Source organism: Gorilla gorilla, chromosome 10, assembly GCF_029281585.2.
Source record: "Gorilla gorilla gorilla isolate KB3781 chromosome 10, NHGRI_mGorGor1-v2.1_pri, whole genome shotgun sequence".
In the NCBI taxonomy this organism is placed as follows: domain Eukaryota; kingdom Metazoa; phylum Chordata; class Mammalia; order Primates; family Hominidae; genus Gorilla; species Gorilla gorilla.
In genome coordinates this window covers 85150774-85294952 of record NC_073234.2, presented here as the reverse complement: position 1 = coordinate 85294952, position 144179 = coordinate 85150774, and the positions used below count along the sequence as shown (strand labels likewise).

At 39.8% G+C, this 144179-nt stretch overlaps 1 protein-coding gene across 4 annotated transcripts; it reads right to left on the bottom strand.

Annotated features, from left to right (window-relative positions):
- Nucleotides 1-39878: 39878 nt before the first annotated feature.
- On the bottom strand, nucleotides 39879-143841 carry MYRFL (myelin regulatory factor like). Of its 4 annotated transcripts, none has more exons than XM_055357035.2 (24): nucleotides 122352-122430; nucleotides 120432-120499; nucleotides 120074-120332; nucleotides 119234-119325; nucleotides 112552-112702; nucleotides 108345-108540; nucleotides 105437-105513; nucleotides 103797-103907; nucleotides 102032-102122; nucleotides 95431-95631; nucleotides 89208-89316; nucleotides 88355-88464; nucleotides 72535-72698; nucleotides 71522-71585; nucleotides 66689-66774; nucleotides 63074-63148; nucleotides 62926-62978; nucleotides 62629-62808; nucleotides 47364-47426; nucleotides 46652-46739; nucleotides 44104-44178; nucleotides 41584-41704; nucleotides 41203-41277; nucleotides 39879-41080 (listed from the first exon to the last, which is right to left on the bottom strand). In XM_055357035.2, exons 3-24 carry the CDS (start codon nucleotides 120253-120255, stop codon nucleotides 40994-40996), a joined length of 2451 nt encoding a protein of 816 aa, XP_055213010.1. In that variant the 5' UTR covers nucleotides 120256-120332; nucleotides 120432-120499; nucleotides 122352-122430; the 3' UTR covers nucleotides 39879-40993. The 4 variants fall into 4 exon arrangements, with proteins under 4 accessions (XP_055213010.1, XP_055213009.1, XP_030856707.2 ...); XM_031000847.3 differs by lacking the exon at nucleotides 122352-122430 and adding an exon at nucleotides 143069-143841 and having other exon boundaries at nucleotides 39881-41080; XM_055357034.2 differs by lacking the exon at nucleotides 122352-122430 and having other exon boundaries at nucleotides 39880-41080; nucleotides 120432-121286.
- Between the last annotated feature and the right edge of the window lie 338 nt (nucleotides 143842-144179).

Sequence of the window (144179 nt, the reverse complement as noted above, 5' to 3'; positions counted from 1 at the left end):
CGCAATTTCAGATAAGATACACTGACAAAAAGAGAAAAGCATCCAGAGAAGGAGAGAGGAGTGGGCCATAATAAAACAAAATAAGAACAGAAATAGATAGAAATGGATTTTCAGTTCCTTGAGGACAGAATGTCCATTTTTGTTTGCTGCTGTTTTCCCCAGAGCAAGCACGGTGCCTGACATAGACAGTCAAGAAATAGCTGTTGGGTGAATAAATGAAAAAAAGAAAAAGAAACACATGAAAGACAACAGATAGGAAAGAAATCTGTGTAGCCATTAAGTATATAGACTATGGAATCAGGCAGACCTGGGTTCAGATCTTGGCTTTGTATCTTCAGATCCATGTGATATTGGGTAATGTACTCACTACTTTCACTGGTTTTGTATATTAGTTTCTTCATATGTAAAAATAAGGATATGTTCTAGCTATTGAGTTAGTTTTCTCTTGTCTCCAAAACACCTTTTTATACTCTGCTTTATGATGCCAGGGCTGAAACTATATAGACCACACTTTGGCTTTGCCAGTGTCTACCTAGCCCTGCTAAGAGAGGGCACTAGAGGGAGACTGGAAGGGCTAAGAAGGACGAAGGGACTTGTTTCTCCTCATCTGCTTCCTGTTCCTGAGAGCATCATTTCTGAAAAGCTTCTTCACCACAGCAGCAGCAGTAGCAGTTCTTTTCTACAGCAGCAACAGAGTCCAATTTGCAGTTTTTCCAACACCTGCAGCGCCAGCTTCACTGTGCCCCCTCAGAGACACCAGCGGTGCACCGCGAAGCTGTGCTCTGCAGGTGCCAGCTCTGGAGCTACACCTGCAGCTGCACCTTTGGAGGTGAGGTTCAGCTTTGGAGCTCCCCTCCTCCACATCTCTAAGTGTTAACAATTCCAGCTTCTTCTTTTTGTTCCCCTAGGCCTACAGATGGAAGCTGCTTCCTGCAGTTGCTACCTCTTTGATAACTTAGCGTCCTCTTTTTACCCCTTTATGACCTAGTCATCAACTTTATACCTAGATAATAATTCTTCTATTCAATTTTCTCTGTTTAAATAACTAATATGGCTTCTGTCTCCTGACTGGACCCAGATTGAAAGTGGGTAATAACACCGACTTCACAGGGTTGTGAAGATAGATGTGTAAAGTGCTTAGAATATTGTCTGGCTGTAGTAGGAATACAATAAATCTTAGCTGTATAATATGTGGACACACTGAAGACCATTTAGACAGTAATACTAGAGGTGGCATAGATGGGTTTTCAAAGAGCAATACCTTGACATTTTGACCTGTGAAGACTTTAGCAGGTGTGCTCTGCCTTCCCAGCTGTAGGCGCATATCAAGTATCCAAGTCAGATACTGCATGTCATTGAATTTAGGACACCATTGATTGTCATATACACCATTAATTTTGTGTATCACCAAGAAAACAAAAAAATCACTGCCGTTAAAGTATGGCATGTTGTAGAGTGTGAGGCTCATCCTGATACTGCAGATGTTAAATGTGAAAAAAAAATGTATCTTACAGGTGATGTAATACAATATTTACATTGAACCATGGTGAATATAAGATAACCCCCCTGATGAACCTATAGGCCTATAGGCATTCTTTATCCCTCGCTGTATAGTATCAACATCACTAATGTGCACACACACACACACATAGAGACACACACACACATACATACACTAGGAAAGGTAAAGAAGAAAAGGATTTATTGGCCCTGTGTGGACTGTTATTCAAGGGTCATCAAGGAAGCCAATAATTGGAAATTTGTCTCAACAAAATAAGTCTTTCATTTAGTTCAGTTTGCCTGTTTTAACCAAGTGCTTACCCTCCTCACCCAGCAAATTCTTCCAGCTTTCTGAGCAAAATAACCATCATACAAACCAGAGGCAAACCAGAAGTTTGCTCCTACTCCAATTGAGAAAGAATGGGAACTCATAGTGGAATGTTTCCTTGCTTGTTAGGGTGACCGGTGGTCTAACTTAAAATTGTACTGTGTTCAGAACAATGTGGGCTTTTATGCGTCATGCTTAAGCTTCAATCCAAATATGTTTCTGGAGTATAGTTACACCAGAAAAACAAGGAATGTAAAAATAACGCCTTATGAGTCAATGTGTTTTCTGCCTAAAATAGGTTTTGTTTTTTTTTTTGAGATGGAGTTGCGTTCTGTCACCCAGGCTGGAGTGCAGGGGCGCGATCTCGGCTCACTGCACTCCACCTCCTGGGTTCAAGCGATTCTCCCACCTCAGCCTCCTGACCAAAACAGATTTTTAATATGGCTGGCCCTGCACAGCCCAGATCACCTTGGGAAAATAGCCTGAAATTGACTTTACATCATGCAGATTCAAGACTCTCTGGCTCTGTATTAAGTCATGGACAAAAAAAAAAAAAAAAAAAAAAAAAATGGCCAATTGATGGGGCAGAGGGAAAGGGGGAAGGAGGAAGAGACAGGAATGAGTGTAAGACTGGCAATTTATTTGAAGAAGGAAGAAAAGAAGATAAAATGAACACTCTTCAGAAGGTTTTCAATGACCAGAGTTAATTTTCTTTAATTTTCACACACTGATCAAATCAGGGAACTGTAATCAGTCTCTTTTTCCCCATTCCCTCCTCTGGCTTGATCTGAACATGGAAAATCAGTCAGCCCTCTTCTTTATTATTTTTTATTTTATTTTATTTTATTTTTTGAGACGGAGTCTCCCTCTGTTGCCCAGGCTGGAGTGCAGTGATGTGATCTCAGCTAACTGCAACCTTAGCCTCCCAGATCCAAGCAATTCTCTTGCCTCAGCCTCCTGAGTAGCTGACACTACAGGTATGAGCCACCGTGCCCGGCCCGTCCATTCTTTTCTAAGCTCTGTGCACCAGGCTAGCAACACTTGTTTAAAAACCCATTCTATACTTCTCTGATTTAACTTTTAACCCTCTCCCTGGGATATGTGAAGAGAAAAAGTGAGACCCAACACATAAGAATGAAGAGGAGGAGAATGTGGGCTGCATTTCCCGTGGGACACTGGAAATGCTGGCTTCATGGAGACAAGATTCTTTTTCAGAATCCCTACACAAATTGCTGGAAAGAACATCCAAGGAGGCATGGTAAGGGAGTTACACTAATCATGAAGGGGTTTTATCCTGTTTATTACACACTTATAAGTAGCATTGTGCTAGGCATTGGAGACACAAAGTCAGATAAGAGAATTCTAGCCTCTAGGAGCTCACAGTCTAGTCACTGTATGATCAACCCAATACTTCCCCAAAGCAAAGCCCCCAGAGTTGAAAGGTCAGGGCCCATGGGAAGCACAGAGGAGAGAGTGAGGTAAGAAGCAATTGCCCCAGGACTTTTGCACTTGCTCCCTGGCTGGATGCTCTCCCTTGAGATTGCCTCACAGCTCACTCTCTTGGCCATGTTCAGAAAAAGACCAGCATCAGGGAGACAAGAGTAAGATGAGTAAATTTGTAGGGTCTGTAGCATTCTCCAATAAAAAACTGCGTGTACCAGATCTTTTATCATACCACTCAGACTTCTTTGTTCATAGCACTGCCTCTCCCCACATGTGTGTCAGCTTTCCTCTGTGTTAAATCTCTCATAAGTTTCTGTTGAGAATATGTTGTTTCTGAATAATGTGTATTCTGAGATATGCACCTCACAGAACTTTAAGTCACACCCCCCTCCTTGGTGACTCAATAACCAATTATAGTGCCCCCACATAGTACAGACATTTCTAAGAGAACTCCAGGGAGAAATGCAATGGTGACGTGATCAGCAGAGGTCAGGAGATGTGCTGGAGCTGGCTGGCAGGGCTCACAAGAATCAATGGTCAAAGTCACAAGAATTTTTCAAGCCAGTTGATGTCATGTTCTTGGTAAGCTTAAAATTTAGCCATGGTGGAACTATTCAAACCATGGAAATCAGCCAACACTACACATCAGAGCTTCTTTGCCTTCCATAAAGCCAGTTATTAACCATTAATTTGCACCCCCTTGTCCAGGCTAATCCTTCTGGGTTTCAGGGAACAGCTTCACCAGATTGTTTCTTTAGCAAAAACCAGACAAAGTATGTGGAAGGAGACAGAGGACAGAACTGTCTCTGATCCATAGCAAGGAAAAGTTGCCTCCTGCTTGCCCACGCTGAACAACTTCCTAGAGCAGGGGTCAGCACATTCCCTGTAAAGAGTCAGATAGTCAATATTTTTGGCTTTGCAGACCATCTGATCACTGCCACTACTATTCAACTCTGCCTCTGTAGCACGAAAACAACCATAGTCAATACATAAATGATAGGTGTGGCTGCATTCCAATACAATATTATTTATGAACATCGAAATTTGAATTTATGTCATTTGCATATGTCCCAAGATATTATTCCTCTTTTGATCTTCTTTCAACCATTTATCAATGTAAAAACCAGTCTTAGCTCATAGTCTGTACAAAATCAGGCATCGGGGTGGATTTGACCCACGGGTTGTAGTTTGCCTAACATTGCCTTGAAGTATAGTATATTAAGTAATGTCAAAGAAGTGAAATTGATCTTCGTGTCTCAACTAATTATAATAACAACTCTCAGCCGGGCGCAGTGGCTCACGCCTGTAATCCCAGCACTTTGGGAGGCCGAGGCAGGTGGATCACGAGGTCAGGAGATCGAGACCGTCCTGGCTAACACGGTGAAACCCCATCTCTACTAAAAATACAAAAAATTAGCCGGGTGTAGTGGCGGGCGCCTGTAGTCCCAGCTACTCGGGAGGCTGAGGCAGGAGAATGGCGTGAACCCGGGAGGCGGAGCTTGCAGTGAGCCGAGATAGCACCACTGCACTCCAGCCTGGGCGACAGAGCGAGACGCCTCTCAAAAAAAAAAAAAAAACAAAACAAAAACAGCTCTCATTACTGAGTAGTTTATACAAGTACTCTACTAAGAGCTTTATATATATATATTAGCTCATTGAATCCTTAAAATGGTCTTAAGATAAATTCTAATATTGGGGCTTAGAGAAGAAAAATAACATGGCCAAGTTCACTTCGTTAGAACATGGCAGAGCTGGCTGGGCTTTGGGCTCATTTTTGTCTAATTTGAAAGTTTGTACTCTTAGCTAATGCCACCCTAGTCTGAAATCCTGGACCTTGTTTGCAGAAAATCATCTCGTGCATTCACCGCAATCTCCTTGTTTATCCTCCTTCACAGTGCTTACAGCCAGCCTCTCTTCCCCCCCTACTTTCTCTACGGGGTGAGGCAGCCAGGATCTCCTGATTTACAGGCCCTGGAAGCCATCCAGCAGACTTACCATAGAAGAAAGATAAGCTGGGCAAAGTCACATTTGTAACTTTATCTTTTATTAAAAAAATAATTTCATAAAATACGGAAATGGGTTGAGTAGCACTTGCAATTTATTTCCAAAAATCAGGCTAAAAAGAGACACCTGTGTCACATGAGGATAGCTGCCATCTCTAGACTGGACTTTGTCCTTGACTGACACAAGGGCAAGCCCGAGCTCATAAACGGCTTCTCCATCTCCATGAGCTGTCAGCACAAAGGTAGGAACTCTGCTTCTCAACTTTTTTTTTTTAAAGGACAGAAGTGTAATTCTTGAGAGGACAAGTGACTCTTAGCAGGAAAAAGTTTTATTTGGATTTGTATGTATGTGTGTGTGTTTCTGTATTTATGGAACTAACACACAGAATATTCTGAAATGAAAGGAAACATAAATTATAGGAGCGAATTATTCTTAGGAGATCAAGTGCCATAATTTCCCAAATTATCTTATGACTACCTTAGTGAAAAAAATTGATGAAGCAGCCTGGGCATGGTGGTTCACACCTGTAATTCCAGCACTTTGGGAGGCTGAGGTGGACAGATCACTTAAAGTGACAGATCACTTGAGTTCAAGACCAGCCTGGCCAATATGGTGAAACCCTGTCTCTGCTAAAAATACAAAAATTAGCCGGGCGTGGTGCCGCACGCCTGTAATTCCAGCTTCTCAGAAGGCTGAGGCAGGAGAATAACTTGAACTCAGGAGGCAGAGGTTGCAGTGAGCTGAGATATTGCGCCACTGCACTCCAGCCTGGGCGACAGACTGAGACTCCTTCTCCAAGAAACAAAAAATGATGAAGCAAATACAAAATGTTAATATTATTAGATATGTGAGATGATTTGTTACTAACAAAATTTTTAAATGTCTAAAACAAATAGCATGATTGAACAAAAGATAGATTTTTTTTTAAAGGACATAAATAATTTGTTTAACTAGAATTCCAAGATAAATCAGAGGGATGGTAACCTGGATGCAATTCAGTGGTGTCTTGACAATGATTTTCCAATTTAGATAAGTCCTGACCACAGATGATCCTTCACTTGGGCATTAATTTTACTGAGCTTTAAAATAGGCTCAGTTTATCCTTACCAGTTAAACTCACAAATCCAGGCACATATTTAAAGGAAAGTTTAGTTCAACCTTAAAGACCAGGAAAACATTTCATTGTTTTATGGAGAAAGCTGATTTGTTCCCTCCAAGTGGGAAGCCAGCTCTTTAAATAATAAAGTGCCATGCCTGCTTAACCTTGAAAAAGGTCAAGCTACTGGTGATGAAGCCCAGGCTTCAGAGGAAGAACCAGATGTCAGAATGGGAATGAAAGACTAATGTTATCTAGTGCTGGTGAAGGGTTGGGGAAACTGGCACATGTGTGCCCCTTTTGTGGGAGTGTAAATTGGTACGACCTTCCTGGAGGAAAATTTAGCAACATGTAGAAGAGCCTTTTTTTAAAAAGTCTTTGACTTAGAAATCCCACTCCTAGGAATTTACCTGAAGCAAACAGTTGGATAAATGTGCTAAGATGAACAAACAAGATGTTAATTGTCACACAGTTTAGAACACTGATAAATCTGAAATGACTTGAACATTTAGCAATAGGAATTTGGTTAAATAATTATGCATATCTACACAGTGAAAACCATGAAGCCGTTAACTAGGATAATAGGGATCTATACTTATAGATATGAAAAGAGAAATGCTTCTATTTTGCTAAGTGGGAAAAAAAACTGTGTATCCTTTGATTCTATTTATTAAGGGTTGGGGAGGAGTGTGGGGGAAAGAGAGAAAGAGACAGTGTGTTGTGTGTGTCCTTTACCAAAGACTTCTCAGAGGTTGAAATATGCTGGCCATTTCCATTTTTTGAGGCTTTTAGCATATATATATATATATATATATATATGAGAAATGACAAAAGAGGGCTATAAAATGTTTAGTCTGTTAGTTTATTATAGCTATTTACATTTAAGAAATTAATGCTTTTTATCATCAATAAACATTCTATATAACTAATAGGATTTATGGGTACATTTTTATTTGCAGTGTACTACGACTGTGTGGTGCTCTAATAGACCACAAGTTTAAAGTGGTTTGATGACATTCTTCCCCTACCAACCTAATCCGAGTACTTTTTTTTTTTTTTTTTTGAGACGGAGTCTCTCTTTGTCTCCCGGACTGGAGTGCAATGGTGCAATCTCAGCTCACTGCAACCTCTGCCCCCCGGGTTTAAGTGATTCTCCTGTCTCAGGCTCCTAAGTAGCTGGGATTACAGGTGCACACCACTATGCCAGCTAATTTTTGTAGCTTTAGTAGACATGGGGTTTCACCATGTTGGCCAGACTGGTCTCAAACTCCTGACCTTGTGATCAGCCCACCTTGGCCGCCCAAAGTGCTGGGATTACAGGCGTGAGCCACGGCACCTGACCTCATTCGGAGCATTTCTGTGCCTGGTTGTATACTCCTTTAGATATAATATCAAAAATCAAAATTTTAGCCCCTTTGGGAATGTGTGCCTGGCCTCATGTGGTCCTCCTGACACTCTTGTAATGGGCTCAACCTTTGTCCCAAGCTGGAGTCATTGAGCACAATGGCATACTCCATTCCATCCAGCCCTCACGCTTCCCTCATTCCTGCTTTCTCAGACTATACCCTTATTCTCTGGTGTCACAGCTCCCAAAACATATCTGGATGCTCTTCAGGGCATTGCAACCCAGAAGCTTTTACACTGGAGAGTCCAGCCTTTATCAGCCCCATGTGAGAAGTTGCCTGTTGCAGTACAGTAAGGGCCCAACGCCATGCCATGGTGGTATTGCTTCTCTGTGGCAGCTTATTGTATGGACAGCCAAAGTTCTGGAAACAGTGACTTGAGAGCCACGGCATGACAACAGTGTCAATAATGAGGAACCACAGCGCTAGGGGTAGTCAATAAACAGAACATGACTGCTGCCTGTGTCCAGGAAACTCCAGGCACAGACAGGCCACAGCTGCACTAATGTGGCATCAAGCTCCAAACTAACAGCAGAAGTCATGTCAACATTTGTATGTGACTGGGAGACCAGAGCCTTTCCCAGATGCCACATTTGGATTCTTGGATTCTTAAGCAGGCTATGCTTCAGCAATCACAGCAAGGCAGGGACAGATCACTCACAGAGATTCCAGGAGTAGTACCAGCTGAGCCAGCCTAATGACACCGCTTGTTTTGCCAAATTTCCCTGTAAGCTGCACAGGAGCAGGCACTGGGAACTCAGAGTTTTCAAGCAACTGCTATGGGGAAAGAAAAACAAGGGTCACCATCACAGAAGAAGAAACAAATTTATGATATTCTAAAGTACCTCTATAAACTATGTGATCTAAAGGCAGCATCAGGGAGTGGCCACAACAGGCAGACAAGTCTAGCAAGTGGGACCACAAACAGGGCAGATGCTCCGGAGAATATGTTTACTTTTGAACATTCTGTTCAGTGACATCATTGGTCCATGCAAGGCCCCTCCCTTATTTACTTATAAATTAATCTATTACACAAATTAATTTCCATTTATTTCCATCACCACCTCCATTCTCCTTTCACCACAGGGAATCATTTAAATGTGTTTAGTGTGGCTCTTTTTTATTTGTATATGTTTTTGCAAAACATAAGATGTAATGATTTATGTGCATGGATTTTTAACTTACATAAATGGTTATGTTAAACATCTTGTTCTGTTTTCTACTTATTCCACTAAGCATTAGTGTGGCTCTATGTTGCTATGTTCCATATTGTTGGATGTATAACTAACCCATTGTTCCTAATCGCTGCTTAATACCCAATTGTGTGCCCCACAATATTTACCCATCTGCTTTTCCAGTGATGGAAGACAGCCACAAATATTGAAATTAACATTTTTATATATGTCCTTTTATGCACTTGGGTGAGAATATCCATGGGATACATACCCAGGAGGCATATAGTTGGAACACTGGATGTATGCTTACTTAATTTGACTAAATTCTACAATATTGCTTACCAAAATGGCTGCAACAGTCTGTACCTCCATGAGCACTAATGCAAAGATTCCTGTTTCCACATCCCCAGGGCAGAAACCGTTTACACAAGGTAGGTCACAATAGGGAACCCTCTCCTTTTAGACTATGGACCTTTTGTGTCTAGCTCCAAGGCTCACTGCCCGAGCTCACAGCACCTGAGGAAACCCTAGGAGTTGGTGCTGAGAATGCCCTATGCCAGTGCTCTCTAGAAGAAGGATGAATCGATGTGCTTCATGGCTAGTCAGTTATTCAACAAATATTTATGGGTGCCGATTAAGTGCAAAGCTCTGTGTTAACAGAGAAAAATCTCATATATGATCTGTGCCTTCTTTGTATTTAGAAATTAGTGGGGAATAACGACATTAATTCAAAATCTTACAAATAAATAACCAAAAGCATGCAATGGTGTATGAGCAAGAATTTCAGGATGACGTGGGGAAACTTACTTAAGAATGAGAGTACCATGAGGCCAGGGCATTTTGTCTGCTTTGTTTAATACTGTACTCTAGCTTCTAGAAGAGTACCTGACACATAGTAGGACCTCTTAAAATATCTTCTAATTGAATGACTAAAAGAATAGAAGGTCAGTGTTCAAGGAAGGGCTCCCCAAGGCATGATGTTTGAACCAGGACCTGGAAAATGAGCAAGGACTGGTCAGGACAAGATGGTGGTAGTGGTCTCAGAAGCACTCTTGGGTAAGGAGTTGGGGATGGGTGTATAATGACAGCAACAGCTAAACCCATCTGTGGAAATACTCTCAAATGCCACCCAAGCACATGTGCCCCAGAATGCCGACCCCTTTTCTCGACAAAGCTGTTGGGACCAAGTTCAGTCCTGAGAAGCAGGATCATAGACAAGAAACTCTGTAGCCACAGTGCAGAAGACAATGTTTCTATATAATCAATGGGCAATTTTTTTTCAAAACTGGGGAAAAAAGAACAAGTTTGAATTTACGAGGACCTGAATTTGAGTCCTCCTATTTTATCTCTTAGCCGCTAAGCAAATCTGTGCAAGTTATTTAACTTCCTTTAGTTTCCTCATAGTAAAAAAAAAAAAAGGGGGGATGATAATACCAACTGTATAGGGGTTTTGAGAAAAATAAGATAGATTATATTATAGATAAGGTATATTACACAATAATATAAAATATATTCTAATGATAATTGGTAACTATTACTGAACATTTATTTGCTAAGCACTTTCCTTGAATTCTCTATTTTATCTCTAATACCTCATAGGGTTGCCGTGGGCACATGAGCACTTAGAACAGTGCCTAGCACATAAAGTGCTCAAAAAGTGTTAGATATGATCCCACAAGTGTCTGCATTTTACAGATGAGGAAACTGGGGCTTAGAGAAGTTAGGTAACTTGCCCAAATTCACATGCCTAATAAGTGGCAGAAACAGGAGCAAACACAAACTCAGCCTCCACCTTCTATGGCCAGAGTAGTGCAGGCACACAGCAGCCCTCAAAGTATGTCAGCCTCTCCTCCCATCCATGACTCTTCCCACCAACATCCCATCCCTTCCACCTTCCTCCCTTGAGGAGTAGTTAGCAATGAGAAACTCCGTAAAGGCCTTCAAGTGTGGATAGAATTGTTAGTGAGAGAAGAAGGCATCTAAGTATTCCTCTGTACACACACGTACACACACACACACATGAGGAGACAGCGAGAAGGAGAAAGAGCCCATAGACTTTTCTGTCAGATGTGGAGGGCGGGTCGTAATTATTGTAACTGATCCTAAACAGACACAACAGAATACATCCAGGTTACTACTGAGCCCTCTGAACCTTGTGACAAATAGAGGATTTCATAAGCTTTGTCCAAGTTTGAGGTAATTTAAAGGAAAAGATACTTGAGTCACTCCTCACTTTCCCTTGAAGAAACAGGAAAACTCCACTATGGTGTCTGACAGTTGCTACCTATTTAATCTGAAATTGGACAGAATCTAGGTTGCTGAATTATGGGTAGTCACTGGAATGTTATTTTAAACAAAATAAACCCTGGGAATAAAGAAGCTCAAGAATTCTGGGGAGAGGATAAATCACTAGAAATACACATACGGGAGCTTGAAACTTTTTTTTCTTCTTCTTCTTTGTGCAATTTATTTCCCAAGGAAGATTTCATTCAGATAGAGTAATCTGCTTCCTGAGAGAGTCCAGGAAGTCTCTTGGGGATCTGGTCGAAGGTAGAGTGATTAAGTAACTCAGCCCAGATGAAGAGCCAAAAGTTTTCTATCTGCTTTTCCCAGGCTCCCCTCCCTGTCTCTCCCCTCCCCGCAGCTCTCTGAATTTTTAACCCTAGGATTCTCTTGTAGCACATGGATTTTCAGGGAGTATACTAACCAGAAATGGAAAGGAAAGGATTTATTTTACCAGAGAGTCTAAATATCTCGGGCTTTCAGCCAGGCACAGAAAGTCTGACTGTGGAAACATGCAGGCCCAGGAACAAAAAAGAAATCCTCAGACACAATATGGAGTGATTCCTGACCAGATTTACGGAGATGTCATCCGTGCTGTCAGAAAAGGACTATAGGTTTGAACCTCTAAAGAAGACTCATGCTAAAGAGAAGTTGCCAAGGACATACACACGGAATGAAAGAAAAGAAAATGGAGGAAAATAATGGAGATGATTTAGATTGAGCATAGTTTATATTAATGAGACACTAGAAAGCGCTGAGAGAATTGCATGGGGAGTTATGAAAATAAATCTAAAATAAGATTAAATATGAAAGAAAGTACAGAATCTAAGGAATTTGCATTTTATTATGAATAAAGGTATATTTCCAGCTAGCGACCATTTTATAGAACAACTTATAAAATGAATCATTTCCATCTCTGGTTGGGACACTCCCTTTTCTCCTGAATTGCAGCTCCACCAACAATGAAAGGTGTGTGTGAATGTGTGTGTGTGGGCTGACTTACTATCTAGATAAGTGTGTGCTACGTGTCATACTGATTTTCTGGTAATTCAACGCTAATTCCTGGCAAAGCATCCTGGGAAATTCCAGACCTATGAATGCCTCTCTGGAAGGTCACAATCAAGATCTGTTGAAATCCAACTGTATTTCAAACACTTCCTGGATTCTTTATAAAATCAAGAAACAGCTTCTGCATTGCTTTTCCTAATCTTTGAGCAAGTACGTTTCATTAAAGTGCTAGTACTTTAAGAATTTGACCTAATCCTCAAAATACTTCAGTGGGAAATGTGGCAAGTGCCACTGCTACAATTCTCCGGAGGTTAAAAAGAATGCACTCAATCAATTAGTAGTGAAAGTGAACATAAATCCTGAATTTCATGACCCATAGTTTAGTGAGGAGTCCATCACATGTCGTCATTTACTTGCCTCTAGAAATCAGAAATAAACTGATTTTGCTTCAGTTAACTTTGCAAAACGTTTACTTTGCTTAACTTTCAAAACTGTTTTCTTTAACAAAAATGACATGGCACTATACTTGCATTTTTTTTTTCACACAGCACCAAATTATTCAGGCAATTCAGCAAAGGAAAAAGAGATAATCTAATTCAGCTGGCATTAAATAAGTAAAAACAAGCTAAATTTCAGTTAGCTTCAATAAGTGCTTCTTTCACCTGAGTACTCTCCTTTGCCCCGTGCCTCCAACTGTGTGTGTTTTCTTTTTGTTCATTTAGGCTACAGTTAATGAATATTAATAATAGTACTAATACTATTGCTAAAGGGTAATAATAGTATGAGCATGCGCCCATTCAGACTCTTTGCTTATAGAAATTGGTGTTATTCACGAACACAGGGAGGGGAACATCGCACACCAGGGCCTGTCAGGGGGTCGGGGGCTTGGGGAGGGATAGCATTAGGAGAAATACCTAATGTAGATGACGGGTTGATGGATGCAGCAAACTACCATGGTACCTGTATACCTATGTAACAAACCTGCACATTCTGCACATGTATCCCAGAACGTAAAGTATAATTTAAAATTTTTTAAAAAAAGAAATTGGTGTTATTATCATTCCCACTTTACAGATGAAGAAATAGGCTTAGGGTATGTTAAGTAAATTGTGCAATGTCACAACACTGCTAATAAAAGTGGAAGAGCAGAGTCCAAATTTCAAATCTTTGTGGTAAGCTCAAAAGCTGACCGTCTGCAAACTCTTCCCTCTAATTAAACTGTTCATTGAACTATGACCCCTCTCAGGCTTATCTACATTTCAGTAAGGACTTTGTAAGAGTATCAACTCCATGAGGGTAGAGACTTGGTCTATGTTGTTCAGAATGGCATCCCTGTGCCTAGCAGGTAGTAGGTGTCCCATAATCAGGGCCGAATTCGTGGGTCTGTGAGCAGCACAGTGACACAGGGCCACCAGTCAGAAGGGCTCCCCACTTGGATTCAATGCTTCGCATTGCGGTCTTCAGATTCTTAAAATTTTATCTTTGAGTTGTGTGTAGATGAAGTCTGATGGGACAATGGAGCACAAGTGGGCACCTGGAGCCTCTGCTTATGTGGGGCCCCACCTCCCGCCGCTTCAGTGCCCATCACCACCTGGGTTATTGGCTGCTTACCCTCCACCCGTGGTGCCCTGGGTGGCAACCAGGTCTTGTGGGGAGGGGGCAGGACTCTGACTCTGGCCAGAGTCTGGGCAAGGGAGAGGGAAGGGCTGAGGTTGGGTGTGTGTTCCCTGTGGCATCTTAGGGAGTGGTGGCCACAGTCCCACCCTGGATTGACAGCTCCACAGTGCACCCAGTGGGCTGTTCAGGAAGTGGGAGCCTGTCACCCATGCTTGAGCCAGGTGCTAAGTGTATTCTGGTTCGGAAGGTGCATGCCTTGGAGGACTTACCTGTCCCCAGCCAGGGCAGGACATATCAGGCATGGTAAAATTTTAATATGTTGTAGTTAGAAAGAATGAGTAAGACCTAATATTTGATAACGCAACAGAGTGATTACAGTTAATAATAATTTAATTGTACATTTAAAAATAACTAAAAGAGTATATAATTGGATTCTTTCTAACACAAAGGATAAATGCTTGAGGAGATGGAGACCCCATTTTCCATGACTTGACTGTTACACATTACATGCCTGTAGCAAATTATCTCATGTACCCCATAAAAATATGCATCTACTATGTACCTACAATTTTTATTATTTTTAAAAGTTTAACATTTTGGTACCAAAACAGCATTTTTTCATGCTTTTTGGATGGGGGGGCACGTATTTTCATTTTGCAAAGGACTCCACAAATTATGTAGCTGATCTTGTCACTAATTATGTATTAGATTAATAATTTGGACTCTTAGAGATCAAAACTTGTAGGCCTCAAAGGAACAAGGCACTAAGATCCAGAATCTTGGACTGGAAAGTGTGCCTTTAGATGATATTCAAGGAAAAATGTATAAGAACGTATTATACACCCAAGAACTTCTTGACAATCAGCACTAGAATGGGGTCACCTAGGGACATCTAGGTGAAATCTCCCACATGAGAACTGTGACTTCAAGCAGGCCATTTTTTTGTTTAGCCAATAAAGTTTTTAAAAGAATCAATCTGGTTGCTTTGATATGTGTGTGCCAGTTTCAGCCGGGCCCACTTCCTAGAGCTCCCCATTGGCTCACACTTTGGCTGCTCTCCCATTGGCTCACACTTACACGTGTGAAACCTGGCCCCTGAACTATTTGTGTTTTACTCCTGTTCTGAGCATCACATGTAGGACAATCGGTCATCTCCCTTTCAGGGTTCTATGAATATGGTAACAAAGAGCATTCATAAATACCATAGCACCATGATGTCTCTGAGAGGAATAATTATTATGAGGTGTGATATTTTTTACATTCCTCTCTCCCTTACTGGACTGTAGACTTTTTTTTTAATGGCACATATATTAGTCATGGCAATCTAACTGCTAAAACAAATAAGCCTAAAATCTCAGTGGCTTAGTCCAATAAAGATGTGTGTGTGTGTGCGCACGCGTGTGCGTGTGTGTGCATGTGTGTTTTCACACATGTCATAGTCCAATGGGAGTCAGTTAGGAGTCATTTACTCCATACAGTCATTCAGCATTCCAGGGTTCTAGGATCTTCCATTGGGTGATTTCCTCATCCCTGAGGACCTTGGAATCTTCTAGTTCATCAGCATTTGGCTGGCAGATGAGGAAAAAAAGAGCCCACAGAGGACTATGAGAGAGATGTTGATAAGTCAAGACTGGAAACGACAGACATCATTTCTACCTCCGCTCTACTGACTCTGCCATATTACCCAACATAATTGCAGGGGAGGTTGCCAGTCCTCATAAACTTTACCTTCCAGTGAAGTCCTTACTGAAATTCGGGTTGGCACAGAACTTACACAGGGAATGTCAGCTAATGGTATGCTTTTGATCCTACTACTTAATTTGAATTTTGCTCTACCATAAGTGTGAATTCTGCTCTGCAACTTTACTAGCTATGTAACCTTGGCCAACTTAACCTTCTCTTAGCCTGTTTCCATCTAGCTGTGTGCCTGGAAAGAACAGGAAACACGGTTTGGTGCTACATTAATATTGTCTCTGTTGCATCAGCGATCGTATGTTATTTTCTTTGTATACGTAATGGCTGGCACCTAGGAAGTATTCAATAAATATTTGCCACATGAATAAAATAATTGAGGTAGGTAATTAGGATGGGCTCAATTCTTGTAGCAAAAAGAAAGTTGTAATCTGGGTAGATTTGAAATGAGAGAAGGAATCTTATTTGGGGAAAATGAGAATTCAAGGAGTTGACTAGAATTATTGATCTGTGTTTGTCCTCTTATTCAATGACTAAGTGGATAATGTGTGGGCAAAGTCAATCTTCTCTACTTCATTTACTTTTTATCTTTCAGTGAATTTCTTCTTTCCCTATTGGATTCCTTTCTGCTTGTATTTGTCCATCTTCCAAAGAATGTGCCGAAGGTTTTCCACATTCTGATTTTGCTTTTGCTGTGGTGTCATCAATTGCCTTTAAAAACACTTCCAACCCTGTAAGTCACTAGGGGCTTAGCAGAGTATAATGAACTTCAGTTTGGCTTTAGAACAAAACAAATGCCACACAGACACACACTTCAATAACATATCTTCCATAAAACGAGTGGTCCCCTAAACAGGGAGAATACAAATGCCATATGCATTATTACAGTAGTAGATATTCATCTCCATTCACAAACTTCAGTGTGCCAGAATTATTCCCTTGGCATTTCCTTATTTCCTTTAAGTCAACTTTATTTTATTTAAGCTCCCATTTTGCCTGGCTGGTGGAAAGAGCCTGAATCTGCTTGCAAGATAAGACCAGAAAGAAAGAGAATTCTTGGAACCCAGAGCCAGGAGAAAAATCTCTAATCTCTAGTTTGTCCCAGTTCCTCCTGAGTTTTTTGTTGCCCAAAAATAAGTCCAGAGGCTCTGGGCTTCCCCACCATGCCTGTGGATAAGGTGTCTTTGCCTGCACTCAGTACTTCAGTGGTCTAGCCTCCCGAAGACACTACCTGGCCATCCCATCTGAGGTCTTTCCCTACACAGAGGGGTTCAGGGAGCCAAGGTTGGGTGTGTGTCATTGGTAGTAAAGAGTATAATCAATGACTACTAGTAAGGTTTGGTGCTGCTGCCTTGATCTGTGCTAAGATGCCATCAGTTTTATGCAGGTTGTTTTTGCAACATCATTGTGAATGTCAACCCAGTGACTATCTATAGGAAGACCTCAGCTAAATTAATCTTGTTGAGGGATACTTTAGGAAGACAAATTCAATAGCACCAAATTTAAGCTCACACCATGATGAGAAGGAGTCTGGGTAAAAGCTATATAATGTTAAAGCAGGGAAATCCAATGCTGATTAGAATGAGGTAGGTACAAGCCCAGAATACAACAATAAGCCTAAAGAACATTGAACCCACCACCCTGATAGATCCCTCCAGTTCAATACTCCCACTTGCTTTTCTACTTGCTTTTGTGCTCTATTTCTTTAACCTGTCATAATTATATTTACATAGTTATGTTACATTATTGTTATCTAATCTAATTATAGTTGTCACCTCTAAATGTGGAAATAACAGGAACAGATTTCAGAAATTCAGACCTTACTTCAGCCACAAAATACATGTGGCCAATTCATAAAGAGTTAAACTTGCATTTCTCAATGATGTTGGAGTTTAATCTTTACCACATGTTGTGTAACAGTCCCACTAAGAAATTAGACTTCACACCCTAGAGCACTTGGTAATAGTAATAACAGCAGCACCTTATCTATGTACAAAGCAACTATACACCCGCCAGTTTGATCATCATTACGGCTCGGTGTAATAGAGATAAAATGGATTATTATTAGTCACATTTTGCAGAAGGGAATAATTTCCCATTTTGAGAAATTATGTGATTTGCTGAAAGTCACATATTTAAGTGGCAGAAATGAAATCATAACCCAGGCCATTGTCTAAAAGCCTTTAATCCTCCTCCTTCTCTGTTTATGCATCTTGACTCTATTAAATTATATTGTTTTATTTTCCCATTTGCTCAAGGACAACATCTTAGATGAACATCTGGATATAATATCCTTTCCATAAACTTCAGAATTTATTCATTTAAATGAAGGATTTTTGTCAATAGTTAACCCCTTGGACTGCCTCTTAGGAAAGAAAAGGCAGGACAGTAAAGGTTTCGAAGGGATGATTTTTAGTGGCCAGGGAATAGGAGTTACTTTATGTCATTCTGCAAAATGAATCATTTGCAGTCAAGATAAACCACTGGAGCAAACTTAACCTGTCCAGAAAGGAGGATTCTGTTACTTAGGTTGTATATTTATGTCATAATCCTGACTAGGCTTCAACAGAATGGAGAAGACTCAGGAAATCAAGGATCCCAATATATTTGCAAGGCTAGGCAAAGACCTAGAGTGTGAATATAGGATGGAGGCCAAAGCAATATCAGTCCTCTGATGGAGGAGGAGGGCAGAAGGGCAATGCATGAACTCAAAGGGAGGTCTAAAAGCAGGCTGTGTTCGTAGGGATGGGACAACGGCCTAACAAGATTAAGTGGCACAACAGAAAAATAGCTCAAGCCAAGATCTTTGTCTTGAGCTCCTTATACCCTATTATGGAAGACTTGACATAGCTAGTAGGTGTTGTAGCCAGGATGGCAGCCTCAGCAATCTGGCTCCAGAGTCCCCAGGCACTTAACAGTTCAAGGCATAATTGGTAAGGATCTTAGTTAAGGAGCCAACTGAGTAGTTGATGCGAGTAGAGGAAGGGAGGGGGACAGGCAGAAATCATCTTGCAGGGAGGGAATAAGGAAAGCTTGTGGGAATGACAAAGCCTTCACAGAAAGGTGCATTTAAACTAGGCTTGGAGATTGAAAACATTTTTGATATATGGAGACTAGAATGTGAATGATGGGGCAAAACCCCACCCAAAATGGTTAAGGCAAAATGGAAATATTTTGGCTTATGTGCCTGAACAATCTAGTGGGAGTAGCTCTGGCTTTGAGCTGAGCTTGATCAGGGCTGTCCAACTGCATCTTCAGGACCTGGTTTCTCACTCTCTCAGATCTGCTTTTGGCCATGTTGGTACCTCATTCAGGCCCATCCTCTCCTCTTAACAGCAAGATGGATGCTGCAGTCCAATGGCTGGGTGGACATCTCCAGGACTGCATTCTTAACCATTGCAACAGACTTCCTGCTTAGACAGTATCCTGAGATGAGATTTGTGTGGAAATAATAAAGCAATTGCCTGTAAGTTTCTGTACCTCAATATGATAATATTTATATTCAGTAGTCTAAATTCACCTTCATATTTGCCCCAGCCTCCAGCTACTATGGCCTCTATGGGTATATGGGTTGGTAGGAACTGAACCTTTTTGACCAGGCATCAATCTACAAATGGCTCATCAACCACAAATGTTTCCAACAACCCCTCTCCCAAGAGAAAACACATTTAGAGCTGTTAAATGGGAAACCAAGGATCTGTCAATGAACTCTAGGAGTGCTCTATTTACAAGGAAAATGAACTAATCTGAACCTGTAATAAATAACAGGCAAAACAACAGAGCCAGTTTCTTGAGAATTTAGATTTGATGAATTACAAAAAAACTGTGCAAGGAAGAATTCCGTAACTAGTTTCAGAATTCTTCAAATTATTTTATATATACTGCTCACTTAGTAAAGCCAAATTATTCAACCTTGAGGTTTTTTGAGGCCCTAATTGTTTTTCTCCAGTTATGTAGTAGATTTTGTTTCATCTACAGACAGGAGCACCAATCTACCAACATTTACTTATTGTACAAATAGGGAGCCACATAAATGTGCAAGGACACTGCCAAGTGCTGAAAACAGTCCCTGCCCTCTGGTGAGAATAAACAAAGGAGGAAAGAATAACTGTTCACTATGGAACCACAGTAAAGAGTAGCTTCAGACGCTTAATTCCGAATTTCAGAACATGCCTTTCTTCTTATTGTAATAAGAGCCCATCATCTGGCACAGTATGAGGAGTTCCTTTAAATGATGACCAAACAGAATCTGGGACCCAATTCCTGAACCAACTGGTATTCTCCATAATCTAAAAATTAGAATCAGAATTCATCTGTAATCCTGGCTGTTTCAGGATTTCTGCCACCGTCTTGTCCATGAGGAGTTTCAGGGACAGTAATGGCTGAGAATGCTGGCTCTGGGCTCTGGAGGCCTAGATTTGATTCCCAGCTCCACCACTTACCAGTTGTATAAACATAACAAGTATCTTACCTCTCTGAGCCTCAGTTTATCCAAATATAAAATGGAGGTTGTGATAGTGCCCAATTTATAGGGTATTATGTGAGGGTTATTAATTAATATGGAAGGAATCAGAATATGCCATCTCAGAATCTGCCACTTTGGCATAAAGATTATTTTGAGCTGAAGGCAATTAAGAAACAGTAGATGAAGGAAAAAGTTCTCTATATTCCCCCATTTGCCTTAAAGTGGGAAATAAATTTCCCTTCATGAAGTCGTCCTCCTCTCCCTCTCTCATACCAGGAAGGGCAGAACAACTTTTAATCACCAGACAACTCTAGACTTCTACCTGTTCTGAGACGTGGGAGAGGAATCTGCATAACCAACCTTATAAGACAACCTGTCTTTCATTAGCTTCCCCCACACATTTACCTTCCCCTACACATTCACCTTCCCCCACACATTTACCTTCCCCTACACATTCACCTTCCCCCACACATTTACCTTCCCCCACACATTTACCTTCCCCATATTTACTACCTAGAGAAGCACAAACCCCTTTTCTTTCTTTCTTGTCACGTCTCCACAATTTATCCCTCTTTTACAAAATGATATTAATATTTAAGCTTCCAGGTTTGACTGCCTCTTTGGAGTTTTTACCTCATTTCTGTGAGGCCCCCTAAATGCATATGAAATTAACCTTTTTCTCCTGTTAATTTGTATTTTGTCAGTTTATTTTCAAGTGTCCCAGCCACTGAACCTAAAAGTAGAGGAAAAAGCTTTTTTATCCTCCCTGACAAGTATCACATATTCAAAAATCTTTACTTATATCTTTGCATAGTACCTGGTCAATAAATGTTGGTGGTTCCTTCATGCTCAAGAAATACAAAATGTCGGAAGGTACAAACATTATCCTAGATTCACTTCTGGTGGATGTTATTTTTCCCAAAGGTGACTTCTAAATTATCTCTGTCTATAAAACAAATTATTATAATCCTTTTCATAGTATTATTCATATTTAACATTTATTGGGAGCTTAGTGTTTGCCAAGCCACTAATGTAAAGTAGGCACTATTACTATTCCTATTTTACACATGAAGAAATCAAGATTCAGAAATGTAAAATAACTTCCCCAAGTTTACAGAGCTTGAGTGGTTAACTGTTATGTTATACTGCCTCCCTAGTTATCACTAGTTGAAGACAGATATAGAAGAAAAGATAAGAAAGGAGGTAAAGGAAAAGAATTCGTAGAAATGGTCTCTTGTTGAATGATACCTTACATATAACAGATATGTAAATACTGGTTGAGTAAATGATTGACATAAAATAAAATGGAATGAACAGCCAAGGAGGCCAGTCTTTTCTTCCCCTGGCCACACTTCTTCAGCCATTTCAATATTATCAGAAAGGGCCAACCTTTCATCTCACCCAGAACTCTGCAAATACTGATTTCCCATCCATTTAACTTTAAGGCATCTCCTATCAAGGATTGCATGAAATTCCTCTGTGTCATTATGTTTTACGTTTTTCTCTTCCTCCCCTCCAAACCCCCTTTATAATAGATATGATAGACCAGCTGGCTGTATAGATGAAATTCCTTTTCTGCTCCACAGTTAATGCAGCTCTGTGGCTTTGTTCTGTGAGCTAGGCCAGATGGAGTGTGTGTGCAGAGAAATCTCTTGAAACAAAATGTGGTCGCTTTTGCAACCGTTTTGCCCCAAAGCACATTTATAAGCAAGTAAATTCCACTTTGTTCCTTTCAAATTCTTGTTTCCGTGAGCCAAGCACAAAACTCTGGAAGACTCGATTATTTGAAAGTTATTTGAATATCATTCGCTGACACTGTGCAAGAATTTTCCTGGGCTAAATAGTTCAGGTTCATTCGGATTAAGGACTTTCATTAGCAGTTAAGTAAAGCCTTTTCTGTCTTTGACCCTGTAATTAAGAGGCTGTGACTCCGGACTGGCATCTGAGAAACTTATACAAATGCTAATAGAGAGCCCCAAAATTACTCTCAGTTCTCTGGAGAGTGATTTCAAACAAGATACTTCTTTGTTTATGGTCCCTAGGCTTGAGTCAGATCCCCCTTAGACCACAATGTGACAAAATAAATTCTGTTAGAAACGGTTGCAGTTTTTGAAAGTAGAGACAGAGAGGTCATCCTAAGAGGTAACATGGTCACTCGGGCATGTCTTTGCAGTGGGGAAAGGGGGATCAAGTGGACAGTATCACTGTTAGAGCTGAGCAACCAGGTCCCTTGCCTTGAGCCCCAACCTGGCTTTGCTCTGGCTAAACTCCTCTCCACGGGGTGAAAAGTCCATAAAGCCAAAAAGATTTGTCCACTTTAAGGTCAACCCCTCACCCCCAGACCATCCTCGCCAAATGGCCTGTAGTGAGTGCCAGATCCTGCTTGGTCCTTCTAGGGTCTTTCCTCCCAAAGGCAGCCATTGCCATATATAGACCCCTAGAGCCAAGAGGTACTCAATGGGTGGCTTTTGGGCAGGCAGGAACTAGGACAGAGCTTGGACTTGGTGGCTGGAGGTCTTCATGCATGCTCACAAACCTCCGATGTGAGGGTTAGAGCCATCGGTGGAAAGAGAAAAAGGATAAAACACAGGCCTGAGCCTTTCATTTGTATTTTTATCCAGGGCCCTGCAAATGCAGAAACAGACCTGCAGGGAGAAAGGGGAGTAAGTTAGTTGGATTACCTCAAATTTGAAAGCTAATTTGATTTTGTTAGTACACCGGAACATGCCAGTTCTCTGATGGCTGGGCTCATGCAGGTCCACATCTCTAGAAGGTGATACCCAAACCAAAATCTAGTTCATTCACAGTGAGAACCAAAGCTACCAAGCTGATTCGGATGTTCATGTCAGTTGATCAAATACCTGCTCCCTATAGAAACTGTATATGGAAAACCAGATTACAACATGAAGTTTTCTTGACAAATACAGATTAGGGGCAAGTAGAGTTAAAAGCAAGATCCATGCATCAGATTGATATGCTGAGATATCAATCTCCAGGTTTATCGATACACCTGCTAAGTGGACCTGATGCTTATAATGCCAGCTTATTAACATCTTCTTGTAAGAACAGTGCTAAACACTCACAAACGTTTGATTTTTGGATCTTCTGTATACCATTTCTATTTGGTTTATGGATCACAAATTCTATCTTGAAATATATTAATTCCAATAATTAGTCAAACATTTCTTTTTCCATTTATTCAAGATTTGAATACACATCTAGGATTTGTTTTTTCTACTTGTAAATCATGCCTTTAAAGTAAAAGTTTTAAGAAGAAAATCCTAATCCATGCTCTAATAGACTAAATACCAGTAACGAGTCTGGAAGAAAGTCTAGGAGTCTCCCTTCATTGACCATGAGAAGCCTGATAATTTTGTAAATATTTTGGGTATTATTCCCATCCCTAGGGGCATAAAACAGGAAAACTGGAACAGGGACTTCGGTTTTTATTAAAATTACTTACCAGCATTTTTCTATTCATATTCTTGGCTTATGAACTAGTGAACTTGCTTTGATGATTATAAATGATGTTTTTTTCCATATCCAGAGTTTGAAAGTAAAAACGCAACAGGGATGGTCTTCTCCAAGCTTCCCATCACCCCATCCCTGCTAATACTTTCATCTTTTATTACCTCTTCTATTTCTCTAGCCACAAAGAATCAGAAAAAGGAGGATTCTGGAGTGGTTCTCATTCTCATAGACAGGAATTAAAAATAAAGTCTGGCAAATAACATTTATCAAGCAATGTCTTCTCATACATCCCCATCTCAAAGTTTAGTATGCTCTGATGTGTGTACTCAAGGTCTTAATAGAATCAGAGATGGTTAAATAAAAATCCAGAGAAGACCAATATGTGTGTGTGTTTGCACTTGCATTGATTCCTTTTGCGGTTGGTTCTTCCGTGTGTGTGTGTGTGTGTGTGTGTGTGTTTGTGTGTGTGTGTGTGTGCTTTGATTCCCTTTGAGCTTGAGTCTTCTGAGGATCTGCAATACAGGCTAGAGTGAAACTGCTGGCAGGCATTTGATTTTTCTCAACTAGTGACAAGAAAAAGACAAGAGGAGGACACAGCCAAGGGGGGCCTGATGGCTAAATGTGTGGTGAGTGGTTCCAAGTTTTGTGAGTCAAATACTATATTTCTGAATGAAATCAATTTCTAGGTTGCACAAATGTTCATGGCCTATTTACGAAGAAAATAGAAACCTCAACTGTGATTCTAAAGCTATCACTTAACTTGGGGCCCACATCCACCCTATGGTAAGATTCTATAGCACACAACATCTAAAGATCTCAGAAAACTCTTTCTAGACAATCCCACGCTCAAGCTTGGCTCTTGCCTTTAATTATGTTGCTCTTCCTTCTTGCCATCTCTAAACCCTACGTATGAATCTTGGGCTCTGGTGGAGCCTCACATTCTGCTGCTCAATGGGCTTGGGTAGAAGCCAGAGGGAATCAATCTAGAAGAACGTGCTGCCAGAAGAGGTACAGGTAGTGGAGACATCCACTAACCACAGGGCCTGGCAAATTCTGGTCATCAGCCTAGTGTAGTAATTGTGCCTGATGAAAAATGTTTCAACAGCAGCAGGAAACAGAGCCCAGAAAATAATAACAACAATAACAAGTATTTACAGAAAAATATAATCGTACTGCTAAGCTCAGCTATGAATAATATTTATAAAGTCAGAATAATGAAAACACAAAATATGAATTGTTAGAAAATTTTCATATAACTATATTGGAGGATGGGGTAGGAGGTAGAAGAGCTAAAATCTTTATTTACTTCAATATCTAAAATTGATAAACAATAGCAGCATATGCATATTATTTAGAACTATGGAGCTGGTGCAAGAATAAAGAGCTGAAACAGTAGAAAATAGCTATCAATGGAGAGTGGAAGGGTATGCATGAGAATACTATAGTTTCATCAGTAAGATTACTAGTCCTATTCAACTTCTGAAACCATGTGCATGCATTACTCCGATAAAACAACTTTTTTAAGTTGAACATTGTCCAACTCCACAAATCAATACATTGGGAAGTTAATATTACAAATGTATTTCTTGTCTAAAAGCAAAGAACCATAATGTCTCCTCTCTTGCATACCTTGCAATTTGGAGTCCTTTATCCCATGCAATCCCAAAACACTGTATCTGGGGCAGCAAATTACTATGGACTACAGTAAATATAAAAGTTTATTCTTAACATTTTTGGGTTTTCTGCACACACAGGCTTCACACACAGGAGGTATTATAATAGTATTCTAGATAGTATTGTTGAAGGAGGAAGATGTGTAATAATATCAAAATAATTTGCAGTAAGATTCAAACATTTGTAATAAAAAGCTTAGTTATTAAAGAAGATACTCCTTAAATTGCCAGCAGTCACCGTAAATTTATGTTCTAAATGAAGATGAAAATACAAAGTAGCAAAATGTTAAGCAACTCTTGGTTTTTAAAGATGGGTAATAGCCCCTTAAGGGCTTGCACAATTCCTCTCTCAAATTCATTTGCACTTTTTATTATTTGCACCTACTTCACTTCATATAAGTAATAAAATACTTTTATTTCTCTCTGTGTTTATCCTTTAATTACACATCAGATGCCTTACCTGAAACTACAAGTACAAGAACAGGCTGCTCCAAACAAAAGCACAAAAGCTTAGAGCCGGAGAGTTCTCTGAAGACAAAGGTTTTCAAGTCTTGTTGAAATAGAGCCGCATAATGAGCAGGAGGGGCAGCTGTTAACCAGTGCCCCAGCCATGGCCCAGGGTAACCAAATTCCTTACTGTTCTTGGGGACAGAAATGCCAATAACGCTAAGTTCAGCCAGGTAAACTATGCTGATTCTCAAACCAACAATCTCTGGGTGGGGTTGGAAACTCAGACCTGGGAAGAGCATCAGCAAGCCCTGGGGTTTAAGAGCACTCCTGACCTCCAGACCCACCTCTTTAGCCAGTCTAGGGCACTTACGGCTCAGCTTAAGGTTCTTTATCTTTCATTCCACACTCCCAGGATCCTCCTGGGACAAATGGGAAAAGAAGATAAAGTTTGATGGCTACTAGAGTCAATGGAGTTAAAGGCAATGCTGCCCTTGGAACTGCTGGAAATACCAAAGAACAATTGCAGATCAAGAGCAGCAGTGAGTGTGGAGACATACACTCACACTTACCATAATAGAATAGAAACTAGAGGGTTTGTGTTCACTTATCAGCTCCACTACTTCCCAACTTATAACATTTGCCTACTCACCAACTAGTAAATATCTGCTACATAGTGAAAGCTCCAAAACTGTTGGTTAATGAATGTTGAAATCACTTAAGCTTTTTGGGCTTCTGTGGCTCCATATTAAAAATAAGGAGATTGGCCAGGTGCAGTGGCTCATGCCTGCAATCCCAGCACTTTGGAAGGCCGAGGTGGGTGGATCACTGGAGCTCAGGAGTTTGAGACCAGTCTGGGCAACTCAGCAAAGCCCCGTCTCTACCAAAATTACAAAAATGAGCCAGCACACACCTGTGGTCCCAGCTACTAAGGAGGCTGAGATGGGAGAATCGCTGGAGCCTGGGAAGTCAAGGCTGCAGTGAGCCAAGATCCCACCACTGCACTCTAGCCTGGGTGACAGAGTGAGATCCTCTCTCAAAAAATAAAAATAAGGAGATTGGACTATCCAATTGGTAATAAGGATAGGCACCGATACTTATTGAACACTTAATATATGTGGGGGACTGTTGTGAATTAATGAAATGTATTGTCACAAAAAACATGTTATCTCTTTTTAACATACAAGGAAATCAAAGCACAGAGAGGTTGGGTAACTAGCCCCACATCACACATTTGGTCAGGCAGAACCAGGATTCAAAACTCCAGAATCCATGTGTTTTCCCAGTATGTTTTTGTCAACTTCCAGCTTATGCTATTATAATGATTCCCACTTTGTTACCTGCTCATTATCAATAAGATGTTTAATCTCTTACTCTGACTCTATATATACTGCCTGTATTACTTCCCAGAGATTAGTCCTCTGTGTATCCATCAATACTTGAGCCTTCAAACATCGATGAAAAGCTTGTATTTATAATTCAAATAAGAGAAACTAGACATTTTATATCTACTTGTGGATAGTATAAAGTGGAGAGGGATAGCAAGAATGTTGGATGACAATCACCACCTAAACATACTGACAAGCAACATAAAAGAACCCATCTAACAAGATATGAGGAATGGGAAAAAATGCAGTGGTGTGCTGATGAACAAGCTCTCTGAAAACAAAAACCCTGATTTGGAGCATCTTCCTGAGAAGCGTTATGGGCCAAGATGTACGCAGAGGAGGCACAGTTGTGTGGGAGAAAAATCACAGGACGCGGATTCAGATGTCTGAGAGTAAGTCGTACCTGCTGTGCAACCCAAAGCAAGTCTGTTTACCTCATGGAACCTGCCTCTACTGCTGGAAGTGGGGATGTGTCAGGTACCTCACAGGCTTGTCATGAGGACTGAGCGAGATGACATAGGAAAACACTTGCCAAACTTGAAAGTCTTGCTCCTCAGGGTGTGTCTCATGCCAGCAGCATCAACAGCATCCAGGACTTTGTTGGAAAGGCACGTTCTCAGGCCCCACCCCAGACCCACTGAAATAGAGTCTGCATTTCCACAAGATCACCAGGTGATTGTGTGCACATTAACGTTTGAGAAGCCCTATTCTAAAGAACCAAACAAATGTAGTGTGTTGAAATTTTGGACTTTTTTCATATTCTGCCAAGGAAATACATCATGGCCAAATTTAAAGAAATGGGCCCCCAGCACTTTGGGAGGCCGAGGCAGGTGGATCACGAGGTCAGGAGATCGAGACCATCCTGGCTAACACGGTGAAACCCCGTCTCTACTAAAAATACAAAAAATTAGCTGGGCAAGGTGGTGGGCACCTGTAGTCCCAGCTACGTGGGAGGCTGAGGTAAGAGAATGGTGTGAACCCGGGAGGTGGAGCTTGCAGTGAGCCGAGATCGCACCACTGCACTCCAGCCTGGGCAACAGAGTGGGACTCCGTCTCAAAAAAAAAAGAGAAAGAAATGGGCCCCTCTCAGAGTTTTCCATAATCCTCCTTCCCTGGGTCCTGATGAGCTCCCTAGGTTTTGGGGAGCAGATACCCATCATGTGGCCAAATGGGTTATTCCTGGAGAGCAGTTCCCTTTGCTCAGGAATGGACCACTTGAGAAAGTCATTGCTTAATAAAATCCCTTATTGTTTTCAAGGGAGGACAACCAATAAAATGCAAGCCTACTGATATGGTATGGCTGTGTCTCATGAATTGCAGTTTCCATAATCCCCACGTGTGGTGAGAGGGAGCTGGTGGGGGCTAATTGAATCATGGGGGTGGTTACCCTCATGCTGTTCTCGTGATAGTGCGTGAGTTCTTATGAGATCTGATAGTTTTTATAAAGGGCTTTTCCCCCTTTGCTCCGCACTTCTCTCTCTTGCCACCTTGTGAAAAAGGACATCTTGGCTTCCCCTTCTGCCATGATTGTAAGTTTCCTGAGGCCTCCTCAGCCATGCGCAACTGTGAGTCAATTGAACCTCTTTCCTTTATAAATTACCCAGTCTTGGGTATGTCCTTATAGCAGCGTGATAATGAACGATTAACACATCTACATATACAAAACTGTCTCAACCCCAGGAAAGATTGTTAAATTTGAGACTGAATGTAATTAACAGCTATATTAGTCCATTCTTGCATTGCTATAAAGAAATACTTAACACTGGGAAATTTATAAAGAAAAGAGGTTTAATGGGCTCACAATTTTGCAGGCTGTACAAGAAGCATAGTGGCCTCTGCTTCTGGGAAGGCCTCAGGGAGCATCCAATCATGGCAGCAGGCAAATGGGGACAGGCATCTTACATGGCCAGAGCAGGAGGAAGGGAGGGGGTGGTGCCACACACTTTTAAATAACCAGATCTCATGAGAACTCTGTCACTAGTACGGTACCGAGGGGATGGTGCTGAACCATTCATGAAGCACCACTCCTATGATTCAATCACCTCCCACCAGGCCCCACCTCCAACACTGGGAATTATAATTCGACATGAGATTTGGGCAGGGACACCCAAACCACATCAGCAGCCAAAGTGGAGTTGAGGTGAATTTTAATCTTTCCGGCTAAGAGTGCCTGGGATCAACAGTTAAATGTAGCAACTCAGAGTAAGAGGATGCCTTATTATAAATTTATCTTTGATTACATCCCTGTTTCCTATGACAGACACATCACAGGTGCTTCACAAATACCCTTTACACAGACTTGAACACTCTCAGCTTCCTAACTGCCAAAACGTCCTTTTAATACAATTATGAACCTGTTAAGACACTAGGGATTGGATAGATAGAATGTAAGAACTCCTCGACTTTTGGCTAGCTCAACTTCATTTTACATGCATAGACAATACACACACAAACACACACAGACACACACACACACACACACACACACACAATTATTGTTCCTTCTTTTCACCAGTTATTTTCTTCACTTTCCATTCCCCTGATCAAAAATTACCCATCTAACATCTAAACATATAGATTTTAATAACCTGTCAGTGTCATAATAGAAACAAAATGATTTCACTTGGAAATCACTATTTACAAAAAAAAACTTTGCATTTCAAAAGTGCTTTAAGTAGATGTCCTAAATTTGGTTTAAGAAACAGTCTGTTCCAGAAAGTCTGTGACTAAGATGTGAATGAAAAACTAAAACCCATTAATGAATTATTAGCGCACAGATTGGTCTAAAACTTCAAAGGTCAGAGATCTGTTCTGAGCAGAAATGTGTCGGGGAGAGAAAAATCTTTCAGTTGGAGAGTGTCTCACCTGCGGAGTATTCCAGTTGGGTTTGTGTGCTCCTCAAGAATAGTGTTATTTAAAGTTTTTTATCTGGTTGGTTGGTTTGGCTCTTGTCACAAAAGAAAAAAAAGTGAGTCTATAAAAGGACAGTAGCACTCTCTCCTTGAAAGTCTAGCTGCTGAGCACAAACTCTCCGGGTGTAAGACATAGCATTACCTGGGATGACCCTGATCACCAGGATTCCAAGCCCAGAAACACAGGAGCTAAAGTAGAGCATATGTGTCCTGGGATCCATTGCTTTTCCAATACGAATTAGTTTTACCCTACCTCAGAGGTGGGATTATATAAAACACTATTTGATAACTTTGGAAAACCTGTCAGAAAGTGTCCCATATAGTCACATGTATTTGTTTATATTTTGTTCTAAAATCTATATTCAACTATGATTCAAGCATGTCTGAAAATGAGGTGAGTTCCCAGGATCTTTGTACATGAAAAACCAAAACGCTTATCCCAGGAGAAGCAAGTAGAGGCCAGTAGCTTGGCTCTAGGACAAAAGCAGCTTCTGGGTGGGAGATATTTATAAAACAGTAGGGCCCAACTTCCACGTCAAGCGGCATTAAGTCAATTTAGGCTGAATCCTAGGAAGAGGAGGCTGCCAACAAAGAACTGGCTTAGCACAGCCCACCTTGAGGTGGAGGCCTGACACAGTTAGACCCAGCCCTCCAGTGGCAGTGAGAGCCCTCAACACTGGTTTGGCTAAAGCTGCCAAGGCACAGACACTGATGGCAGTAACAGCAGCACCTGTTTTGTGACATCTTCGGTAAGTGTTGATGTGTGAGCCACTAAGTTTGGTAATGGTAGTGACCAAAGATAATTCCCCAAGGAGCCACAAAAGAGAAAAGGAGAATGGCAACTGTCACATCACAACTAAGAACGGACCCTCAGGGACATCAGAACTATTTAAGGTGGGATTTGAGAGTGGTGGGATGGGGGAAAGGGATGAGTCCTCCAGAGTAGATCACATTAGAGACGAGTTCCGCAATTCATATGAATTAAAATTATAAAAATTATGTAACTTTGTAATGGTGTTAACAAACATTTGCTTTCCTCTGTCTACTCTAAGTCTAGTGAAAGATGGGAAGTAAGGAACAGAGTAGGAAAGTCTGAGTTTGTGGCAGCATGAACTATAAATCTGAGATTCAGCTATCCGTATTTACAGAAGACCCAGACAGAATACTTTATGATGAGATCCATCATTCAATTGGCAGCATTTACTGCTCAAACCTTTCAATTAGGAATTGAATCTCCAGCTGTCTTAACTACCGCTGAAACCCCTGCAGCAGCAGTGAGCCACACACATGCCCCAAGCACAGGCCCTCCATTAACCAACTACTTTTTCCTTTGAAATTTTCCCAACAGGATTTTCACTCTTGCTTACTTCTTCATTAATGGATAACAGGGCTTCATCCAAGACCTATGGTTCAGATTTTCTTCTTCATCCTTTTCTTTCTGGATCACTGCTATGTTTGATTTAAAACCATAAGTTAGTGCTGTTAAAACAAATCCTTAAAAATCAAGACTGGATATGTTTGTGATGCCCAAGAAAGTGAGACCATGTAATTTCGCATTGACAGAATAGTGCTGAGGAAACCACTTGCGATCTGAAGTGAAAAGTCTCGAGTTTAAAATCCTACAGTTGTCACCTCCTAGTTGTATAGCCTCAAACAAGCCGCTTATCCTAAATCTTATGTAAAATAGGAATAATAATAATTTCTGCCTCTCAGAAATATGAGGACCAAATGAGATACACTGTCTTTACTGAAAATGCTTATAATTTTCTTCCCTACTTACAAAATCTATCCACCACCACCAACCCTAGCCTGAAAGAGGTAGCCTTACCGACTACATTTCCCTGGCCACAGCTGCTTAAACCCCACATGGATAGCTGAGCAAGGTTAAACCAGTCAGATTCTCTTTCATAGGAATTTAAAACTTGAGATACTGAGTCATTTAGCCCTGGAGAACCAAGCTGGAAGTTAATGGAGACTTGGGTTCCAAGACTACATTTTAGGGTGGCCATGATGGTTGCAAGCAAATGAGCGAGCAGAACAGGTGGTCTGAAGAAAGAAGAATGAGGCAGCCTTGTAGAGAGAAGCGGGCAGATGTCATGTGGACTTCTAAAGAGAGAGATGGAGAGATTAGCCTCTAGTGACTGTCTAGTTCTCATGAAGCTCAGCTACACGTCCTACATTTGGTGTGCAATTCTTCTACATTCTTATATAATAAACCCACTGTTTGTTAGTTACTTTGAGTTTTTGTTCCTTGCCAAAAATAAAAATAAAATAGGAGAGAGAAATAATTGTAGAACTGTAAAATGAAAGCACTATACAAATACAAGATGTCTTTGATATCCACTTAGGACTTAGCGGCCATTAGGGAATGGAGGAGAGGCAAATGGAGGGAAGCCATTAGGGAATGGAGGAGAGCCACCTTCCAAACCCTGAATGATAACCAACAACCTCATAAATAAGGTATCAGCATTTGGAATCAGCCAGTTGGGCATCCTGCTTGCAAAGGGTTGGAAGAGTCTTCATAAGAGCCAGTATTCATCAGAACTCTTTTGGCAATGTGGCAAAATCCAAATTCAGCCTAACTAAAGAGAAATGGAAATGTGCACTCCACCTAACTGCTAAGTCCATGGGGGACTTTCATGGGAATTTAAATGTAAATTTCTTATCTGGTTAAAGACCTGCCCTTCTCATATCATATCTTCTATTTTCGTTTGTGTTGGCTTCATTCTCTGGCAGGCTGCCCACCATGATGGCAAGGTGGTTCTCAGAAGCTCCAGGCTTATTCTTGCCAGCTTAATAACATCCACAGAGAGTACCTCTTTGCTTATGGTTTCAGTCAGACACCCAAGGATGAGTGTGACTGGCCTAACCTGGGTCATATGCTTACCCCTAAAGCAATCACTGTAGCCAAGGGAATGAAATGTTGTCTTTGCCAAAGCCTGAGTCATGTGTTCTTCTCTGGAGCGATGGGATGGTATCAGCCTCACCTGATTCATAGAGACTGAGCGCTACGGCATGAGAGTTCACTAAAGGAAAAATCAGGGTGCTGCTACCAAAAGAAGGGGAAAGGCATGCAGGGAGAACTTAGATTCTCCCAGCTCTTCCCACCATGAGCACCTGAGACTTAAAAATAGAAGTAAACTTTCTTTAGGAAGGAAAACTTTTTATTTATAAATGGGCGGAGTGACCAAAAGACTTGTGGCCCTTGCTCACTACACAAATTTTATCTCTATGGTAGCACAGAGAGACAGCAGTACCTGGGGATGAATCAGTCATTGTCCTCAGGCTCAGCCTCCCCACCCACAGTCTCATCGCCAGCTCACTGAGTCATCCCATGCTCCATCCAACATGTTTTGCTTTTCCCACAGTTTCCTTGAATCTCCTGGGACAGATGGCTGGCTTTTGGAGCTGAGGAAAGGAAGTGGTGTCTTTCAGAAATAAGAGTGCCTCTCCTGTTAGTAAAGCTAACAGAGCTGGCTTAAGATGGGAGGGGGTAGGAATTACTTTGCAGTTCCTGGTGCACTTAAAATCAGACTCTTTCTTATAAAAAAACTGATTCATATGTAACATCTACCTTTCTCTATTTCTGTTTAACAAAAACCCCAAAACCCTTCTCATCCTTTTAGACCTAGATAGCTCAGATGCCTCTTCCTGCTTGTCTTCCCTTTCCTGCTTCCTCTTTCTCACTTACCTGAAAGGCACAATTTATGACCCCTTTCCTGTTCTCTCCCAGCACAACGTCAATGCCACAACTCCAGTTTGGTATTGTGTGATGGCTGACTGTGTGGCTGCCTGGCTAGTCCATGATGCCTCAAAAAGGTCAGCAATGATGCCACGCTTCTGTTGTATCCTAGCACCTTGTATAAAGTCTGCACACCAAAAGTCCTCCATAAATGTTTGTTAAGTGAGCTAATGAGTGAGTGAGTGAGTGAAAATGAATAAACCATATTACAGAGCTCAGAGGCAGAAGGAATATGTGCAGGTTCATCTAGGCTGAAGTTTTTTTTGTGTGTCTGTGTGGTGGCGGGTGGGGGAGGTTGTTTGGTTTTTGTTTTTTACCTCCAAGAAGTGACTAAGAGCCTTTTTCTTTTTACATAACTTTGAGTCGCTTCTCTACTGTAGATAATTCCTGATACTTCTTCTCCTGAAAACCAAGCGTGTCCACACTTAAAAGGAAAGGTTTCTCGGTAACTGAATACGATGACAGGCCCACGATCTTACAGCTCACATCAGGGCAAATACTACAGCAGCCTAATTGCTGACATATTGCATTCAATGTTTAGATATAATATGAAACATTCATTAAATGCTCTACAATTAACCTGAAACTAATTTAGATACTTATGCAGTTGCGCTGAACAGAATTAAATGCAGCAATATAAATAAATATAAATAATGAATAATAAGCTGTAGTTGACTATCATGGTTCTGGAATCCTCTAACAGACAAATGATAAGCCATTTGATTTTTCTAGTTTCTATGGGAAGTCATTTAGAAGTGTTTTAAATAAGCTTGGGCAAGAGAACAATAACCTATTATTCCAAATAATAATAATACATAATAATAATCGTGTTGTTTTAAATAGTAGCAATAAAAAAAGTCACAGTAACAGGGAGAGGAATTCAAATCTGTTTTAGTGTATCATCTTGCCATAGTCCCTGGTAAATAAGAGGAAAATATTTTATTACCCACTTTTTGCTTAATATATGTTAATTGATCATCTACTATATGCTAAGTAACATGTTTTCCAGGTGAAGAAGACAGTAGCTAGAAATGTAAATAACTTACCCTAAGCATCATGGACTGAAACTCATTAAAATAAGAATTTCTAACATCTGATTTATTCATTCAAAATAATGTCTTCCCAGGGACCATTCTTAATGACTTCTGTATTCATATAGCATCTTCCACTTTGCAAAGAAGTTTCATGTAAATATCTCATTTAGTGTTCACAAAAACCCTTAGTAGTAGTCAAAACTATTACAAATCCAATTTTGCAACTGGGAAAGTGAAACTCATAGAAGTTAAGTGAATTATCCACAACAACACCAATAGCGAGTTATTGAGCCATTATTAGGCCCAATTCTCCTGGCTCTGAGTTTAGTTCTCTTCCCAGTTATTTTTGAATTTAAACAGTGGGTCAGTCTGGTACAGCTAAAAATGTCTTGAGAACTCAGCTCTGGCAAAGACATGTTATCAGGAATCTTCCTAAAATAATGATCTCATTTTATATTTGTATGGCGCCATAAAGAAGTTGAAGGATTGGGACTGTGATCTTTGGCACTCATTTCTGCTCCAGTTATATATCTTAAGGGCTGAGAAAGACTTTCCCATTCACAGAATCCAGCCCCAAAAATGATGGGGTAGTATACTCAACACTGTTGGTAAATTGGAAGTCTCTGAAGCTGCACTTCTTCTTCAAGCTTTAAACAACCACTCAACAAAAGTTCACTAGATTCTTTTTTTTCTTTTTTTTTTTTTGAGACAGAGTCTCGCTCTGTCACCCAGGTTGGAGTGCAGTGGCGCAGTCTCTGCTCACTGCAAGCTCCGCCTCCCGGGTTCACCCCATTCTCCTGCCTCAGCCTCCCACGTAGCTGGGACTACAGGCGCCCGCCACCACGCCCGGCTAATTTTTTGTATTTTTAGTAGAGACGGGGTTTCACCGTGTTAGCCAGGATGGTCTCGATCTCCTAACCTCGTGATCCGCCCGCCTCGGTCTCCCAAAGTGCTGGGATTACAGGCGTGAGCCACCCCGCCCGGCCTTCACTAGATTCTTAATCCTTGAATGCTTCCTAAGAGTTCAACTGGCTGTTTAGAATCACTCACAAAAATCAGTGACACATGTCCTTAAAGAAATGAAAGCCAAAACCCTTTTAGTTTTGCCAAGTGAAGATTCTACTGAAGTGTTTCTCAAATGGAGGTTGATATTTAGCATTCTCAAGTGAGCTGCTAAGCTCTGGCACAATAGAAGATGTAACATAGTGGCTGGTGATAGGAGACTCCACCCATCTAGGTCCCTCTGTTCTCTACCTAGTCTGTATTTTGACAAAATGGCCTCTAATTAATCTATCTGCTTAAGAAGTCTGAAGAAATAGCACTTTCCGGAGCCATCGGTGTGTTAGTGACTTTTCAGTGGGTCAATATCTGAGTTGGTGGTCTCTCACAACTCCAAAGAGTCACGAAGAGAGGAAACAAATCTCAAAGGGGAAATTAAGTAATGGAGTTGAAAGGGATGAAATTTAGCACCAGAAAACCCGGCTCACCTCTTATCCTTGCTTAACCTCTCTGTGCCTGAGTTTCCTTAATTATATAATGGAGAAACATGAAAACTTCCCCTCACTCCCAACATCACAGTGTTGTGACAATCAAATGAGACATCAGTGAAAATACTTGTAAACTGTTAACAGATTGCTTTTATTTTATTTTTTGCTTTTCTTTTGAAGATTTTAGTTTCATCATTCAAATAATATATTGTTAAGAATCTGTCACTAATATTGAAATCCAAAAATTATATAGGAAAAATATATTAAAATAAAAACAGAGATCAGCCTGGCCAGCATGGTGAAACCCCATCTCTACTAAACATTCAAAAAATTAGCTGGGCATGGTGGTGCATGCCTGTAGTCCCAGCTACTCAGGAGGCTGAGGCAGGAGAATTTCTTGAACCCAGCAGGTGGAGGCTGCAGTGAGCTGAGATCACGCCACTGAACTCCAGCCTGGGCGACAGAGTGAGACTCCACCTCAAAAAATTAATTAATTAATAAAATAAAAACAGAAAAAGAGATGGGTTATGAGCACTGTAAAGTGTTTTCAATTTTTAGATGCTGGAGGGTTGAACACATACATTCCAGTTATTTGTTGTAAGTGAATTTTTATGGTTCAATTGTTTAAAAAAATTTTGACAGAGCTTTCAAAATCTTGTTTGAGAAGCTTTATTAGAGCTCATGAAAAAGTATTGTTAATTCTTTATGTTATATGATTATCTTAGAATACTCTCTAATATTTGGGGCTAACTAGATTGATATACAGAATCTGACCTTAAATAATTGTCAAAGCAGGGAACTAAGATACTTTGATGACCTGAAGTTAAATATAGTACCTATTTTTCATGCTTGAACTTATCCCTACGTTATTACAAATGGCACCTGGTAGCAGGATGTGATTTTTCAGCCCAGCTCTTATGAACCTTTTTCTGAGTTTTTAAAAAATAACCTTTTTATTTTAGAGCAGTTTTAGATTTACAGAAAAATTGCAAAGATAATTGTACACAGAGTTCCCATCAACCTCACACCCAGTTTCCCCTATTGTTAACATCTTACATGAGTGTGGTACATTTGTCACAATTAATGAGACAATATTGATAAATTATTATTAAGTCAAGTCCATGCTTTACTTAATACTTCTTTCAGATTTCCCTAGTTTTTACCTAATGTCCTTTTCCAGTTCCAAGATCCCATCCAGGACACCACATTACATTTAATCATCATGTCACCTTAAGCTCCTCTCGGCTGTGACAGTTTCTCACTTTCCTTGTTTTTTTTGTTGTTGTTGTTTTTGGTTTTGGTTTTGGTTTTTTTGTTTTTTTGTTTTTTCGTTTTGAGACTGAGTTTCACTCTTGTTGCCCAGGCTGAAGTGCAATGGCATGACCTCGGCTCATTGCAACCTCCACCTCCCAGGTTCAAGCGTTTCTCCTGCTTCAGCCTCCCAAGTAGCTGGGATTACAGGCACGCGCCACCACGCCTGGCTTATTTTGTATTTTTAGTAGAGACAGGGTTTCTCCGTGTGGGTCAGGCTGGTCTGGAACTCCTGACCTCAGGTGATCCGCCCACCTCGGCCTCCTAACGTTCTGGGATTACAAGCGTGAGCCACCGTTCCCAGCCCAACTTTCCTTGTTTTTGATGACCTTGATTGACACTTGAAGAATGCTCATCAGATATTTTGTAGAATGCCCCTCAGTTGGGATTTGTCTGGTGTTTTTCTCATGATTAGCATTGGGTTATAAGTTTCTGAGAGGAGACTGTTATAGACACTTTAATTTACTTGATTTTGAGGATATTCCAGTAGAGAGTAGAAAATTCTCTGGCATAAAAGGAAAGTCTTGTGGCCTGAGGCAGTGTGGTCCACAGTGAATATCTCACAGCTTGAAAAGTGCTGCAAACACAAAGAGAATCTTCCAGCAAAGTCTGTTCTCCCAATAGGCCTAACTAATCCCAGCATGTCACAGGTTGCCATAGATCTATTCACTATCTTAAATCCTTCCTTTCTGAAGGCTTTCAACACAATTTCCTATAGAAGTTTTTCTGTAGGAAAATACTTCCAGTCTTTTAATGGAATTTAATGAGAAAATGGCACTCATTTTATAGAAATCCCTTTATAGGCAATATTTCTGAACTACATTAGATATCTGAAACCCACCATATTATCCCAAGCTTAAGTGCATAAATAAGAACGTGGGATTTATGTGCCAAAAAGATCACTTGCAATTCTGCAGCTGACAAACATTCCTTTACTAGGAGAAGAGTCAAAATAACGGAATCTCTCCCACATCAACCACTTAGGATCCCATTTTTAAATGGTGCTACAACTACAGTATCTAGACCTAAGTCATGCTAGGACAGGCTGACACTACAGCTTAGGAGAACCAAGTTTGAATCTGAATCTAAGAAACTAGAGGGATCCTGAAATGCTCCTCCCGAGAATTTAACTACTTTATTCCATTTTCTACAAAAGTTATGCTATTAGTATTAATAAAAGGGAAAATAATTTTCCAAATATAGGGGGCCAAGTGCAGTGGTTCAGGCCTGTAATCCCAACACTTTGGGAGGCCAAGGAAGGAGGGGATCACTTGAGACCAGGAGTTTGAGATGAGACTGTACAACATAGTGAGACCCTGTCTCTATTAAAAAAAAAAAAAAAAGTTAGCTGGGCATTGGTGGCATGTACCTGTCATCTTAGCTACTTGGGAGGCTGAGGTAAAAGGACTTCTTGAGCCTAGGAGTTCAAGGCTGCAGTGAGATATGATCACTCCACTATACTCCAACCAGGAAAACAGAGTGAGACCATGTTTCTAAAAAAAAAAAATACAAATAAATTTAAAAGAAAAAATATAAACATTATATGATATACATATATATGGTTCTGTCTACAATGTAGGTTTTTTTACTTTGTTTTGTTTTTTTTAAGATGGAGTTTCACTCTTGTTGCCCAGGCTGGAGTGCAATGGCGTGATCTCGGCTCACTGCCTCCTGGGTTCAAGCAATTCTCCTGCCTCAGCCTCCCAAGTAGCTGGGATTACAGGCACCCACCACCACGCCTGGCTAATTTTTGTATTTTTAGTAGAGACGGGGTTTCACCATCTTGGCCAGGCTGGTCTTGAACTCCTGACCTCAGGTGATCCACCCGCCTTGGCCTCCCTAAATGCTGGGATTACAGGTGTGTAATCCCACTGCACGCAACCTACAATTTAGTTTTTATAGTTGTTGAAAATGCCTTGATGTATGTGTATTTACTCAATCCCTTTATAATCCCACTGTAATCTTTATAATTATTCTTCTGTTCTATGAAGATATAACAATAACAGCTCACATTTATTTAGAACGTGTTCTATGGAGATATAACAATATTACCTCACCTTTATTTAGAACCTGTCATCTGTGCTCTACATACATTATCTCATTTAATCCTGTCTGTGGCAAATATTCACTATCATCTTCTATAAGTGAAGAAATTGCAACTTACGGAAATTAGATAACTTGCCTAAAGATACACGGATAAAATCATGATTTGAACTCAAGACTAAGCTAAGACCATCTGGCTTCAGAATCTCAGCTCTTAATAACTGGGTAAACAACCTTTGTGTTAATATGTTTATTTTAAAATGCCTTCTGTGAGAGCAAGAACCATATCTTTTCTTTTCTTAATTGTTGGGGTCTCACAATTAATTTCCATCCATATGGCGCATATTTAATAATAGCTGAAAATAAGGAAGAGGATGTTTTATTGCTGCTGATTACCTCTGTGACGCTAAAAAAAATCAAATTTCTTATCCTAATTGACCCAGAGACCAACAATGAGATAAGGCAAAGCCAGCCATTCAGCGTCCCGGTTACCTGGAACTACAGTGATGGTGGCTTGGATCTCCATTTTCTAAAAAATAGTGTGTTAATAGAAAATTTGAGGTATAAGACCAGCAGATGAGGAGATAATTGCCATCCAAATGATAGTTTGTTACTCACAGTCCCCAAGACAAAGGGGCAGGGCATGGCAGAGGGAGCCACCCGGGGAACCAGGACTATTCCCAGGGCGAACAGTCAGGAGGCAGAGGGAGAAGGAGGAACTGCAGACATGACCCTTTATTGTGGTAATCTGAGGGAAGGAACAGGTGAGGCAGAGTAAGCAGGCTTAGGACTGGCTAGTTTGATTCATTTCAGTGCGCTCTGGGGTATAGGAGTTTCCATCTTTACAAGGGGGCATATCCTACCCACACAGTTTAGTGTCCATCAAGCATTGCAAAGCAGAGTTGCAATTATTTCTCTTAAATCTATTTGATTAACAAGCTACATTCTGTGCTCTAGTGTATGTGTTTACACAATACACACACACACAGGACAATCTGCCTAAATGTGAGCTCAGTATCAGATACCACCCCCCCCAACTCCTCCACATACCATACCACACATTCTCAAGAGTCTATGTTTAGTGGGCCGAAGTCAACATGGCCCTTTTGGTTTTTTCAAAAGCTTTAAAATACATTAAAACAAAATAGAGGCTAGATCTCCTTATTTTGAGCTCACAACTTCCTTAATACCAGAAATAGTATTTTTAAATTCAACAGAACTGTTTGCTCCAGGAAATGTTTTCTTCATAGTCATGGCAGAATCAAACATCACATTATTTCAAGTTTCAGCAAACATTTTATTCTCCTCATTAATGTCTCAAAACTGTTGGAAGCTAAAGCCTGAAAAAGTCCTTCAGCAATAAACGTAAATGTTTTACAAAGAAGAAAAAAGAAGTTGCAAGAGGATGTTCGTTTCTGTTAAATGTATTCCTGAGTATTTTTCTTTGGTAAAGTCCCCAAACTTGAACAAATTAGGCACAGCGTCGATAGAAGTAAAAGAAGTAATCGGTGAAGAATATCCCAGCAAAATAAGAATCAGTTGAACAGTCAGCTAAATCCTGTCAGAAAAGGAGAAAAAAAAGAGGAAGATTAATGTAAAAATTAACTGTGGTTAAAGTGATTTTTTTTTTTATTGCTCAATTTCTTTCTCACTGAAAAGAAAAAGAAAAAGCAAGCTTACCGGTGCAGCTACACGGAAATGGAACATGCTGTCAGAAAATGGGGCTACAGGGAGGCTCCAAATGTGCTGATATCCCTAAATAATGAATAAAAGAGGATCCATTTCGTACACACATTTGACAGTCAATAGGAAAGAGTACAGGCTGAAAAAGCATTTCCTCAATGACTGTAGGAGAAGTATTGGGATCACAGCTTTTGATGGGTGTTGCTAGAACAGTCCTAGCAACAGAACAGAAGTTGCCTTAGAAGGCAACTTCATAAGGACACAAGGAAGAGGCTGAGCCAAGCCCTGTGACTAGGGTTGGCCAGGGAGGGAAAACACTGGCAATTCGCTCAATGTATCCCTCTCTCAGCGGGGAAGAGAGGAGGCAGAAAACTTTACCTGTGTCATCTCCTGGGAGATTTCTCTGTGGCTTTCCATCCCTTTGGTTCCCCTTTTACTATGGAAACATATATTTCCAAGGGTGAATTTGCACTGGAAGACTATCAATGGCTCTGTTGTGCTTCGAGAGACAAAGAAAAGAAAGAGCACATGAAAAAGCAGTTACCAGCTTCTACTAGGATACATCTTGATAAGAGGAGGATCTAATGGGAACGTAACTTGGAAATCCATTCAAAGTTCACAATAGGCATTGTATCACACAAAGCTCACTGATGCCAATAGGCCAGCTCACATCTCATTACTACAAAAAGAAACCCAATCTCAGATAGCTATCGAAATAGTATATGATGGTTTCTTTTTTTCTTTCTTTTCTTTTTATTTTATTTTTTTATAGAGACAAGGTCTCGCTATGTTGCCCAGGCTGGTTCTAATTCCTGGGCTCAAGCAACCCTAACGCCTCGGCCGCCCAAAGTGCTGGGATTACAGACTTTAGCCTGGCTGTGTATGATAGTTTTTAAAACCTAATCTTATGACTTATGTCGTCTCACATCAAAACTTATCTCCATATGTATTTTTTATAATTTTTGGATATATTCCTTCTCTTTCCACTGGCACTGAGTTTGCATTTATATGAAGCTTTCAGGATTTTTGATTTTGCAAATTCCGGGTCTAGGCAGATATTGTTTAAAATAAAAAGGCAAATAAATACAGGTAGGAGTTTGGGAGTGAGTCCTATCAGAAATCACTAGATTTTAAAGCTATCAGAGTTGAAAGTCTGCAAGAAAGTATGGTTCTTCTTCTCTGGAGGTTGGCCCATTAATCATCATCAAGAGGATGAGATCTATTTGTCTTTAGGAACAATCCTTTTGCACAAGTTGGGGCAACCTACAATCTCAGTTGAGTATATATGTTATTTTTAAGTCATCCATTTTACAAAAAATGGTTTGTAAACTAAAAGTCCTGATTTAGCAGCTCAAGGTGATCTGCCACTTCAGGGGATATAGCATATAACCTTATTTCCTTCCACTACAAGCTAGAGATTAATAAGAAAATGTTATTCCAGGTTACTCAAGGAGTGCTAGATAATAGTACTTTCAGTTTATAAGAATAGTACATTTAGCTTTTGCTCTGCCTTGAAATATGGTAGGTTCTGAGTCACAAAATATTAGCTGCTTAAAAGAAACCTTTCCAAGGCAAGCAGTTGGGTTGAGTGACATTGGTTCCTCACAGAGGCAGTTGATGAAAAAAAGAGTATGAAGCCTGAATAAGACGGAGGAAGAGACAGAAGGCGTGCGGTGAAGGATGGAGGAGGAAAACAGAGCTGGGCAAGCAGAGGGAGAGAGGGGAGGACAGAGGGAAGGGAAAGAGTGATAGAAAAGGAAGGGAAGAAGAAAGGAAACGTGGAGGGGGATGGAAAGGAGAGACTAAAATCAGGAGACACAAAAAACCATTTATCTTCATGGAAAGTAGCTCATTGCATAATTTTTTAGTGGAAAGTCTTTAAGTGCCATAATCATTTAAAATATCTGATAAGAATAGGTTAAGTTAGAGTTTTGTGATTTAGGAGGAAAGGTAGTCCTAATAAAAGCTACCATTTATTGTGTGCTTACTGTGTGTCAGGAAAGGGCAGTGTCCTTACATGTCTCATCTCACTGGGGAGGCAGGACAAGACAGTGATGGCTGAGAGGGTGGACTGAATTTGAAGCCCAGCTCCATCACTTACTTACTACCTGTGATTTTCAGAATGTGTTTTTTTTTTTTTTATGTGTCCTGAAACTCTAAACCCAAGTGTCCCAATCTCAAAAGTATAAACTAAGAAAAAAAAACCAACCTGGGAGGGTTGCTGTGAGGATTTTATGACCCAGTATTAAAGTCTGGCATATAGTCTGTGCTCAGCAAATGGCAGTTATTAATTTCACCATTATTAATAATTCTCACAGCAGCTCTATGTGCTATGGTGTAATGTAATACTTATATTACAGATAAAGAAACAGTAGCTCAAAGAAGATAAGTGGCTTGTCCAAGATCACAGAATTAGTAAGTAAGTGACAGAATCCTTGGACCCTGGTCTGTCCAATTCCAAACTCTGGTTCCTTTTTTTTTTTTTTTTGCTGTCTTTTGGAAAATAGGAGTGGTGTCTGCATTAACATTGCTACTGGGAGCTGTGCATCTTCCCATCGGGGGGCATGTTATTACTCTTGTTCCCATTCCAATTCTCTCTCACCAAGTGAGAAAGTCAGGGGAAGTCTATAGCTTATGAGCATCAAACCAAAATCACTCCCACTTTGTAGGCATGGGTATAGAGGTTAGAGCCCTTCTATTCCCTGAAGAAAGCCTGGATGATCACAGCCCTCATTTTGAAAACCTTTCCCTCAAATAGGCCACCTCTCAAACCATCATTAGTTAACACAAACTGATAGCTTTCTGCCTCTTAACGACTGACCAAATTGTGAAGTAAATCCAGACTTCATATTCAACTAATGATAAAAATGAAATTGTTCTTTACAGCCATGCACTTACTTTATTTCCAGAGAGAACTTGACATTGGTGGGTGTGTGTTTATTAACAGGAATATTGTAATTATAATTTCCAGATCTAATTATGGAAAAAAAATAAAACCACAAATCAAAATATGCAGGAAAGTCTTCAAAGGCCTTTTTGCTACTCATTATATACCATAAAAACTGTGAAATATTATATAGTAAATAATAAATATAGAAAACTGAGTTCAACCTGGTATCATTTTTTTGTTTTTAGGATATACCTGTCAAATTCAGAGTGATCTCTTTCAGGTCTTAATATAAAATATGCCATAAAAAGTTATAGTTTTTTAGAACACACAGAAAAAAACAATGATGGAAAGTCAAATCCTAGACCAAGAAATGGCTTTTTCACACAGGAAATGACTTTAGTCCCCTTTAAAGAGACACAGATTTCTGAAGACAAATGAGGCAAAGCCCCAAACTAATAATGCCCCTAGAATAATAAATACATTTTTTCTACCCTAAATCACTCCCTTTTGAGCAACACTAGGAGGAAATATCAGGTACTTTTAGAATCTGAATCTGCTAAAATTGTTATAATTCTAATTACCATTTAGTAATGGAGAAGATTGCAAGACAAGTGCTTATACACAGACTCCCCCCACACCTGTAAGAGAGATACTTGGATAAAAGGGAAATTCCTTTGATTTGTATTGTAACGAAAAACTCCAGCAAAAAGACATATTGTCTCTAAAACAAGTTCTCCTTATTACCTGACCATCCCTTGAATTACATGGAAAAACAACTTAAAATCAGATCGATGGGAAAAAGAGTCAGTCATTTTATTTTTAAGTAATGCTAAACTAAGTTGCTAAAAAGGTAAAAAGCAAAAGTAAAGGAAATGGAAAGATCTTGCATTTTGCACTGGATAGGTATATTACAACAAAACGAAACATTATACATCTTGAATATAAACAATTTTTGCTTGCCAATTATACCTCAATACAGCTGAAAAAAATAAGAGTGCAACTTGCACACCAAATTGAGAACAGTGTTATTTCAGTGAATCAATGTACTTTTTAAAATAGAAAGATCTGCACTGGGATCAGCAGCAGTTTGTTTGACTAGGGGAAGCTTAGATAAATGGAATTCATTTCCTAAGATGTCTCTCCCATTATCTGCATGCTTCACAGCAACCCAACTCAGTTTTGAAAGTATCCCCATCTTATAGCTGAAAAATGGGTATTTGGAGAGAATAAACATCTTGTCAAAGTTCTAGGACTTGAACTTGAATCATCTGACTCTTCACTATGTCATCTTACCACATTAATTAATAGCTGTATCTGCCACTTATAGGTGATCTTAGGCAAACTTTTTCAAGTTTAACTGAAATTTAACTACAAAACAGGGATACATTATACCAACTTCATGGGGATTTTGTGAGAATTCAATGAGATAATGAACATAGAGGTCATAAACAAATCATAAAGCAACATACATGTTATTTTTATAACTCACAGCCATCAACTTGAAGCCCAGGTTATATCAGGTTGGAAAAGAAATGAGGCTGAAAACCCACAGGATTTGTGACACTAGTTAAAATTACAGGCCTTGCCTTTAATCTAGCAGGTGCCTAAGAAACAGTTATCAAATTAAGAAAAATAACTCCCCCATTCTGTGTGTGTGTGTGCGTGTGTGTGTGTGTCCAGGTTGCACTTTGTCATCCAGGCTGGAGTACAGTAGTGCAAACACACAGCTTACTGCAGCCTCGACCTCCTGGGCTCAAAAGATCCTCTCACCAATTAGCTGGGACCACAGGTGTGTGCCATCATGCCCAGCTAATATTTTGTTTGTTTGTTTGTTTGTTTGGAGAGACAGGATCTCATCATGTTGCCCGGGCTGGTCTTGACCTTTAACTCGGCTCAAGCAGTCCTCCTGCCTCAGCCTCCCAAAGTGCTGAAACTACAGGCGTGAGCCACCACGCCCAGCCCTCTCCATTCTTAATCCCTACAACTGGCACACTGTACTCTTTGAAGCAACTTGCACCCTCTGCTTCTAGATGTATCATTACCTTGATACAGGTGATAAGGCATACACTGGAGATGGATGTCCCGATAACTTTTGCCATATCTGATTTTTTCCTCCTATCTGAAAAGCTGTTATATTTTTTCAGCAATTAAAATGATATCCCTTGTTATTAAAATATACAAATGTCAGCTCACTTGTAACTTGGAGCCATCAGCAACAATGTCTTTCTTGTCCATAAAATTAACTGGCAGCTCTGTGCCCCTGATATGTGCCCTCAGAGAGTCAGCAACAGAGCTGCTCCCTAGGCTTTCTGCTTTGGACCCATCCATTAAACCAGGAGACTGGAATCACTAGGGCCGTGGCTTATTGACATTTGCTAATACCAACTGTTTTATGATTCTTTCTCCCACCATGTAATAAAGATGTTTTCACTTAAGGAGCAATGTAAGCACACATTGATTTTATCATGTAGCTTTAGCTTCCACTGCAGTATTAAAAACCCAGAGACATGGGTAAATTCCAGAAACAACCAGGGCACGCTGGGGAGGCTTACCTACCCGCACTGGAGGCTTTGAATGCAATACTGATGATCTATTATTTGCTGGATTTCCATAATCTGAATAGAACTGATGGTTGTATCAATCCCTGAATTGAGAAGAAATAGACAAAAGAAAATAAACTCTTCTGAAAGGAAAAAGAATATTGTATTCCAGCCACAGTCCTCAAATTACAGAATGGGAAGTAAGAGTTTCCCAGGTCAAGAGATTCCATTTGTATTCAAATGGAAAAAAAACAGGAGGAAAAGGAAGGGAAGAAGGCTTTTTGGGGGGTTATAGTACCTATTAGAAAAACTAATAAAAACTCAGGCTCCAATAAACATCCCCTATAACATTCAAAAGAATTTCTGGACCGTGGAAGTCCTACTAAATCAAAATTTATTGAAAATGGAGGTGCAACATGAAATGCAATCTGTTTCAGAAAACAGAAGACAAACTAAAAATGTAGTCAGAATAGAAGAGGGCAGGAAGTTCAAATAAATTATGAACATCCATGGAGATCAACCACAACTTGTCTGACAGTGAGTGACCATTTCTAATGCCTCATTAGTGGTTAGGGTGGCATTGATTATAACACACAGTCCCATGGATATACGTGGCAGGCAGGCTGCAGCCTTTGTCCCTGCTCCTCACTCCAGCAAAGCTTTTACAACTTGTTAGTTGGCCTGGCCCCGCAAAGCCAAAGAATAGTGTCACTTAAATGTCAACTTACAGTCACTCTCCCAGTCAGGGCTGCTAAGTGCATTTCTTGTCAAAACTGATTTGCTTTTGTCTTCTGAAAAGGAAACAAGTCTGTCAATCTTGAAGGCTTGTTCAGGAGAAGAGAAGAAACCCCATGTGTGACCTAGTTCATCTCTGTGAGTTGAGTGTTCCCCCACCCTTTCTGTCTCCCATCCTTCAACCCATCTAGTCTCTATCCTGTTTCTTATAGATCTAGTTTATTCTCCTCCTTCTGCAAGAAGTCATCTGTTATGGACTAAATTGGGTCCCCTTCCCAGCTACCAAATTCAAATGCATATAGTGAAGCCTTATCCCCCAGTACCTCAGAATGTGACTGTTTGTTGATAGGGCCTTTAAAGCAGTGATTAAGTTAAAAATAGGCTGTCAGGGTGGGTTCTAATACAAACTGACCTGTGTCCATGTAAGAGCAGAAGATTAGGAGCCAGGCATGGTGGCTCACGCCTGTAATCCCAGCACTCTGGGAGGCCAAGGCGGCAGATCACTTGAGGTTGGGAGTTCAAGACCAGCGTGGCCAACATGGTGAAACCCCATCTCTACTAAAAAATATAAAATTAGCCAGGCATGGTGGTGCATGCCTCTAATCCCAGCTACTTGGGAGGCTGAGGCAGGAGAATCACTTGAACCTGGGAGGCGGAGATTGTGGTGAGCCGAGATTGCGCCACTGCACTCCAGCCTGGACAACAAGAGTGAAACTCCATCTCAAAAAAAAAAAAAAAAAAAAAAGCAGGTTAGGACACACAGGGAGACCCTAGGGCTACTTGTGCACAGAGGAGACCATCTGAAGACACAGCAAGTTGACAGTCATCTGCAGACCAAGGAGAGAAGCCTCAGAAGAAATCAGACCTGCTGACACCTTGGTCTTGGACTTCCAGCCACCAGAACTGTGAGAAAATAATTATCTGTTGTTTAAGCCACCCAGTCAGTGGTATTCTGTTACGACGGCGAAGTGGACTAAGAAACCATCCCCAACTAGGTCTGCAGCTCACAGATCCCTCCTTTCCAATGCCATAGCACTTATTACTGAACCATCAATGCAGTCATCAATCAGTGATATATCTGTCACCATACTGAAGGGCATATTACCTCTGTATTATTACTTAACTTTTCATGTATTTTTGCCTTTCCTGACAATTCCAGAATAGGGAATGTCTACTAATATTCTTTGAATCCTCTGTAACCCCTGGCATAATGTCTTGCTCAATCTATGGAAACCGTCTTTCTTTGATTAATGACAAGCTAATGATAGTTTTATTTCCTATCTAGTTTGCGAATGAACATTGTTAATTGAAATTATTATCTTTAGATTATCTGGGTTCTTTTTTATCCATCTTAGTATTGCTATCTCGGAATCACACATGCTAATGTAAAAAAAGAAATAAATAACCAAGGAATCTCTGTTTGAACACCTCCAGTGACAAGGGACTCACTGCCCATTCTTCTGCTGGGCAATGCTAAATACCAGTTTTCCCTTTTACTGAGCTAGCATCTGCCTTCCTGTTGATCTTCTTTTGATCCTGATATTACTTCTTGAGTGAGTATAACAGGCCCTAAAGTCAACTTCTCTGCTCAACTGAAGCCTGGCTCATATGAAGTTGCAAAGGAGTAGGGACATACTCATTAGTCATATTTATTTTTCTGAGTGAAAGCAAAGGCTATGAAAAAATATAACATTTGGACACTAGCAAGGAGAAAGAACTACTCCTGGAGATCCCAGGAGAAAGCATGGAGATAGGAGATGGACTGTTTCATAGAATAATCCCTTTAGAGTTGAGTCCAGGTAGCACCACGGCCTAGCATCAAATGTATATTGGTCCCTATTGATTTTTCAACCCTGCCTACTTCTGTGACCTCTCTGCTGCTTAACATATCCTGTTAAAATAGAGAATAGGTCCAAGGGCAGTGGAGAGAGTGGGTAAAAATGAAGAAATATAGGAGCAAAACTATCCCTACAGTAAAATAATGAAACGTTAACCTTCTTCATACAAGTAGAGTTTGTGGTCTCTAAAGATAAGCAAAACTTATAAAAAAAATTGAGCATGCTTTCCCAATTGCTTAATAACTTGAATATGAAATGTTAGAGGAAATTCTGTGGGACATATATTTTTGCATTGAAGGATAACAATGATAATTACACCTACTATTTGTTAACACCTACTCTTCATTGAACATTGTTCTGAGTGCCTTACAAAAGTCCAAGAGTGAGGTTATCCCCGCTTGACAGATAAGCTAAGTGAGGCACTAAGGACTCAGCTTGTGGATAGGAATAAAGAGTTTCCAATTCAAACCATCTGATTCCAGAGTCCACAATTTTGCTATTCTGGGAAAATGTGAAATGTGATCCATGTAGGAAAAAAATTGAGCTTAAAGTCTAAGGCAGGGCTGTCCAGTCTTCTGCCTTCCCTAGGCCACATTGGAAGAAGAATTGTCTTGGGCCACACGTAAAATACACTAACACTAATGATAGCTGAAGGGCTAAAAAAAAAAAAAAAAAAAATTACACAAAAAAAATCTCATAATGTTTTAAGAAAGTTTACAAATTTGTGCTGGGCCACATTCAAAGCCGTCCTGGGCCGCATGTGGCCAGCCCATGGGCCGCAGGTTGGACAAGCTTGGTCTAAAGTAAGGCCTGAGATGCAGCCAGCTGAAGGGAGGAATCAGGCTGCTGGCGTGGGGCCAGAGCAGGCTTCTAGGGAGGGAGCCCAGGGAGTGGCTAGGCTCCTGTCATCACCCAAAAGGCATTTTAAATGCAATTTTGGAAAGGTAACAATTCAGATGATTGTTGTTAAGGCTATTTTTTTAATGTATCTTTTTAAAGTAGATAGTGAAATCAATCATTTAGTGGGTCGCTAAGTACACCTAACAAAATAACTTTATGAAGTTTTGGCAGTCTTTTTTTTTTTTTTTTAAATTTGCAGATTTAGATCTATGTTCAAGTTTCAGTATCCAATTTCAGGATAGAAAGCAAAAGCAACAGTACACAATACTTGGGGACAATCACTCCTAAACATCCCTATCCTGGTTACAACTCCTTTCACTAGGTGGAATGACTAGTTTACTTACCCATTCACCTAACTGTGAGCTCCTTGAAGACTACATCCTGTTCACTGTTGTATCCCAGATAGGGTAATGCTGGGCTCACAGTGGTGCTCAATGAATATGGGTGAAAGGATGGAAGGAAGAGAGCCAGGGAAAGAGTAAGGAAAAGAAGAGGGAAGACCAATTTAACCTCCAAAAAACTTTCCTCTTACACATTCACAGGGAAAGTTCCCAGGGGAAGGGTGCAGAGGGATGCTGAGAAAGAACATGGGAAGCTAGACTCCTTATTCTATTAGCAAAAGGAAGCAAGACAGAACTGGAAGGCAGGGCGAGTTTCTGAACCCAACATGGTGCTTTCCATTAAGAAGAAATGGGTCCTGATATATGAGGAGTTTCTAGAAAATTGAATATTTATTTTCCTTTACATGTAAACATATATGCTGCCAAAAAGGCCTCCAGATTTCTTGGATTCTAGCTATTCCAGTAATAATTTTCAAACATGTCTCTACTATTAGTTTTGCTGAAGACTGCTTCCACAGAAGGTTGTAAATTTACAAGGCAAATGAGGCATAAAGAGAAGTGGAAACCAGGACTTCTCTATCCTGTGTGCTTTCTTCTCCTACCTTTTGTCCTACTTGCCTGCTGAATTTGCAGAAAAAGAGCTCGTTATAAATTCTGGCAACAGAACTACAGATTTGTCTTCTTCCACAGAACTGTGTTTTCAGGTCCTGGAGACATAGAACCCTATGAATACAATTGAGTACCTGGTGGGGTAAGGTTTTTTTTAAAAAAACAGCAATAAATAGGTGGGAATGAGGAAAGATAATCTTGCAGATCAGAATTATAAAAATGATTTTTCAAATGCAAGAAATAAAATTTAAATCTCCCATAAAACACCTTCCATTTGACACTTCTCTGAAACAAGACTATTTGACTCTGAAAGGCTGGTTATAGGAAAACCATAAATCTTCCAGTAGTCATACAGGAAGTCATAAAGTCATACTTTCAGCACCTTCTAGGGTTGATCTCATTTTACAAATGCCTTCCAGTGATATTCATTATAAGCTTCATATAGTACATCCCCTGCGGTTGTCATTATAAAGTTGGAGATATATTTCACAATTGGTAGATGAGCTCTCCCAATAAACTAAATTAGAAACTTCTGGAGAGTAAAGATTTAGGATGGTGCCCAAAAAAAGCATACTCCTGTCATGGTAGAAGGTGTATATTGCACTACTTGTAAGACTGTGTTGTACTTGTACTGGCTGAGTCCAGTACAGCATCTTGGATACATTTCTCTTCCCTTCACTGAACCAGACTCATGCACTATGAAGAAGCCAATGAGCCCCACCAGTCGATGACTGAGTTCTTTAAAACGGGGGACCATTTTCTTCTGGCCATTCACTTTTCTCAGAGTCATGGTCTCCAAAACAAAATGAGCATGAATTCCAGATTTTTTAAAAATCTTCACCAACTCTAATATATTCTATAGAATTCCATAGATGCTTTTCTCCACAGGCTCTTTACTTTTTAATATCTAACTCTCCTGTCTACTTAAATCTTTACTGGTTCCATGGATTAAAATCTAATTCATCACATTCAGATGGTTCCTTAGAGTAGAAGCTCAACATTCCAAAATACTCACTTTCCACTTCCTGATTAGCCTTACCCAAACTTTTTATTAAGTGAGGGGGAGAGGGAGAGATAACCTTTCTGAAAGACACTTTACACAGATATGATCAACTTTCGCCCAAAAGAAGAATAATGACATGAGCTCAGCATGTCATAAAAATGCTGATTTCCCTTCACTTATTTTATTATAGTCTTACTCCTCAGGGAGGAGGCTCATAAATGTGTTTAGGGGTTTAGTAAACTGTTAGATATTACTCTGCATCCCACTGAGAGCTTTTCTAAGTTTTTTTTTGTTACTCTTGAATTTCTTTTTTATTTTTATTCCTTAATTTTTAATTGGTCTTTAGTGCCTTAGAAACATCTGGCTGAAAAGAATACTTTCCTAGACTTCTCCTCTTTTGTATTTAGAAGCCTGGTGTTATACAGTACCTTGAACAGAGGGGAAGAGTAAACCAGCAGCAGAAGAGAAGAGGCTTTGCTCAGACTCCAAAATATCCCACATCAGGGACATTGCAATGGACAGAGGCAAACTTGCCAGGAGGAGGCAGAAGGGGCCATAGAGTGGATACTTTCTGCACCTTCTAGAGTTGATCTCAGGTACATGCACAGCCCATGTCCAAATCAATGGAGGCAGGATGGCAAATGGGAAGGAATCCAGGACAGGGAAGTGGGGGACCCAGATTTCAATTCCAACTTTTCTAGAAACTCCACTGAGGAATCTTAAGCAAGATCCAGTGCCTCCATTTCATCAGCTGCAAAATGGGTAATTTGGTATAAATCAGCAGTTCTCCTGACATGGGGTCCTTGGAACCTTGGGTGATTGCATAAAGGGGTCTGTGGTGTTGTCTGTAGACTTGAAAAGCAACATATCTCCTATAGATTTGTACTATTTTTCAAACGCCACTGTTGGAGTAATAAAAACAATTCAGTTAAAAGCTTAACTGAACTTATAGTTACATTTGTTCTTTATGTATTTTCTCAATCACATCGTTGTAAAAGTAGGCTTATAGTGGATTCTCGGGGCCAAAAAGTCAGGTGCCACTTGCGTAGCTGTTCTCTGAGATTCTGTGACTAAATTTCCAAAAGTTTTTGGGTTTTCTGAAGACAAAAGTGAATCAAAAATTTGAATTCTTTCCATTTTTCTCCAGTTGACAAAAGGAAGAGGGAACAACTTTCCCAGTGTATCACAGAGCCTAGTAAGGCAGAACATAAATTTCATTTGTAGTCAAAGAAGCTGTTAGTTCTGTCTAGGTGGACACAGCCTGGCACCATGGAGCAAATTTTCTTTCCTTAGGAATCACTTCTTTCTTTAGAAGTTTACATAGCTATAGAAACAAGATGAGCAGACACTCATCTTGTTTCTAGGCTATTGCTTTTAGGGGAACATTTCTAAAAACAATAATAAATTAGTATACATCTGGAAGAATTGTATATAATCTTATGGACATGATTACACTTGTAGCCCTTGATTAAGTTTCTATAATTTTTTTAACATGAAAATTCTGTATTGTCACAGAAAGCAACGAGCCTTGATCTGGTTTAATAAGGGCTATTCTTCCCAATACAGTCATGCACTGCTTAACTACATGATGCTGTGAAATATGTCATTAGGCAATTTCACTGTTGTACAAGCATCACAAAATGTACTTCACAAACCTAGATTGTATAGCCTACTACACACCTAGGCTATATTGCTTCTTGGCTGCAAACCTGTACAGCATGTTACTGTAAATACTGTTGGCAATTGTAACACAATGGTAAGTATTTGTGTATCTAAATATTTCTAAATGTAGAAAGGGTACAGTAAAAAATAAAGTATAAAAGACAAAAACTAGTCCACCTGTGTAGGGAATTTACCATGAATGGAGCTTACAGGGCTGGAAGTTGCTCTGAGTCAATCAGTGAGTGAGCAGTGAGTGAATCTGAAGGCCTGGGACACTACTGTAAACTTTATAAACACCATATATTTAGGCTATACTAAATTTATTTTTAAAATTTTCTTTCTTCTAATTAACCTTAGCTTACTATAACTTTTTTACCTTATAAACTTCTAAATTTTAAAAAACTTTTTGACTCTTGTAATAACACTTAGCTTAAAACACAAACACATTGTATAGCTGTACAAAGATATTTTCTTTCTTTATATCTTTATTTTATTTTATTTTATTTTATTTCACATTTTAAATATCTATTTTATTTTCTTTAAAAAAATTTGTATTAATGAGTAGTGAATGTACATCATGGTAATTTAATACAGTCATATAATGTATAAAGGTCATATTAGTGTACCTTGGGATATCCATCACTTGTTTAAAATTATACTTCAAGTTGTAGGATACATGTGCAGAACGTACAGGTGTGTTACATAGGTATACACACGCCTTGGTGGTTTGCTGCACCCATCAACCCGTCATCTACATTAGGTATTTCTCCTAATGCTATCCCTCCCCTAGCCCAAGGGATATCCATTACTTTAAATATTTGTCTTTTCTTTTTTTTTTCTTTTATTATTATACTTTAAGTTTTAGGGTACATGTCCACATTGTGCAGGTTAGTAACGTACGTATACATGTGCCATGCTGGTGTGCTGCACCCACTAACTCATCATCTAGCATTAGGTATATCTCCCAATGCTATCCCTCCCCCCTCCCCCAACCCCACAACAGTCCCCAGAGTGTGATGTTCCCCTTCCTGTGTCCATGTGATCTCATTGTTCAATTCCCACCTATGAGTGAGAATATGCGGTGTTTGGTTTTTTGTTCTTGCGATAGTTTACTGAGAATGATGGTTTCCAATTTCATCCATGTCCCTACAAAGGACATGAACTCATCATTTTTTATGGCTGCATAGTATTCCATGGTGTATATGTGCCACATTTTCTTAATCCAGTCTATCCTTGTTGGACATTTGGGTTGGTTCCAAGTCTTTGCTATTGTGAATAATGCCGCAATAAACATATGTGTGCATGTGTCTTTATAGCAGCATGATTTATAGTCCTTTGGGTATGTACCCAGTAATGGGATGGCTGGGTCAAATGGTATTTCTAGTTCTAGGTCCCTGAGGAATCGCCACACTGACTTCCACAATGGTTGAACTAGTTTACAGTCCCACCAACAGTGTAAAAGTGTTCCTATTTCTCCACATCCTCTCCAGCACCTGTTGTTTCCTGACTTTTTAATGATTGCCATTCTAACTGGTGTGAGATGGTATCTCATTGTGGTTTTGATTTGCATTTCTCTGATGGCCAGTGATGCTGAGCATTTTTTCATGTGTTTTTTGGCTGCATAAATGTCTTCTTTTGAGAAGTGTCTGTTCATGTCCTTCACCCACTTTTTGATGGGGTTGTTTGTTTCTTTCTTGTAAATGTGTTTGAGTTCATTGTAGATTCTGGATATTAGCCCTTTGTCAGATGAATAGGTTGTGAAAATTTTCTCCCATTTTGTAGGTTGCCTGTTCACTCTGATGGTAGTTTCTTTTGCTGTGTAGAAGCTCTTTAGTTTAATTAGATCCCATTTGTCAATTTTGGCTTTTGTTGCCATTGCTTTTGGTGTTTTAGACATGAAGTCCTTGCCCATGCCTATGTCCTGAATGGTAATGCCTAGGTTTTCTTCTAGGATTTTTATGGTTTTAGGTCTAACATGTAAGTCTTTAATCCATCTTGAATTGATTTTTGTATAAGGTGTAAGGAAGGGATCCAGTTTCAGCTTTCTACATATGGCTAGCCAGTTTTCCCAGCACCGTTTATTAAATAGGGAATCGTTTCCCCATTTCTTGTTTTTCTCAGGTTTGTCAAAGATCACATAGTTGTAGATATGCGGCATTATTTCTGAGGGCTCTGTTCTGTTCCACTGATCTATATCTCTGTTTTGGTACCAGTACCATGCTGTTTTGGTTACTGTAGCCTTGTAGTATAGTTTGAAGTCAGGCAGTGTGATGCCTCCAGCTTTGTTCTTTTGGCTTAGGATTGACTTGGCGATGCGGGCTTTTTTTTGGTTCCATATGAACTTTAAAGTAGTTTTTTCCAATTCTGTGAAGAAAGTCATTGGTAGCTTGATGGGGATGGCATTGAATCTGTAAATTACTTTGGGCAGTATGGCCATTTTCACGATATTGATTCTTCCTATCCATGAGCATGGAATGTTCTTCCATTTGTTTCTATCCTCTTTTATTTCCTTGAGCAGCGGTTTGTAGTTCTCCTTGAAGAGGTCCTTCACATCCCTTGTAAGTTGTATTCCTAGGTATTTTATTCTCTTTGAAGCAATTGTGAATGGGAGTTCACTCATGATTTGGCTCTCTGTTTGTCTGTTTTTGGTGTATAGGAATGCTTGTGATTTTTGCACATTGATTTTGTATCCTGAGACTTTGCTGAAGTTGCTTATCAGCTTAAGGAGATTTTGGGCTGAGACAATGGGGTTTTCTAGATATACAATCATGTCATCTGCAAACAGGGACAATTTGACTTCCTCTTTTCCTATTTGAATACCCTTTATTTCCTTCTCCTGCCTGATTGCCCTGGCCAGAACTTCCAACACTATGTTGAATAGGAGTGGTGAGAGACGGCATCCCTGTCTTGTGCCAGTTTTCAAAGGGAATGCTTCCAGTTTTTGCCCATTCAGTATGATATTGGCTGTGGGTTTGTCATAGATAGCTCTTATTATTTTGAAATATGTCCCATCAATACCTAATTTATTGAGAGTTTTTAGCATGAAGGGGTGTTGAATTTTGTCAAAGGCCTTTTCTGCATCTATTGAGATAATCATGTGGTTTTTGTCTTTGGTTCTATTTATATGCTGGATTACATTTATTGATTTGCGTATATTGAACCAGCCTTGCATCCCAGGGATGAAGCCCACTTGATCATGGTGGATAAGCTTTTTGATGTGCTGTTGGATTCAGTTTGCCAGTATTTTATTGAGGATTTTTGCATCAATGTTCATCAAGGATATTGGTCTAAAATTCTCTTTTTTGGTTGTGTCTCTGCCCGGCTTTGGTATCAGAATGATGCTGGCCTCATAAAACGAGTTAGGGAGGATTCCCTCTTTTTCTATTCATTGGAATAGTTTCAGAAGGAATGGTACCAGCTCCTCCTTGTACCTCTGGTAGAATTCGGCTGTGAATCCATCTGGTCCTGGACTCTTTTTGGTTGGTAAGCTATTGATTATTGCCACAATTTCAGGTCCTGTTATTGGTCTATTCAGAGATTCAACTTCTTCCTGGTTTAGTCTTGGGAGAGTGTATGTGTCCAGGAATTTATCCATTTCTTCTAGATTTTCTAGTTATTTGCGCAGAGGTGTTTGTAGTATTCCCTGATGGTAGTTTGTATTTCTGTGGGATCGGTGGTGATATCCCCTTTATCATTTTTTATTGCATCTATTTGATTCTTCTCTCTTTTTTTCTTTATTAGTCTTGCTAGCGGTCTATCAATTTTGTTGATCCTTTCAAAAAACCAGCTCCTGGATTCATTAATTTTTTTGAAGGGTTTTTTGTGTGTCTATTTCCTTCAGTTCTGCTCTGATTTTAGTTATTTCTTGCCTTCTGCTAGCTTTTGAATGTGTTTGCTCTTGCTTTTCTAGTTCTTTTAATTGTGATGTTAGGGTGTCAATTTTGGATCTTTCCTGCTTTCTCTTGTGGGCATTTAGTGCTATAAATTTCCCTCTACACACTGCTTTGAATGTGTCCCAGAGATTCTGGTATGTTGTGTCTTTTTTCTCGTTGGTTTCAAAGAACATCTTTATTTCTGCCTTCATTTCGTTATGTACCCAGTAGTCATTCAGGAGTAGGTTGTTCAGTTTCCATGTAGTTGAGCGGTTTTGAGTGAGATTCTTAATCCTGAGTTCTAGTTTGATTGCACTGTGGTCTGAGAGATAGTTTGTTATAATTTGTGTTCTTTTACATTTGCTGAGGAGAGCTTTACTTCCAAGTATGTGGTCAATTTTGGAATAGGTGTGGTGTGGTGCTGAAAAAAATGTATATTCTGTTGATTTGGGGTGGAGAGTTCTGTAGATGTCTATTAGGTCCGCTTGGTGCAGAGCTGAGTTTAATTCCTGGGTATCCTTGTTGACTTTCTGTCTTGTTGATCTGTCTAATGTTGACAGTGGGGTGTTAAAGTCTCCCATTATTAATGTGTAGGAGTCTAAGTCTCTTTGTAGGTCACTCAGGACTTGCTTTATGAATCTGGGTGCTCCTGTATTGGGTGCATATATATTTAGGATAGTTAGCTCTTCTTGTTGAATTGATCCCTTTACCATTATGTAATGGCCTTCTTTGTCTCTTTTGATCTTTGTTGGTTTAAAGTCTGTTTTATCAGAGACTAGGATTGCAACCCCTGCCTTTTTTTGTTTTCCATTTGCTTGGTAGATCTTCCTCCATTTATTTTGAGCCTATGTGTGTCTCTGCACGTGAGATGGGTTTCCTGAATACAGCACACTGATGGGTCTTGACTCTTTATCCAATTTGCCAGTCTGTGTCTTTTAATTGGAGCATTTAGTCCATTTACATTTAAAGTTAATAGTGTTATGTGTGAATTTGATCCTGTCATTATGATGTTAGCTGGTGATTTTGCTCGTTAGTTGATGCAGTTTCTTCCTAGTCTCGATGGTCTTTACATTTTGGCATGATTTTGCAGCGGCTGGTACCGGTTGTTCCTTTCCATGTTTAGCGCTTCCTTCAGGAGCTCTTTTAGGGCAGGCCTGGTGGTGACAAAATCTCTCAGCATTTGCTTGTCTGTAAAGTATTTTATTTCTCCTTCACTTATGAAGCTTAGTTTGGTTGGATATGAAATTCTGGGTTGAAAATTCTTTTCTTTAAGAATGTTGAATATTGGCCCTCACTCTCTTCTGGCTTGTAGGGTTTCTGCCGAGAGATCCGCTGTTAGTCTGATGGGCTTCCCTTTGAGGGTAACCCGACCTTTCTCTCTGGCTGCCCTTAACATTTTTTCCTTCATTTCAACTTTGGTGAATCTGACAATTATGTGTCTTGGAGTTGCTCTTCTCAAGGAGTATCTTTGTGGCGTTCTCTGTATTTCCTGAATCTGAACGTTGGCCTGCCTTGCTAGATTGGGGAAATTCTCCTGGATAATATCCTGCAGAGTGTTTTCCAACTTGGTTCCATTCTCCCCATCACTTTCAGGTACACCAATCAGACGTAGATTTGGTCTTTTCACATAGTCCCATATTTCTTGGAGGCTTTGCTCATTTCTTTTTATTCTTTTTTCTCTAAACTTTCCTTCTCGCTTCATTTCATTCATTTCATCTTCCATTGCTGACACCCTTTCTTCCAGTTGATCGCATCGGCTCCTGAGGCTTCTGCATTCTTCACGTAGTTCTCGAGCCTTGGTTTTCAGCTCCATCAGCTCCTTTAAGCACTTCTCTGTATTGGTTATTCTAGTTATACATTCGTCTAAATTTTTTTCAAAGTTTTCAACTTCTTTGCCTTTGGTTTGAATGTCCTCCCGTAGCTCAGAGTAATTTGATCGTCTGAAGCCTTCTTCTCTCAACTCGTCAAAGTCATTCTCCATCCAGCTTTGTTCTGTTGCTGGTGAGGAGCTGTGTTCCTTTGGAGGAGGAGAGGTGCTCTGATTTTTAGAGTTTCCAGTTTTTCTGTTCTGTTTTTTCCCCATCTTTGTGGTTTTATCTACTTTTGGTCTTTGATGATGGTGATGTACAGATGGGTTTTTGGTGTGGATGTCCTTTCTGTTTGTTAGTTTTCCTTCTAACAGACAGGACCCTCAGCTGCAGGTCTGTTGGAGTACCCTGCAGTGTGAGGTGTCAGTGTGCCCCTGCTGGAGGGTGCCTCCCAGTTAGGCTGCTCGGGGGTCAGGGGTCAGGGACCCACTTGAGGAGGCAGTCTGCCGGTTCTCAGATCTCCAGCTGCGTACTGGGAGAACCACTGCTCTCTTCAAAGCTGTCAGACAGGGACATTTAAGTCTGCAGAGGTTACTGCTGTCTTTTTGTTTGTCTGTGCCCTGCCCCCAGAGGTGGAGCCTACACAGGCAGGTAGGCCTCCTTGAGCGGTGGTGGGCTCCACCCAGTTCGAGCTTCCAGGCTGCTTTGTTTACCTAAGCAAGCCTGGGCAATGGTGGGCGCCCCTCCCCCAGCCTCGCTGCCGCCTTGCAGTTTGATCTCAGACTGCTGTGCTAGCAGTCAGCGAGACTCCATGGGGTAGGACCCTCCGAGCCAGCTGCGGGATATAATCTCGTGGTGCGCCGTTTTTTAAGCCCAACAGAAACACGCAGTATTCGGGTGGGAGTGACCCGATTTTCCAGGTGCCGTCCATCACCCCTTTCTTTGATTAGGAAAGGGAACTCCCTGACCCCTTGCGCTTCCCGAGTGAGGCAATGCCTTGCCCTGCTTCGGCTCGTGCACAGTGCGCGCACCCACTGACCTGCGCCCACTGTCTGGCACTCCCTAGTGAGATGAACCCGGTACCTCAGATGGAAATGCAGAAATCACCCGTCTTCTGCGTCGCTCAGGCTGGGAGCTGTAGACAGGAGCTGTTCCTATTCCTATATCTTTATTTTATAGGCTTTTTTTATTTAAAATTTTTTTTTACTTTTAAACCTTTTCATTAAAAACTAAAGTACAAATATACACATTAGCCTGGCCTATACAAGGTCAGGATCATCAAGACATCACCAGGCAATAATAATTTTTCAGCTCAATTATTATCTTATGGGGCCACTAGTGTATATATGGTCCATTGTTGACTGAAACATCATTATGTGGCACATGACTATATTCCCTTGCTGTGAACAGCTGGTTACTTCAGGAATGAACTTGTTCAGAGGTCAAGAAAACCTTGAAAATGAAGAGTGGACCAGTCTATGACCTCTTCCTATTCAGGATCTGTTATTAGTACATCTCTCATAGGTGAGATGGTCTCTTCTGAGGACCGCTTTGAGAAAAGAACATCAAGTGTCTCCAGCATGGGCTCCCAAAGTAAGAAAAGTGTTTACCAGCCACAAGGTTCCATGTGCTTTCACAAGGGATAAAAGCCTTGGGGATTTCTGTGATAGTTCTAGATTTTTTCATATTTAAAAATATTGAGAATAAGATGACTGAAATGAATTCCTTTCTTTAAAATGAAGCTTTTAGTTCTACTCCATAGTGATGCATCTGCTCCTAAGTTCAATCAAAAATAGTTTTCATGAGAAAAGCTCATTGTCTCCTATTGCTGTAGTGAAAGAACTCTCTGTGTCTCAGCTTCCCCACTGGAAAAAAAATTGGGATAATAATAGCACCTCATTTGTACGCTTGTGAAGATTAAATGATTTACTCATGTAAACTACTTATGACAGTACCTTGCGTAGAGTAATACCTCATTACAACATGATAATCATGATGATGATGACAATTTGTAGAAGTTATTTAACCAAGACTAGGATATGCAATAATGTTAAAAGGGAAAGGAAATTACATTGCACCCCAACATTTCAACCACTGACCGTATTCTATGTAGGTCATTAGCACCACTTATAAGTATTCTGGTTCATCTTCTCCATACATGTTAGATCTGTTCTTCCCCATCCGTTTAAAAATTAGACATGACCAATGTGACGTGACTTGCTTTGGCCAATGAAGTATAAGCAGAGGTGATATGTGTTATACATAGGTGGAAGCTTTAAGAGTCGGAACATAATTTGCCTTGTTCTTTTACCACTACTACGGAGACTGTGGAAATAATTATTGTGATGGAATCTTCATCAGCTGGACTTTAAATGACATGATGACCAAGAACTCTCTTTTGATTCACATTTAATATATAGAGTGACTCAGAATTAAATTGTTGCCATAAGAAGCCACTGTTATTTAAGAGTTGTTGTTATGACAGTATCCTAATCAATAAGCCATAGTAATATGTATCCTTATTAGCATCATCAATATTACTATTTATTAATATGTATATAGAGAATAAAATTTCTAAAAACAATAATAAATTAGTATACATTTGGAAGACTTGTATGTAATCTTATGGATATGATTATACTTGCAGCCCTTGATTAAGTTTCTATACTTTTTTTTTACCATGAAAATTATGTTACTTGAATAACATTGGTATGTATGTATGTGTGTGTGTGTGTCCCTAGGAGGAAGAGGAAAAAGTTCTGAAAGTGGAATGCCAGTCTTGTGTTTTTCACTGCCTTAAATCTACCCTGAACTCTAAATTAGAGTTTCCAAAGTCTCTTACATTTTGCCCTAGTCAGTTTAGGCAGAGAGCCCAGATACCACATCATTTTTTAAACTCTAAATGAGCCAAAAAAAATCCACCCACGTGCATGTAATTACTTCGCTTGTGCTACTATTACTATCCTTGTTGGCAATGGACAAATGAGAACCTTTCACTTGGTGAAAATTATAAGTACTTGAATCAACCAAAATTTCATTCCTGGGCAAGGAACTCAATATTACAGATGATTGGCAGTTGTGTATTTGTGTTTTAAAGATTTTGCCACCCCAAATAGAAGCATGGAACCATTATCTGGAACCATTAATGACCATCTAAGTAAATTGTGACAAGAAAAACAACCTCAAATTCAAAGCTCTAGTTGTTTCTCTTTGAACATCATTTACCTGACCATCGCCTCTGATGGAATTCCTTCTCCTCAGATTGTCTTTGCACAGGACTTGAAGAGACTTCTTTCATTCCCCGGATGGGGCAGCAATAAGTCTCCTGACACGGCAGGATTTCACAGAAAGTAATTTCAGGTACTTGTAAGGAGGCCGGTGTGGTTACCAGGGATGTATTAGGTGCTGCAAGGCATTGGGCAGGGGGGAGGGGAAGCAAGAAGGTTAACCTGAAAGGCTGGTTTCTTCTGTTGACAGTTCACTTGAAACCGGGTTTGAGGGTGAGGAATGTGAAGCCTTTACCTGAGGAGGAGGCTGTGGGCAGCAGAGCCGGCTCCTGTGAGCTTGTGATATTGCTGGAGAAAAAGAATGAAATGATTAATGAAAGAGGGCTGCAAAAATCCTTCTCTCCAAAGGAATTTTAGGCCAGAAAATTGAACTGAACTCTCACCTTGGAGGGAGATTTGGGACATGTCGGTCTTGATCTTTTAAGCTAAGTATATAAAGGGCAACTATCGTCAAAGCACTGTCAAAAAAAAAAAAAAAACATTATGTGGCAGATTTGTTTCCAGATATATCTCACACATCCAGCTGGCCAGAGATGTACTCTCGCAGGCCACACAGATGGGAGCAGGGGGGAGGGGATGGCCACGGCTGACAGAAACACCATGGAAACCAGCACAGTTATGCTTTTCTGCCCTGGAGAGAAAAAGCCCTGAGCTTCCTGGAGCTCAGAGGCTCCTAGGGTATTCCATGCTGATTGATTTTTCCACATAGAGCAGCCCCCCAGCCCTGGCAAGCTGTCTCAGAGGTGCCTGTCACTAGTGGAAGATTACAAGAGGAAGCATGTAAGTTGCTGGAGGCAACTGCTCCTTGCAGGAAAGAGTCAGAGCACAGTTTGCATGCCACCGGTGGAGGGCATTGGCACTGTCACATTGGGAGATGGAAGGCGGCACGGGTCTAGTCAGCTGTGGATGCCAAACCCTCTGGCTGCTTCTCTGACATCTTCCTTCTGGCTGCCTGTCTTTTCAGAGCACAATACACTGAACAGGTCAGAGGAAGGAAAAGAACTGCAAGAAAGTATTTGTTTCCACACTGTGAGACTTCAAAATAATGAGGGTGTCTTCTCCCCCATCACTGGAACTTACATAAACAAATGGAAGCTTTCCTTAAGAGTTCCGAGCCTTGGGAAGCTATTCCCAACAATCCTCATGCATCCAAATACTTAGTGTTCTCCTCTTTGGGGGACATCTTCAGAACCCTCTCGCAAGTCACACAGAAAGTCTGCTGATGGCTTTACAGCGCCGTTTTGTGCTAGGCTTGAAAGAGTTACCTGACTTGACTTGACTTCTTGCCAGTTTGACTTCACACCTGGTTCTCCAAACTTGACTCCTCATTATTTTGCTTCCCATCAAAGGTGCTGGATTTACCATCATTAGGATACACCAAAAAACTGTGCCATATGTGCTTATAAAGAACAAATTCCCTAAGTGTTCTCAGCAGCAGCTGGTTGCTGCCCAGCAGGCACAGCCCTGCCTGGGAAAAGTGATGATGAACCCCAAAGATGCTGTCAGAGAGAGTTTATAGTGTCATCGTGGCAACTGTTTGCTGTGGTCCAGTTAATAAAGGCAGGAGGCAGAGAAATCCTAGCCAAACAGGGTTGGGTCCCCAGTGAAACCCCACCTTCAAGCCAAAACCAGCCTGAAACCCACAGCCCAGAGTGAGAACTTCTATTCCTGTTTTTTTCCCACTCTCTCCCAAGTGGGTCTTTCTGAATAATGCCTTTCAACCAATCAAATGTTGCCTTTTCCAATACTACCTATGGCCTGCCGTGCCCCTATCCTGTGCCTATAAAAACATCAGACTCAGTCAGTAGAGACAGAGATAACCTGAATTTGGGGAAGAGATCACCTGACTTCAGGGAAGAGACAACCTGACTTCAGGAAAGACGACCTGAACTTTCTGTCCCTTTTTCAGCTCCCCTCTTTGCTGAGAGCTGTTTTCTTTGCTCAATAAAATTCTCTGCTTTCATCACTCTTCAATCATCAGCGTGACCTCATTCTTCTCAGACGCTGGACAAGAGCTTGGGACTCACCGAGCTTGGGTACCCAGAAAGGCTGTATCATGGGCCCTTTGCCTTCAACAGTGGAGGGCAGCTGCCCCATGTGACAAAGCCAGGGGTCAACTGAGCTGCTAACACTCTGCTGTTCATTGGGCTGCAGATGGCAGAGCTAAAAACACTAATTAGCACCCTAACACCCCCTCTGGGGCTTCAGGGTCCCAGGCACCCCTACCAGGGCACTGCCCCATTCCCCTTGGGGTGACATGCCTGGACTGGCCATGAGCCCTGCATGGAGATTGCTCCTGTAGCAGCACCTGGAGTGGCCGACCAAACCCTGCACTCACTCTCTCATGTGCTCCCACTCAGCTGACCACAGCAGGCCAAGTAGATGGGGCACCACTGCTGTGAGTCCAGCGAAAAGGCTGAGAAAAGTCCTGTGTCACAGTCTCTCCTTCTTTGTTCTCCTACCTCTCCCACTCTCCATCTCCCCATTCCAATTCTAAAATACTCTTTATGATTTGTGTCCAGCATCTGCCTCAATGCATAGCCCAGAAAACTTCTAGGACCATATAATGAAATGGACATCTGTTCCATTCTTTGGGGGCAAACCCTGGTTTTGACCCTACTCAGGTATACCACAGGCCAGAAGCAAGATAACAAACCCAATACCTACCATCTACAGTCTTAGTGGTAAACAATATTGGAAATAATAAGATCTAATAAGCATGTTAAAAAAGCAGTCTCTTTACCTTACAATTAGACTTCTTATAACTTTTCCACCGGGCTGGGAATCTGTGTCTCTAGAGAATACTAAGTATGTCCACTAAGATAGAGGTTCACACTCTTCTGAGTTGGGAATCCCAGCAGCAGAAGACAGGCACACTTGGGAGAATAAGAAAAGTGCAAAGGTTTCTAATGGGAATTCTAGGTAGTGGTGTCAAATTATCTCCCTACAGTGGGCAGTAGCAAGTCAAAAGCAAAAACACTAAGGAACAAGAAGGGCACAGATAAAGCTACACTATCTTCTGTAGCTAGGACGCTGCTTTCGGTCAAGAAACTGGAAGCACCTTGAGACCACAGCTTGCTTTGCCCCTGAGAATAGTTGTCTCCCCTAAGACGGGCCCCAGAAGCCAGTCCTTTCCCATGCTAACAAAGCATTTTTTGAGTGACAGATAAATACCCTTTCACCATATGAATAGTCAGACTACGAAAAAAACAGGTGCACTCACAGGCCCAGAGAAGACGGGCAAGAGAACACAGCAAGATGACCAGGTTTCAAAGGCCCAGTGTGGTGGGGGAGGGGAATCATAGCAGCAGAAGCCTAGAGGCCTGAGAAAGGGCCCTGCATTCTAGCAAAGGCTGCCTCCCGCCTTTGCAGGCTGCAGAGGCGGGATGGTGTCAAAAGTTGCCCAACTTGCACAGCAAATACTGCTGTCCTCACTGTATTTGCTTGGTTTAACTGCTTAGTAGATTTGGCTGCAATTCCATCACATGGTATATCTTGGTGTCCCTTTGGTGAAAAGTCTTCACTGAAGAATCCAGAAGAGTTACCATAAATATGAGTGACCAGGGGAGAGTGGATTATACTTGATTTCCTATTTACTTCTTTCTCCAAGGTCAACAGAAAAGAAAACAGAGTTTGAGAAAACTCTTTGTTTGCAAAGCTAAGAAAGACATACACACACACACACACACACAAACACACACACACACACACACACACACACACACACACACACAAAAGGCACAGTTTGCTGCTAAACATAGCAGTTAATTGAAAAAAAAATCATGTCACATTTAAGGCAGAAAGCCTGTGCTTTTTTCTTCAAAATAAGAGTTTTCAAAAAAGGTTCCCTCATTTCTATGCTATCAGAGTTCAGTGTCTAGTTTAAAGGGCTTCTTGTCTTCAAAGTAAACAGGCCAGTCCCCAGTTCATATGTGATAAAAGAAACATGGGAAGGAACAAAAGAGCTTGACATGGCATAACAGTGAACTTTTTCTTACCAAAATGCCATCACAGCAATCAGAGTTATAACCAAGGTCTGGAAAACCCAATTAGGACACGCCTGTCTTTTTCCTGAAAAATAAACCTATAAAAAGGTTCAGTAATGAGCAGTGATAAATTAGCAACTCTAACTGTGAGAAGGGAGCCTGGAGAATTGCTCCCAGCAGGGGTATTTGCTGCTCTCTTGGGATAGTTTGAGTGCTTGCCTCAATTTACATCTCTTTCCTCCTCCCTGCCTCTCTGAAAACAACATTCTTTCAAAGTCTATCTCAAGTACCTCCCTTTCCTTGAAATTCCAAGCTACAGCAATCTCCCTTTTCCCAGACATCCTGCAGACAATGATCTTTGCCATTCATTGGGCACTTATCTTTGCAGTTTTATGAGAAACGGGGACCTGAGATGAGATGAGATGTTGTCAGACCACAGATGTCCATCTCTTTGAGTAGGATACTTTTGAAAATCAAAAGATCTTCAAGACATGAGATGAATTCCAATGGAATGATTTCAGGTATCATGGCAAATTATGAAAAAGGTTTTTATAGAATGAAATCCCACTAAACACTTTTTAAAATTATAACACCAGTATTCAATTTGTCACCTGTATATACAGATATCTCTGGGCCTGTGTCTTATTTGTTCTCATATTCATTCAACAATATTTATCGAGCAGTATTATGTACAACACTATAGGAGACATGAAAATTAGTAAATTATAGTCTCCAGGACGTGAATGAGACAAAACTTTAGGACTGATACATATTGGTATAAAAACTTGCATATGGGGAACAGGCCAAGAGCTGCAGAATAACAGCTGTGGAACTGCTGGGGAATCTGGCTGAAGAGATAGAAGTTTTCTGCCCACTTAAATGAGGTGCTACTTAAATATGAGTTTCCTATAAATGCAATAAGGAGTATTATATCTGCTCGCTTCTGGGGATATGGGATAGAGTCATGCTTTTGGTTACTAGGGTATTAGAATAAGGTAGTAATAGTTTTAAATTGGTTCTTGGTTTAATTTATTGGGTAGAATAAGGTGGTAATTTTAAATTGGTTCTTGGTTTAATTTATTGGGCTAGTTATCTGACTAAAGTAAATGTTCTTCAATGTAACATAGGGTAGGGACATAGGATTCACTATACCATTTTTACCAAGTACACAGATCCTTAGGGCTATTGTAACTGAGTCATCGGTAAGTACAGCTGGAAGCTGCTCTGATGACCAAGAAGTCAATGGTTTATACTGTTCTGAGGTCTCACAGAAACTGTTCGGAGGACGTCTTAATAGTGTACTGCACAGAGAAGAAACTCAATGAAATTTGTTGAATTGACTGGAATTAAATAGGATTAGTCTCAGGGTAAGTGCTTTCCCCTTCAACCTACCCCCACAGCTGCTGAATTATTTTAAGTCTCCATGCTTTTCCTCAAAATCCTTTGACCTAATATAGAGAAATGGCCTAAGACCTGGAGTCAGACTTACAGTTGAGTCTTCAAGTTATCTAAATATTATTGATCCTCATTTTCTTTATCAGTAAAATAGGAATAATAAAATAATGCCTGCCTACTTTTTGGAGTTATTAGGCATATCCAATGAACAGTGTAATGGCTCTCAAATTAAGGTGTGCATAGAATTACTATGGTGCTTGAGAAAACCCTAAATGCCCTACATGTAAAATTCTGATTCAATAGGTTTTATTTGGGGGAGGGTAGGGACTGGGAACCTGTAAGAGGTAGGACAATAAAAAGTATTTATCCATGTTCTTTTTTTTTTTTTTCTTAGATAGGGTCTTGCTTTGTCACCAATGCTGGAGTGCAATGGCATAATTTTGCCTCACTGCAGCCTCTACCACCTGGGTTCAAGCGATCCTCCCACCTCAGCCTCCCTAGTAACTGCAACTATAGCCACCAAGCCCAGTTAATTTTTTAATTTTTTGTAGCTATGGGGGTCTCACTGTGTTGTCCAGGCTAGTCTTGAACTCCTGGGCTCAAGTGATCCACCCACTCTGGCCTCCCAAAGTATTAGGATTACAAGCATGAGCCACCATGCCCAGCCGTCTTCATTCTTTCCCTTTCCCTCTCCTCCTCCAAATAGTCAGTGAATTCTTATTTGAACCCTGGGGAGCTTCCTATCTCATCCTGAGTCCTACGTATAGCAAGAATGACCCACCTACCTCTTGGAGGTGGAGAAAGAGAGGGAAAAAAGAGGAAGCCTACTGACTGAATGAGAGCTACATCAGGAGACTTCAATCTTCCTCCAGAATGAACACCATCTTGGCCAGCATTGGGAGCTGTGTGGAAGTAAAGGCAGGGCCCAGCCAGGCTTCTTACCATCTGGTAAGACCCACTAACTGCTCACAGCATCAATTTGCTCATTAACAAGACCCCCACCCTACCCAGAATACCACTCCCCACTCACACACAAGCATTTCCATGACCCACAGAGTCCCCAAGGAACAGAGGACAACTAGGAGATGGGTCGTGGCATGGAAGGAAAAGTCAACCTCACAGGAAGAGCTCAGATCTGTTAGCAGGTCAGCACAGAGGGAGCAAGCACTTTGGTTATTTGTATTTTATTGAGCCCCCTGGACAAGTCTGAAATGAGATTCACTAAAATATTGAGTTTGAACACATTAATAACAACCTATTATGCAGCACTTTCTATGTGCCATGCACCCTTCTAAGTGCTTTACATATATCAATTTATTTAATCCTCACAATAATCCTCTACAACCCTATGAAGCAAGTACCTTTATCAATCCCATTTTAAAAATAGGGAAAATGAGACACGGGGAAGGCTAAGTTTCACTCGAGATCACACAGCTAATGAATCACACAGCCAGGAACTTGAACCCCACAAAAATTGGCTCCAGAATCTATGCTTTTAACCACAGTGCTATGCTGCCTCCTTTTTACTATCTGTTTTTAAAGAAAGGAAACTATACAACTTAGATATTGTTATTATTCAAAATGCCTTCATGGCTTCTTTATTTTCAGCCTCATCTTCCACTATCTTCCCTAAACAACTCCCACCTAATCCTTCAAGGAAGCCAGTTCTAGCCACCAGACTTTCATTTATGCCATTCCATCTGTAACTTCTCCTTCAATTTCATTGATGTCTAGCCAAAGCTTACTCCTCCTTTAAGGCTCAACTCTCATAAACCTCCTGACACTCTGAGCCTCTGCAGCATTGATGACAACCAGGTACAACTGTTCTTTGTATTTTTTTCCAATCTTCCCTGGCTACAATGCAATTCCTTAGAAGAGACCTGACTCATCCTTTCTGCCTCCCACATGCCCTCTACAGTGACAGCAAGAGGTCTCTGAGTTGAACGGGTGCTCTTTAAGGCCTATGTGAGTCCCTGACCCTGGGACCACACCACAGCTTACACCCCACCCACATACCCAAGACACTGAGCCACTTAATGTTTTTTAATTTAAGTTGTCATACTTCTGGGAATATTTTCATACTGGGCTCTCCACTCATGTATTCATTTGATAAACGTTTCTTGAGTGCCTACTATGTGCTAGTCCCTAGTGACATGAGAGTGAGGAAGGCAGACACAGGGCCTGCTCTCATGAGCCATACATTCTAGTTAATATTCTGAGATAACTGCAAAATAAAGAGAATCTCTTATTTTGCAAGATGGGAGCTACAGAGATTGCAGGTGACCAAACTGCACCTATCAGGGCTGCCATGGATGTGGATATCATTCCCTCTGTCCCACTGAAAACTGTTTAGTCCAAAGGGTACCTTTCCTACATTCATGTTTTGTGTTTATTGAGTAACCTACTATGTGCTGAGTGCTGTGCAAAGAGCTTTAGCTCCCCTAATCCTAATTTAAATCCCATCAACAATCTTTGTAAATACTATAATTGTCCCTATTTCCCAGTGTGGTTGAGTAACTTGCCCCAGAGCACTTCTACGTATATTTTTACCTGGGTATTTGTGTTTGTCAGTACACTAAGGAGCTTGTCAGCTGCATAATACTTTACTTGGTTTTAGTAGAAGAATTTTGAACTCTTTCTGAATCCTTTTAGAATAATTCAACACAGTACAGCATGAGGAGTAGAGAGTAAACTGAGGCAGTAGCACAAGCATCAGGTCAACTTTTAATAGGGTGTCATTTAAGGTCATGGATATCTTCCCCAGGGAAGGGCCACCTTTGGGCCACTGCTGGATCAGAGGGAGCAAGCTGAGTTTTGTAGCTACTTACGAAGTGCTGCTAGAGAGGGTGTATTGCAGCTTCTCCCTTACTGATATTTCTCGTGATGGACAGGGTGTCCTTCAAGTTAATAAATGATTAACCTTCGCTTTAACTATAAATACTATCCTACTTAATAAATGCTTTCTTTATTCGCTAATAAAACCATCACATTTTAACCTTTGCCAGCAAGTGAATACCTATTCTTCCATTTGCATATTTAGTACTAAATATCAAAGGGAAAAGAGGGATTTGAGGATTAACTAAAGTCCCTTTGGGATCTCCTAAAGCCAAAGATAAGGGGGTGGGGGTCAAGGCATGTACATAGATCTGGCAGCACAAGGCCATCTGTATGCCGAGGCTGCTGACTTTCACCTGAAGGGGACAACATAAACATAAACTTGCAGATAATAATTCTGAGATTGATATATTCTGTACTCGTTTCTCTAAACTTTGCTTTTAAAAGCCATTTAATATCTACTAGAGGGCTAATATTTAAACACATATAGTATATAAGGATGCAAACTAGGGATTTTCTCAACAAATAAATGAGAAAAAAATTCTTGACTGATTTCTCTAAAGACTTTTTAAGTAGAAAACATCATTTCCTTTCATTGTAAATGTGTCTATTTACCTTGTTGTTTTTTTTATGAACGGCCCTTCTTGGAGAAGATGCACTAACGGCTCTGCTAGATTTGCTTTAAAAGAGAGAGAAAATTGGTTACTATTCAAATACCTCTCCAGGAGATACATGACAAAGGCCCAGGCTGTCACTAACATAGCAATATGACTTTCTTTTGCAATACAGTGATATTTTGAAAACAAAAAGTCATGGCAATTGAGAGTTCCTTTTGTGAAAAGGAACTTTAGTAAGTATAACTGAATGAATTAAACATTGTATTTCTCTTTTTCTCAAAACTAAACCCCAGGAAATGTGCATTTACCTTCTTAAGCAATTTAAAAAAAATAACAAAAAGTTTTCCCCCTGAGGACCAAACATGGTTTTCTAAATTTAGAAATGACCACTTCTCCTCATTAAAGGAGAAGCCACCCTTATGCTAAAATTTAGCACTTCCTATAACAACTGCTACTAAACAGATGTCTCATGGTTTTTTTCCACTTTTAAAACAGCAACAGGGCCGGGCGTGGTGGCTCACGCCTGTAATCCCAGCACTTTGGGAGGCCGAGGTGGGTGGATCACCTGAGGTCAGGAGTTCAAGACCAGCCTGGCCAACATGGTGAAACCCTGTCTCTACTAAAAATACAAAAATTAGCCAGGCATGGTGGCGGGCACCTGTAATCCCAGCTACTTGGGAGGTTGAGGCAGGAGAATCCCTTGAATCTGGGAGAAGGAGGCTGCAGTGAGCCAAGATTGCGCCATTGTACTCCAGCCTGGACAACAACAGCAAAACTCAGGCTCAAAAAAAAAAAAAAAAAAAAAAAAAAAAAACAGCAACGGAAAAAAATAAGAAAGTTATCACATAAGACAATTGTGCTCCAAAATATTCTAAAAGAAAAATGCAGACTTCATTATCAGAAAGTAGCGGTTGCTGTTTGATCAAAAAGACCATTTAGATTGATCTTATTCTGGAAAGAGCTCACTCTCTCCTTTCCCCAAATTTCTATGGCAATCCTGGCTGCATGTACCTGATTGTGCTTGCTTCACTGGCTGATGACTTCCAACTACTGAGCCGCTTTAGCCGGGCCAGCTTTCTGTTCCATATTTCTAACTCTTCTATTCTTTCCTCAAGGTTGTTAGTTAGTTTGCACAGTTGCTTCACTGCACCTACATTTTCCATAAAGATCTGGTCCTAAAAGGGAAAAATCAAACAGAGTGCATAAATTAACAATTTGAGATCACTACAAAGCTGTCTACAGCCCATTCAAAGACAGCTGGATTATACCGTTGAAAATGGTTACAGACACATCTTCAAGTTCATTCAAGATAAATCTGGAGAGGTTTGAAACGGAAAACGGTCTTGCTAAACTGCTGGCTGTGTAGTAAACTGCTTCTGTTCAATTTCCAATAAAATGAAAATATGACCTTGTAACTCAAAAATGGAGCTGAAGGACAATGGCAAATCTGGAATTGAAAGATTTATTTTCAATGGCCATTATTCCATATTTAAAATTCTGAGGCAGGAGAATTGGTTGAACCCCAGGAGGCAAAGGTTGCAGTGAGCTGAGATTGTGCCATTGCACTCCAACCTGGGCAACAAGAGTAAAACTCCATCTCAAAAAAAAAAAAAAAAAAAGAAGAAGAAAAAAGAAAGTCAGAACAGTCTTCTGAATGTTGAATTGTCTGTTCATCACCAAAATTCCTAGAAAATGACTCTAGTTCTCCCTAGTAAAATACACATCAAATTGCTCATGTGAGGGAAGAAGGAACAAAGACCTGGGCTTTTCTCTGAGTTCTGTCACCTGCTAGAAGTGAGACTCCAGACAAAATGCAATAACCTCTCTGTGCTTCCATTTCTTCATCTATAAATGAGAAGATAATTATTGAGGTGTCAATATCTGCTTCAAAATCCAATGAACTATTGTATACTGCTTATATTGTAGCCTAACTAAAAAAAAGCAATTTTTTTTAAAGCACATATTTCTTCCTGTTCACAGAATGTCACTGACACATCAGAAAAAGAAAGGGGAGACCAACCAAACCCAGAGAGTCCAGGCCATCCTCTTCCCCACCCACACACTTCAGTTGTCATATGAACACATATGCCCATTTCTCAGCCATAACAAGAAGCCTGGAAAGCTCTTATCAACTCACATTCCAACCCCATGACCTCTCCTCCTATCTTTCTCTCTGTTTGCAAGTTCAAAATCCCACAGCACTTTCTGAATTGCAGAGGCTGGTCCAAGGCTGAGTTCAAGGGCAATAGAGACTGTTTTGTGGTTGAGGGTCAAACTCAGAGCTATGTGCCTTTGAGATTCTTATCATCCAAACTGAAGCTTTGAGGGTTTCGAACACTGTAGAGCAATCACTCAGAAAGAATCAAAAGCTGAACATTCCAGATTCAAGGCTTAGTGTACGCAGTTCAAAGACAGATGTATCTCATGATACACTGGAGAACTCTCTGAAACTCCCAGAGCAGCCACACAGATCTGTTGAGGCCCCCTGAACACCCTGCACTCTCCAGTGTTTGAGACCTCATTCCCATAATTACCTAAGATAAAAATGCCTTTCCTCAAGGCCAGTCCAAATCCCATCATACCCAGTATCTCCCCAGAGACCACTAGTCAGAGAGCATCCCTCGCTCTACAATGTCCTCAAAGCATGTTCAATTCTATCACCTGGCCATTTGCCTTGTATCAGGTGTTATATGTCTGTCTCCCACCTGGATCATGAGTTTGTGGCAGGCAGAATTATGTTGATTTATTTGCGTATCTCACCAGCATTTAGCACATGCCTTTGCCCACTGGAAATGCTCAGTAAGAATGGACACAAGTGAATTGAAAAGTGCTATGAGTTAGCAGCTTAGGGAAGCAGAAAACCTTTGTATTTGGGATGTCAAATGACCAAAAGCTTGATTTCTGAGGCCTATGTTTGCTTTAAGAAAACTTACCAAAAAAACACAAAAAATCCAACAACAAAAAAATCATACTTGTATCAGCTTCTCAAATGTCATCAGAAAACCCTACATTTTTCCTGAAGTCTTACCATACATCCTTCAAAATCCATCCAAATAACAAATTGATAAAACCATCTGGAGTAGAATTTAGCAATATCTAGCAAAATTACATATATTTTTATTTTTGAGCCAGTACACCCACTTCTAGGAGTCTATTCCACAGATCTCCTGGAGAAAAGTAAGAAATAAAAGAGACCACAATCAAACCAAATGTCCATTAATAGGGGAATTGATAATAAACTGTGGTACATTTGCATAGCAGTATACTATGCAACTGTAAAAAGAAAGGAAGAATATCTCTATATACTGTTATGGAGCAAAGTCTGTAGTATAAGAAGAATACAAAACATGTCTATATTTTCTTACATTAATAAAATGAAGAATAAACAAAAACTAACTTAAAATTGTTACACATAATGGAAAGGAAGAAACAAGATGGGTGAAATGGATAGAACCCAGATTCTCTGAATGTATCCTGTTTTTATAAATTAACCTTTAGAATATGTGGGCATTTTATGATTTTTTTTTTTTTTTTCTGAGACGGAGTCCTGCTCTGTCACCCAGGCTGGAGTGCAGTGGCATGATCTCGGCTCACTGCAAGCTCTGCCTCCCGGGTTCACACCATTCTCTTGCCTCAGCCTCCTGAGTAGCTGGGACTACAGGTGCCCACCACCACGCCCAGCTAATTTTTTGTATTTTTAGTAGAGACGGGGTTTCACTGTGTTAGCCAGGATGGTCTTGATCTCCTGACCTCGTGATCCGCCCTTCTTGGTATCCCAAAGTGCTGGGATTACAGGCGTGAGCCACTGCGCCTGGCCCATATGTAGGTATTTTAAATATGTATAAAAAATAAACAAAATTTTTAAAAACATCCCCTAGAAACAGAAGGCAAAATAAAACAAATAAGCCTAATTGGGTATTGAGTTTCTGGTTTAACCTTACAGTGAAGATTGACATTAAGTGACTTCAAAACATAGTAATTTGACTGCCCATTCCCAGAGAGATAGAGCCTAAAGACAAAAAATAAAAATTAAAAAAAAAATCAACCAGCAAGGGAATCTTAAGCTTTTCAATAATCATACTGTTAGTAATAATAGTGATGGATTATACACACATAGATAGCACACATATATATTTGGATAAAACAAATGCATAGTTAATAGTGCTATAAACCAAGATTTTTAGCATTTAAGAAAAGAGATATAAACATAAAATTAAAACATTTAGTAAAAGCCTAGCAAATCTAAATTTAAGTTAGAAATATTACTATTAATTTCTGATATATTTTATTTCTTAAAAGAAAAAAGACATTTTCTAGCTACATTAACTAAAAAGGACTGGAAAAAAACTTCCCACCTACTAACCATGAAGACTCCTCATTGTAGTCTCTAAATACCATTCCCAGTGAAAGGACCCAGATTTTGAGTACTTTTCCAGATTTGGGGTAAGATATGTCTGAGGTGAACCTGGAACATCTTTCAATATGAGAAAATAAGGAAGCTATCACAGAGTACTGTGGTTGGGTCAAAATGACTCAGGAGCTAACTGAAGAAGCTCTCATTGGCCAAAGATAGAACATTAAAGGGCTAATTACCATGATAGAACAAAGAATCAAATGTGCTTTAAAAGCATCCAAAATCCTATTCAATTTTTAAAAATAGTTTATTATTTACCTTTGGGAGACATTAAGGGCTTAACTCATTTTTTTAAATCTTGTAAATAAAAGAATAAAACTTTGTCCTGCCTGTCCTATATAACATCTACATATTTGAAAGTTCATTTAAAAAGAATTCCAGATAATAAATTCCAGAGAATAAATGAAGAAGAAATGATAGAGTATCACTGTTTTCCAACCCCTAATGAAACAATAGATCTATGCAATAACCCTCAGTGTCTACTAAAACTATTGCACGTATTTGTTTCTTTGTTTTATACATACATATGTAAAAACAATTGGGGAAATTTCAACACCAACTGAATTTGATAATATTAAGAAATTACTGTACATTTTTAGGTGTGATAATGTTATAGTGGTTCTGGTTTTAAGAGGTCATTTTTCTTTCAGAAAAAAGTATTGAAAATATATAATAAAATAGTATGATGTTGGAGGTTGCTTTAAATAATCTAGTTGGTGGAAGAGGGTCGTTGGTGAGTGATTTAAATAAAATAAGACTGGACAAGAATTGAAATGAATAACTGGGGAATTTCAGTGAGGCATACATGGGGTTTCATTACTATTCTCTCTAGTTTTTTATACATATGAAATTTTTCATTAAAAGTGTTTTTTTAAATCACAAAACAAAAACAAAAATCTCCTAACAAAAGCCCTTCTAAATTTTCTAATCCTGCTACAGGTTTTCCTTTACTCCTAAATTTGTTGTAATAAAAATAAGGCAGAAATTATGCAGATAGAAACAGCATTCTATGGTTCTAAATCATGATAAATGTTAAATCATTATTTACTATGTTTACCCTGTAGAGAGCCTTATACTATAATTACAGCTGTATTATCTACAGTGGGTCACATGGTCAGCTGATGTCCACCAGCAGCCCAAAACAGATTTCCAGCCGTCCTCTCTAACCCCTCCCTGCACCCTGCTCACTGGCAGGTAATCTACCACGCAGGACTGTCAGTTCGGCATCCTAAATCTCCCAAAGCCACCCACTTCTCTCCATCCTCACTGACACTACCGATACTCTTTTTTTTCCCTCGGTAACCATCTTCTTCTTAAAAAAAAATTGCTTAATACATTAATTTATGATTTAGCTCAAGCCAAAGCAGACTATGGAGAATTATAATAAAGTCCCCTCTAAACCGCAGAAAGTTCTTTCTGCAGTGTTTTCCTCAACAGGACTTTCAATACTGCCTCATAGGATACAAGCAATGGCTGCAATTGCCTGGTTACTTGTCAATAATGATAAAAGGCCAGGTTTAATTTCTCCAACTCAAATTTGCCAGTACCATATATCTTACAGGTAGATCCAATAGGTAAGGAGATAATTCATATATTTTCCTATTCAAGAGGAAATAAAAGTGGAGAGGAAATTTACTACCACTTTCCTGATTATAATTATGGCTGGCTCTGACTTTATGGATCCATCCAATAGAAAATTACCGAAAAGTAAATTTCCAATACATATTATAGGGGTTGACTCTTACTGAAATATTTGGAGTTCTGACTTCTGTCCCCCATTGTTACAGTAAATCCAGTATAAATATGTTCAAAACTATAATCTAGAGTTTTTCTGAAAATGTTCTTTTCTGTGCAAGTGATTAGGTCTGTATGAGCAGATTTGAACCAAGAACCCATATTACAGATGCCTGAGGAAATTTTTTCTAAATACACATGTCTGGACCCCATGTAGAATCTTGGATTCATGGGCCAGACACATTAGCTCACACTTGTAATCCCAGCACTTTGGGATGCCAGGGTGGGAGGACTGCTTGAGGCTAGGAGTTCGAAGACCAGCCTGGGCAACATAGAGAGACCCCAGCTCTACAAAAAAAAAAAAATGTTTTAAAGAAGCTTGAATTCGTTAGGGCTGAGGGGCATTTTGAAAAGTCTCCCCATTTGATGCCCATCCTTGATGACTAACCATTTTGTAATTGAACCCAATTAATTACTCTACGTTGTCCAGCTATTAACGGTTTTAAATGGGGTCCACTACCACAGCCGAAACACAACTTTACAGTTGTGATGTAAAAATGATTAAACCAGCTTGACACCAAAATTTTCTAATGAGATTGTGAAGCAAAAGGTGGCAACTGCTTCAAATAACCTAAGAAACTTTTACTCACTGTTTGAGACTTGCTATGGAGTTAGGGTACATATGGACAGAATGAGCATGTTTTCTAAATAGGCACTAGAGGCAGTCCGGCAAGTGTATTGCACATGGAAACAACAGGAAAGCATTCATGAAATCAGAACTGTTAGTGAGCTCAGAGTGGGTATCCCTTATCTAAAACTCATCTTTCACTACAGCCCTCTTCACGCTCCATGCTCTCACCATATTGAACCATTTGCCATTCACCGAACATGGCAGGATTCCTCTAGCCTCTGGATCTAGCACATGCTGCTTCCTCTACCTGAATCACCTGTCCTCCCCTGCTCCCACCTTCCTTAAACTTGGTGTCAGATTTACCTAGAGAGTGGGCTCACCTGGAAAGAGCTTACATTTCATCCATAGTTGCCACTCCAGCACAGACTAATAACTCAGTACACATTTGATGATTACATGAATAAATATTCTTACAGGTGGTTCATGGCACGAGGCACTGAAAGGTCATAGTGTTGCTCTCTAGAGAAATGAAGAGAGTACCAGCATCTAGTTTATTCTTTTATCTGAAGTACCTCTCAGAGAAGCAAAAAACAAAACAAAACAGAACAAAAACAGAAACAAAGAAAACACCTAAGGTCCAAATTCCTTTTTCATATTGGGAAATGTCCATGGAAATGTGAGTGAATTAGATAAACACTAGTGTTTATCATCTAGGGCAATGGGCTGGTGATTTGATGATATCTAACAAACCAGCTTCTACTCAGGTTAGGTCCTGTCCTCTTTGCGAGGAGATTGGCTCAGGAAACAGATGAAAGCCCTTGAGTTCCCTCTCACCCCACCCCCTTCAGGAAATCCCTGGACTCGGCAGAACACAGCTTGGAAGCTCCTGGGTCCATTGCAGGTCTAAAGATAATGTACCCAAGATATTGGGGCACAGCCAGGCAGAGGAGCTGATTTCTCCTCTCTTTGGAAGCTACAATTCATCCTTTATTTAGTGACACTGAGCGAGGGTAACTTAGCCTGATGGCAAAGCAAGCTTCAAGAAGTTGAAATAGGCCTTTATTTCTTTCCTCATAAGAGAGCATTGCAGACTTGAAAATCTCTCCTTATGGCAAATGATGCATCTGGTGTTGCATGGACTGAGGTTGTATAATAAAACCATGGGAATAAAACAGCTTGTAATCGAGCATTGTAAAAATGATTGCCAATGGGAGAAAAACTGTCTTTAGCCAATGGGTGTGTCTGGCAATTGTTTGGGCTTTGAATAAACTCAAGCTTTAGATTTTTGTCCAGGAGTTTATTTTGCGGAGAGCGTACTGGGCCCTGACATGGATTTAAAAACACAGAATCCTTAAACCAGAAAAGCAGGCTGCTGGGATGGTGTGGAAGCTCAGACTTCCAGGTGGCTTTTCAACAGGTCTCTGGAGGACAGACTTCCCTAGCATGCATATTTCTCTTGCAAACAGGACAAATCTTGGACTCATTTATCTTCTGGTTTACATGGAAAGAGCATGAGATTCATAAAAGTATTTAAAATTGTGTGCAATATTGTTGCCCTTTGTTTGCCTTAGAATCCTCACTTAATTTTTGTTACTTTCATTTAAGTGCAATTTTCTGTGGAAAGGGCTTGAGTCTTTTGACGGAGACAAGTTTCCAGTTGAACTAGCAAATGCCATAGTTTCTTGTAATTCTTTGATTTCTTGTCTTACCAAGACGATTAACAAGCTCCTTTTGAAGGCAGTGACTTTCTCTTGTGACTCCTCAGGGCCAACTCAGTACCTGACACAGGCACCTCAATATTCAATTGATGAACACAATCAGTAGTTCTTTATTAAGCACCTATGATATGCTAGACACTCACCTGAGTGCAGGGATAAGACAATTAGATAAAGTAGACATGATCTCTGCCCTCATAAAGAATATTTTCTAGTGGGAGAGATTGACCAATAGCAAGTAAACCACAAATAAATAATACAGTTCAAAGGTGTAATTAGCACTAGGAAGGAAGCTAACAAGGCATTGAAATAGAAAATAATTGTCAGTCTCTTAAGCTGTTACTATAGACTTGGTATATTCATTTTATTTTTGAAAGTACCAGGAAAGAATAAAATAATAGAGTCAAGTGAAAAGTTATATTCTTGTCCTGAAAAAGACAAGTTAACCCAATGAAACAATGAATCAAACCATTCACAGAAGGAAAAACCTAATAGCTAACATAAGAAAGAGATGCACAACTTTATTACTAATCAGAGAAAGTTAAATTAAAACAATATGATGCTCCTTTAACTCAATCAGAATTGCAAAATTTAGAAAGTCTGATAATGTCAGGTATTGAGGATACAGAGAAACAGTAAGCCTCAAGCACTGCTGTTATGAATGAGAACTGAGCAACAGTAGGCAGTATTTTATAAAATTAAGTCTGTGTGTATCCTGCACCCCACTCCTTGTATTGGTTCCAGAGACAGCCTCACATCTCATCTCTCTCCTCCCCATTTCCTTATTGATCCTATTCGTTCACTTGACTTGACACTGTGCTTGCCCCATGTTCTCTTCCTACTTTCCTCCAATCCTCTCAGCCCTCACACATTCTTTTCTTCCTCTACAGGCCCTAATTGGGTGTGTTCCTTAAGGTGTTGCTTTCGGTTCTTTGGTTCTTTTTGTTTCTCATTCCATACAAACTTGAAAGTCCATAGGGCCAAGAAGGTAATAGATAGCAGTGATGTGAGGGCACGTGAAGCCTCATTGGAGGGGCCACTTCCAAGCCCAAGTGCCCAGCCCTTCTGATATTTCAAAAGACCCATAAATCTGATACTTTTATGAAGATCTCCTAATTTTTAAATGTAGGGAACAAATCTGAAATGTTTTAAAACACTATGGGGAAAAAATGTCTGTAACCCAGACTTGGCCACAGGCTTGCAACCTGTGACCTATACCCATAACCTTTCCCTCCTTAATTAACATCTTCATCCATGGCTGCAGCTTCCTCTCTACCCTAGCTGCCCTCCCAAGTTCTACACTCACAGTCACCTTCTGGACTTTTTTTTTTTTTCATCTGAATGTTCAGTTGACATCTCAAAGCCAATATTGCCCTTATCTTTTCCTCAGAAAATCACTTCTCCTTCAGATTTCCTTAAGTTAATAAAACCACTTCTCTTCCTTTCATGGAGATTTAAAAACTCAGGCATTAATATACACAAATTTTTGTCAGCAGTATCCACAATGTATCAGATACTGTACTAATCAACACAGCATTGATGAGGCAGATTCTCTGACCTCAGGAGTCTCACAGTCTAGTGAAGGAGAAAGATAACGGAAAGAGAATGGCAATACAATGTGATAAATACTCTAGAAGATGTATATGCAGAGGCCTAAGGCAGTACAGAAACAGGATCAACCAAGGCATCACAGAATTCATTAATTCATGTTACCAATATTTGTTGAATTCCTACAGTACTTTAAGTTCTGGGGTAAAAGCCACAATAAAGTGTTGGATAGTTTTAAAATGCATAAATTTCTGCTCTCATACAACTAATAGGAGAGACTGGCAAAAAAAAAAAAAAAAAAAAAAGTCAGTGAATAAACAAGATGATTTCAGTTAGGGACAAATAATAACCTCCAGGCTGCCCTGAACAAGTTTACAGTTTGTTTATAGCATAGGCCCAACCGAGGGGGTGGATAGGGTCTGCAGCAGCCAGAGGAGGCACCTTTTTAAAATTAGAGCAATGGCACTACACATTCTTACAGTGGCCCTGACTCTTAAAAACAAAATGAAACCAAGTGATGCAGGGACTATTTTATATGGGGTGGTTAAGGAAGGCCTCGGCACTGCTCTAAGGTCCAAATCATGAGATCATCTGAAGAGTCTTTAGGGCTGAGAACCACTCAACAGAACAGCTCTGAGGCAGAAACATACTTGGCAGGTTTGAGGAACAGAGAGAGGGAGGGGTTGGGGAAGGGGAGCCGTGGAAGCTACTGGAGAGAGATGAAAGCTAGGCAGCACAGGGAAACGCCAGGCTTTTGAAGGGATATGTAGGAGTTTTCAGTGCAAAGTGTTGGGCAGTAGCAAAGGCTTCCAAGGTAAGGACACAAACACATCATATTCTGAAAGGGCCCAGCTTATTTGAGAAAATGAAATATTTTTCAAATATAAATGACCTTCTCACTTATTTAGTCATTTAGTCTGGCTGCAATGAAGGCATCATGGGATTCAGGGGTTATGGGAGCATTAGGAAACGAGTTAGAAAGAGAAGACTCCATCCAGATTGTGGAGGGGTTATAACAGTCTGTAGCCAGTAAAGGGCCAGTGGGAAAGGGAGATTATATGATCAGAGATTCGTTTTGCTTTGTTTTTAAGGAAGATAATTTTATTGGTGGCTAGCAGGTCAGTTAGGAGATCATTATAATAGTGTGGGAGAAAAATGGAAAGAATAAAGAGAATAAAGAAGAGAACTGATATACAAAGATATTGCCAAAGGAAGAAAAATAGGACTGAGTGTTTAACTGCATATCATGGACAAGAAAAAGGAAGGTTTGAGAAGCCATCTGTCCTCCCTTGGCCACACTTTCAGTCCCCAAGGTCCATCATGTCTTCTTTTGCTTGCCTCTCAAGTCTTCCCCCTTCTTTTCCACCTGTGAACCTCTGCCCCGTCTCCAGCTTTCTTCTCTCTTTCCTCTGAGCTGATGTAGTGCTTTATTTATGCATCCCATAGTATTTCTCACATTATTACTTAGAGCTTTATTACTTGTGTACCTGTCTTATCATCCCCCTCTTAGACAATAAGCTACTTGGAGACAGGAACTAAGGGTTACTTATCATTGCATCATTCAAATAGACAATTCCTGGTACATTATGATTAAAAAAAGTAGAATCAATGAGTAAAAAGTACCCACATACTAAGCCACAGTAGGGTGGTGTACAGCATGCAATCTTAAAAAAACAACAAGAATTGTCCAAGGAATAATTATTCACAAGACACACCTCACCTTTAAACAGGTTCAGTTGTGAATTACTTTAAGGCAGTACTTATATTTACTGGGTATGTTTTTCTTACACCAAGCACATCTAATAATAATGCTCAAAAAATGTGATCACCTGCCCTGAAAGAATCACAGAAACAAATAAAGTTGCCAAATAAAGAGATAGATGAACAAGCAGAAAAGACCAAGCTGCCACCGGTCGAATGCAGGGTTAGGCCAGGTGTCTACAGCCTACAGGTCCCCTTGCTTTCAGTGTCACTCCCAATCCCTCTCACTCCACCTCCTGCCACTGGGCCTTCACTAGGGCACAGGGACACTGTGGGGAATATATGAGAAGAGGCAAATTATCCCAGATAAGTAGTTTATTTTGTAAGGTCATCTCTCCTGAGAAGGGAGAAAGAAAAGCTGCTTGTACCAACTTTGACAAAGATCACCCACTTTGGTTGCTTGCATAGACAGTCTATAAAGATCCAGACATTCTTTTTTCCTATTTTGGCATCAGGTTGTGAGGTACCTGCAGAAGTGACATAGCAATCATGGAGGCAATATTTCAACATTTTCCTAAGTGTTTCTAATTTGCATTCGAACTTCAATGAAAATTTATTTACAAAAAAGGATCAGGTGATGGGACAGAAATGGAGTGAAGAATGGAGAGGCTGTACCTTCATATGACCTCCCCCACTTATTACAGCACATGAAGCCCAGGACGTCCTGGCAAAGTTCCTTAAAACAAGCAGCCCTGGAGGTGGCAACCAAAGCCACACTGCCCGCATGAATAGGTAGAAGTCCAGGAAAGCAAGAGGCTCGCTGTACATCCTGCTTGTTTTACAATTAACAAAGAACATGGGACAAGAGGAGCCACTTTACCTGTATTCTTAACAAGAAAGAAAAAGGAGATGCTCTGTGAGGCTTTTATAAGGTAGGCAGGGATAGCCCACCGTGTTGAGGGTTAAACTAGCAAACAAAGTCTATCCTCAGAAGTGAGGCACAGCACACTGCCGGGCTTCTCCTCCATCATCAGAGTGGGGAGATGTTCACTTGCTTGTGGTGTTACAGATTCTGTAAGTGAGTGTGGCCTTAGTGACGTCTCCATAGATTGCATCACTCCAGGGTCCTGTTTTTAAGAGAATCACAACATTTCCATCCTGGACTCCTGTGAGTTTTACCAATTTATAAACTGAGTGCTGCCTTGGCATGGTTTTCTCCTCAGGTGACACATGAATGAGGCTGGCTGCCTGGAACAGGAATGCTAGCCCCTACCTCTCCAGACCTCTGAGTTTGCCTTCCTAGGAATGAGCTTAGGTTGTAGCCTCTCCTGGAAGAAGGAGGATGGACCTTGGAACTGATAGAAAGAGAAGATTCTGTCTCAACTATTCCCAATCAACTCAACTAGGGAATGGGAAAATACTGGAAACAAAGGAGAGAACTAATTATTTGGCTGCCACAGGAAGACATTACCTACACATTGCCACTCAGGAACACTTCTTTTTGAGTGTTCTAGTGGAGGGCCACATCCAGAAATTATATAGCTGCTTCCAGAGGGTAACCCCATAAGCCCCCACCTTGGCAGCCTGGTGACATACTCCCAAGGCTGTACCCTGGGACTGATAGCTGTGTTTATACTCCTTTCCTTTCATGACAGAAAGCTTATGAAAAAAAGCTTTAATTTTATTTTAATAATAAAATACTAAAGTTTTCTAATAATTTGCTTCAAAAAAAAGGACCTCTAAATAGGCCCTAGAAATAATAAAACAGGCCCTATTTTATTTTTTAAGTAATTTATTGGAAAACTTCAGTATTTTATTATTAAAAATAAATTTCTCAGCAAAGTAGCAGGATACAAAGTCAACACAAAAAATTAGCTGCATTTCTATACAATAGCAGTAAGCAATCTGAAAAGAAAACTAGGGAAAAAGTCCCATTTACAATCACATCGAAAAGAATAAGACTCTTGTGAATTAACTAAGCAACATGGTAAAAGATTTGTACAATAAAAACTATAAAACATTGCTGAAAGAAATTAAAGAAAGCATAAATAAACAGAAATACATCCCATGTTCAGGGATTAGAAGACTTAATATTGTTACAATGTCAACACTACCCAAAGTGATCTACAAATTCAATGAAATCCCTATCAAAATCCCAACGTTGTCTTTTGCAGAAATAGAAAGATCTATTCTAAAATTCACATGGGATCTTAAGAGAGCCTCAAAATAGACAAGGAAATCCCCAAAAACAAGAACAAAGCCGTATGACTCACACTTCCTGATTTTAAAACTTACTACAGAGTTAGAGTAATCAAAACAGTGTGGTACTGGCATAAAGACAGACATACGGACAAATGGAATATAATAAACAGCACAGAAATAAACTCTCACACATATGGTTAAATGATTTTAGACAAGGATGCCAAGACCATTCAACGGGAAAAGGACAGTCTTTTCAACAAATGGTGCCAGGAAAACTGGATACCCATATACAAAAGGATGAAGCTGGACTCTTACCTAACACAAATATTAACTCAAAATGGATCAAAAACATGAATGTAAAACCTAAAATTATAAAACTCTTAAAAGAAAACAAAGGCACAATCTTTACAATATTGGATTTGGCAACGATTTCCTGGATAGAACACCATTGGCATAGGCAACAAAAGGGAAAATAGATAAATTGGATATCATTAAAATTTAAAACTTTTATACATAAAGACACTATTAAGAAAGTGAAAAGACAACCCACAGAACGGGAGAAAATATTTGCAAATTATATATCTCATAAGGGATTAATATCCAGAATATACAGAGAATTCCTGAAACCTAACAACAGTAAACAACCCAAGTCAAAAATGGGCAAAGGACTTGAATTGACATTTTTCCAAAGAAGATATACACATGAACAATAAGCACATGAAAAGATGTGCAACATCACTAATCATTAGGGAAATGTAAATCAAAACTAGAATGAGATATCACCTCACACCCATTTGGATGGCTTCTGTTTGGAAAAAGAAAAAAAAAATTACAAGCATCGGTGAGGACGTGGACAAACCGGAATCTTTGGGAACTGTTGGTGGGAATGTAAAATGATATCGTCACATGGGAAATAGTATGGTGGTTCCTCAAAAAATTTAAAATAGAATTGCCATATGATCCAGCAGTTCCACTTCTGAGTAAATATTCCCCCCAAATTGAAAACAGAATATTGAAGAGACATTTGAATACTGACAATCATAGCAGTGTTATTCACAATACCTAAAACATGGAAGCAACCCAAGAGTTCATCAACATAGGAATGGATATGCAAAATGTGAATAAAGGTGAAAACTATTCAGTCTTAAAAAGAAAGGAAATTTTGATACACACTGCAACACAGATGAACCTCGAGGACATTAAGCTAAGTGAAATAAGCCAGCCACAAAAAAGAAAGAAATGCTCTATGATTCTGCTTATATGTAGTCAGAACCATAGAAACACACAATAGAATTGTGGTTGCCAGGGGCTAGGGAAAGTGGATAATGGGGAGTTATTGTTTTACATGTACAGAGTTTTTGTTTTACAAAATGAAAAAGAGTTCTGGAGATGGATGGTGGTGATGGTTGTTTAACATGATGAACGTATTAAACATCAATGCTTAAAAATGGTTGCTTAAAAATGGTATGCTTAAAAATGGTTAAGATAATACATGTTACGTTTTGTGTATTTTACCACAATAAAAAACCTGGGAAATAAATATATAAATAAATGTTTCACGATATACCTCTCAAGTGAAATGATAGCCCAGGTCTGGGAGAGAGACTGAAGAATTGCTTCTATTGAAGATATGTTCTTGGGAAGCAGGAGGCAGTAAGTCAACTTCTGCCACTCTGCTCTTGCAGCCCTGGGCTGAGCAGGCCTCCCAGACCATGACATCTAAGAGTTTGTGGTACAGGGGCTGGTAGGTGGAAGATGGCGGTGGTGCCTAACATGAAAAGGCATCCTCTGCTTTGCTGCTCCAAGTGTGGCTTCTGACCAGCAAGGTTGGCAAGACTGGCATTACCAGGAGGCTGGTTGGAATTGCAGGATCTCTGGCCTCACTCCATTCTTGCAGAATCAGAATCCACACTTTAATAAGATTCCCAGTGATGCATGTGCACTTTGAAGTTCAGGGAGCATTACCTCCATTAACTGACAAATTATAAATTAGTCTCCACTCAAGCATCTCTCCCCATGACTACAAAACCCTTATATCAATTGGTCTTTCCTCTCAGCATCAAATATAATAATGCAGTATAAAACAAATCAGCATCAGAGTGCATTTGCAAACCTTGCAAAAACGCAGGATTTCATAGAATCAATAGATGTGGTATTAGGGAACTCCTCAAATCATACACACAGTATCGACAAGCAAGGAACTGGCAGATTTAGACCCATTACCAAATGAAGAGGAGCTAATCTACAGGCATGATGGCATTCCTTCAAAAGAGAATGATTTGAATATCAAAGAATTAAGAGAGGCTCTTGGGAAAAAAATGATCAGGCCCATGAATATCTTCATAAAAATGACTCACTTTATGATTATACTGTAAAAGTCAAATACAGTTTTATCAAAAAAACTATGCTCAAAAAATTCAACACTTCACTTAATCTTTAATCATTCTAAGAAGGAACACATTGTGTAATTATAATTTAAGTTGCATTACCTAAAATATAATGCATTTTTCATAAGTTTATTACCATTTTAAAAGATGAAGTCTAATTAAAACTTTTTTGTCAGTATTTATCATGATGTTTGGCCCTTGTTTAAAGTGCATTCATGCTAAGTGGACTTTCCTAGTGCCAGTTAAGATCTGCTGAACTCGAATTCTTACTATTGCATATGCATTTTCCTTTTTATCATATGGAACTTCTTTTTGGTGCTTATGATCAATTTGAATATCAATTATAAGATAGTTGATACCTACTCACTCCACAACTCAGTAAAGAATTATTCTAATGTCCCACTTCCTGGTTGGATGTTTCAGCCCATTGTGCTATCACAGAAGGGGGTTTATCCCTAGACCGATAGCTTATAGCAGCTGATATCTTTTCAGTGATTACCTTATCCACCATGAGGAAGTTCTCCAAGGTCTCTCCGTTTCCGCAGGTGACATCACCAACCTCTCTTACTGCTCTGGGCAGGATTTCTTGCACCTCCTGGGCAATCATTCCTGTATACAACACACTCCACAGGTTTAATCTTCAAAGAAAGACCTTTCTGGAGAAAATCCTCACTAAGCTTTTGCTTTGATCTACAATACATTTGCAGCAAAGAAGGAATTTTGAGCCAAGAACCACTATAGGATTAAAAGTGGGAGTGTTTTCTGTTTTTTCTTTTCTTTTCTTTTTTTTTTTTTTTTTTTTTTTGAGACTCTGGGCCAACAGGGGGAGGTAAGTGCCTTAAAATCCCTGTCCATAGAAGTAAAGATGGGGCGTTAGCTTGATTTCCTTTCTTTTCCTATAGGAAGCCTTTGCCCCTAAAATATTCCTTCCTTCTTTAGGCTTCCTGGATTGGGGTATAAACATCACTTTGCTTACCCCTTCTCTTATCTAGATCCACTTACCCTGCCACCTTCTCCCTCCACCTCCCGACTGTCCAATGCCGTTCCTTACATAGGTTGAGCCATCATCTGTCCCTGAACCCTCAGCCCATGAGCAAAAGGACTCCTGTGCAAAGAAACTATATATTCAACCTACTCCACCAGTACCTTGGGGTGGAGGAGTGGGGGTGTTGAGTAAAAATGACACAGAAATTTTTTAACCTTTCCTGTTCTAGTGACTATGAGTTTCACAGAGAACAAGTTAGATCAACATAGTGTTGTCAAATGCCATAGCACATAACCTCAAAATAAAGAGGTAATTAAAATTTTAATAGTTGGCAATACAAAATTAAAAGGGGAATTTGTGTGTGTACCTGTTTGATGGGCAGTGTTTATTCCCATTGCAGATGCAAATTCAGGTTTGTAGTCATATTCAACAATTCTCATTTGGGCTATTCTTTTCAGCTGTTCATTCGTGTCAACCTAATTTAATTAAAGAAGAGCAGATTTTACTCGCATAGATATTTGCTATTCAAATTAATGCCCAGAGTGACCCAGAGACATCACTGAATTGCTTTTGGACATTTTGCTGGAGATAATTTCTTCAAGTGGATTCCAAGCCAGGATTACCCAACTGCTGGCCCTTCAAGACCCAGCCACCCTCCTTCCCCTGGACATGCCTCCCCCACATCACCCCGGCCAGCAGGGCATCCTCTACGTGCAATCACTGCTCTCACATCATTAAAGGCTGTCCCAACTGTCACTATGGGGTCCCAGCAAAATGATAACAATCAAGACAGTACAGTGAACTTTCCCTAAAGCTAAATGGGTTTGATCCAAAGGATTCCTCTTTAAATTGAGAGATTTTGTAAATGATAGTAGTAGCAGAATCTTTTTTTAAAATATCTTTGTCTGACAAAAAAGTTGGTAGCCCTTTGTGGGTACCCTAAATTTTCTTTTGGAACATAATAGAATTACAAATAAATACAAATATTTATTGAGTAGCTATTGAGGCAATTAAAAGTAAACTGCCTGGGCATTCATCCATGTGATAGAGGAACCAAAAACACTTTTTTTTGTTGTTGTTTTAAGAAAACCACTGTCATGGCCCTCAGCTCCTCCCTTGACAGACTCCCTGAGGTGGCAGTAGAGCCCCTCCACCATCGTTTAGGATTCTCAGCCCTTCACTAGTTGGACTGGTTGTGAAAGATGGTAGCTTGGTGCTTAACTGGCTAAACGGATTAGCTTTATTTCAGGAAGTTATTCCAGAGTATAATTCTGAGCTTACTGCCATCATTCATTCTTTGTTTTATTCGACTAACATTTACCAATCACCTTTAACATATCATGCACTACTAAGTGTTGGGACTTAAAACGTAATTGCCTTGAGCTGGAGCCCATTATCCTTAGCAAACCAACACAGGAACAGAACACCAAATACTGCATGTTCTCACTTATAACTGAGGGCTAAATGATGAGAACACCTGGACACATAGAGGGGAGCAACATACACTGGGGCCTTTTGAAGGTGGAGGGTGGAGGGTGGGAGGAGAGAGAGGATCAGGAAAAACAGCTGATGGGTACTAGGCTTAATACCTGGGTGATGAAACAATCTGTACAACAGACCCCCATGACACAAGTTCACCTATGTAACAAACCTGCGCTTGTACCCCTGAACTTAAAATAAAAGTTTTAAAAAAATTGCCTTTTAAAAGTTTGTGGTCTAGACAGGAAGACCCAGCTGATACATACATACGTAATCATGTATGATTATATTACAATGTGAGAAACATAGTACAATGATGGAATTATGCACAGAGAATCATTACAGCTCTGAGGAGGTGTTGAAAATATTCTCAGGGACATGTAAAGGAAGGCTTCCTAGAGATGATGAAGCCCAGCCGAGATCTTGGCTTACTCCAGTTCCTCAGACAAACTCTGCTCCTTTCACTTTCCAGCCTTTGTTCATGCTGTTTTCCCAGACTCAAAAGCTCTTCCTTCCCATTCCCCTGCCTTCCCCTTCACCAATGTAAGCATTGTTCCTCAGAGAAGGATCTCCTGACCTCCAAGTCTAGGCAAAGTTCCTCTGCTTTATGTGCTCATAGCACCAGTTCTCCTTCATAGCATGAGTCACAATTACAAGACAACTAATTGTGTCAACTTCATTCTTTGTCTTCTCCTGTATCACATACACCCCGTGAGAGTGAGGACATGTTTAAGGTCACATGGTTCATCAACATATCACCAGTTTCTAGTACAATTCCTTGCATGTTGTAGGTGCTCAGCTAATAATTGTTAAATACATTAATAACTTAAAGCGTTAGGGAAAGATGTAAGATAGGAAGGGAGGGGGAAGGATGAGACTAAGACAGGAATGCTAGCCACAGAGAACACCATGAACCAAGGCCCGAGACAGCAAATGCCCTGAATGACACCTGCAGAACAAAGGCAGAATTTGGCATTACTGGACTAGAATGGTTAAGGCCAGAGCAGGGAGGGCCTTGCAGGTCATACTTGGAAGGAACAGTCACAATCTCACATAGCCCTGTGCATATATCTATCACTGTGAGTGCCTTCACTCAGTCAACAAATATTTATTGAGTAGCTACTATGTGCCAGATGATCTCCTAAGCACTGGAGATTCAATGAGTGTTTCTCTTTTGGAGCTTAAATTTTAGTAAAAGTTTCATTCTTGAGTCTTATTTATCTCAGGACCTGCACAGTACTGAGCAAAGTGTCTGAAATGTAATAGGCACCTAAAATTTTTGATGGAAAAAAGAAGGAATAAAAGAATGAAGGTATTTAAATGGCAAGACAATCCCTGACATGAAGAGAATTGAAGAGAGAGGGTCAATCAGGAGCCAGCACTGCCTAGGCCCTACCCAGTTCCTCAGCCGTAGGCCCCTGGGAGTCCTATGCCCACTTCCTATTTTCCCCTTTGTTCCTGCCCCACCTGCAGGGCCCCAGCTAAAGAAGGAAGCAGAGGCAGTGTTGGTTCCTTTGTTGCAGATGAAAAGCAGAGGAGAAAGTACCCTCATGTAGGCTGTCCAGGCTACAGAGAGGGAAATGGTCCCTGGTTTCTAAACTGGATCCTTGATTCCCCAAGACATACTGCTAGACATAGCATTAGGTTCTCTGGTACTACTATCATCCTCTAGACAGACTTTCAGCCAAGAAAAATTTTGAGGGTTACTTGGAGACCTAAACATTTTATATGACAATGTTCCTCAAACAAAATGCTTTTCTAATTTCTGGACTTACAGTCTTCCCAAAGCTAAATATAAACAGTAGCCTGTATTGCGTGATCCCTATGTGTACACTTGGCCTAGGGAAAACACTTGAGGCAAAGGGTGTGCCTTCTTTGAATCCTCCCCAGGAACCCTACCCAGGCCAGCACTTATTGCTGTGCCTTGCTCTTCAATGCCTGTTGAGTAAGAAACTGAAAACTGAATTTGGGTGTCTGCTTTGACCTTGCCCACAGAAGTTTTGGAAAGTTTTGACCATGGATGCAAATAGCCATCAGCATCATGCTGCCTCACACCCAAGGTTTCTATAATATATCATTAGCTCAAGAATTGCATCACAGACAACACCTTTCAGTCCGTGGGACTCAGTCTGTTCAGGGAAGGCTATCTGTCATCTGGTGATGGCCCACAGCCCAGCCACAGTCTGGACTAGGAGCAGCTTAAATGACACCTGCTCACCCTGAGCAAAGGAACTTCTGCATTTGGCTCCTGGCCCAGAGGGAGACTTTGCATGTTTGACTTTCTTGAGCTTTTTTCATGTCTACTTTTGTCTTCCACTAGCACACAGGTAGTGTGGTTAGGAGAAAATCAAAACAGCCTTTGAGCATTTCATCTTAACGATTCCCTTTTCTGGCTTGAATTTTTGAATATCTTGCTACCTTTTTTCAGCCTTCACCACAGAATTTGACTGATGTATTCAACTCTCAACTTCCTCATGTTTTTGGGCATTGACATTGAGGTTCTTCATGTGCCTTTAGTGTTCAGCGTGTCCTTCCCCCCTAGTTTTGCTCAGTTTCCACCGTCAGAGCTGCATGTCCTTCCACAGTCTGCAGTCGCATCAGTAGACATGATGCCAATGGCTGGGCAAGTTAAGCTGCTCCTCTGCCCAGGACCTCAGTTGCAGAGGTTTTGGTCATATCTGCATCATCTTCTCCATGTCTTGGATCTGTATCCCTGTGAGCATCAGAGATCTCCCCCACCAGGACTTTGTAGATAATCATGTTCTTAATATCCACAAAGCAATCTGTGTTTTCTGAGTGAGGAAACACATAGGGCAAAGCAGCAGCCTATATCCATTTTCCCCAATTGTAGTATTAGGTAACATATTTGACTACTACCTTTTGTAGCAGCTCATCCATTCAGAAGCCAGCTGTGGTTAGAATGCACTCTTAAAGAATAAGAAATTGCTTCCAGTCCTATGCATGCCATCAAATTGACCAAGGGTCAGATCCGCAGAGTATATGAAAGAAAGGCTCTCTTTTTAAAAGTTGCAAAAACTAAGTCAGGAAGAGGTGAAGATGAAATTCACACATCTGTCATCAGCATCATCAACATTACCATCATCTCCCTCATCTCTGTAATAAACAGTGGACTGGGACAGACAAGATTTCTACAAATACATATCTCAAAAATGTGCACAGATTTATTAAAACAAATCTATTAATATGAAATCATTTAATAAATAAATTACATGTAATTTTTATTTTGTATAAATAGAAAATAATTTCTCTTTGCTTAGACTTGTCTGGCTAAAAAATACCTTACATATATGAGTTTAGAAAAATCTCTTAACCTGGGTAAAATTAATATGAGCATTTCCTGTTCACAGACAACAAAACAGAGTCACAGATCGCCTCTCGGCCAAAGTTCCTGGGCTGGTGGTTGCCAGAGTCAGGACTAAACTCTTAGACTTCTAACCACGGACCAGGATTTTCTTTATTCTATCATGCTGCCATGAGCAGGAAGGGGATACAGAAATTTCACATTTAGAGCCTGGATTGAAGTGACATTTCATTTAGATGGAGAAGGCTTTTTAGAAGGGATGTGAGAAGTTCTCCGGAAGCTTGTTATTTTAAGACAATATACTTTCTTCAAACCAAGAAGCAATATTTGAAGACTTTTTGTAAACGAAGTTCTGTGTTATGCCTGGCAGTAGCAGGAAGGGTTGTACAGGACTTTTCTCACTTGTTATATTCAATTTACATTTTAATAAGACTTGGTAGTGAATTGTATAGCCAATTGCAAGGATAAATTTGAGTTGGTGTGACCTGAAATGCAGACAGATGATCTCTCTCTAAAGTTCAAAGGCACAATATCTAGAACCGACATCTGGAAATGTATGTAAGAACTCTCTAGCTCTGCATTCCCATCTGGCTAATAGGTCACAGCTCTTCTAATATGAACCGCAGCTTCACAATCAGTATAAAAGTCTACGATTACAACCATTCTTTGGAATCCTCTAAGCAAAGGAGGACATTCCTTGGCTGGTTTAGGAAAACCAGTGCAGATTTGCACTGAGAAAGGAATGCAGTCTGGAAGAGGGGCTAATAGTGAACAGATTAGGACTTCTATTAGCTAAAAAGGGATAAGGAAAGGAGAGAAAAGGAACTTTTAATACACAGCTTCACAAATGCTGTCAAGAGAAGTAGTATGAGTGAGATGATGGGGAAGTGGTAGAAGCAATGCATGGGAAATAATTAAATGGCAGAAAAGTTGGAATGAGGTGTTAGTAGCTGGCTAATGGATTGGAAGCTTAATCCTCATCCTTATGGTCTACACAGCAGTTGTAGCTTTCCAAGATGATTCAGTTCAACTGGTTAAAAAATAAAAAAGAGCCAAGGGTGTCAGGCAGGCAGGCAGGCACCATTTTCATCTTATAGCTGAAGACACTGAGTTCAAGGAGATTAAGCATTTTATCCAGGGTCACGTAACTGGGGAGAGCCCAAAGCGGAGAAGCCATCTCCTGACATCTAGGCCTGACTTCTGGTTTCCTCTAGGTAACTGCCTCTCCATGGAGGAGAAAGGTCTTCACCCGGAACTCTTGGCGATGAGCTGACCAAGTAAGGGATGAGGAGGAGGAGCTTCTCAAGAGTTCCTAGAGAAAGATGATGCCTGGGGAAGATAATGGCTAGTAGAGTTGGTGCCAGGGACTCTAGAAGGAAGAGGCTGGAGACATCCAAGAGAAATATGATCAGGAACTGGACTGAGACAGTGCTTGGAAGATGAGTGGGGAGACAGAAAGGAAAAGGCAAGCTCTGGAAGCTGACAAAGTGTGGAAGGAAGGGCAATGGCCTGTGGAAAATAACTGAGACTTGCTGCCTGTGAAGCCAATGACATGCTGTCTTTGCCCACTGCTCCTGTCAGGTAAATCCATTCTCTCAGGGAGGAACTGCTTTACAATTTCAGCAGAGATGCCCAGCAGCTCAGTCATCATTTTTAAGCAGTGTGTTCATCTCACACCAGTGGGTGACATGTAAAGATGTGTGGTACAAGGTGTGTCAGAGGCCAGGAGCACCCAGCAAACCTGACTGGGGTGTCAGAGGAGGGGCCCAGGGCCTGAATCTGTGCTCACCTCCTGGATATTCTGCTTTGCCCGGCTGTCAGAGGGATGCATGATGGTCCCCATCACTTTCATGTTGCCACAGACAACCAGGGCTTCGTCCGGCGCATCTGTGTTGATTCCTACTCGACCGTGACAGACAATAGATTCTGGAACTTGTCCTCGCTGCCACAATGCATCACTGTCATTTTCAAACTGCCCAGGGTTAGAGGCCTGGAAAAATACATAAATATATTACAATTAAAGTAACAGTAGTAGGAATAGATGATCACGTTAGTGTTCAGAGCAAAGGCAAACTGAATATTATCTAAGTCTTTCACAAGAGAATCCTGTATTGAGTGGGACATTCTGACATATCCAAGTAATTCTGGGGCCCAGGAGAGCCAGGGAGGCTTCCCTAACCACTCTGCCTCCCCACTAGCAGGAGCTCTGTATACCCTGATTTGAAACATCCAATCTCTATTGCATCTATCTGGAATTAAGAATGTGATCAGTTATACTAGGTGGATGATAAAGAAGAAAACTAAAAATGGCTATCTTTCCAGGAATAGTCATCATCATCATGATTTAAAATCAGAACATTACATCAGAAAATATTACAGGTGTACTAAAGTCAGATAAATAAAAATACCTTGCATTTAGCTAGCCCTATTATAGTTTCAAAATGCTTTTATATTTATGATTTCATACACAAGTGACAAGCAAATGATAATACAAATATATTTAATATACATCAACTATTCCCTAAACACAGAGGATACCGAAGGAAGAATAAAAACAGCTACATTTGTTGTGCGATAATTCACAGTGCAATTATATGAGATATGTACTATTGTCCTCATTTTATTGACACTGACACTCTGAAAAAATAAGTAAATTGCCCAAAGCCACAAAGCTAATAAGTTCTGGAGCTGGAACTACAAGTCCTCTGATTATTAAATAATGATTTGCCTGTTTCATGGCATTGCTTAGAAGTAGTCCTGGCAATCTTCAAAGAAAATCCAAGTGAAACCATTGGACTAGACAAAGTTCTGGAGATTTTACTCTTAAATAAAATTCTTTGTCAAAGAATGTTCCGCTGCACTGCCTTCCTTCCTGCTTCCCTGTAGCCACTGAATATATTCCCAAATATTTTAAAGTAAGCATCTCTAAATCCCTCAAAATCCTCACAACAAAATTAATTTGTTTTTAAAATTATGATGTATTTTTATGATTGAGGCAGGCTGTCACAACTTTAGACAAACTGTTGTGATCCTGATTATCTAAAAAGTCAGTACTAATACTTGACTTTTTACCTTTCTGGTGGTATATGATACATTGCAGGCTCAGCACCTGAATATGCATAGATTTTCTCTGAAGACTACTCAGGAAACCAATAACAATGGTTTCCTCAAGGATGGAGCCTGGGAGATGGAGAAACAGTGGTAGGAGGGAGATTCACCTTTCACTATATACTCTCTTGGTATTGTTTGAGTGTTTTTGTCATATGCATTTGTTACAATTTTAAAAATAATTAAAAGAAACCACAAAGTTTATTTCTTAGTTTGGGTTTAAAGAACTTTTTGATGTCTTCAATTTCCTAATTCAATCCCAAGTGTCTGAACCCTGAGCTGCATGGAAGACTCAACCATTGATACTTGATAAACAGAAGCAGTGAAAGAGGCCAGGTGTGTGGTGGCTCACACCTGTAATCCCAGCACTTTGGGAGGCTGAGGTGTGTGGATCACCTGAGGTCAGGAGTTCAAGACCAGCCTGGCCAACATGGTGAAGCCCCATCTCTACTAAAAATACAAAAATTAGCCATGTGTGGTGGCATGTTCCTGTAGTCCCAGCTACTCAGGAGGCTGAGTCAGGAGAATCACTTTAACTCAGGAGGCAGGGGTTGCAGTGAGCTGAGATCATGCCACTGCACTCCAGCCTATGGGACAGAGCAATACTCTGTCTCAAAAAACAAAACAAAACAAAACAAAACAAAAAAACAGCAGTGAAAGAATGTAATGGGGTGGGAGGGTAGTGGGGAGTGGGGGAAGAGTATAAAGTAAAAACTTTGAACATTATTTTGTGTAAATTTACTTGAACAAAGAGCTTTTCTGCAAGTTCCCTAGAGCCCCTTGGTTGTGAATGGCAAATTGGCTTTGACTCAAATCCTTTTATAGCAACCAATCAACTAAATCCAAAGGTATGCCATATAAGATGGTGATGTATTTTTCTCTATTTTGAACATAATGAGCCACTTCAAGGAAACAAAATAAGACAGTGATAAATTTTTTCATAATGAGCTTTGGGATAGTTATTATCATGTTGGTAACTTGATACTGGAAGAGCAGATATAAATGGATTTAATTTTTTGGAAGAATTGCAATATTCTCACTTAGCTCTCATCAGATGAAAACTCAAATCCCTAAAATATGTTCACATTATTTTCGAAAGGGCCACAGATTCACAACATTCTAAATATATAGCCCTAGGGAGAATTCCTCATCAGTAACAGGAAATGTTCTCATAAGATCTGTGAACTTATTTCCTTTCTCTGGAATCCACAACCTTCATGTGTCAAAGCAAGCCACAATATACTACCTCTTTCTGGAATTATGAGTTTGTATTCACATGTGATCCAATAGTGGCTGATGGATATCAAACACCAAAACAAATTAATTAAAATATCTAAAATACTTTTATTGTTTGTGTCACATCCTCTTATTTAGGGAAGAGACCCGAGCATTCTAGTCTATGTTATAACACAAACTAGCTGTGTGACCTTGGGGCAGCCACTTAATCTTTCTGTACTGTGTCCTCCTCTGATGAATAAAGAATCATGTCTCCTTTACCCACCTCATAGGGTTATTGTGGGATTAAGTGAAATCATGTGTGCATGAACAGTTTGCAAAAATGAGGATGAAAAGTCTCAAAGTTATTCTCGACACACTCTCCTGAGCACAGCAGCAGCTATTTAACCTATAATTGCTTCATCTGCTCTCCTCAGCAACGCACCTGCAGAGTTGCACAATTCCAGGGGGACGCCTTTCATAAAAAATACAATGTAAATGGCGCCCCCTGCAGGTTGTTGGAATAGAAAACAGCATCAGCAGCAATTTGAAGGCTATGCTGAGTTAGAAGTGAAAAGCTGGAATTTGTTTTACCATCGTTTGGGATTCGAAAGCAGCAGCCAATGAACTAATAGAAGAGCTTGACCTGAGGAAGGCAGCTCTTAGGAAGTCCATTTTTGCACCTTTTAAGAGGGTTACAGAAAAAGGACCTAGAAATACTCTCTGCTGGTGCTACTCAAAGCATGGTCTGCAGGCTAGCAATAGCATCTCCTGGAAGCCTGTTAGAAATGCATATTCTCAGGCATCCCTGACCTACTGAATCAAAAACACAGGTATCTGTGTTCTTACAAGCTCTCTGGGGATTCTTATTCATAATACAAGCTTGAGAACTACTTCTTTATGCCATGTACTCCTGGTCGTAAGTTGCCCTTCTGTAGTTGACAGAAAGATCTGTTGAGACCAAAACAGGCATTACTCCATAAACTGTTTTCTTTGAGTAAATAAAAATTCATCTGAACTCCAAAAGAGGAATGCGTGTGTCTGTGTTTGTGTGTGTTTGCATGTGTACACATATGCATTATTATATCATCTTCCCTAACCCTAGGTTTGGTTTCCCATGTCACGCACTGTGATTTGCAGAGCAGTAGAGGAAGAATTCTTGGGGACAAGCCCATTTCTATTCTTCTGGAAAAGAAACTGGAATAATTTATTGGTTTTCAAAATGAGGAAACCCTAGAGTGTCTTTGAAAGGCAGACAAAAGTAATCATCCCTCCTGCTTGCAACACTGCACTCCAAACCAGGTTTAATTAAGTATTTTAGAAGGAAAGTGGGGCTGAGATAGAACAGCCCAGTCATTAACAAGGGGAAACTGAAGGAACTCCACTGGGAAATGCTCCCAGAAACAAAGACTCTGCAAATAAATCTGTTCTTTGGAGTACGCCTTAATTTTCATTAAATTGGTCAATTTATACTACAGGACCATAATATACTTCCAAAGCTGTTTTGATTGACAACCCAGATGAATAATTACTGGGTCCTGCCCACCATTCTCTCTCCAAGCAGAATTCTGACAAGCTTGGTCAGAATTCTGGACCCTTCCTGGAGACCTGGAACTCATCTAGGTCTAACCCTCATACAATCACCCTTACCAAATAGTAAAATGCCAATCTCTGCCATTAGGACAAGTGGTCCTTAGGCCACAGAACAAGTCTGGATTTGCTTAAATGCAGTTTTCATTTCTCCATTTAATGTAGTCAGGGCTTGTATTGTCTTTGTCAAATTTTTCTTCCCATTCTTCATTCCAGAGCTTAAACTAACAGAACCAGGCCATGGCCTAAGAGGCCACATCTGGCTCTTTTGTAGAATGTTGGCTGGTCTGCCCTCTGCCCAACCCATTTGTATGCACCTGTATAGGCCCCTCTAGAATCTCAGGTGGCAAAAAATGTATTCTGTGGACATTTCTAAAACTCACTAATTCAAACAATAATGCCATTTCTTAAACAATTAAATAAACCGAAAAGTCTGCATTCATTTTCACTTCTGTGTTTCAGAGTTTGGATGAAATAATATCAATAAGATATTTCTAGTGGGGGGATGAATGGTTGATGTTAGTAATCCTTTTCTTCTCATTGCTGTTAGGGTAATTTTGTATTATACAGCACACTTGTAGAATAGGGTATTCTCTTTAACCAAAATTGTGTCTGGGAGAAGACTATCAGATCTGGAATACAATCATTTTTTGAAATAAAAATTTAGTGAATAGCATGACACCCAAACTATGCTGAGTAAATTTAATATTTTTGGTACTCATATCGAATATGAATTATGGAACTTTCAACTTCTCAAAGTCATCATTATGATCTCATTATCATTGTGCTTTGGATTTGAGGAGGTGCCAATTAACAGATAGTTTTTGGTAAACAGAATGCTAGAGAGTGGAACTCCCTCCCTCTCATGTTGCTGTTGTGTGGACTTGTACAGCAGCTGCGTATAGCTTTGCAGGAGCTGTCAGCAGCAAATGGAGAAACCTTGTCACTAGGTAAATTATTCCAAGTATGCAGGTGACTAGCAGACTATCTGTCTGAAGCATAAGTTATACAGCTCCGGAGAGTATTGTCATGATATCCTATCTATGCTAACTCTGAAAAGAATGGCATTATCTGTCTCTATTCCTTCCTAAGAGAAACAATATGCAACCTGGGTTTCCAGACTTTACTTTAAATCAGATTTGTCAGCACAGCAAGGCAATTCCAGATTACATCAAATAAGATGTCAAAGATGGCCCTGGCCCCTGCAGAGGGATAGACAGGCACCTCTGTATTGGCTTATGACGCAAGGAGAGGGCCCCACCTGCCTCTGCCCCAGATGATCCTCATTTGCTGCATGTTATGTCAGAACCCACAAAAATGCAGCCTGGGGTGTGCATGTCCTTCCCTAACCCTGGGATTGCTGAACACATAAGTGTTTTACCTCATTTCTATCATCACTTCATCTCCATTACAACGTTGAGACATAGTTAAAGGATTTCCACTAATAGGAGGCTTATTAATTTTAACTGACAAAAGGAATTACAGAGGGCCCTTTGTTTCAGAACAGTTCGACACGGGCAAGGAGAGATGCCATTTCCCCAAATGGGCAGATCTTCTTTTCTTCCTCAGGGCCTCAGGTTAACAGCCACATACATGGGCAGGCCCACAGTGAACACTGTTCTCTGTTGGAGTTTGCATGGCCTCCCCGTATCACTTCAAAGATCCATAACAACACAGCCCCTCCCAGGGCTTCCAGGCCTGTGGCTACCTGTTACTTCATGCCTCTGGTATTTTCAGTGGTAGCCAGCCTGAACTCACACAGCTGCAGCTGCAGCCGCCAACAGCTTTATGTTTTGTGCCTGCCAAGACTCCCCTGCACAGCTGTGACCAATCATTCATTCAGCAAAATGTGCTGAGCCAGCCACTCCCATGTGCTAGACAGTAGCCCAGATGCCCTGGTACCACCAATCACATTTGGCCTGGAATGCTTTCCTACAACTTTCCCCACCCTGTGGGCTTTAGGGTCAGAGAGATCCAGGCTCCATCATTTACAATTCATGAGATCATGGATTAGTTACTTAGCCTCTTAAGCCTCAGTTGCTCTGGGTATAAATAATGTAAGGTGAAAGTATAACAATGTAAAATGATGTCATATATAAATTGTTTAGCTCAGTGCCTAGAACATAGAATAAAAACCAGAGTCTCTCAACCTCAACACCACTGACATTTTGGGAGGTATAATGTTTTGTTGTGGAGGTTGTCCTCTGCATTGTAAGGTACTGAGCAGAATGCCTGGTCTCTACCCACTAGATGCCAGCTGTGACAACCAAAAATGTCTCCAGACATTGCCAAGTGACCCTTGGAGAACAAAATTGCCCTTGGTTGTGAACCACTGTGTGAAAACTAAAATAATAGTTTCTGCCATTACTATCATTATCATCGAAATAGCATATTCAAGCACACCATTGAAAATTCAAATTCTGCCTACATAGGAGGAAAGCATGTGAGATCCAGAAAAGTCAGAGAACTGAGCTTACCCTTACAATGATCCTTTCAGAGATGTGGGCAGACAACAGATAGAACTGGTCTTGGTTAGCAGCATACAGTCCAACCACCAACATGAAGTATCTAATTCAGAGACAGCAGACCAATGCCAATGCATCAGGAATGGAGACACAATTTGTACAATCAAATACCACCCAACAGTTGATCAATAGTGAACTTATCGAGAAGAGTTTGCTTATTTAAAGACTGCCTTTTCCCTTCTGTTCTAAGTTGTCCCCCCAGTGAAACAAGAGAGTAGTTGATTCACTTGCTATTGTTCTGGGTCAGCTCTTTGCCCAGTTGGTGGTATTTGTGAGCTGTTTTACATGCCCCAAAAGAGCAGGAAAGCAGGCCACCCTGAGGAGACATCCCAGGAGGGGTCTGGAGTCAGCCTATCTGTGCTGATTCAGCACAGGCCTCTCTACGCTGCAGTCCTGAGCCCTCAGCACAGCATGGCTCACAAATACAACAGGAAGCCACCTTAAAGGTCCCTTTGTTCAGAGCCACAGAAGCCACATGGCCTGGGCCTTAATGGAGACTGACTCCTAGGGTCTGCCCCACCACACTGGATCCTTCCCAGTTCAGCCTGCTCTTGGCCATATATCCTGTGCCTTCAACAACCTCACGGCTTGACTTTAGCCAAAGACTGAGACCTCCCCTTCAATTGCTTCCAAGGCAGTTTTCATCACTGTTATTTCAATTCCTCTTCATACATACCACTGATGAGACAGTTTTAAGACTAGACCACTTCTTAAAAGTCAAAATTAAAACTATCCTCATCAAAGAAGCTTTTGCCCAAGAACTGCATGAAAAAACTTCACCAGCTTCCTCTGTAACACTCCTATTCTCTTAGAGAACAAGAGTTTCCCTCTGCATCTAAAGTAAATCAGTAAGAGTAGTAACCATTATCATTATTATTATTAGTTACTGTCAAGAGCTCAGTGTGTCATATACCGGGCTAAGCAGTTTACCTACATTAGTCTATTTAGATCCCCAAAACAACTTTATTGGAGTAGAATATTGTTATTGTCTCTATTTTATAGGACAGGAAAATGAGTCTCAGAGAGGTTAAGTTATATGCCCAAGGTCAGCCACCTAGTAAATGCCAGTATCAAATAGTCAAATTCAATTCTATCCAACTCCAAAACCTATGTTCTAAAACCAGCAGTTCTCAAACTTGAGCATGTATCAGTGTCACCTGGAGGGTTTGTTAAAATACAAATTGCTAAGCCCCATCTCCAGAGTTTTCGATTCAGAGTTTTTGATTCTTCAGTAAGGCCCGAGAACTCGCATTTTTAACAAGTTTCCATCTCTGCTAGTCCCGGAACCACACTTTGAAAACCACAGGTCTAAATCATGAAAACAAGTTATTTTCTTTTTTAATCAAAAAGGTCATAGCAGAACTTCAAGACTAGAGATCAGCACACTGGTTGAGAAAAGCAGCCAGCCCTCAATCTGTGGATGGCAATGAGACATAAACATGTGGTCACTCTAGAAAAACATGGAGGCAATCGAGCCAGGCAGAGATAGGGCAGGGCAGGAAAGTGGGCATTGCAGGGCATGGGGTTGGGAGAAGAAAGATGTCCACAGGTAAAGGAGAAATGTTAATAAACTGAGAGTCAGAGAAGGGAGGAAAGTGGCTTAGAGGCCCTGTGTTCTGGCTGGTAGCACCAGGAAGATCAGAGGGGCCCCAGGAGGGCACTTCCTGGCCAGATAAAGTACCCAGCCACACTGCCATGCACACAGTGACATCAGTACCTCTGGTCTGGATTTGGTTTTCCCTTTTTTCTCATATTATTTGCTGTGGTTTCGCTGAAGTGTAATCGTCCCAGTGTTACTTTGGTGACCTGGTCAGCCAGTAGGTCAATTCTAAAACAAACAGCAAAAAAAAAAAACCAAGAGACTATAAGAGAACACCAAATCTCTGATCATATCTAATCCACTTTCAGACTCTCAACTATGCTTGGTTCCCAGTTCTCACCACACTGAGAGAACAGTTTATTCTAGTCCCCAATTATTAACTGCTATCCACAGCATGGTCAGGAATAGCTGCCAGGAAGGCCATGGAATATCTTGAAGGGTAAGAAATGCTCAGTCAGTAAAAGCTGAAGCCTGGAGTTTTCAACTCACAAGGGCCATATGCTCCATATACCCAGCATGGGTCCTTTTACCTCCACAATGGGGAAAGAAAACCTTTCATTTGTGCTGCCGCCACTGTTGTGATAGCACTCACCTCCTGACTGAAGCATGAATGCCTTTGCATCCCCTTCACATATTTGCCTCCCTTAGCCTAGCAGTGGGAGGCAGCTTCCTCCAAAGGAAGGCCACAAACACCCTGCCCAGACAAGGGAGAACCAGATGCACCACGCACATTTAGTGCGGTGTTTGTACAAGTGGCTTCTGGACTGTCCAGGCCATGAAATCATCTTCTTCTCAGCCCAAAGGGGGTTGATTTAGGGTCAAAACCCTGAGATGTCTCCACTGCATCCCTGCCAAACCAGTCAAAAAGCAAATCCCATTCATTCTAAGTCATCCTACAGAGAGGACTCTAGCTTGGACTGCCATATTGCTTTGCATACTACCAGCTACATATGCTTTCTATATTGGAATCCATTCAGCAAGCTATCAACATGGCTTTAAAGAATAAGGAAAAATGACTTCTAAGTACAGCATGGATATACAATCTCAAAATTAATTCAATCAACATCATGCTGATTTAAATGAAAAATTAAAAGAAAGATCTAGCCATAATTTATCTCAAGGAACTAAAGTTGTTAGTAAGGTTGTTAGCAAAGTTTTTAGCAATAAACAATATGAAAATAACAGTGGCTTTAAAAATGGATCGTTTTATAAAGAATTTTTGCAACAGTTTCAATGCATAGTACAACTTTGCTTTGTTGACAAACATATATTCATAATATCAACATTAATACTACATTAATGGCAGGGCACTGTGGCTCACACCTGTAATCCCAGCACCTTGGGAGGCTGAGCCAGGCAGATCACCTGAGTTCAGGAATTCAAGACCAGCCTGGCCAACATGGTGAAACCCCATCTCTACTAAAGATACAAAAAATTAGCCAGGCTTGGTGGCTCATGCCTGTAATCCCAGCTACTCTGGAGGCTGAGGCAGGAGAATCCCTTGAACCCAAGAGGTGGAGGTTGCAGTGAGCCCAGAGCACGCCACTGCACTCCAACCTGGGCAACAAGAGCAAAATTCTTTCTCAAAACAAAAACAAAAACAAAAACAAAACATTATTAATTTGGATTCTATGGTAGGTTTCATTTTAAATAAGCAAAATATATTAGATAATAAATAAAATTATATATATATAAAAAACAAAGTAGGTGTTTATTCACAAAACATTCACAAAGGAATTCAGAAAATAAATTCTTACTTAACAGGATTGAAAATCTTTTTGCTCCTATCTGCTTGGGACTGTTCAATAGCAATTATTTGATTGGTGGCTTCCACCTGTATGAAACAACAAAAAGTAAACTAATTAATTAATTAATTAAAATGTTAATCAGCAAAGAATGTTCAAGTACTTAAAAAGCTTTTCAAGGCATCGTCCTAGGCACTGGGCAGGAGGAACAAGTCACTGAAAAGACACATAAGACAATAGTCCCTACCTTAATGTGGTATTCTGTTGATGAGGAAAGAAATAAATACCTGTGAAATTAAACAATGAGAACACAAGACAACAGAGTATTTCAGGTAGGCAGTGAATACAGAGAGGGCTGGAAGATGGCTGAAACATCAGGAGTAAGGCAGCTCCTTATTTATTCATTCATTCTAGAAGTACTTATGGAGAACCCACTATGTACGAGGAACTGCTTTAGGCATTAGAGATAAGAACTGAACACAATTAACAAAATTTCCTGTCCTTGGGGAGCTTACATTCATTCTACTATGAAGAAACAATGATATACAATATAATAAACAAATCATAGGAATTAACATTTATTCAGCATCTGCTACAAACTCTTCTTGTTCTGTGAATATTGGAAACGACTTGTGAGATCAGCCCTGTAATATACAACTGGTGGGTATTCACATTGTAACAAATCTTTCTAGAAAGCAATTGGTGGCCTACATCAAGAGTTTTAATAATATGTATCTTTCATGTGTAAATTCCCCTTCTGGAATGTATCCTTATGCAAAGGTGGGTGGATGTTCACTGAAGTTTTATTAACAATAAAAAATGGAAAATAAACAAAACTTCTAATAATAAGGGAATTAATATGCTGCATCCATATAATGGAAAACTATATTATCTTTGTGAACAATATTTTTATGGGGTCCTTACTAATATCATATAATGTGATGTTCACAATATATTATTAGCAATATGAGATTAATTTTAATAACAGAAAAAAATGAGAAAAAATAGGCTACCAAATGGTGGATCCCAAATACAAATGAATTTCATCTCTTTTTCATACATTTCTATTATGTTCCAAAATTTTCACAATGAACTTATATTACATTCATAATCATACAAAGAATGTCTTTTTGTTGCTTGTTTGTTTGATGTTTATATGTATTTTGGTTTTTGTTTTGTTTTGTTTTTAAGAGCTCAGTTTGGTGCAAGAACAGTTATGTGTGCAGCAGCCAAGCCTTAGTGCCTAAGCCCAGGTTAGCTATCAGAATAAAATATGTAGGCCAGGCACAATGGCTCATGCCTGTAATTCCAACACTTTGGGAGGCAGAAGCAGGAGGATTGCTTGAGCCCAGGAAGTTGAGGCTGTAGTGAGCTGTGATAAAGCCACTGCACTCCAGTCTAGGCGACAGAGCGAAACCCTGTCTTAAAGAAAACAAAACAACAAAAACAACAAAAATATGCAGATAATGAATGCTTCTCCCTCTTAGGAACTGGATATAAAGTTACAATTTAAGAAATACTTTTTGATCACTCAGAAGTCATATTACCTCCATTCTGAACCGAGCTCTATTATTTACTACCTTGGATGAATTGTGTAACCTTATTGGCCCTCAGTCTCCCCTCTGCTAAACTGTAGAGGAGGGCGTTGACTAAATTAGTGGCTCCTTGGCTTTTTTTAGGTCACAGATCTCTTTGATAATTTGATGAAAATAATGAATCTACTTCATATGAAAATGCATCAACATCAATAAAAATAAAATAGTTAAGAATACATTTAGTAAAAGAATTGCAAGAGTATTCACTGAAAACTATAAAACTATCATTTGAAGTGATGCTGTGCCATTTTCTGAGCCCAGGCTTATGAAATTGACATCTTGGCTGGATATGGTGGCTCACGTCTGTTATCCCAGCACTTTCGGAGGCCAGGGCAGGAGGCTCACTTGAGCCCAGGAATTGAAGCCCAGCCCAGGCAACATAGTGAGACCCCATCTCTACAAACACAGCCAGCATGGTGGCACACACCTGTGGTCCCAGCTATTTGGGAGGCTCCCACTTGAGCCTGGGAGGTCAAGGCTGCAATGAGCCATAATCATGCTGCTGTGCTCCAGCCTGGGTGACAGAGCAAGACCATGTCTCAAAGAAAAAAAGAAAGAAAAGAAAAGAAAAGAAAAGAAAAGAAAGAAAGAAAGAAAGAAAGAAAGAAAGAAAGAAAGAAAGAAAAGAAAAGAAAGAAGGAAGGAAAGAAGGAAAGAAGGAAAGAAAGAAAGAAAGAAGGAAGGAAGGAAGGAAGGAAAGAAAGAAAGAAAGAAAGAAAGAAAGAAAGAAAGAAAGAAAGAAGGAAAGAAAGAAAGAAAGAAAGAAAGAAAAGAAAGAAAGAAAGAAAGAAAGAAAAGAAAAGAAAGAAGGAAGGAAAGAAGGAAAGAAGGAAAGAAAGAAAGAAAGAAGGAAGGAAAGAAGGAAAGAAAGAAAGAAAGAAGGAAGGAAGGAAGGAAGGAAGGAAGGAAAGAAAGAAAGAAAGACAGAAATTGACATCTTTCACTTAACTTGTCTTGCAATGTTTATCCTTAGAAGCCAGCCACCATGGTGTGAAGAAACACAAGCTATCCCATAGAGCAGTTCACATGGAGAAGAGCTAAGCCCTGTCAGATAGAGCCCCATTTCAGCTCCAGCTGATGGCCAGCCCAAACTCAACAGTCATCTGAGTGCTTCTTGAAAATGGCCCAGTTAAGCTGCCCCAGTTGATGACTTCTGAACAAAGATGAGTTGTCATAGTCACACGCTGACCCAGTTGCAGATTTGTGACCAAAATAAAGGACTGTTATTATCTTAAGTCATTTTGGGATAGTTTGTCATGCAGCAATAGACCACTGAAACAAAATAAATGTTGACTGATATAAACTGAACTAAATAAAAGACATACCTTAATGCCAAAAACTTTCAAGTAAAACATTTCTATTGGCTTTAGGCCCATCTCGGTTTCAACAAATTTTGGACTTCCCCAAACTTGGATGTGAATGGTTATCTGGAAATGATTCTTCTTTTGGCAAACAAAAGCTTCATCTGCTGGTGAAAAATTAAATCCTTTGTCTGTTACAACTCGATAGCCCACATCAGGTCTATGAAAAGAGAAACCAAGAAACCAGTTTTACAAATGTTTCTATATATTTATTTTCATTAACAATATTAGTTGTATAAACATTTCAAGAAAATGTACTGTGAAAAGTGCCTTTTGCTATATTTAATCAATTGATTTCTTGAATTTTTAATGAGGAAATAAAAATAACATTTCAAAACACAGCTGGCTGTTTCCCAGCTTTTTATTTTCTCACAAAGAAGTACAATCTTTTTTTTTTTTTTTTTTGAGACAGTCTTGCTCTGTCCCCTAAGCTGGAGTGCAGTAGCACCAACTTGGTTCACTGCAACCTCAGCCTCCTGGGTCCAAGCAATTCTCCTGCCTCAACCTCCTGAGTAAGCTGGGACTACAGGTGCACACCACCACGCCCGGCTAATTTTTGTATTTTTAGTAGAGACAGGGTTTCGCCATGTTGGCCAGGCTGGGTTTCAAACTCCTGACCTCAAGTGATCCCAACCACCTCAGCATCCCAAAGTGCTAGGATTACAGGTGTGAGCTACCGCACCCGGCCAGAAGTACAATTCTTGCCAAATGGAAGCATTATTTTTTTCAGATTGCCTTTCCCCTTTGTGCTTTTTAGACTTTTAATTTGACTCCACAACACGATAGAAAGATGTAGGCTAGATGTTGAGAAGTCAACACATTACTTAGACTTGTGAAATATCTGGGGTAGAATTAATCTCTTTTCTCCTTTAGGAAAAAAAAAGTCTCAAAATTTCACCAGCAACACCATATTTAAAAAGTCACTTGGATGAAAGAATATTCAGCCTATTGTTGATCGCATGAAAAAGCAGACTTAGCAGAATTACCAGAAATTCTCTTAAATCAACCAGAGCCAGTTATACAATCGATTGGAAATCTGTTTTCACTAGAGTATGGTCATTTCCTTTTTATTCTCCCAATTTGGTAATAGCACTGAAAACCTACAATGGTGGTTACTTCTGCAGAAAGAAATGGGATAATGGCAGGGTGGCTAATCAAATTTTTGCTTTATTGGTTTTATCATTGCTATTTCTAATAGCAATGCTTTGTGTATATAAATTGAGCATCCCAAATCTGAAAATCCCAAATCTGAAGTGCTCCAAGATCCTAAACTTGTTTTTTTTTTTTTTTGAGACAGAGTCTCGCTCTGTCGCCCAGGTGGAGTGCAGTGGCGTGATCTCAGCTCACTGTGACCTCCGCCTCCCGGGTTCAAGCAATTCTCCCTGTCTCTGCCTCCTGAGTAGCTGGGATTACAGGCTCCAGCTACCATGCCCAACCAATTTTTGTATTTTTTTAGTAAAGATGGGGTTTCGCCATGTTGGCCAGACTGGTCTTGAACTCCTGACCTCAGGTGATCCGCGGCCTCGGCCTCCCAGAGTGCTGGGATTACAGGCGCGAGCCACTGCGCCCAGCCGATCCAACATTTTTGAACACCAACATGATGCTCAAAAGAAATGCTCACTGGAGCATTTCAGATTTCAGATTTTTGGATTAGGGTAAGTATAATACAATCTTCCAAAATCCAAAAAAGTTCCCAAATCAGAAATACTTCTGATCTCAAACATTTCAGATAAGGAATACTCAAACTGTAATAGGCTTAATAAAACAATTCTAAAATGTTAATAAAAAGAAAACATATTAAATGCATAACATTATCAAATAGAGAACATAAAAGTTGAAAACTTCTTTGATGAATTTTTCCCATGCATGATGAAAATATGCGGCAGGATTTTTAATTCATCAAGCTTCCTAAATGTGGGTTTCTTCTCAAGAAAGAAGCTCTCCGCAAGCAGAGGAGGGCATTACTCACTGCTCTACTACTGTACAGATCTATGCATCCTGGGATCTCAATTTGGATGGCTGCTATTATAATGAATAACACAGAGTTTCTAAATTTTCCTCTAATTCCAGAAACAGAAAAAATTAATGGGTCTCTTGGGAGAAGAGTGTTCATGTTCTTTGCACCTTCCCAATGGATCAAGTTACTGAGTCATTGACTACCCTTAAGAAGCCAATCAGTCAAAGGCTCCACAATCACAGTGCCTGCCAGCAGCAAAAAAAAATCCACTGAATGAAGAATTTGATAAAGACTACACATCTTATGCCATCTGGAAACTGCTTATTGACTCGAGTTTCTAGAATTAATCTGCTAATTTGTTCATCTAAAGGCTAGATGGATAGAATTATATAGATTTTACTACAGAGGGTAATAAGAACTGTCTTAGTTGAGAATAAAACATTTTTGGTGATGTTTTATGCTTCACTGTCAAAAACTCTGAAGAAAAAAAGTACAGCTAAGATATGAGTGTTAGGCTGAAATTTAGGGCAGCAATAATCAGAAACGGAATCCATCAGTAAGAATTATACTGTTGATGATTATTCTGAACCTTAAACACCAATCTCTGATTATAGAAATCTGCTTACCTAAGAATGGTGATTCTGCTTCTGATATCAAAAGTTAAGTATAAAGTCAATTAAACTGGCTTTTTAAAAGTTCTTTGATAGCATTGAAACATAATTCAGAAAAAAATTGATAACATTTTAATGCCCTAACTGAACTGTTTTTAGGTTACTTAAGAAAATGATATTTTTGTGACAAATTAGACCTAACTATATAAGAAAAGATGGGTGTTTTTCTGTCTCATTGATGTAAGTAGTGAAATTAGGAGGGCCTGAATTCTAAACTGGGTAAATATTGCCTTCCTTTTTTGCTTAGGAAAAGTGAATTATGGCTAAATACTCAACATAAATCTGCCTCATTACTTTTGAGTTGATACCATCTGTGTTCTCCTTTGTTTCCATATACTCTGTGTTCTCCATATTTTTCTAGATTATTGGAGCCAAGATAGGCTGTTCAAACAAACTTAAAAATGTTTTCAAATAAGAAGAGGGATAACACTTACCTTGAAAACTTGATCAACTTGATGCATAGAGCCTGGGAAGCAGTTAAGTTTTAATTAAAGCATTGAGCCTGCGTGTGACAGTTTCATACCTCGGTGCTCATATTTCTTACAAAACATGGAATGTTCCCCAAAAGATAATCTAAGGAAGGCCAAGCCTCAAAGCCAAAACCCATGGACCCCTCATTTCTTTTTCTAATTGCACACAGTAGAAAAGACACAAAGTCATGACATTTCAATGATACAATGAGCAATGAGCTTCCTTTAGCTTATTAAACACACCAACTCCCAAAGTCTGTTTAACTCCCTAGATTTTCTTTTAAGGAAAATATTTCTTCCCTCTAGTACATCCACCATGAAAGTCCTAGTGATAAGCTTTACAGTATTTGAATTTGGAAAATTTTAAAATTTGAATTTGGAAAATTTTAACTTAAGTTATAGCCCAATGAAAATTCTAGAAGGCTTAAATAGGTAAATTACATGCTAAGAAATAAAGAAGTCTAAAGGATGTTTAAGAGTAATAATATAGGATTGCACATTTATTTCTTGAAACTATCTTATGTCATAAAAATTGGGTGAAGCTTTTCCACTTTTTTAGGATGTTTTGTATGATTTGACTTCAGACTCCTTAACATAAAGAAACCATCTACCACGATTGCTGCAGGATATATTGTCAGTGCACTTGGTAATATTCATTCACAGCATATATGTGGGGGGTGGTCATTGGCTCACAATTTAATGTGGCCCCCAGAAAAGTATTTTATGGCATTATAAGTTAACTGCAGGATTAAGTGTTAGTGATTTGGGGAATGTCTATATTCCAGTTTTTAGTTTAAACTGGGCATGTGATCCCAGAAAGATTCCTTCTTTCTCCATCATTTAGTGGTTAAATTATAATCAGGTGGAACTATAAGTATGGCTTTCTGAAGGCCAGAAACCCATATTCCAACTATTTATTTGTTAGGATGCAAAAAATGAGGAGTAAGACAGACACTTTCTCACTGATTTGCCCCACTTGACCAGAGGTGACATCAAAGCTCCACTGCTTGAACTCAGTACTGAGATTTGGCAGTCTTTCTCCCCTCACTCTCCAGCCCACTCAAGCCACTTACAGTTTTTCATAATGACTGTTTAATAAGCTGTGCCAAGGAACACTATGGCATGGTTGCCACTTCAGAGCAGGAGAGCACTGGTCTGTAGGCATTCCGTTCTGTCCCTCACTGTCAGGGTCCTGGACTTCACTGCTGCGACTCCTACTTGTCACTGCAAAGAAACAGGTGCGTCAGAGCCTTCCTTCCAGGCTGTTTTTCCTAAACTCACAGCTAGTAGCATGAAGCTGATGAGTGGGCCATGTGTAAGGCAGAGTGACTAGAGAAGTGTCATGTGCTGGGGGTAGGAAGTGTGCTGCTGACCTCATTTTCTCATCTGTAAAAGGAGCAGCCTGGGGTCAGCGTTGTCAAAGGGTGGGGGGTAAACACCTGTTGGAAACTTTGTCCCTAATATCTATCTACCCTACATCCTGCATAGCTTCTCCTCACTTTCAGTCTGTGTGGTTGCAGTGAAGTTCATTCCCAGAGCCGGGAGGATAGGTGACCCAGCTCAATCAATCAAAGTACAGCATTCAGTCCTTGCATCAGTAATCGCATCAGTGGTGGACATGTGGCCTATCCCAATTCAAGCAGAGTGGATCTCAGCACTTCAGGGATGCTCACTCTTCTCCATGAGGTTTGAACCTGCAAGATACATCGCCAACAGCTGCTGGCACCATTTTCGGACATGAGGGAAAAGCCCATCTGGGAATGATGCCAGCACAGCAGAAGGCAGAGTTAAAAACGAAGGGCACCAGTCCTCATGGTGTCATCTGAGTTCTGGGACCCAATTCTAAACCCTCGCGTTAACAGGAGCCAATAGTTCCCCTAATTTTGTTTTTTGCCTGTTTTGTTATTGTTGTTTTATTTTGCTTTTTTTGCACAAGGCAGTTTGAGGGTTTGCTTTTTTTTGAATTTTGGTTTGTTTTTGTTCATTGCAACCAATACATTTTAATTTTGGCAGGTCTTTTGTGGCTCCAAGATTCTGTGGTCCAATTAGCTTTTTGAACTTAGACCAGTTATTTATTCACTTGGAGTCTTACTTCCCTCAACTGCAAAATAGAAATTAAAAACATGTATCCTGCCATCTTTATACATTACAGTATTATACAAGCAGAGAGAATGACATAATGGAAGTGAAAGCACTTTCAGAAGCTAGAACCAAGATAAAGTAACAGAGAAAATCTTGTTAGCGTGCAATATCAACTGTAGAAAACTGCCACTTTTCTATGTCAAAAATGGTCAAATAACAGCAATTTCACATGTGCAACCTCCTATTTTGCATAATCCTTGCAACTTGTCTTAATTTGAGTATGCCTCCTAAACCATATGGATTCAACCTCAGATAATTTTTATGTAAAATGGTATTGGTATGGTTGCTGTTCCCTTTTCTTTTAACTCCTCTACCATCACTCATGCCTGGCATCAGGAGGGAATGGGAAATAGTGGGTGTTTGTGAGACCAGGTGCGGCTCTCAGTAACAATGTACAAATAGGACATTAGCTCCTATTGAATGTATCCACCTAGCCCACAGCTTGGAGAATGCAGGAGAAAGGAGCTGGGTTGTTTTTTAATCTTCAAACTTTTCCTTTCTTTATACTTCCATTGAGGACTTCCTAAAGTAAATAAATAGAGCTGCTTCAAGTTGCTTTTCATACCAAATGTCAAAAAAAAAAAAGTATTTCTCTTGGGGTATTGCTATTAAATGTCACTTAAGAAAAATATGCATTTTTTGTTTTTATAAAACGCCCATTTTAGAAAGATTTCTCAAAACTCTGAAAAACTTTTTTTCCCAGCTACAAATACAGGAAGTGGACAATGTAAGGAGCTCTTCATGCTCTCACTCCTCCAAAAGCTAAGTGGTCTAAAATATTTTTTTTAAAAAAAAGGAAGGAAACCCTTCTATGGTTATCCTGCTTACACCAAATTGAGAGAAAGAGAGAACATAATTCTTCCTTTTTTTTCTTCCTCTCTCCTACAATGAAGAAAGGGTCAAGAGCTTGGAGTTTTGAATCAAGACAGATCTGGGTTTGAATCACAACTCTACACGTAAGGGCCAAGCAATCTTACAAAAATGATTTAAGCTCTCTGAGCTTCAGTTTTTTCATCTGCAAAATGGGAGTAATCATGTTACCTCCAAGAGTTGTTGAAGGGTTTCAATGAGGCCATGACTGTAAAACGCAGAGCACAGTGTCTACCACTGGTAAGAGTTTAAATAATGGTTGGTGCCTTCAGCTATTACTAATGGCACTGTCATTATCACTGTACTTGTTTCAACTTAGGTGGCTCAGTATTTCCTAAGAAGCCTTGGGAAATACTCCTGTTGCTGGCCTCCATGGTAGCTCTATCGAATGTGAAATAACTAGCCCATGTTCCTGACTGAATACTGGCTAAATCATGCCCTTTCCCACTCAAGCGTGGCAGCAAGGTCAATGTTCTCAGGCATGCAGCCAAAAGCCAGCTCCACTTCTCCAGACACTGACAGGGAGGGTGGACAGGGGCAGGGAGGATTGTCCTCAAAGACAACAGCATTTCCTGCCCTTTGTCATCACAACAGTAAGGGTATCAGAGCTGCTGCTCCAATAGGGGTGACACAGTTGTGGCTTCCCTGGGAGACAGCTATAAGCTGGGAAAAGCCTAGGGATCAGAACCTGGAATTACAGGCCCACACTGAAACCCAAGGTACACACCTGAGCCTAGTGCTAGAACTTATTCATATTAATACTACTAACAATGTCTCCTACTTTGAGTGCTTTCTGCACCACAGGTGCTGTCCCAGACACATTACATAGTATTCCATCAGCTCCTTAAATGATCTCTCAGGTAAGAATCCTTTTGTTCCATAAACTTTCTTTTTTGAAGGACACTGTACATCAAGAAGAGTACACAGATCATGAGTACACAATTTTATACTTTACAAAATGATCTAGTGGTATAGGATGCTTTGAGCCCTGCAGGAGACACCTACATGCCCCCTGTCAATAATTAGTCTCTCCTCCCCAAGACAGACCACTATCCTACAATCTAACACCATAGCAGAGTTTATATGGAATACTATGGAAATGGAATACTATGATGTAATATATACTCTTGTATGCTGGGCTGGCCTCTTTTTTTTTCTTTTTTAGACAGGGTCTTGCTCCATCACACAGGCTGGAGTGCAATGGCACAATCATAGCTCACTGTAGCTTCAACTTCCTGGGCTGAAGCTTTCCTCCCACCTCAGCCTCCTGTGTAGTTGGGACCACAGGCATGTGCCACCACATCGGCTAATTTTGTTTTTTTTTTTTACTTTTTGTAGAGACAGGATCTTACTTTGTTGCCCAGGCTGGTCTCATACTTCTGGGCTCAAGCGATCCACCCACCTCAGCCTCCCAAAGTGCTGAGATTACAGGCATGAGCCACCATCCCTGGCCTCACCAGCCTCTTTTGCCCAACAGTATGTTTATGGGATTCATTCATTAGTGTTGCAAATGGCAGTGCTTTGCTCATTCTCATTGCCATATTGTACTCCATTGTATAAATATACCACAATTTATCTTGCCGTTGATGGCCATTTGGTATCTTTTTGGTTTGTGATTGTTATAAGTAATGCTGCTCTGGACATTCTTATGAATGTCTTTTGGTGGGCATATGTACACATTCCTGCTAGTTATACTTCTAGGGATGGAATCTATGGGTTGCAGGACATGCTTTAGTAGATACTGCCAAAAGGATTTCTAAAGTGGTTATGAGGTAAGGATTCTTAATCTCATTTAACAAATGTGGAAACTGACTTTCAAAGACCTGAAATAACTTGCCCAGTGTCACAGCTGTTAAGTGGAAGAGGTGAGATTCAAATCTTCCTCTTCGCTTCATGCTAGATTGAGGATCCCTTGAGAAAATCTAACAGAAGTGAGAACGTAAAAGCAGCAAACTGCCTAAGTCCAGACCTTTTGGAGAAAACTGATAGCTTGCATTTGAATGCCTTTCAAAATATGTTTGCATAACTTACTTTAAAAAGTCTGAGAGATGGGTAAAGTCAAAATTATTATTCTCATTTCATAATCAAGAAAAATAAGGCTCTGGGAATCCCAGATTCCTGGAGAGACGAGATAGGTACATTTTCTGATGCTACAGTGTGAATTCAGCCAGTGCACCTCTTACTGTGGGCCACCGGCCATGACTCTAGGGCTGGAAAACACTTTTGTATTTGAGGTTCAAAATAAGAGAAGATTGAAGCCTTCCAGGGAGGCCATGAACCCTTTTTTTATTTGGGGTTCAGACGAAGTAGGGCCAGGAACCAGCTGGTAGAAGCCTGCCTACCAGCACTTCCTCTCTAAGCAAAATTTTACATTTGCCCACAACAACCCAGTAACTCTACATTTTCAGCCCTATAAATAAGGATCTTGGAACCCTTGGCCAAAGTGTACTACTTGGGAGGAGGTCACTAGAAAAGTGTTATTGATTGATTCAGGCCATCTCTGATCAAAAATTGGTGATCCTTCTGCCTGTAAGACTGGCATAACCTCCTCCTTCCTCTAGCAATGTGCTGTTTCCCCAGGACCTTTGTAGAAATGTTGGCCCCTGCAACACCAAATAGGAATTATTGACTAGAAAACTTTTGCTAAAAATACAAACTGTAATAAGAATGTGGCATTCGGATTAACTAAATGCTTTGTTTTGTGTCTTTTTTCTTTCTTTCTTTCTTTTTTCTTTTTTTGGCCTTGGGAACCTGCTCATTTTCATTCTGGAACTGTTGTCTGGAATCAGTTATCTTTAGTCAGCTTTTCAGTGACCTGTGAATAGGACTTAAACAAGGGATATAGGATTTCCTATCTGCTGGAAATCCTAGTAATTTCCATCACTCTTCCATGGTTGTTCTCTGAAGATGGTGATGAATCAATGACCTTTCTGGGACAGGCAGCAGAAAACCATCGCAGGATGGAGCTTAACTCTGGGATGGCCAGGACAATTTGAGCAGCAATCTGGTTTGATGAGGGAATTCTTGGAAGGTTTGAGTGACTTGTCCTGTATCCCTTAGTGAGCTAGTGCATCTGCAGGAGAATGAACAGATGGTTCCCCCGTCTGGCTAGGAATTTACTCAGCCTTTTATGTCTGAGAATCATAAAAAAAGCTACAGGCTAGATGTGGGGATCCCTGAAGAAATTAGGGTAGCATTGCATAGGAAAGTGGATGGAAAGCTCTAACTTATCCACAAATGGGGCTTTAATTAGCATTTTGTGTTTCTAAGGTTGGAAAAAAAATGGTGAACAACTGCTGACTATGTTGGATGCATATACAAAGAAAGGAGGCAGTTTGAGGTTTAGTTGATATGAGGGATAGATGCCCAGTGCAATTCTGAGACCACACTCCCAGGAGATGGGTGGGACTTGACTGACAGGGTGAAGTCATCATCCACAGAAGGCCTCCACAGCCCACGCTGGAGCTGACGCCAGAGGTCCCTCAGAGAATCAGCTCTTACCATGGGGCTGTCAAAGGAAAAGGCAGCAGCCCCAGCAAGAGAGACTGTGTTTTTTCCCACTCAGGTGAAGCCATGCACATCTCCTTTCTGGACAGTGTAAACCTCTAGAATCTGGGGACAGTGGTGGGATGGGGGAACCCAAGAAGGAAGTCTTCAACCTCTTGCTAAGCTGACAAACTGGGATAGAAGAAATGGGACTTGGTACGCTGAATTTGTTCACACTGCCCACATATGAGTGTTTACAGTTGCTAATAGAACTGGGTTGAGGCCAGACATGGTGGCCCATGCCTGCAATCCAAAGACTTTGGGAGGCTGAGGTGGGAGAATCACTTGAAGCCAGGAATTCAAGACCAGCCTGGGCAACTTAGTGAAACCCATCTTTACAAAACAAATAAGCAAACAAACAAACAGAAACTGGCCTAGAGTGTTATCCTTTTCCCCTAGTATGTGCCATAGCATTTACTCTGAAAATTTTGAAGTTCAAGTCCTTAGACTTCAAAAGGCTACTTTGTTAATCAGGTCTCTTGGCTCAAAACATGATGTGTTACACGTTATATAAGACAAAAAAAAAAAAACAAAAAAACAGGAAGGCTGACCGCTTGGACATTAGATGACTCGGATGAAAGACTTCTAAAATGATTTCAAATTTCAAACATCCACTGGGAACTTGCCAATTTGAAGTGAGTTTGAGGAAAAGTTCAACTTTCCACCTCCCTGTTCTAGTGGAAAAACCCGGTAAGTCTTGCTTCTCAGAGTGCCTTCCATGAGCCAGTAGCATCGCCATCACCTGGGAGCTTGTTAGAAATGCAGACCTCAGACCGTAGAGACTGTATCAGAGTCTGCATTTTACCAAGATTCTCATGCTATTTCTTGCACATTAAGGTTGAGAAGGATTGCAGCAATGCAATGGGCACACCAGCAGGCTCTTGAAGGCACTGCCATATTGCACAGCTTCCACAGGCCTGGAGCCTGGATCCTCTGAGACACATTGTCCCTGAAATTGAAAGACTGGCACTTCACCCACACCTGAGACAGAAAACATCATCTCTTCCTGGGAGGACCTGTGTGACCCCGCCTGCATGAAAGGTACATCAAGAGGGAAGAACCAAACTACCAGAGCTTATCATTGCTCTTCTGCGAGAGGGAAACTTTTGTAGGGCTGCTCAAAGGCTGGTAAAAAGCCTTGATTTAATGCCCAAGGCTTTGATGGCATTGCCCTTGTTCCCACCCAGGTTTGCTCACTCGGTCTGCAGTGGCAGGCCCACACTCGGCATTCCCCGGAGTCCTCCAGTGCCTGCGTGCACTTTCTCTTCTTAGTTGGAGGCAATGAGGCTCTAAAATCAAGACACCAAAACGAAGGTTAGGATTCTTCCTTGTGTTCCATGTTATGTTAAATAAAATTTAATCTCCCAAGCTCTCTGCTTTCCTAAGTCTAATTCCAATTAGTTAAGGTTCCTTGAGCCCTACTAGGCTGAAACTGTTTCCCTTGATCAAGTGGATCTGAGATTCACCAACCTGAAAGATAAGCTGACAATGTTTATAATGGCAGAGGACTCATTGAGACAGGGAAGATAACAGACTTAAAATATAGGTATACATTTTACACCCGACAACTTTTTTCATGTGGAGTTTTACCACAATTTTTGATGGCCTTTACTCTTTCTGGCACCCTCTAGATCCAGAAGAGGAAATAAAAGAAAGAAAAGGGGAGAAGACAGAAGAAAAGAAAATTAGTTAATGCTTAATTAGCAGATATTTCTCGGAGAGCTCATTCACAATCCCTTTGGGTAGTCTAGCTGAGGCTGCATAAGCTTACGGTGTTTCCTCCATCATCCAGAACCTCATTGTATATTTCTGTCATTTTAGCTTTTGGTTGAATGAGGACCTTGGATTTGGAGGGTTTTTGATTAAAAGATTGTCTAAGCCAAGAACACTGGGACCTCGCGACGTCCTATACGCGTCTCAACACTGCCATCTCCTGGACAGGCCTCCACTGTGCATTCTCTCTAGGTCCCTGCCAGAGGCAGGCTGCTCCGAGGCTTTCCGCAAAGGTCTTTGATAACTAAATATCTTTTTCTTTACCCAGGGCTGTGACACAGAGGCTGCTGATGGTAAGAACAACCTATCCCCAGATGGGAGGACACGGATTGGTCCAGGGGGGTGGCAAGATGACTGGCGTTTGAGTGGCAGCTGTGAAAGCCTCCGTGGATTTGGCTGGAGTCGCCCATTCCAGAGGTGCTCTGCAGCGGGTGCATGGGGGGCATCGCAGGAGCAGCTGTGGAGTGGAGAAAAGGAGCTGGAGTCCTCCCAGCTGTGGGCCTCAGGGTTCGGTAGCATGCACCTGGGGAGAGACACAAGCAAGAAGTGCCCCTTTCTCACGGCCCAGAGTCGAGGAGGAAGAGCAACAGTGCCAGATGTGCTGAAGGTGGATCGCACTCACCTTTGACCTGCGGAGGAGAGCATGAGTCGGATGCAGAATAGGGCGGGGTGTCTGGGAGCTGGCGTTGCCTGAAGATTAGAGACATACATTGCATTTTTGTTTCACTCTAGTCCATTATAGTTTTGTCACAAATGGGAGACAACCCTCAGTGTACAGCCCCCACAGTGATGGTTCCAGGTGCTGGGCATGGGGGGGTGAGGGGTTTGGGAAGTGAGACCCCAGCAGACCAGGCCCAAGGTTGTGTCCTGGTTAAGTGAGTGGGCTTTGGGTCCCAGCTCTTCCACTTCCTAGCTGTGTATCCATGAACAAGTACGTAACCTCTCCAGGCCTCCATTTCCTCATCTACAAAATGGAAATAATCATTACATCTACCTCACAGCATTGTTGTGAGAATTAAATGAGATCATGTATATAAAGCCCATTAACATAATGTCCCAAACATAGTGAGTGCCCAATAAAGTTTAATATTATTGCTTCTTATAAAGGACAAATATTTAAAGTGACAGATATCCCAATGGCACTGATTGAATCTTTACAAATTACATGGATGTATTAAATTATCACATTTACCCCCAAATATATATACATCTATTATGTATCAATAAAATTTTTTAAATAATTACTTCTTAATACTCCTACACCAGAAAAAAAATGGTTGTACATACTGTTTGAGCTAACGAAATGTAAATTGCTGTCCCTACAGCAATGATTTTCCATTTGGGCGCCAGGGGATCCCAAAGCTTTTAAGAGGAGTTCAGGGGTTTTATAACAAGAACACTTTAAATTGCTGGGGAGAAAATAACTTTTTTCTGTTTTATATATTGAAGTGCAAGTAATTTTTTTTTTTTTTTTTTTTTTTTTGAGATGGAGTCTTGCTCTGTTACCCAGGCTGGAGTACAGTGGCACGATTTTGGCTCACTACAACCTCCACCTCCCAGGTTCAAGTGATTATCCTGACTCAGCCTCCCAAGTAGCTGGGATTACAGGCGCCCGCCACCACACCTGGTTAATTTTTGTATTTTTAGTAGAGACAGCGTTTCACCATGTTGGCCAGGCTGGTCTTGAACTCCTGACCTTAGGTGATCTGCCTGTCTCAGCCTCCCAAAGTGTAGGGATTACAGGCGTGAGCCACAGCACCCAGCCAGTAAAATTTTATTTTTAAAAAAATGTGTACTACCACTAAAGAAGTGTGAAAATCTCTGTTTCAAAAGACCTACAAGTTGCTTATAGCTCAGCATCTCTGTGATGCTGCATCATACGTAAGCACCCCAACCTCTACTTGATTCTCTTGCTTGAAGAGGAAGCTTCAAGTTTAGTATGTTTAAAAGTCCAGCATAATACGATGAAAAGCTTGCTTTTATCATTTATCAGAAAAGTTGTTTTCTCCTCAAATTAGTTCTTTATAATTTATTCACTTCCTATTAATAAGGGAAGAGAGAAACACATCTACTCTCCTCCAAAAATCCCACTCAAATAAATGAGAGTCCTTAACTCTGTTTTGCATGTATCCAAGCAGATTTCCCACAAGTAAGAAATTGGAATAATGTTCCCAAGAAAAATGGAATGTACTGGAGGAAAACGTAGTATTTTCAAGTTACCAAGGAAATAGCCATCCCCTCCTTCATCACTCTACCAAGAAATTCATCCTTTGAGAACAATGGTTTGCACACAGAACTTTTTAAACACGAACAAACAATAAAGACCAGACATTTTGAGAAAGCCTTTAACATTAAAGACAGAGAACAAAACCAGATAAATAGGGAATGCTAAAGAATCACAAAGAGCTCCTTTCGGTTTTTTTTCCCCCTTCTTATGTGATGATTAAACTACTACCAGATCTGACCCTCCCACAGAGAAACAGTACCAATGCTGGAAATACTTTAAAAACAAAAACAAAACAAAACAAAAAACACCACCTACCCAAAGACACTGGAAACTAGACAAAAGCAAGGAGATTGTGGCGGGCACTGAAACTTGGAGAAGGTACTGCCATACAGTGAGTTTCTTGTTTACAGCATTTAGTCTGAGGGCTGGTTGAAGTCAGAGCCACAGGACAGCTAACCTCCAATAGAAATCCACAGCCTTCCTGGCCTGAATAACCAGAAAACAAATTTTGGGGCAAACACAGCTGCTGAAAAGTGAAAGAGGAATCTTGGAAAAGAAAGATAATACCAGGGGACCCCTGGATTCTGTGTGTAACTCTGCCAAATCTAATGCTGACTCCTGATCTATCATATATGGGGCAGACTGCACACAGCCCAACCAAAGACAACAGGACTGAACTGAAATTTGAGTTACTTCCCGATACAAAGTTTACAATTTGAGTCTAAGCAAAGTGATTGACTACTAAAAACAAAAGTATACTCTTCTGAGGGATATAAAAGAATCCAGCCATTCACAATGTCCAGGTACAAAAACTACTCTACAACAGCAATCCCCAACCTTTTTGGCACTAGAGACTGATTTCATGGAAGAGATGGACGTAGTGAGGGCGGGGGATGGTTTCGGGATGAAACTGCTCCATCTCAGATCATCAGGCGTTAGTTAGATTTTCATAAGGCACATGCAATCTAGATCCCCCTCGCATGTGCAGTTCACAACAGGGTCCCCTCTCCTAAGGGAATCTAATGCCGCTGCTGATCTGACAGGAGGCGGAGCCCAGGCGGGAATGCTCTTGCAGCCAGGTTCCTATCAGGCCATGGACCCGTAGCAGTCCGCCGGCAGGGGTTGGAAAAACTGCTCTCTACAAAGAACCAGAAAAATGCGGCCTAGCTTGGAAAGACAGAACAATCTGTGAACACTAACCCAGAAATGATCCAGATACTGGATTAGCGGACAAGGATCTTTAAAGCAGCTACTATAAGAAGCTAAATGGAGCAGACAAGCACATGCTTGTGAAAAAAAATAAATAAAATCTCAGCAAAGAAATCAAAACTACAAATAAAAAAACTAAATAGAAATTCTAAGATTAGAAAAATTCCAGAAATAAAAATTTTAAAAAATTATCAGATGGGCTTAAAACAGAACTCAAAGATACATCAATAGACATCATCCCATCTAAACAACAGAGAGGAAAAAAATGAACTTTAAAAAACAGAGAGAAAAAGAGATTTATGAACCTGCAGAGAGGATGAAACAGAAAAAAAATAAAGATATAACAGCCAAAATCTTCCTAAATTTAGGAAAAGATATAAATGTATATATCTTTATGAAGATATATACTTCACTCTGATGTGGTAGATGTATTTATTTTGCTGAGCTTCTTAAAGATATAAATGTATATATCTTAGATATTTTGTATATCTTAGATATACAAATGTATATCTTAGATATATACATTTATATCTTTAAAGATACATACATTTATATCTTTAAGAAGCTCAGCAAAATAAATACATCTACCACATCACAGTGGAGTAACTGTAAGCCAAAAATAAAGAAAAAGTCTTAAAAGTAGCTAAAGAAAAACTGTACATTATGTGCAGGGTCATAGTGATTCAAATAATCACTGACTAATCAAACTCTCCAGAGGCCAGAAGACAGTACAAAAACATCTTTAAAGTGCTACAGAAAAACAAAATTGGTAAGCCAGAATTTGATATCCAATGAAAATAGTCTTCAAGAATGAAAGCAAAATAAAGATATTTTGAGATAAAAGAAAACTAAGTGAATTTGAGAATAGACATGTACAATAAGAAATGTTAAAGACAGTTATTCAGGCTAAAAGGAAATGGTTCTAGATGGAAATTTGAAACTATGGAAAGGTATGAAGAGAATAAAAATGATATATTATTGAATGTAAATTATTTTTTATCTTAATTTTTAAAAATACATCTGAAGCTGGGCACAGTGGCTCATGCCTATAATCCCAGCACTTTGGGAGGCCAAAGGAGAAGAATTGCATAAGACCAGGAGCTTAAGACTAGCCTGGACAACATGGCAAGACCCTGTTTCTACAAAAAATACTAAAATTAGCAGGGCATGGTGGCATGCACCTGTGCTCCCAGCTACTCAGGAGGCTGAGGCTGAAGGATCGCTTGAGCCCAGGAGAATGAGGCTTGAGTGAGCCATGAGTTGCCACTGCTCCCTAGCCTGAACAACAGGCTGAGACCTTATTTCAAAAATAATAATAAAATAAAATAACAAAATAAAATACATTTGAGTGCTTAAAGCAAAAATTATGATTTTGTGAAGTTTATAATGCACATAGGTATAATACTTAGGACAATTATAGCATAGGGGATGGGAGTCGGAGATCAATGGAACTACATTGTTGATGGTTCTACATTTTATGTAAAGTGGTACAATATTAACTCATTAACTCTAAGTAAACTGTAAAAAGTTAAATAATGCAAAGAAGTAGAACTAAAGTCAACAGATAAAATGAAATTCTAAAATTATTCAAACAATACAAAATAAACCAAGAAAGGAGTTACAGAAGAATAAGAAACAGAAGGGGCCAAAAAAAAAAGAGAGACAATTAAATGTCAGACTTAACTACAGATATAGTCCTCCCTTATCCACGGTTTCACTTTCTAAGGTTTCAGTTACCCACAATCAACCTTGGTCCAAAAATATTAAATGGAAAATTCCAGAAATAAATAATTTGTAAGTTTTAAATTGCACACCATTCTGAGTAGCATGATGAAATCATAAACCATGAATCATCCCTTTTTCCAGTATATCCACACTGTATCCACTACCCACCCATTGTCTTAGTAGCCTAAGACAAAGATGGATTTCCTGCCACGATATCACATTGCTTGTGTTCAAGTAACCTTTATTTTACTTTATAATGGTTCCAAACACAAGACATGTAAAGTTGGCAATTTGTATATGCCCAAGAGAAGCCACAAAGTACTTCCTTTAAGTGAACATTTGAAAATTCTTGACATAGGAAGGAAAGAAAAAAAATTGTGTGCTGAGATTGCTAGAATCTACTGCAAGCTTGTCCAACCCGCCACCCGTGGGCTGCATGCAGCCCAGGATGGATGCAGCCCAACACAAATTTGTAAACTTTTAAAAAACGTTATGAGATTTTTTTCTGATTTTTTTTTGGTTTAGCTCATCATCTATCATTAATCTTCGTGTATTTTACATGTGCAAAGACAATTCTTCTTCTTCCAATGTGGCCCAGGGAAGCCAAAAGATTGGACACCCCGATCTACTGTAAGAATTAATCTTCTATTCATGCAACTGTAAAGAAAGAAAAAGAAATTTGTGCATAGCATATATAGGGTTTGGTACTACCCTCAGTTTCAGGCATCCAGTAGAGGTATTGCAACATATCCTCCATGAATAAGGAGGTCTATTGTGCAATACTAATAATTACATTAGATGTTAAAAGATTAAACACTCCCATTAAAAGGCAGAAATTAGGCCAGGCACAGTAGCTCACCTAATTCCAGTGCTTTGGGACGCTGAGGCAGGAGGATTGCTTGAGGTTAGGAATTCAAGACCAGCTTCAGCAACATAGTGAGACCCTGTCTCTAAAAACAAAATGTAAAGGCCAGGCGCGGTGGCTCACACCCGTAATCCCAGCACTTTGGGAGGCCGAGGCGGGTGGATCACAAGGTCAGGAGCCTAAGACCAACCTGGCCAACATGGTGAAACCCCATCTCTACTAAAAATACAAAAATTAGCCAGGCATGGTGGCGCACACCTGTAATCCCAGCTACTCACGAGGCTGAGGCAGGAGAATCATATGATCTCAGGAGGCAAAGGCTGCAGTGAGCCGAGATCATGCCATCGCACTCCAGCGTAGGCAACAGAGTGAGACTCCATCTCAAAAAAAAAAAAAATTTTTTTTTTAAGTTAGCCAGGTGTGGTTGTGCACACCTATAAGTCCCAGCTATTCAGGAGGGTGAAGCAGGAGGATCACTTGAGCCCAGAAGTTTGAGGTTACAATGAGCTGTGATCATGCCACTGCACTTCAGCCCAGGTGACAAAGTGAGACCCTGTCCCTAAGGGGGAAAAAGAGCAGAAATTATCAGAATGGATTTTTAAAAAGCAACTCTCTTTTGCCTGCAAAAACACTTGAAATATAAAGACGCAGATAAGTCAAAAGTTAACCAAGAGAAAAGTGTGTACAAGAAGGGTGAAGCAGTTTCATGAATAATAGCTAAAACTGACTTCAAAATAAAGAGTACCACCACAGACAAAGAGGCTCATTTCTAATAATAAAAGAGTCATTTTTTAGGAGGGCATAGGAATCATGATTGTTTATGTACTCAATAACAGAGTCTCAAAATATACAAAGCAAAAATTAGTGAAACTAAAAGATGTAGACAATTGTACAATCATATAGCTAAATATTTTAACATTCCTCTTTCATCGATGATAGAACAAAATGGGGAGAACAAGTTGATAGAACCAAAAAGTCACTAAAGACATACATGGATTGAGGAGTTTATTGACGAGGAAAAGAATTGATTATTTTTAACATTGAGAAAAATTTTCAGCTCTTTTTAGAGAACTTGAGGGAACCAAAGCCAAACAAATTGTAAAAACAAGGCAATGATTCAAACAAAGCAAAAAAAAATGAAAATTATATGTGACACATCATGATAATGTAAGCCCTGGATATTGACATAACTAAAAAATTTTAGACAATTTTATGATATTGGGAAGCTGAGTGTAGAAGTGAATGTAAGATGTGATATAAGAAAATTAAATCTTCCCAGAAGATTATATTATGTTCTTCAAGTGTATACAGCAAAAAAGCAATATAAAAACATTATTTAGATATAGGGCAATAAAAATATCCAAAAAGAGGGCCGGGCGCGGTGGCCCACGCCTGTAATCCCAGCACTTTGGGAGGCCGAGGTGGGTGGATCACGAGGTCAAGAAATCAAGACCATCCCGGCTAACACGGTGAAATCCTGTCTCTACTAAAAAAAATACAAAAATTAGCCGGGCATGCTGGTAGGTGCCTGTAGTTCCAGCTACTCGGGAGGCTGAGGCAGGAGAATGGCGTGAACCCGGGAGGCGGAGCTTGCAGTGAGCCAAGATTGTGCCACTGCACTCCAGCCTGGGCGACAGAGCAAGACTCCATCTCAAAAAAAAAAAAAAAAAAAAAAAAGAAAAAGAAATATCCAAAAAGAGTTGGAAAGTGGCTGCCTCTGGGGGAGCCAATTTAAAGACAGGGGTAGAGCAGGGGGATTGCTGGTAATCTCCTATTATATGCTATATACAGTATCATTTGACTTCTTAAATTCTTCACATGTATCACTCTAGGTCTATAAATTAAATTTTGTAACTGACTCTGTGATCTCATAATTCCACATTTAAGGCTCTAGGCAGTTGTTTAGTTACCCTGACACTACAGGCATCATTGAATTCAATAATGTAATAAAAACTGAAAATCACAAGTAAATGATCAATCTACTAAAAAAATATGGCTTGGCATATTGTAAGCAGGAATGCAGTCTCCATCCAGCAGTCCCTTAATGAGAACCAAAAGTCCCTGCGTTGAGTGACAGGAATATGTGTTGGTGGTTTTAAGATGAAGATTTTAAAATATTAAATGCTGTCTTTAGAGTTCCTTCCCCTTTCAAAATTCACCACAGCTACTCCTTTATTTCATTGTATTTCATATGCTTCCATGCTCAATGCATTTAAATACAGTTAGAGAAATTTTGCACTTCTTTTCAGAGAATTTGAAGGGAGAATTAACGATAGCTACCTTCAAACTGACCAAATTGTTAAAACAAGAGCAATGATTAGCTCCTAGTAAAACACTTGTTTGGTATTTTTTCTTCACTTCTTAGCCCCTTTTACTCACAATCGTCATGTCAAGAATCCCAGAAATGCACATCAGACTGTGTTTCAGTCTTTGTGTGCCAAAGCTGTCTATTATACCAAAAGGATTTCCATAAAGCAGACAAACACCAGAGAGCAACAGACACCATGGGTCATACCCTGAGCGGCCAACTCTGTCTCTAGCTTCAGCAGGAAAGAGTTGTAAAAATCAAGAGATTTGGGAGGCCGAGGCGGGTGGATCACCTGAGGTCAGGAGTTTAAGACCAGCCTGGCTAACATGGCAAAACCCTGTCTTCATTAAAGATACAAAAAAAAAAAAAAAATTAGCCAGACGTGCTCGCTTGAACCCAGGAGGCAGAGGTTGCAGTGAGCCGAGATCTCAACACTGCCCTCCAGCCTGGGCAACAGAGTGAGACTCTGTCACAAAAAAAAAAAAACAAAAAACAAAACAAAAAAAAACGAAGAAAAATCAAGAGATTCTTAGCAGCTGATAAAAATAAAATAATTTGCCGTCTAAACTCCTTCCTCTCAGACATACAACTTGTTTTTGTCTTTTGGAGGATGAACGGAGAAACAATCTCCCAGGGGTTGAATCTATGTGAACCAAAAGAGGGCGTACAAAATAGACTTTGCCCTCCAGCTAGTTGAGGTGATATGTACATCCATGACATACATGCTGCCCTCAATGCAGCCAGTATTTCTTTCATATTGCAACCAGGCTTGCTCAAGTCTTTACTGAGTGCCTACTGTGCTCATGACTCTACCAGGCATTAGGCAAGACACATACACACTGTGTCTTCATGTGAATATCTAGGTGGGATACTCACAATTGAGCCATCCAATCCTAGTTTTCTCCAATGAATCCCTCGGTGCCTTCATACAACACCAACCACCCCTTCTCTAAAGCTCTATTGCACCTCACACTGAGCTCGGCTCAGCACAGTGCCCAGTACAGAGTTGGTGCATAACAAATATGAAAGACTGTGTTAAACTACATATGACCATGAATATGCTGTATATATAAATCCATACATCAGGAGAGAGCTTTCTGACCACCCAATCTAAAATGGTAGCCTCTCCTCCTTGCCTTACTCTTATTTGTCTTCATCTTACTGAGTGACTTTAGACTACCTGCCATTGTCTTTTTCTTCCCACCGGAGTGGCATGAGAGTAATGGTGTGCCAAGGATGAGGGGATGGGAATTGCTCACCCCAGGTGCAGGCAATAAGGAAATGCATTGTCTGTAGACAATTTGAAAACAATACTAAGCCTACAAAGAGTCAGTTTCCTTTTTATTATCACCATGCATCACCAATTCTAAGAAAAATGCCTGGGTGCCCTGCCAGGGCAGACTGTACCCACCACACTGCCCTTGGTGAGCTACTGGCAGGGATTACATCTGTTTTGTTCACTGTTTTACCCCATCCTCCAACTATAAAAATGGTTGTTGTTTAAAGTATTTCCTCCAATTTTTCATGTGTATGATTTATCTTTTCACATGAACTTTCACATTAAGAATATGTCTTCCTACTCTGAGTGTGAGTGCATGTGTGTGCACACATGTGGGCATGTGTGAGTGCATATCTGTGTGTACGTATGAGTACATGTGTGTGTGCACGTGTGTGTGTGCATGTGTGCATGCTGTGCATGTGTGTGTACATGTGCACTCCATAGTGCTCCAATGGGGAGACTGTGACAGGCACTCAATAAATACTTGATCAAGGTCAGTTAGGGCTTGTAGCCACCATCTAGAAGTTGATACAGGAAAGGGTTTTGGCAGAAATGTTGTCAATGAGTATGGTTGCCCAAGAAAACCATTTCATGATATGGCAGCAAAAAACAAGGCAAAGAAGATGCCACTCCTCCCCTCCAGCTCTGTGCTGCAGACTGCAAGGATCTGACCCTTTCACACCCCTCCGCTGCTGCTTTAGATGTAGAGAAACTTTTTTGAGAACCTACTCTGAGCCAGGCACCATGCTAACCCTTTGCATGTGTGTCTCATTTAACCTCCACAACTCTCATATGAAAAGGTACCATCATTGTACTTAATCCTCAGGCAATGAAACTGAGGTTTGGTCTGGTGCGGTGGCTCATGCCCGTAATCCCAGCACTTCGGGAGGCCGAGGCGGGTGGATCACAAGGTCAGGAGTTTGAGACCAGCCTGGCCAGCATGGTGAAACTCCATCTCTACTAAAAAAAAAAATACAAAAAAATTAACCAGGCATGGTGACTCAAACCTGTAGTCCCAGCTACTCAGGAGGCTGAGGCAGGAGAATTGCTTGAACCTGGCAGGTGGAGGCTGCAGTGAGCCAAGATTGTGCCACTGCACTCCAGACTGGGCAACAGAGCGAGACTCCGTCTCAAAAAAAAAAAAAAAAAAAAAGAAACTGAGGCTTGATGAGGTTAAATAATTCACTCATGATTATTCATCTGGCAGTTAGTCAAGCTGGAGTCAGATGGTCTACCACCAGAGTTTATCCTCTAAATAACAGGGTATTTTAAATACAGACCATTCTAATAAAATTACTTATTATTATAGGCCATTTCATCTGGCACAGATATCCTTAGAATCAAGGAGTATCAGATAATGTTTTAGCCCAGTCTTCTTCTTCAGGCTTTCTCTTATTATATCAGTTTGAACTCAGAAGTCAAACCAGTCACTGAACTCAAATAGTCTTTAACAAGCTTTTCTCACAGAACTCCACGTACTCTCTCACTCCCTTTTGAAACATCACAGTAGAGCTTATCAACCCCACTATAGTGATGGCAGAACCAAGACATGCAGCTGGTAATTGACTCCTAACTCATCTTGCCATCCAAACCCAATAGCCAAGTCCTAAGTTAAACCCATAATATTAGATGCTTAAGCTCAAACATTAGAACGAAATAAAATGAAACCTGCAGTTGATTCCTTCACAGATATAACATGTCTCTAAGTTTCCCCTCCTGTGACGTCCCCTATTCAAACACCAGTGTCCTCAGCTAGTTCCCTCCTACCCTTATACCAGATCTCAAAGCCTAAAGCTCATTTTATCTACCCCTACTAAGCACACTGACTCACACCAAACTGCATTAATTTAGCCTGTCTTGAAGATTTACTAGTCTCTTTTCTAGACCCTTGCCTTCTCTACACACACATGCATATAACACTTCTTGCCCTTTTTCATTGCAATTTCAGGGTTTTATTCTTCCCCTAAGTCTCTCCAATCTCCCTCTCTCAAAGCAGCATTGCATACCTGGACATTTCCTAGTATGTCCCACCACCGTAGCTCAACTGTGTACCAAGTGGGTAACTGTCTGGCTAACCTAGGAAATCAGAGAGGACCTCAGCCTGCTCCTCCTAAGCAGACAACTAACCCAAACTCTACCACATAAGGAAATAAAGAGTTAAGGGCAATTTACAGAAACCTTCACATGTTGACAGGACGGCCCTCAGCTCTGCATACATGCCTTATACATGTTCATACATGAATAATGCGTCCCGAATGGGGCCCATGGCCAAATAAGTTTGAGGAACACTTCATTCCGTTTCTCTTCCCTAGTTGCACATTAGCACATTAAAGGCACTGAGAAGTCCTGCAGTAAAAACATTCATGTAATTTTGATTAAGCCAGTGAGTCACAAGCTAATTTACTGACCATGGAACATTTTTCCTTACAGCGTCTAATGGGACAAGTTTTTCATAGAGCATTTGGTCCTTTTTCATAAGGCCAATAATGCAATGTTTTAATATATTTAAGATCTGAAAATCTACCTATGAGATTTCAGCTAGCTCTCAGAAATTTTGCTGCCCAATGGTCTCTCAGGTTTTTGAGATAAAGGGTTGACACTGATATCTTTAGAAGACATACATTGTAGGCAATATGGTAGAGGGGAAGTAACATGATTTGTAGTAAACCCAGGTCTGAATCCCACCTCTAGTACCCAGGCAAAAACAAAACAAAACAAAACAAAACAAAAACCCTGCATACAAGTGCTGTTGTGATATGAAACTATGAAATGAAACTAACCTGCATAAAGACCCTGGTATTTAGAAATACTTAAAACTTGGAGTATTTGAACAGGTTGTACAGATCTAATGATCATTGAACTAGCCCAGTGTCCCTGCGGTCATGGACTAGCCATGTTTCTGCTTGTTCTCACTGAGATTTTATTACAGTTCCACTTAACTGCATGCATCTGAGCTTTTTTTTAATCAAGTAATGACAGGTTATCTGATCATAGGGCTCTCCTTTAATGAACGTGAACTCTGACAATTTTTATGAACTATGGCTCGGATCTACTCTGAGTCACACCATTTGGTAGATAATTTTAGACACATTTCATGTATTTCCCTGAGATTCACATTCCTTTAAAATATCAATTAATCTAAAAGCTTCATGTGGAAGAAAAGGCATGTTTCTAGAGCCAGGCAGATTTTTATCTCAGCTTTGCCACGTATTGACCTATGGAGAGTTACTTAACCTCTCTGCACCTTATCCTCCCCATCTGTAAAACATAGATAATATACCTATTTGGAAGAGTTAAGAGAACGAGATGTATTACATCAAATATATAATTAAGTAAGTGAATATATGAAGTGCAAAGAATGCCCAACACTTAGTAAATGCTCAGCAGTAGTAACTTCCTCTTCTACTTCACCTGCAAGCCCCATCACCGACCTCAAAGGTAGAGAGTGAAGACTCTTGGGCAAACCAGACCTGAATCTCAATAGCAAGGGGGAAGCCTATGGGTAGATATTTCTGGTCTGGTAGGAAGGACCATTATTATCATGGAGACTAAAATATAAGGCAGATTTCAGACCTCCCAGGTAGCTCAGAACACAATACCCCAAAGTATGGTGCCTTGGCATGCTGAGTACTTTGAAATGAAGGAGACTGGAAGGACCTCAGAAGCAAGGTATCTCTGACCTTCCCCTGTCCTCCTGTCTCTCACCCCCTTTTCTCCCTCAAAGCAAATCACAGAAACCATAATTCTTCTTCCCCAAGATGGTTCATAGATACTAGAACTCCTCCCCATAAAGCGAGCCATAAAACCCAGAAAAGTCACTCTCTCCCTTCTGTCTCATTCCAAGGTAACTCTCATTCCAAAGAGACCCTACCTCATACCTTGGAAGAAGCAATGCTACACAGAGAAGCCAAGAAAAATCTGAACAGACCCTGCTGGGTTTCCTCCCTCAGTCTATTACCATTAGATCACACTCTTTCGTCCACTTACATTTCTACACAGCTGTTCACTCCTCATTGAACCCAAGCATAAAAATAAAAATAGTTTTCCCTGAGTCTCTGGGTTTCATTTCTGAAGACTCCTGCACCACATAAAACTTTAATTAAGTAAATTGTTTATGCTTTTCTCTTGTTAGCCTGTCTTTTGTTATAGGAGTGTTGGTTGTGACCATTATGATGGACAAGGAATGGTATCACACATTTCCATCCCTGTAAAAGACAGCTCTTTGATGAAGACCTTTGTTCACTTTTCCTTCTAAACAGCTAAAGGTCTTTCTGTTAGTTATAAAAAGTAGTCTAGATGATTATACAGAACCCAGGTGGAATCAGCGGAACATTCGCTTTAGGAGAAGACACTTAGAGGAGAGAGACTATACAACTTTTGGCAGGTTGCTTCCAGGTCAGAGAAAAGGATATATCCATTGTCCACAATTCATACAAGTTACTGGGATGTAGTGAGAGGAACGTGAGGGCAGGCACAGGGGCAATTAGTATCTGAGTTCAGCCCATTCAGCGCCTAGCACAGAACAGCCAGCTCAGAGTGTGGGCTCAGACATTTGGCTACCTACTAGCTCTGTGTGTGTGTGTGTGTGTGTGTGTGTGTGTGTGTGTGTGTGTGTGTGTGTGTGTGTGTGTGTAACTTCCTTGAAAAATGTTGAACTCACCTTCTTCCCACAGTTTGTTGCCAAGGAAGTTTCTGTTGGCAGACAGTAATAAGAGACAGGTACCAGAAATATCTGCATACAGGTTTCTCCACTACTATTGAGGATTCAGGGCTGGTTTCACTCTCTGTCTTAGGAGGGTAGGGGCATTTGTAGGTATGCTGAGGTGGGCTCAATAACAGAATGGAGATGACAGTGACAGAGGAGAGTCAGTGAACTTAAAGTCAAATCAATAGAAATTATCCAATATAACCAACAGAGAGAAAAAAGATTGAAAAAAAGATGAACTGAGCCTCAGTGACCTGTGCAAAATATCAAAGGTCTAACATTTGCATTCTTGGAGTTCTAGAAGGGAAAAAGAAAGACACTGGTAAAGAAAAATAAATGTTAAAAAACAATGGCTACAAATTTCCCAGATGTGGTCAAAACTATACATTTACAGATTCGAATTTGAGCAAATCCCAAACAGTATAATATAAAAAAAGGCTCATACCTAGAAACATATAATCAAACTGCTGAATACCAAAGATAAAGAAAATATCTTGCAGATGGAGAAAAATGATGTATTACATACAAGGGAACAATGATTCAAATAGCTGTTTATTTTTCATCAGAAACCATGGAGGCTAGAAGGCAGTGGGTCAACATTTTTTAAATGCTGTGGGAGGAAAAAACTCTAATGACCAAGTATTTTATATTCAGCAAAAACGTCTTTTAAAAATGAAGTTGAAATAAAGACATTTTCAGTGAAAGAAAACTAAGAAAATCTATCACCAACAAATCTGCTCTAAATGAAACTCTAAAGGGAGTTCCTAAGGTGGAAGAAGAATGATGCCAGAAAGAATTGTGGAACTTCCCAAATGAAGAAGACCAACAAAAATGGTAAATGCTTGGGTCAATGTAACAGCCTGCTTTTTCTCTCTTAAGTTCCTCAACATATACATGAGTGTTGAAACCAAAGATTATAGCATTGTCTCATAGAGTTTTAAATATATATAGATGCAATACACATGATAGCTACAATATAAAAGGGAAAGAGAAATGGGACTTGTATGGCTATAAGCTTTCTCCTTTTCATGTGAAGTGGTAAAATATCTTTAAACTGACTGCAAGAGGTTAGGTATGTAGATTGTTGTCCCTCGAGTTACCACTGAAAATAAATTTCTGAATAGACCAATAACAGGCTCTGAAATTGCGGCAATAATCAATAGCTTACCAACCAAAAAGAGTCCAGGACCAGATGGATTCACAGCCGAATTCTACCAGAGGTACAAGGAGGAACTGGTACCATTCCTTCTGAAACTATTCCAATCAATAGAAAAAGGGAGAACTCTCCATAACACATTTTATGAGGCCAGCATCATCCTGATACTAAAGCCGGGCAGAGACACAACCAAAAAAGAGAATTTTAGACCAATATCCTTGATGAACATTGATGCAAAAATCCTCAATAAAATACTGGCAAACCGAATCCAGCAGCACATCAAAAAGCTTATCCACCATGATCAAGTGGGCTTCATCCCTGGGATGCAAGGCTGGTTCAATATATGCAAATCAATAAATGTAATCCAGCATATAAACAGAACCAAAGACAAAAACCACATGATTATCTCAATAGATGCAGAAAAGGCCTTTGACAAAATTCAACAACCCTTCATGCTAAAAACTCTCAATAAATTAGGTATTGATGGGACGTATCTCAAAATAATAGGAGCTATCTATGACAAACCCACAGCCAATATCATACTGAATGGGCAAAAACTGGAAGCATTCCCTTTGAAAACTGGCACAAGACAGGGATGCCCTCTCTCACCACTCCTATTCAACATAGTGTTGGAAGTTCTGGCCAGGGCAATCAGGCAGGAGAAGGAAATAAAGGGTATTCAATTAGGAAAAGAGGAAGTCAAACTGTCCCTGTTTGCAGATGACATGATTGTATATCTAGAAAACCCCATTGTCTCAGCCCAAAATATCCTTAAGCTGATAAGCAACTTCAGTGATTGTACAAAATCAATGTACAAAAATCACAAGCATTCTTATACACCAATAACAGACAAACAGAGAGCCAAATCATGAGTGAACTCCCATTCACAACTGCTTCAAAGAGAATAAAATACCTAGGAATCCAACTTACAAGGGACGTGAAGGACCTCTTCAAGGAGAACTACAAACTGCTGCTCAATGAAATAAAAGAGGATACAAACAAATGGAAGAACATTTCATGCTCATGGGTAGGAAGAATCAATATTGTGAAAATGGCCATACTGCCCAAGGTAATTTATAGATTCAATGCCATCCCCATCAAGCTACCAATGACTTTCTTCACAGAATTGGAGAAAACTACTTTAAAGTTCATATGGAACCAAAAAAGAGCCTGCATTGCCAAGTCAATCCTAAGCCAAAAGAACAAAGCTGGAGGCATCACGCTACCTGACTTCAAACTATACTACAAGGCTACAGTAACCAAAACAGCATGGTACTGGTACCAAAACAGAGATATAGATTAATGGAACAGAACAGAGCCCTCAGAAATAACGCCGCATATCTACAACTATCTGATCTTTGACAAACCTGACAAAAACAAGCAATGGGGAAAGGATTCCCTATTTAATAAATGGTGCTGGGAAAACTGGCTAGCCATATGTAGAAAGCTGAAACTGGATCCCTTCCTTATACCTTATACAAAAATTAATTCAAGATGGATTAAAGACTTACATCTTAGACCTAAAACCATAAAAACCCTAGAAGAAAACCTAGGCATTACCATTCAGGACATAGGCATGGGCAAGGACTTCATGTCTAAAACACCAAAAGCAATGGCAACAAAAGACAAAATTGACAAATGGGATCTAATTAAACTAAAGAGCTTCTGCACAGCAAAAGAAACTACCATCACAGTGAACAGGCAACCTACAAAATGGGAGAAAATTTTTACAACCTACGCATCTGACAAAGGGCTAATATCCAGAATCTACAATGAACTCAAACACATTTACAAGAAAAAAACAAAGAACCCCATCAAAAAGTGGGTGAAGGACACGAACAGACACTTCTCAAAAGAAGACATTTATGCAGCCAAAAAACACATGAAAAAATGCTCATCATCACTGGCCATCAGAGAAATGCAAATCAAAACCACAATGAGATACCATCTCACACCAGTTAGAATGGCAATCATTAGAAAGTCAGGAAACAACAGGTGCTGGAGAGGATGTGGAGAAATAGGAACACTTTTACACTGTTGGTAGGAATGTAAACTAGTTCAACCATTGTGGAAGTCAGTGTGGCGATCCCTCAGGGATGTAGAACTAGAAATACCATTTGACCCAGCCATCCCATTACTGGGTATATACCCAAAGGACTATAAATCGTGCTGCTATAAAGACATATGCACACGTATGTTTATTGTGGCACTATTCGCAATAGCAAAGACTTGGAACCAACCCAAATGTCCAACAATGATAGACTGGATTAAGAAAATGTGGCACATATACACCATGGAATACTATGCAGCCATAAAAAAGGATGAGTTCATGTCCTTTGTAGGGACATGGATGAAATTGGAAATCATCATTCTCAGTAAACTATCGCAAGAACAAAAAACCAAACACCGCATATCCTCACTCATAGGTGGGAACTGAACAATGAGAACACATGGACACAGGAAGGGGACCATCACACTCTGGGGACTGTTGTGGGGTGGGGGGAGGGGGGAGGGATAGCTTTAGGAGATATAACTAATGCTAAATGACGAGTTAATGGGTGCAGCACACCAGCATGGCACATGTATACATATGTAACTAACCTGCACATTGTGCACATGTGCCCTAAAACTTAAAGTATAACAATAATAAAATAAAAAAAGAAAATAAATCTATATAAAGAGTTTAAAAGGCAATCAATGTATTAAGATGGAATACTAAAAATCTTCAAACAATTTAAAAGAGGGCAGGAAAGGGGGAAAAGAAGTACAAGAAGCAGAGGGGATGAACATTTTTAAAAAAAAAGATAGACTCAAATCCAAACATATCAATAATTAATTTAAATATAAATTGTCTAAGTTGAGACAGAAATTGTCCAATTAGATAGGGAAAAATACCCAATGATATGCTGAATAAAAAAACTAATTTGATATATATATAGGTTACAATTAAAGGATGGCAAAAGATATATAACACAAACACTAATGAAAAGAGAGCCGAAACTATTCACAATAGCAAAAACATGGAATCAACCTAAATGTCCATCAATGATAGAATGGATAAATAAAGTGTGGTAATATACACCATGGAATACTATACAGCCATAAAAAGGAATGAGATCATGTCCTTTGCAGGGACATGGATGGAGTTGGAAGTCATTATCCTCAGCAAACTAACGCAGAAATGGAAAACCAAACACCACATATTCTCACTTATAAGTGGGAGCTGAATTACGAGAACACATGAACACAAGGGGGAACAACATACACTGGAGCCTGTTGGGGGGCCCAGGTGTGGGGGGCAGATGGAGAGTATCAGGAAGAATAGCTAATGGATGCTGGGCTGAATACCTAGGTGATGGGATGATCCTTGCAGCAAACCACCTAGGCACACGTTTATCTATGTAACAAGTCTGTACATCCTGCATATGTACCTCTGAACTTAAAATAAAAGTTGAAGAAAAGAAAAAAAAGAGAGCTGCAGTGGCTAGATTAATATCGGACCAAATAGACTTCAGAATAAGAAAAAGGAGATAAAAAGGAACATCACTCTGATAAAAGACTAAGTTCACCAGAAAGACAAAACAGTACTAAATGTGTTTGCACTTAACCACATAACTTTTCAATTCAATACAATTATGCTTTCACAAAATCCAATAGAACTGAAGGAGAAGTAGAAACATCCACAATCACACTTGAAGACTTCAACATTTCTGTCACTGTCATAGATAAAATAAGTAGAAAGCAATCAGCAAGGATATAGAAGACCTGAACAAGAATGTCAACCAACTTGACCTAACTGATATTTATAGAATACTATCCAACAACAGCACAGTGAGCATTCTTTCAAGTGCATACGTAACATTCACCAAGATAGATCATATTCTGGGTCATAAAGCAAACCTTAACAAAATTTGAAATCATACAAAGGATGTTCTCTGTTCATAATGGAATTAAACTAGAAACCAGTCACAGAAAAATATATGGAAAATTTCCAAACATTTGGAAGTTACATAATATATTTCCAGCAACCCATGAGTCAAAGAAAGTCAAATAAAATTTCTCAAAAGAAATTTGAAAGTATTTTGAACTGAAATATATATATATATATATATATATATATAGTATATCAAAAACTGAGTGAGGCAGCTAAAGCCACATACAGAGGGAAATGTACAGCATTGAATGCTTAAATCAGAAAACAAAGATTAACCTCAAATCACAAACTCGCTTTCCACTCTAAAGAACTAGAAAAATAAGAGCAAACTAAACCCAAATTAAGCATAAGGAACAAAATAATAAAGATAAGAGTAGAAGTCAGTGAAATTGAAAACAAACACAATAGAGAAAATCAATGACATCAAAAGCTACCTATTTGAGTCAATCAACAAAATTGATAAATGTCCACATTGATTAAGGAGAAAAGAAAAAAAGAAACAAACTACCAATATGAAGAACAAAAGAGGGAATATCACTACAGACTCTTCAGAGATTAAAAGGTTAATAAAAAATACTATGAATAACTCTATGGCCATAAATTTAACAACTTAGATAACATTGATCAATTCCTTGGGAAAAAAGTAAAACAAGCTAACTCACTTAAGTAGAATGAGATACCATAAATAGCCCTGAATCTACTAAATAAATTAAATTTGTATTTAAGACCCTCCAACAAAGCAAAGGAACAGATTATTTTGCTGATTAATGCTACCAAACATTTAAGCAAGAAATAAATCCAATTCTACACTATCTCATCCAGAGAATTTAAGTGAGCGAATTTCCCAACGAATTTTAGAAGGGTATAGTTGCTGTGATACCAAACCCAGAAAAAATAAAATATAAACAAACAAAACTGTGATCAATATTCTTATAAACATAGATGCAAAATGCTCAACAAAATTTTACCAAATTGAATCCAGCATTGTATCAAAAGATAACATATCACAGTTAACTGAGGTTTATTCCAGGAATACAAGGCAGTTCGATAGTCAAAAACTAAGCAAAGTAATCCATTATATTAACAGATGGGAAGAAAAAACATATAATCAATAAATACAGAAAAAAATTGACAAAATTCAACATCCATTTATGATAAAAATTATCAGCAAACTAACAGTGGAAGAGAACCTCCTTAAGCAAATAAAGGGCATGGTTAAAAAAAAAGTATCACTAACATTACACTTAATGATAAAAACTAAATGCTTCCCCTCCAAGGTCATGGACAAGGCAAATATGTCTAGTCTCACTATTTCTTTATTCAATACTATACCCAGGTCTTACCTAGTTCAGCAAGGCAAGAAAGTGTCAAAAGATATACAGTTTGAAAAGAAAGACATACAACTGTCTCAATTTGCAGATGACATGACCTTCAACATAGAATATCCCAAGAAATACATATCTTAAAAAGTTATTAGAACTAATAAATGACTTAATTAAGATTGCAAACCCAATATATGAAAATCAATATTTCCATATACTAATGATGAATAATTGGAACTAAAAATTGAAAAAAAACCCATAATGTTCAAAGAAGAACATGAAATATTTAGGAAAATATGTGCAGTATTTTTATGTTGAAAACTATAAAACACTGATGAAAGAAATCAAAGAAGCCCTCAATAAATAGATATACCATGTTCATAGATTGGAAGGCTCAATTTTGTTAGAATGTTAAGTCTCCTTAGATAGATCACTAGGTTTAATAAAATTTTAATCAAAATCCCAGAAGAATTGTTTAAATATTGACAAGCTCATTCTAGTGTTTATGTGGGAAGTCAAAGAAACTAGAATAACCAAGACAATATTGAAACAGAAGAAAAATTCAGAGGACTTACACTATATTATTTTAAGGCTTATAATAAAGTGCCTGTGTACAGTAATAAAGATCATGTACAGTAATCAAGATAATGTTGTGTTGGCAAAATGATAGGCACGTAGATCAATGGAAAGGAATGAAGAGTCTAGAAATAGACCCACGTATATTTTGTCAATTGATTTTTTACAACTGGGCAAAGGTAATTTAATGAAAGAAAGTTATTTAACAAATGATTCCAGGATAATTGGACATCCACATACAAAGAAACTAATATAAATCTGTATCTCAAGCCTTATACAAAAAAAAATCAAAATGGATCATAGACCTAAATATAAAACTATAAAACTTTTAAAAGAAAATCTTTGGGAACTTGGATTAGGTAAAGTCTATATTTCTTAGCTATAAACCATAAGTCATATAAGAAAAATTCAATAAATTGGACATCATCAAAATTAAAACTTTTGCTCTGAGAAAAACACTGTTAAGATTATAAAAACATAAATGACAAACTTGGAGAAAATATTCATGAATAACATATCTAACAAACTTTTTATATCCAGAATATCTAAAAATTTTTCTAAACTTAAAGAAAACAAACTCAATTTTTAAAAATGGGCAAAAGATTTGAATTAACACTTCACCAAAGAAAATGTATAAATGGTGAACTAGTACATGAAATGATGTTCAACATCATTAGTTATTAGAAAAATGCACATTAATACATGGTATGTCATTACAAACCAATTAGAATGGCTATAATAAAAACAATTTTAAACTCATAATACCCAAGAATTGGCAATGAAGAGAAGCAATTGGATATCTCATGCATTGCTAGCAACACAAAGTGGTACCACCACTCTAAAAATGTGGATATTTTTACAGTTAAACTTACATTTACAACATGATCCAGCAGTTCTTATCCTAAGTATTTATCATAGAGAAATTTAAACTATTGACCACACAAAAACCCATACATAAATATTTATAGAAGCATGATTTACAATTGCTAAAACTGGAAATAATTCAAATGTCCTTGAACAGATAAATGGCTAAACAAGCTCTTATAATCACTTAAAGGTATCTTTCTCTGTAACAAAGAAGGAATGAAATATTGATCAAAGACATTATGCTAAATGAAAGGAGGCAGACTCAAAGTGTTATATACTGTATGGTTTCATTTATGTCACATTCTGAAATAAATCAAAACCATAGCAACAAAAAACAGACCAGTGGTTACCAGGGGACAGTGTAGATGGTGAGTCTGATCACAAATGAACGGCATAGGGAAATTTTTCAGTGTTGTGTGTTATGATAATGGTAGTGGTTATATTACTATGAACTTGTCAAAACTCAGAAATTTATACAAAAATTTGAACTTCAGTAGATGTAAATTAAAAATAAAAAAGGCCAGAGTGCCTATATTAATACCAGAAAATAAGAGCAGAAATCAATGAAATAGAAAACAAAAAGTAAGAATTTTAACTTTAACCAAAAGCTGGTACTTTGAGAGATTAAGAAAACTGATAACCTCATGTCAAATTAACCAAGAAAAAAAAAAAAGACAAGTTACTGACATCAAGAACAACAAATGAATCATCACTATAGATCCTACAGACATTAAAAGTATAAGTGAATATGAAGAACTTTATGTTGATGAATTTGACAACTTAGTTGAAATGGACAAATTCATTGAAAGACACAAACTGCCTAAGCTGATTACTATCAATAGATAACCTGAATAGCTCCATATCTATTAAATATACTGAATTTGCGGGTGGAGGTGAGGAATGACTGGAATTTCTCACAAAGAAAATTCTGCAGTGGTGATATTTGTCAAAGATCCATAGACATAATAATATCAACTCTACCCAAGTTATTTTGGAAAACAGAAGAGGAGGGAACACTTCTTAGCTCATTTAATCATTTCATAATATTTTAAACATCAACTAGAGAGCAGTGCTCTCATTACTTACAAGGCCCCCAAATCAAAGTCATTGCCCAAGAATTCCTCCAACAGACTTGTGTCCAGGGCTGGGTTCTCCAGAGTACCATTGGCTCCCTGAGCTGCAAAGGCAAATTGAAAATCTTGAGAAACATGAAGATTTCAGTATGGCCAATGGCTAAAAACACTGACAAATCTTTAAGGTCAGGGACTGTGTCTTTCTTATTGTATCCACAAGGATCAACAGCATGGAAGAGGCACAAAGTAAACATTGATTCAATGGGTGGATGGATGGAAGGATGGATGGCAGTTTTGTTGGTAGGCCAAATTATTTCCAGTTAAGTTCAACAATATCTTGTTTCACACTCTTTTAAGACCTGCCAAAAGGTAGCAAAATAGTTCTGTCCTTTTCCTTGTTTACAAAATGAAAATAAATGTACTGGTTTCTTACTGACTATAATAAATATGTTGATATTTTTATAGAATAAAATATAGGGCTGCATACTATAAAAAAGACAAAACTTTTTATTTGCAGATAACATGACGCTATACAACTGATAAACAGAAATATTCAGAAAATTAAATAGGGGTTTTGGGTGATGCGTACACTAAAAGCCCAGACTTTATCAGTATGCCATATATGCATGTAAGAAGTCTGTCCTTGTACTCCTAAATATATAAAAATTAAAAACTTAAAAATAAGCTGGCCAGGCATAGTAGCTCACGTGTGTAATCCCAGCACTTTGGGAGGCCAAGGGAGGTGAATCATTTGAGGTCAGGAGTTCAAGACCAGCCTGACCAACATAGTGAAACCCTGTCTCTACTAAGAATACAAAAAAATTAGCCAGACATGGTGGCATGTGCCTGTAGTCCCAGCTACTCAGGAGGCTGAGGCAGGAGAATCCCTTGAACCCAGGAGGCAAAGGTTGCAGTGAGCTGAGATCACACCACTGCACTCCAGCCTGGGTGACAGAGTGAGTCTCCATCTCAAAAACAAAAAAATTAAAAATCCTCTCCCTCTCCCTCTCCCTCTCTCTCCATGGTCTCCCTCTGATGCTGAGCCGAGTCTGGACTGTGCTGCCGCCATCTCGGCTCACTGCAACCTCCCTGCCTGATTCTCCTGCCTCAGCCTGCTGAGTGCC

What these genes read in the sequence shown, in the direction of transcription:
- MYRFL (XM_055357034.2), bottom strand. Translation starts at nt 120,525, where the DNA reads ATGCAATGTATGTCTCTAATCTTCAGGCAACGCCAGCTCCCAGACACC. An exon ending in GGCCTGCCACTGCAGACCGA is followed by an intron (nt 112,703 to 119,233) that starts GTGAGCAAACCT and finishes GTTTCTTTGCAG; the next exon opens with TGACAAGTAGGAGTCGCAGC. An exon ending in AAACACTGCCCATCAAACAG is followed by an intron (nt 88,465 to 89,207) that starts GTACACACACAA and finishes TGTTGTATACAG; the next exon opens with GAATGATTGCCCAGGAGGTG.